The 144179-nt window shown below is 37.6% G+C and overlaps 3 protein-coding genes across 7 annotated transcripts in view; 2 read left to right on the top strand and 1 right to left on the bottom strand.

The window, feature by feature from the left end:
- The window catches only part of LOC131432889 (protein cab-1), a 74855-nt gene extending 71322 nt beyond the window's left edge, over positions 1-3533 (top strand). For all 3 annotated transcript variants that reach the window (XM_058599461.1, XM_058599462.1, XM_058599463.1), the window contains exon 6: positions 1-3533. This exon is cut by the window's left edge and continues 5358 nt beyond it. The gene's annotated coding sequence lies outside the window, so the exon portion shown is untranslated.
- Positions 3534-51611: 48078 nt separating this feature from the next.
- LOC131432888 (uncharacterized) lies at positions 51612-54229 on the bottom strand. 2 transcript variants are annotated; one of them, XM_058599459.1, is made up of 6 exons: positions 53880-54229; positions 53688-53819; positions 53290-53550; positions 52873-53208; positions 52660-52822; positions 51612-52299 (listed from the first exon to the last, which is right to left on the bottom strand). In XM_058599459.1, exons 1-6 carry the CDS (start codon positions 54192-54194, stop codon positions 51827-51829), a joined length of 1680 nt encoding a protein of 559 aa, XP_058455442.1. In that variant the 5' UTR covers positions 54195-54229; the 3' UTR covers positions 51612-51826. The 2 variants fall into 2 exon arrangements, with proteins under 2 accessions (XP_058455442.1, XP_058455443.1); XM_058599460.1 differs by lacking the exon at positions 53880-54229 and having other exon boundaries at positions 53688-53838.
- Positions 54230-55264: 1035 nt separating this feature from the next.
- On the top strand, positions 55265-119762 carry LOC131432886 (ras-specific guanine nucleotide-releasing factor RalGPS2). 2 transcript variants are annotated; one of them, XM_058599453.1, is made up of 9 exons: positions 55265-55344; positions 56037-56124; positions 56245-56462; positions 56519-56843; positions 56893-57118; positions 87214-87439; positions 87503-87751; positions 119009-119341; positions 119400-119762. In XM_058599453.1, the coding sequence occupies exons 2-9, from the start codon at positions 56065-56067 to the stop codon at positions 119650-119652; spliced, it is 1890 nt and encodes a 629-aa protein (XP_058455436.1). In that variant the 5' UTR covers positions 55265-55344; positions 56037-56064; the 3' UTR covers positions 119653-119762. The 2 variants fall into 2 exon arrangements, with proteins under 2 accessions (XP_058455436.1, XP_058455437.1); XM_058599454.1 differs by lacking the exon at positions 55265-55344 and adding an exon at positions 55365-55433.
- The last annotated feature ends 24417 nt before the right edge of the window (positions 119763-144179 follow it).

Here is a 144179-nt window from a genome sequence, read left to right as displayed (position 1 = left end):
CTTCGTTGGAAAGTCTGAATGTTACAGGTAGATGATCTGAGTCAAAGTCAGTATGTGTAATTGGTTCATTACAAATGTGACTTTGATCCGTTAGAGCCAGATCAATTGTAGACGGGTTTTTCACGGAAGATAAACAAGTAGGATTACTGGGATGAAGAACTGTGAAGTAACCAGCTGAGAGTTGATTATGAAGTATTTTACCATTATTTTGCCTACAATTCCACTGGACATGCTTAGCATTTAAGTCCCCTATTACGAAAAATTTCGGTCGATCTCTTGTGAGTTTTTGCAAATCGCCTTTAAAGAAATTTAAAGCCGGTGCATTGGAATGCAAATATACTCCAGCGATGAAATAAATTCCATGAATGGTTTCAACTTCGATTCCCAAGCTTTCAACAACTTTAGTATTGAAAGAAGGTAAAATTCGATGTTTAATTTGCCGTTGGACAAAAATGGCAACTCCACCACCCATTCCAGTAAACCTGTCAAATCGATGAACCACATAATGTGGATTACTTTTCAATTTGACATTTGGTTTAAGAAAAGTTTCTGTCACAATGACAATATGAATTTTGTGAACTTCGAGAAAATTATGAAAATTCATCTTCACTCGATTTCAAAGATCGAGCATTCCAATTTAAATTATTCAAATAATTATTTAACATCACTGTTAAATTTTAAATTCATTATAATATTATTTGCAAATTGCCATCCGATTTGAAATGCTTCAAAAAGTGATGAAGTCGAATTCATTCCGATGATCATTTGAAAAAGTTGATCTTGTAGGTAGATCATTTTATTTTCAGTTATATCGCCTAAATCAACTTCATTTAAAGAAGAGAATGGCATTGAAGAAATATTCGTAGGTAGACTGCCATTAGAAGAAGATGATATGGCCGATCTACCTATTAATAAATTGTTTTCGTTAGAAGATGAACTGCAAGGCGGTCCTGTGTTTTGATTATTTACATTAGAAGAATTAAGTGGTAGATTTCTACCTGTTATACTAGCATAACTGGCATTAGAAGAAGATGATGACGAGGTCGATCTAGCTGTCAATAAATTGTTTTCATTAGAGGACGAATTGGAAGGCGTACCTGTTTTTTGTTTTAAATTCGAAGAAATAAGTGCCTTAGAAGAATTAGGCGTGACATTTGTAACGTTTTTTTATTTTCAGGTATGTTCTGTAAATTTACGGTCGTTGATTTGACTTGTTATCTAAACGAACGAGCGTTTAAATTTTTTTCCTTGACAGGACATTTCAAATAATTGGATTTATGATTTCCATTGCAATTTGAACATGAAAATTTATCAGTGATTTCATTCATTGGACAAACGTCTTTTGAATGGGATTTACCACAATTCAAACACCGTATATCCATATGACAATTTTTGGTTCCATGGCCGAAGCCTTGGCAACGACGACATTGCGTTAAGTTTGCAATACCATTATGCCATTTATAATGTTCCCAATGAATTTTAATGTGGGAAATGAAACGTACTTTTTCTAAAGTTTTCAAATTGTTTACATCACTTCGATTGAAGTGTATTAGGTAAAGTTCATGGGAAATTTCAGAGCGTGGTTTAGAAGTACCATTCGCTCTTTTTTCATAAGTATTACTTGGGAAGGGGCAAAACCAAGCAATTCCTTTAGTTCACTTTTAATTTCATCAGTACTTTGATCATTTGATAAGCCTTTCAAGACAGCCTTGAAGGGTCTGTCTGATTTTATATCATATGAATAAAATTTATGAAGTTTCTCGGACAAATATCGAATAAGACGTTCGTAATCTTCCAATCCATCAACCAAGACTCGACATTCTCCTCTTCGTCCAATTTGAAATGAGACTTTTACTTCCGGGAGAAAAGTAGAAAGCTCAATCCGGATTGCTATGTCTATGTCGCTACAATCGGATTCAGGAAGAATCTCGTAAATATTGTTAGACGGCATAGAATGAACGGATGGGAAATCCGTCCGTTGTCTTTTATTTTTACATTCAGATTCTATAAGATCATGAATGTTATTAGAAAAATGTTGAATAACAGATTGTGATTTATTCCGTATTGAATTATTTTTAGCCTTAGGCTTGTTGCCTTTCCGATTGGATGCAGGCATTTTTTGAAATGAATAAAATTTTAAATTTAATTAACTAGGCTAAATTAGTCTTCAATTAGACTCCTAGTTTGGAAAAGTCTTGATAAAGACTGATTTTGTAGTAGTCTTAATAAAGACTGATTAGTTCGAAAAATAGTTCTTTGATTAACTAACCTTAAAAAAGGCTGATTTATTTCTTAGTCACTCTTTGTATCACTTATTCACTCTAATATCACTCTTTGTATAGCCTTGAGAAAGGCTGACTAATTGTTAGTCTTTAAAAAAAATGTCAGTGATTCAGGTAGCATTGAAAAAGACTGAAGACTTGAATCAATGAAACTCTAGGTAGCCAGAAAAAATTTCCAGGAGCCGAGAGCTATACGCGTGCGGTGCGAACGACTGTTCAACATCGACTGAGAATCGTTCTAATTTGTTTATACAAGTGTGACGGTTTCGTTTAATAAGAAATTATTAATATAAATAATTGGAACGTTTAAGTATTGTTGACAGCTTTGACGGTTAGTGTTCGAAATTTCAAGTGTTCTCGAACGAGAGTCGATCGAATCATACAAGTCGAACGGAATAAAGAATGCAAAATTCGAACTCGAACGAAAGTGTAGATTCGTTCGTATCACAATTCCGTCGGATTGCAGAATCGGGGTGATTAGTTACTTACTAAACGAACCGACTTCTGGTATACTGATTCCTAGTTCCCGGTTCCAGAAGTACCGGAAATAGTTTTCAAAAATACTAAAAGAAAACTCACTTAATTTTCTCACTCTTTTGCTGTTCAATTTAATCCGGGTTCGACTTCCAGTTCCACAACTACAGGGCAAAATGTGTTTAATCATTTAATGCGTCAATGCTAAAAAAACATTATTTTTATCTTGATTAAAAAATTGTTTTTATCTTAATTGTTTTTATCTATTGTTTTGTAATATGAGAAAGGCATCATCACACCACTAGGTGGATTAAAAAAGGATTTTTCTTTAAGACTCACCTAGCAGTATCGGAAAAAACTACTTGTGCGTTTTTAAACAATGACTGTTTAACTGGGATTCTAAGTAAAACCTTGAGGATGTGGCTCTCATTGTATTCATTTTCGATGAAACGGATAAAGTAAGTGGATGACAGAAAACGATGCTTAAATTTTCAAAAGTTAAGATGGCGGATTTCGGTCTATCTATATTGTTTCAAAACGTTTTCAATATGGATAAGCTAGTGCTATGCCGAAACGCTTGGAGTTTAGTCCACTCTTTTATTATATAAACGTTGTCGAATCATTACGTAGTTGTATCAACTTATGAAAGAATTGGTGCTTTTTCCTTAAATACGTGTTTGATTTCGCTGAAACATGGTTAAGAGATTCAATAAATACCGTATGTGTGATAATGTTTGCATCATTAAACAATGTCAAAATATAAAAAAAATCTCGTAATTTTCTGGTTATTAGTTGTAGCATGAATCCATTTCTCACCAGGTAAGGGGTCAATGTTTGTTTGGGATTCGTTGTACTTGGGTGGCGTTTAGAATAGGCCTTGTACATGACGCTACTCTGAGCAATCCACATGTTACTGTCACCAGCTCTGAGTGCGGTTCGGAGCCCCATGTTGTTGAAATACAACATCGGGCTTAGAACAGGCTTTCACATGACGCGAGTTAACGGCAGAGATAGCCGATTTGGACGGCAACCACAATGCTAGATCAGTACCTCGTGCAGCGGAGTCGAGACCAACGTACACTCGAGACAGCAGTTGGAGCGGACAGTGTCCTGATGGGGAATTGAATTGTTATATTAATAGGTCTAACAAAGTTTAGTTCATAATTGACCACCGAAGTAACGTTTGCTTTGCGTTTCGCCTTCGACTCATCAGTGTTTAAAGTAGTTCAAATTTAGCTTCCATCTCCGTCTAGCAGCTCAATTTGAATCGCTAAGTAGACGCAAAGTTTACACTTTTCAAATATAACACTTCGGATATTACCGAGGCGCAATATCCTCTCTGATGGCAAAAATATCAGCTAAAGACAGAAATATTTTTCAACTCTTGATTTAGCTTGTGGTTTCCACCAGATAAAAATGAAATAGACTGACATAGAAATAACTGCCTTTACATTAATTATGGGAAAATTGAGTTCAGCCGAATGCCGTTCGGTCTTGAAAACGCGAATGGTCGATGATGTACTTCGTGACCAGCTCAGAAAAAACTTCTACGTTTACATGGACTATGTCATAATTCAGTAAAAAGCATTCAAGCAAAGAGGTTGTGTTTCTTTATTACTGGCTCGTGAGTTAACGGTCGCTACCCTAGACAAAGACATCTCTAGCCAAAGGCACAGAGGTGCTAAAGCTCAGAGGTGCTAGGGCACATCAGCGAAGAGCCGCAAATACATCCACCAGGTAACAGATTTTGTACACACAAACAATAATATTGTGCTTATAAAAATGACCAAATTTGATTTTAAGTCTTAAAAAAATTAATTTTACCAGAGAAACTTTTAAAATAAGTGGAAATATTTGCAGCTGAAAGTTTTTCTGATTTTGATACCATTGTATTCAAAAGTTGAAACTTTCGAAATAACAGTGAACAACCAATTGGTGCAGTGTATATTTACACAAAAGTGACTAAGTTCATTTAGGCGTTCGTTTCGAACAACTTATTCCCATACATTCCCTCTCAGCAGGCCGTTCAATTTTGTTGATTTTTGAGCGCTTGTTGAACGATATATTGCACGAAAGATTCGTTCAATTTGCTGGAACGGTTTGTTGTTGTTTTTTCTCTTGCAAAAATAGTGTGAAAATTAAGTGTTACCTTAACATAGATAGGAAATTTGTTGTTATTCTACGTGAAGTAGAAGTATTGTGCAGGTATGTATTGTTTGTTTAAACAAATAAGTGAGAAAAACTTCAGAAATTCTGCAGTATAACTAGTCCAACGGGGCTCCAACTCCTCATTTTAAAAATGGCTCAACAATGGACCTCTGTCTGCCGGGTTTGTTGAACGAAAAAAATGGCATTCGGTTCAACGGTCTGTTTCAAAATCGGCAAACGAAGGTCCCGTGTTGGCCTCCCGTTGAACGATTGATTGGACTTTCATTGGACCAATGATTCAACGTATTGGACCAATGAAGGACCAGCGTTGAACGTTTTTTTCTAAGTGGGTTATCAGATCCGAATGGATTCCGAATCGGCGAGAAATTTTCATTCGAAATTCCATGTGGAAATCATGTGGAATTCCGAATCAATTCCAACTCCAGTGCAACAACCGATTCCGAATGAATTTCGTCTACAACCGGATGATTCGGAAATCATTCAGAATTGATTTTGCACGTTTTCGTGCTGATTTTCGTTTTTTTTTTAAACGAAAACATTGTATATCTGAATTTACAAATTTAAATCTTCATGTTTTTCGGATATACAGAACTAGTAAATAACCAGTTCTTCTTAGAATCCCAACATAAACTGTTGAAATTCGCTGGAAATTAATAAACGGATACCTTAGTCAGCATCATTCCATTCCTCTAACTGGAGTGTAGTGAAATGGCTCAAGGCGCCTAAATTTTACGCAAATACATTCATAAAATGAGCGAATATTCAATGACATTTATAATGTCACTGTCAATCAGGTTGATCGAGCAGCCAACTCAGGCGAAAATTCTAGCACTGAACCGATCGAGCACTAAAAAATCATGCAGTCGAGTAAGAATTCATTGCTCATTCCCACCTAGAAAAAAACGTACAACGGTGGTCCTTCATTGGTCCAATACGTTGGATCATTGGTCCAATGAAAGTCCAATCAATCGTTCAACGGGAGGCCAACACTGGACCTTCGTTTGCCGATTTCGAAACAGATCGTTGAACCGAATGCCATTTTTTTCGTTCAACAAACCCTGCAGACAGAGGTCCATTGTTGAGCCATTTTTAACATGAGGAGTTGGAGCCCCGTTGGACTAGTTTTACTGCAGAATTTCTGAAGTTTTTTCCACTTATTTGTTTAAACTAACAATACATACCTGCACAATACTTCTACTTCACGTAGAATAATAACAAATTTTCTTTCTATATAAAGGTAACACTTAATTTTCACACTATTTTTTCAAGAGAAAAAACAACAACAAACCGTTCCAGCAAATTATTTCGTGCAATATGTCGTTCAACAAGCGCTCAAAAACCAACCAAATTGAACGGCCTGCTGAGAGGGTTCCGTCATTTCGATAATGCGGGTTGTTTTGATGTCAAACGATGAAAATTTTCTATACCCTGAAATGGGTTTGCGAGTACCGCACCTATGAAAATTCTCGTTTATATTTGAAATGCACAATGTGCAAAGGTCAGAAACTATTGCTGAATGAAGATATTTTCAGATGAGTGTATGTCAAAATAAGTCATTCAACATATTGAGCTATTTGTTTTATTTTTTAGACTCAGTCGAACGCAACAAGTGAGTATAGCTAAAAATAATTTACATCCAATCATCTGGATGTGGATCATCTCAAACGGCTTCGAAGATTGAGAAGGAGAGGTACTGCAGAGTGTGTTCGTACCTTAATTTTTCGCTTCGAATCGAAGCTCGGGAGATGACAAATCTCTTGGTTTGTTCTCTAGCAGCGACAGTGCTAGAAGAAAGACGACCAATTCTTCTTCTTTCGAAGGTTAATCCACTCCTGAACGCTCATTCATAGTGCTAGAGATTGCGATCCTATCGGTGGGGTAAGAATCCAATCTCCGATTTCCATTTCTCCGATCAATATATGCACCCGATTAACTGGAAACTCCGGAAAAAACTCTGCCCCATCTAAAACCAAAAACTGTGCCTTCTGATTTGTCAAAATTACAAACCAATCCTGGAACTAGTACAAAAAAGTACGGGTGTGTAATGTCAGAGACATAACTGGATGTCGTGAATACGAATAAAACTGAAACGATTTCTTAATACTTTCGAATTCGAAATGATAGCTGATCGATTGTGTGAATTGTGAAACTTTCCCCCTTTTCACTACTAGAATTTTAAAAGATTTTTGACGTCGATTATCTCATTTCGGATTTGCATAGGGTAACGACTCCCTATTTCATCTGAGTTCCTATTTCCATCTTATCCCTTCACCTCATTACTTTGAACATGAATAATATTTTACAACCTACCTGAAGCAAACTGTGAAATGTTTTAAAATGATTTTTCAAGCTATTGTCACACTTTCCTATTGAAAGAAATGGTTTTAAATTCTTCGGTGATCGTTTTTTTCATTTAAAATAAACTCACTTTTCAATTTAGGACACATTTTTGTCTCAAGATTTACAGTTCGTCATGTTTCTGATTATCTACTAATCGATTCGTCTCAAAACATGATCACTATTTCGCACAAATCCACTACCATTGAATGCTGGATAACTTCATAATTAGTAATGTTTACTTGCCACTTGTTTAATTAACGATTTAAAACTTCAAAAATTACCCGACAAGCAATAAAAGTCTTCAAAAATATGAGATTTTTCACTGAGTTTACTTGATTGCGCTTTGTTTTCATCTCATTTGGTTTCGCAAAGTTGCCAAGTTATCTCATAATGTTACAAAACAAAAATTGTTTTTCTTCTTCAAATTGTCATCAAAAAGTATGTTTTTGGGATCCGTGATATTAGTTTAATTATATTATTGATATTAATATTTCAATAAAACTGTTTCGATTTCGAATATTACCAGAAACAGCGTGTTAAATACTAATGAAATAATTATTGTATCAAATCTAGTAGCACTGGTTTCATTCTGCTATAAGTCAACATAACGATGTGAAGTGTGTGTGTTTCATCGGTTGTGCACAGAGATGCCATATATTTCCATGGAAAATATGTATTACTTTGCATAGAAAGTCTATATCTGTTCTATCTGTATATATATATATATATATATATATATATATATATATATATATATATATATATATATATATATATATATATATATATATATATATATATATATATATATATATATATATATATATATATATATATATATATATATATATATATATATATATAAATGATTTCCACTTCAACATGTGATTTATGCGTTAAACTTTTATAAAATTACTGCAATCAAATACTAATAGATACTCAGAGAGAAAAGTAATTTTTCACTTCTCACTTTTTATGAACCTGTACAAATCTGTATTAAATTACTTTGATTTAAATCAGTATGCGAACGCAAAAATCTATACAATATCTATACAATATACAATACAATATTATCTGAATAAATGGCATATCTGGCTCTGCGCTTTGTTTTAAGAAGAGCTAATGCCAAAATGGTACCAATTACTTTTTTGATTTTATTTAAAGTTCACCAAATAAACTTTACAGTGAAATTTTAAGTTTATAGCGAAAGGTAACGGAAACGAGAGAAAAATTTTTAAACGTTGAAATGATTTCAAACTGGTTCTAAAAATATCGTATGTTGTCTCATAGTTAACATTAGGCCGTTTTTAAGAAGAATTCTGACATTTTGAACCTTACACGCTTAGAAAAAGTTACTCAAAGTTTGAGTACTAGTTACTCATTTTCAAATGATACATGGAAACGTCAAAAATTGAGTAGTTATCATCAATGATATTGAGTAACTCCTACTCTAAATTTGAGTTTAACGCAATAACTCGTTTTTTTGTTACTATTCGCAAGATCAGTCTAAAAGTTGTAATAACCATTTGTAGCAACAGGTTGTATATTTTGTTAGTGAGATCGCGTATTTCGAGGGTGAGTCACTCAACACAAACGGTGTTGTGTCTGCAAAAACCGGAATGATAAACTCCGTGTTGTCGACGACACGACCTGCCACTCGACTATCAAAACTGTATCGCAAATTTAACTACCCCTCAGTAACTGGTAATGTCAAAACGGATTTGCTTGAAAAAATGTTGGAACTGGCAACACAAGTTGATAAGTTATTGATTTTGAAAAACAGTTACCAGTAGCCTTGGTAACTACATATGGAATGTAAACAAAAACAAGAGATTCTCACTTGAAACGAAACCAGTTGGCGCGCTGGCAGGTATTAAATGCATTCTTTCAAAGAGTTTTGAGTCATTTTTGCTCATTTGTTTTAATTTGTATCTTTTTATAGCCAGTCAGATACCTCTAGCTTCGGCTATCAGTTCGATGTTTCTTTCCATGATCTTCACAATATCAACATCGTCAGGGAAGCCAAAGAGCTGTACGTACTTTCGGAAGATCGTGTTGATCCTCGCTCTTCGAAGCAATATTGAACAAGAGACAAAAGAATCCAAAACCTTGCCGTAGCCCTCTCTGAGACTTGAGACGACTCGAGAGCGTCCCAGATACTTGGACGTAGCACATTACTCTATCCATCGTTGCCTCGAAGAATCACGTCAAATTATACGGAAATCCGCATTCGTGCATAATCTGCCATAGCGATTGTGTCGTATGCCGCTTTGAAATCAATGGCGCGTTATATTCTCGACACTTCTGGAGTACTTGTCTCATAACGAATATGTAATTCGTAGTGGCGTACCGTACCGGCAACGCAAATTATTCACCACCAAAAATTTGATTTCGGTTGTTTAAGGCAATAAAAAACTTCTCTTGTGTTATCTTCAGAGGGAATATATTCATATAACTAAGCATTGATCACTTTCATAACGTCCCCAGAATTACATTCCTCGTTTAAAGTTTTGCTCGAGCTTCCTGGTTTAAAACTAGTCCACCAAGCCGATTGAATGTAGACTTTTTGATAACTCGCTCCAGGCGACCATAGTGTTTCTATAAACTTGGTGGACATATCAGCATTGTTTAAGGTTGTCAAAAATTTTGAACGTGCTGTTCAACGTCACTAGTTTGTAATTACCCTTGCTGGATTAAACTTTGAAGTGCCAGCGTTTGACAAATTTTATATACGATTCAGCCCTCGAATGAATTATTGTTATTCCACCAATGAGAGCATCAATGTCTCTCGCATTCAGTTTATCAACCGATCCACCACCTGATGTGTTCCCTGATCGTGCATTCCAATTAAAGGAAAAATTTTGAAGAATCATTCTACCGATGCCAAATTATCTTTTTTGATTGCATCTTCAAACTTTCGACAAACGACGTTGCGGATCTGTGTTGTTGCTTGTTCTAGCGTAAAAACAGCTTTTCGAACGGAAGCTATCGATCCAGACACGTCATCAGTAATTTTTTGTAAAAGATTCTTAATAATGAAATGTGGAATTATTCCACAACTATTTCAAACTGTTTGTTTATTTATTCTGGTGCTCCTTGGTAACTAGTTCATAGCAACTTAAACAGTGTTGCTCGAATAGTTAGTTTTTGTCATTTTCAAGGGGTCGCTATATTTATGGTAACTGGCGGTAAATCGCACACGAACACTTTTTATTCCGATTTTTCTTCGGAGTGTCTGGTCGTGTCGTCGGTGTTGTGCTTTAGAATGAAACCGAATATGCTCAAATGTCATTTATGAGGAATAAGTGTATGATTGGTGCCTGAGCAAATTTGCTTTCACCACTTGATATAGCATTGAGTTCAATTACCTAATATTTTAATACAATACACTCAGAAAATGAGCAATGTTTTGCAAATTTGGTATATGTGAAATAAAATTTCACTCAAAATTTGAGTGATAGTTACTCTATTTTTGGTACATGTGCAAATAAAGTATTACTCAGTAAATGAGTAGATTTTAACCAAATATCGTTTCCAGTGGAAGAACTCAAATTTGAGTAACTTCGGAGTTACTCTAAATTAGAGTTGTTCCACTTTTTCTGTAGATGAGTGAGATCTTACTCATTTTTGAGTAACTATTTTTAAGCGTGTAGAGTGTACCCGCATAGCGTTTTGGCTACCTGGGCAGCCATGGTCACCAGACGGCTACCAAAATTGATTCAGTGACGGTTGTCAAATCCAATGTGACAAAACATAGTCTCCTGTATCTAAGTTAGCCGAGCGTTTTCATCTTCTCAACTTCGCTGAAAATGTCAAAGATTTCAATATGGAAAAATCCTGGTGGATGCGGTTGTATCGTTTGAGTTGTATATCTGGCAGCGGTGAGGCAGTCGGTCACCAGAATGTCTGCCAGCCATATTTTTCCAGCTGGCAGCGTTTAGTCAGTCATCTGGGTGCCATGCGTATGTGGGAAATAGTGAAATATTTTGTTTTGATTGCTGTCGCCATTGCTAATTTATAGGATGAATAAAGGATCAACGATAGGATGGATAAAAATCCATTGAGATGATATTAGGAACAGAGTAGTGAGCACATCATAAGTGATTTTAGCTGTTTCATGAATATTAGTTAAATTTTCAACAAATGTGAATCAATTCTTAACGTGGAGCAAGGCGAATGAAGCAGTAATATGAAATAGTTATAGTGATTTTAGTGGCTAAATCTGGGTTGGAAGGCGACGTCCTTACAAATGAGATGAAATAGGGAGCCCTTACCCTATTTCATTAAAAGAAACTATCAAGATGCTGTACAGGATTCATTTCTGCCTTTTAGAAAGACCAAATTGTGAAATTCTCTACGATATTTAGCACTTTTTGGAACATTTTTCTCGAACGATTTTCGCACAGCGTCACTGTCACTAAACTCTCTCCCCAATGCAAACGACCAGCAGCTCTGTTGTATAATGCAATTGCTCTTGATTGAGTTGAAACTAGCTTTGCGTACAAACCGCAACACATCCATTCGCAGTGCCAAATAATGCGAAACTGGTTTAATGCGTCTTCGCGCCTTGACGACCGGAAGACAAATGAGAACTACGACCTGAGCGTTTGAGGTTTTTAACCACGCAGAAGGAGCGCTCTTCGATGCCGCTGTTTGAATGCGTCTTCTCGCCCCGACGTCTGCTTCCATCCAACGCACAAGAAGAAATGATCGATTTTCGACCACGGTTCCCCTTTAATAACGTTTAGTTGAAGATATGTTCCTGACTACCTCAAAATCGTCGTCCTTGCGCGAAAAACCCAAGCGAAAGTAAAAAATTTTCCGTGTTGCTTTCAAATTTTGAGAAAACTGAGTTGTTTGTGGTTATCTCACACTGTTCAAAATATTATTCTAAATTCCTGATCATATTTTTGATGAAATAGTGAAAGAATTATGTTGCTACCATTAATACTAGTCGAGATATTCACGATTCAGATCTGCCCATTCTTCCATATGGGTAATTTTAAAAAGGCCCATAGTAAAGTAAGTCGTATTCACGACAAAAGATAATAATCCAGTGGGTTCAATTTTACAGCCATCAACAGTGCTACATCCAATTGTAAACTGAATTTTCATAGCATTCAATATTTATGAACCTTTAAAGATCTTAATAACGGCATTCTAGGCATAACTAGAACTTTTTTGAAGCAGTCATAAGCTCAGTGGCCAATTCTCTCGGGATTTGTATCATTTGATGGGTAATTTATCATCCGTCGCAAATAATTCATTCACTGTTCTGCAGGAGAATTGGAAAATATTGTCCTGCATCAGAAAATTGTTCAAAAAAAAATGTTGTTCGCTGTCTCGGCATTTGGGTCGAGTCGAACGGTTTGCTGTCAAATACTCAGTTTGGCTTCCGTAGAAATAAAGGGACGAATGATTGCCTTGCAATGCTTTCGTTTGACATCTAAATTGCTTTCAAATGGCATCTAACATATATTTTTGAACATACAAAGAGCATATGATTAAGTTTCCGTTGAACGTTTTTTTCTAAGAGGATATCGTATTCTCCGCAGAGAAAACAGAGCTGGTCATCTTTTCATTAAAGCATGATCCCGCACAGCTTCAGCTTCATATGATGGGAAGAATGATCGCACAAGTAATTTGGGTGTGGTTTGATTCCAAATGCACGTGTGACACATTAGATAACTTACAACGATATTCAAAGAGTATACTTTCTTCGAACAATAACAGGATATTGGTGGGGTGCTCATCCGGAAGATCTAATAAAATTGCATCAAGCAACAATACTTTCAGTTATGGAATATTAATGAGTTTACTTTCGTTCCGCTGCAAACTTTCATGTTATCAAATTGGAACAAATTCAGTATCGTTGTTTGCGAATTGCCCTAGGTTGCATGAATCCGACAAATACAATGATTCTTAAAGCTCTGGCAGGAGTTCTTCCTTTGAAAGATTGCTTTTGGGAGCTCTCATTACCCCTGCTAATAAGGTGTGAGGTGGTGAATCCCTTGGTTATTCCATCCATCCATCCATCCATCTAACAGCTATAGGCCTGGGGTGTTCTTTGCTGTATCAAGCATACGTCTCCACATAACTCGGTCCATGGCTGCTCGTCGCCAGCCACTCAAGGCACAGATGCTTCTGAGATCACCCTCCACTTGATCGATTCACCTTGCTCGGTGCGCTCCTCTTCTTCTTGTAACAGTCGGATTAGATTCAAGAACCATCTTCACTGGGCTGTCGCCCGACATCCTCATGACATGCCCAGCCCATCGTAGACGTCCGATTTTAGCTGTCCGTACAATGGGTTCTCCTAGCAGCTGTTGCAATTCGTGATTCATACGCCGTCTCCACGTTCCGTCTACCATCTGCACTCCGCCATAGATGGTCCTCAGTACTTTTCTTTCGAAAACACTGAGGGCGCGTTGGTCCTCTGCCAACATAGTCCAGGTCTCGTGGCCATAGAGAACAACCGGTCTAATGAGTGTTTTGCAGATGGTCAATTTCGTGCGGGGGCGTCCAAAGTACGAACGATTGCCAAAATACGTCTCTGTATTTCTCTTCTGGTATCATTGTCGGCGGTCACCAGTGAGCCCAAATACACGAACTAGTCAACCACCTCGATATCGTCAGCGTCTATCAATATTCGTGTTGGGAGGTATAGTATTTCTTTTCTAGAGCCTCTTCCTCTCATGTATTTTGTTTTCGATGCATTCATGGCCGATGTAGGTTTCCATCATCTTCTCAAGGTTACGTGTCACAATATCAATATCGTCAGTGAAGCCAAAAACTTGTACGGACTTTCGGAAGATCGTGCCACTCGTGTCGATCCTCGCTCTTCGAATCACACCTTCCAGGGAAATATTGAACAAGATACAGGAAAGTCCATCACCTTGACGTAGTCCTCTGCGAGATTCGAAGGGACTCGAGAGCGTCCCAGATACTCGGACGTAGCACATCACTCTATCCATCGTTGCTTTGACCAATCGCATCAGTTTATCCGTGAAACCGAATTCGTGCATTATCTGCCATAGCTGTTCTCGATCGATTGTGTCGTATGCCGCTTTGAAGTCAATGAATAGGTGATGCGTGGGTACGTTGTATTCACGACATTTCTGGAGTACTTGTCTTATCGCGAATATGTGATCCGTAGTGGCGCGGGCTCCAGTAAATCCCGCTTGGTACGGCCCTACGAATTCCTTAGTTATTGGTGATAGACGACGATAAAGGATTTGGGAGAGTACCTTGTAGGCGGCGTTCAGCAATGTGATTGCACGGTAATTGCAACAGTCGAGCTTATCGCCCTTTTTGTAGACGGGACATACCACTCCATCCATCCATTAATGCGGTAGAAACTCCTCCTCCCAAATCTTAGAAATCATCCAGTGCAGCGCTCTAGCCAGTGCCTCTCCTCCATGTTTGAGCAGCTCGCCTGGAAACTGGTCATTGCCCGCGGCTTTGTTGTTCCTCAGCTTGCCGATCTCCTCACTTATCTCCGACAGATCAGGGGCTGGGAATATGTCGTCGGCTGAGCGTGCACCCAGATTGATTCCTGTACCGTTCTCTGTATCTTGTGCTTTGCCATTAAGATGCTCGTCATAGTACTGCTTCCACCTGTCGATCACCTCACGTTCGTTCGTGAGAAGGTTACCACTGGTATCTCTGCACATTTCGGCTTGTGGCGTGTAGCCTTTACGTGAGCGGTTCACCTTTTCATAGAACTTCCGTGTGTCATTTGCGCGGTACAGCTGTTCCATCGCTTCGCGATCTTGGTCTTCCTGGTGGCGCTTTTTTCAACGGAAAACAGTGTTCTGTCTGTTCCGTGCCTGTCTGTATCGTTCCTCGATCGCCCTCGGGCGGTGTTGCAGCATCCTCGCCCTTGCTGCATTCTTCTCTTCGACCAACTGCTGACATTCGCCGTCAAACCAGTCATTTCCTCGATTCGATAACCTCGTACCTAAAACGGTTGTAGCAGTGCTACTCACGGCGGACCTTATGTTCCTCCAGCCGTCTTCAAGAGTCGCCGCGCCAAGCTGCTCTTCCGTTGGTAGCACTAACTCCAGTTGTTCCGCGTATTCCTCTGCAGTACGAATGCTACGTAGCTGCTTGAGATTGAGTCCCGGCGTTCCTGTGCGACGAGTATTGTGCACCATCGATAGTATTGAGCGCATACAAACCGCGACAAGGTAGTGGTCAGAATCAATGTAGGCACTGCGGTAAGTGCGGACATTGATGACGTCGGTGAAGAATCGCCCGTCGATGAGAACGTGGTCGATTTGATTTTCCGTATGTTGATCAGGTGATCTCCAGGTGGCTTTGTGGATATCTTTACGGGGGAAGAAGGTGCTTCGAACTACCATTCCTCGGGAGGCTGCAAAGTTTACGCATCGTTGATCGTTGTCGTTTGTTACCGCGTGTAGGCTCTCCAGGCCGATCACGGATCTGTACATTGCTTCCCGGCCTACCTGAGCATTCATGTCGCCGATGACGAGTTTTACATCCCGCCGTGGACAGCTGTCGTAGGTTTGTTCCAGCTGCACACATTATATCACTGATTGGCTGCCACCCAATCACGCGCTGGCGCATCTTGCCCAACACTACAAATCCAGTTCCGGCGTGGCTTCTGATCATCCACAGCACTTACCAACGGACATGATCATCGCGTCCAGATTTTTCAACAGTTTCAACAGTAACCTGCAAGAGTGAGATTATTAATGCGAAAGCTTAAAATTTCGAAACATGAGCGCTATCACAACTTTATTTTTCCGTAAACTGCAAGTGATTTTACTTACGATGAAACAATCAACATGTTCGGAAATTTATTTGGTGCAACGGAATCTACCATCAGTAAGCGCTATCGTTGTCTACAGCTTGTTAAAGGTCCCACCGAGAATTACGTATCGTATTTTTGCCGAATCAATAAAAGTTGTGTTGGCTTGAGCAAGATGACGGCAGAGCAGTTTAAATGTTTTTCAGTCACACTATTGAAAGAGATATTTTGTTACTTCAAGAGATCAACTGGCGGTGGTTAAGGTAGCGCTTCGCCGTGGTCACGGGAGTTCGCTGCCGATCCCGGGGTTTCACGCACTTTACCCAAAATTGTGAGAAAACGGGGAAGAAAACGGAAATTCCAAGAACATACGATTCTAGATAATTAATTTTTCTATCGATTCGTATATAAATTGTACTTGATAAACGTTTTTTTCGAAAGATTTCGTGCGAGTTATAAAAATAAATGAGTTTTTCCTTATTCTTTCGCAGCACAATGTCAACGCATGCATTGGGGTGTGCAAAATGCCACATGCGGTAGAGGCTAACAACATTTCTTTTGTTTTCGTTGTCCGTTCTCTCTGCGTAAACGTTGAATATAGATGAATAGAAAATGTAAGTAAGTGTTACTACTTAGTAAAATAATTTCTATTCATGTTTCAGTAGAACCAGAAATCAGTAATGATTTTCATCGCTACTAGCTTTGACGCTTTGTTGAAAACGTAGCACATCCCCACATATGCGAGTTGTTTATAGCGAGAAAAGAAAAAAAGAAAACAAAATGTTTAACAAAACTTGCACGAAATCTCACGAAAGAAAAGCTTTCTAAGTGATATTTTTCGCAAAATGCATAGTAAAATCATTTACTTACAATCGTATGTTTTTGATTTTTCGTGAATCGGAATTACCTCGAAGAACTTTTAAATAAACAAGGATTACTACCAAATCGCTGGTGGAGATACGTTGATGATATATTTTGCATCATCAAGCGTAACGATTTGGAAAATTTTTTGGATACAATCAACAATTTACATAGGAACATAAAATTCACCTGCGAGAGGGAGACAAACAACAGTTTACCTTTCTTAGATGTTCTCATTATACGGGAGGCGAAAACTTTATCTTTCGAAATATATAGGAAGCCAACCAATACAGAGCGAGTTATACCTAATATTTCTAACCATTCTCACCAACATAAAATGGCAGCATTTCACCATATGTTTCACAGAATGCTAACATTACCCCTCAGAGATGATGCGGTAGTGAAAGAGAAAAATTTTATCTTCGAAATTGGAAAGCTCAATGGATATCCGGAGCGCTCAATCCAAACAATCCTCGATAAGAAATTAAGATCATTGAAAAAATTATCCCTTACAACTTTGACCCCCCTATCAGAAACCTTGAAAAGAATATCGGTAGACTTCAACTCTAACATGGCATATCCACTTAAATCAAAATTAAAACCCTTTGGCTTGGATTTAGTGTTCAGTAGTACTAGCAACCAGTTGAAAACTTTACTAGGATCTACTAAAGATCCTACTGACAAATTGAAAAAATCGGGGGTATACAAAATTTCATGTTCTCATTGTGATAAATTATACATTGGACAAACAAAGAGATCATTAGATATCCGTTTCAAGGAACACATAGCGGAAATAGGGAAAGCATCCAAGGATCTGGAACGGGGTTTATCACACCATTTCAAGTCGAAAGTAGCTGAGCATGCCTTTTCCGAAAACCATGATTTCACTACAAATGACATAAAAATTTTAAGACAAATTTCCAACCCATGGAAATTAGATTCGGCAGAAAGTTTGGAAATTTTCAAACACAATTCCACTTCTTTACTAAACAGAGACCAAGGAAATAGGTCTTCCTGGCTCTTTAAGTTACTACCTACACACAGGAGACAGACAAACATAGAAAACACTTAATCTCTCCCTACCCTAAACAAATTAGATAATTTTTTCGAGGTGTTTATACCTGTTGTAGGAATCTACCTACTTCCGTTTCATATAAAAGGAACAACATTACAGCATTCTTTCAATAACTAAACAAAACTATCACACTGAAGATGAATATAAATTGTATTCGAAATGTGCATATGTGATGTGACGTTTATTATACAAGATTTATAGTGTCGTGAGATACATAGTGAATTTGTATAGTGACGTGATATACTTATAACAGAATTAAATGGTAATAATCAAAAATTTATCCTTGTAAAATCATTCTGTTCAAACACTCAAACGAAAAGTTAATGACAATGGCTACCAAGCCTAGTGAGTTAAATAGGTTTTTAAAGTTAAGAAAGAAAATTGCGGGATTATCGAAAGATATTGCATTTTTGAAAAGGTGCAAGAGCTTTGGAATTATTCCGACATGCTGTAAAATACGGGGTAGGAAATCTTTCTCTAATAACATTATGGGTAAAATTCAGAGGGAAATTTTAAAAGAAAATTTAAAAAAGTTGTATAGCATCCAAAGTGTAAAAACCTTGGAATGTTATAATCTCCATTTAAAACTAGCAAAACAATACCCCCATGGTTTCGAAATTTTTCTAGCCAAAGTAAAGTTCGCTGAGCACTGTGAATCAGAACGCAAACGAACTCTACTCAACAAAAAAATTGAAAATTTACTTTCCCAAAACCGTATGGTCCATCCTCCAAAACCTTCGGTACATTTTTCAGAAAACTTCCTAGTTAATCGTTCATCACAAAATTTCACACACGAACAAACAAATCTTCTCAACTTGGGGTTAAATTATGCCATTTCTTCCGAAGTTAATCTCGAACAGGTTATTATAGACGTTGAAACAGGTCTAGATAGCTGTAACCTTCCTTTTTCGAAAATAAATGACGCCAGGACTATTGTAGCTGAAGTCATTAAAAATACTCCATTAAGAAATGAACAAACCAAAAATGAAAGAGAGTTAGTTAAACAATTGCGGGAAAAGCCAGTTTTTTATGTTAAAGCTGACAAGGGAAACAAAGTTGTTATTATAGATAAGGATGATTATGACAGCATAATCATCCAAAAAATTAATGACGGACCATATAGGAAACAAAGATCCGACCCCCTTCCAGAAATTATCAAAAAAATAGATAAAACTCTCATAGAATGTAACCCTAACTTCGATATCAATCTCAGCCGCCTCAAAGTCCCTAACCCTTCATTACCAAAAATCAAAGGATTACCTAAAGTCCATAAACCTGGGAATGAAATAAGGGAAATCATCTCTTCAGTAGGAGCCCCTACCCAAAAAATCTCCAAATGGCTAGTGGAAGAATTCAAAAATATGCCGAAAAAGTTTTTTAGTAGATCCATTCCCAATACACAGGAATTCGCTACTCAACTTCTGAACTCAGGTGAAATCGAAGATGACGAAATAATGATATCCTTCGATGTAGCCTCCTTATTCCCAAGTGTCCCGGTGAAGGACTCAATCAATCTATTGGAAGATTGGTTAGTTAAACAAAAGAGTAGTAGTTTATGGAAATGCAAAGTAAGGTCTTACCTTACTCTAACCCGGCTTTGCATGGATGTAAATTATTTCAAATTCAGAGGGGAATGTTATAAACAATTACAAGGGGCCCCAATGGGTAATCCGCTCTCCCCATTTTTATGCGAATTATTTATGGCAAACCTCGAAGAACTTTTAAATAAACAAGGATTACTACCAAATCGCTGGTGGATATACGTTGATGATATATTTTGCATCATCAAGCGTAACGATTTGGAAAATTTTTTGGATACAATCAACAATTTACATAGGAACATAAAATTCACCTGCGAGAGGGAGACAAACAACAGTTTACCTTTCTTAGATGTTCTCATTATACGGGAGGCGAAAACTTTATCTTTCGAAATATATAGGAAGCCAACCAATACAGAGCGAGTTATACCTAATATTTCTAACCATTCTCACCAACATAAAATGGCAGCATTTCACCATATGTTTCACAGAATGCTAACATTACCCCTCAGAGATGATGCGGTAGTGAAAGAGAAAAATTTTATCTTCGAAATTGGAAAGCTCAATGGATATCCGGAGCGCTCAATCCAAACAATCCTCGATAAGAAATTAAGATCATTGAAAAAATTATCCCTTACAACTTTGACCCCCCTATCAGAAACCTTGAAAAGAATATCGGTAGACTTCAACTCTAACATGGCATATCCACTTAAATCAAAATTAAAACCCTTTGGCTTGGATTTAGTGTTCAGTAGTACTAGCAACCAGTTGAAAACTTTACTAGGATCTACTAAAGATCCTACTGACAAATTGAAAAAATCGGGGGTATACAAAATTTCATGTTCTCATTGTGATAAATTATACATTGGACAAACAAAGAGATCATTAGATATCCGTTTCAAGGAACACATAGCGGAAATAGGGAAAGCTTCCAAGGATCTGGAACGGGGTTTATCACACCATTTCAAGTCGAAAGTAGCTGAGCATGCCTTTTCCGAAAACCATGATTTCACTACAAATGACATAAAAATTTTAAGACAAATTTCCAACCCATGGAAATTAGATTCGGCAGAAAGTTTGGAAATTTTCAAACACAATTCCACTTCTTTACTAAACAGAGACCAAGGAAATAGGTCTTCCTGGCTCTTTAAGTTACTACCTACACACAGGGGACAGACAAACATAGAAAACACTTAATCTCTCCCTACCCTAAACAAATTAGATAATTTTTTCGAGGTGTTTATACCTGTTGTAGGAATCTACCTACTTCCGTTTCATATAAAAGGAACAACATTACAGCATTCTTTCAATAACTAAACAAAACTATCACACTGAAGATGAATATAAATTGTATTCGAAATGTGCATATGTGATGTGACGTTTATTATACAAGATTTATAGTGTCGTGAGATACATAGTGAATTTGTATAGTGACGTGATATACTTATAACAGAATTAAATGGTAATAATCAAAAATTTATCCTTGTAAAATCATTCTGTTCAAACACTCAAACGAAAAGTTAATGACAATGGCTACCAAGCCTAGTGAGTTAAATAGGTTTTTAAAGTTAAGAAAGAAAATTGCGGGATTATCGAAAGATATTGCATTTTTGAAAAGGTGCAAGAGCTTTGGAATTATTCCGACATGCTGTAAAATACGGGGTAGGAAATCTTTCTCTAATAACATTATGGGTAAAATTCAGAGGGAAATTTTAAAAGAAAATTTAAAAAAGTTGTATAGCATCCAAAGTGTAAAAACCTTGGAATGTTATAATCTCCATTTAAAACTAGCAAAACAATACCCCCATGGTTTCGAAATTTTTCTAGCCAAAGTAAAGTTCGCTGAGCACTGTGAATCAGAACGCAAACGAACTCTACTCAACAAAAAATTTGAAAATTTACTTTCCCAAAACCGTATGGTCCATCCTCCAAAACCTTCGGTACATTTTTCAGAAAACTTCCTAGTTAATCGTTCATCACAAAATTTCACACACGAACAAACAAATCTTCTCAACTTGGGGTTAAATTATGCCATTTCTTCCAAAGTTAATCTCGAACAGGTTATTATAGACGTTGAAACAGGTCTAGATAGCTGTAACCTTCCTTTTTCGAAAATAAATGACGCCAGGACTATTGTAGCTGAAGTCATTAAAAATACTCCATTAAGAAATGAACAAACCAAAAATGAAAGAGAGTTAGTTAAACAATTGCGGGAAAAGCCAGTTTTTTATGTTAAAGCTGACAAGGGAAACAAAGTTGTTATTATAGATAAGGATGATTATGACAGCATAATCATCCAAAAAATTAATGACGGACCATATAGGAAACAAAGATCCGACCCCCTTTCAGAAATTATCAAAAAAATAGATAAAACTCTCATAGAATGTAACCCTAACTTCGATATCAATCTCAGCCGCCTCAAAGTCCCTAACCCTTCATTACCAAAAATCAAAGGATTACCTAAAGTCCATAAACCTGGGAATGAAATAAGGGAAATCATCTCTTCAGTAGGAGCCCCTACCCAAAAAATCTCCAAATGGCTAGTGGAAGAATTCAAAAATATGCCGAAAAAGTTTTTTAGTAGATCCATTCCCAATACACAGGAATTCGCTACTCAACTTCTGAACTCAGGTGAAATCGAAGATGACGAAATAATGATATCCTTCGATGTAGCCTCCTTATTCCCAAGTGTCCCGGTGAAGGACTCAATCAATCTATTGGAAGATTGGTTAGTTAAACAAAAGAGTAGTAGTTTATGGAAATGCAAAGTAAGGTCTTACCTTACTCTAACCCGGCTTTGCATGGATGTAAATTATTTCAAATTCAGAGGGGAATGTTATAAACAATTACAAGGGGCCCCAATGGGTAATCCGCTCTCCCCATTTTTATGCGAATTATTTATGGCAAACCTCGAAGAACTTTTAAATAAACAAGGATTACTACCAAATCGCTGGTGGAGATACGTTGATGATATATTTTGCATCATCAAGCGTAACGATTTGGAAAATTTTTTGGATACAATCAACAATTTACATAGGAACATAAAATTCACCTGCGAGAGGGAGACAAACAACAGTTTACCTTTCTTAGATGTTCTCATTATACGGGAGGCGAAAACTTTATCTTTCGAAATATATAGGAAGCCAACCAATACAGAGCGAGTTATACCTAATATTTCTAACCATTCTCACCAACATAAAATGGCAGCATTTCACCATATGTTTCACAGAATGCTAACATTACCCCTCAGAGATGATGCGGTAGTGAAAGAGAAAAATTTTATCTTCGAAATTGGAAAGCTCAATGGATATCCGGAGCGCTCAATCCAAACAATCCTCGATAAGAAATTAAGATCATTGAAAAAATTATCCCTTACAACTTTGACCCCCCTATCAGAAACCTTGAAAAGAATATCGGTAGACTTCAACTCTAACATGGCATATCCACTTAAATCAAAATTAAAACCCTTTGGCTTGGATTTAGTGTTCAGTAGTACTAGCAACCAGTTGAAAACTTTACTAGGATCTACTAAAGATCCTACTGACAAATTGAAAAAATCGGGGGTATACAAAATTTCATGTTCTCATTGTGATAAATTATACATTGGACAAACAAAGAGATCATTAGATATCCGTTTCAAGGAACACATAGCGGAAATAGGGAAAGCATCCAAGGATCTGGAACGGGGTTTATCACACCATTTCAAGTCGAAAGTAGCTGAGCATGCCTTTTCCGAAAACCATGATTTCACTACAAATGACATAAAAATTTTAAGACAAATTTCCAACCCATGGAAATTAGATTCGGCAGAAAGTTTGGAAATTTTCAAACACAATTCCACTTCTTTACTAAACAGAGACCAAGGAAATAGGTCTTCCTGGCTCTTTAAGTTACTACCTACACACAGGGGACAGACAAACATAGAAAACACTTAATCTCTCCCTACCCTAAACAAATTAGATAATTTTTTCGAGGTGTTTATACCTGTTGTAGGAATCTACCTACTTCCGTTTCATATAAAAGGAACAACATTACAGCATTCTTTCAATAACTAAACAAAACTATCACACTGAAGATGAATATAAATTGTATTCGAAATGTGCATATGTGATGTGACGTTTATTATACAAGATTTATAGTGTCGTGAGATACATAGTGAATTTGTATAGTGACGTGATATACTTATAACAGAATTAAATGGTAATAATCAAAAATTTATCCTTGTAAAATCATTCTGTTCAAACACTCAAACGAAAAGTTAAGGAAATATATTCCAGGTGCAATCTAGCCGAATTGAAGTCGAGCAAAGAGATAGATCTAATGAACGTGGACGTGCAGTAGGTCTTGGGATCCGTGTCATGCTACCTATATTAAATACTGTCATTCGATAATTGTCGCAAATATGATCTATTAGGAATGATCTGTTATCATTGTAAATGGAACCCCACCTAATTCCGTGCGAATTGAAATCTTCCAGAATCAATTTTGGAGCAGGGAAGACTTCAACCGTTTCTTTAAGCTATTGTTGTCAAACTTGAGCTCTTGGAGGAATATATACCGAAGCTTTACAAATGTCTTTTATTGTAGTGTTTATTTGACAAACAACAACTATACTAGAAGTCGAATAAATGTTTAATAAATGGTGGATGATAAATTATCCGTCAAATGATACAAACCCTGAGATATTTGGCCATTGAGCTGATAACTGCTTCAAAAAAGTTCTAGCTATAGGAAGAAATGCTGTTATGAGGTTCTTTAGGGGCTCAGATATATTGAATGTTGCGAAAATCCATTCTACAATTTCCGAAAACTTCAGTAATCCTGATGGTGGCTGTAAAACGGATCCCAAAATTTCATATACCAATCGATTCAGCTCGACGAACTGAGCAAATGTCCGTGTGTGTGTATGTATGTGTGTGTCTGTATGTGTGTGTCTGTATGTGTGTTGTCAACTAAGAGGTCGAGATCTCAGAGATGGCTGAACCGATTTTGATCAAACTAGTCGCAAATGAAAGGTCTCCCCGTCACCCAGAACGCTATTGAATGGTTTTGAGATCGGATGTTTCCTTTTTGAGTTATACGAAGTTTTATGTCAAAATTTTCAGTTTTTTGACAGTATCTGTCACAGTCAAAATTTTCAGTTTTTTGACATTATCTGTCACAATTTACCTTGAAAACAAAATATATTTTCAGACTTAAATTCCGCACGGTAATACCTATCCAACAAGCCATAGATTGTTAAAATCCGTCCATTTTTAACGGAGATATCGAAATTTTTGTGTAAGCGACTTTTCCCCCTATTCCAGCAGTAGAAGTTTTGAGCGCTGTTTGGCAAAGAAATGCTTGGGAGCAACATAAAACACGATTTTTTATACTGTTACATACATTTGTTTCAAAGAACCCAAAAGACTATGTACAGCATGATATTTTTCCTCGGACCGATTTTAGCACGGTTCGTTTTTGGCAACATAATCGTTCGAATATGCCATATGTAAACCAGATAATGGCAGAATTTTCGAGTTGAAAGCAATTCCATAATTATATTGATTTAAACTACTTACAGCAATAAAACTGGAAGAACATAACAGCCATATACCATTCGAATCAGTTCGTCGAGATCAGCAAATGCGTGTGTGACAAATAATATCACTCAATTTTCTCGGAGATGACTCAACCGTTTTCTACAAACTCATATTCATTTGAAAAGTCGTATACTCTTAAACAAGGTTCCTGAATTATGTTTGATTCCGACCTCTGGTTCCGGAACTACAGGGTGATATGTTAAACGAAATTAAAACCATTTAACTCATTTTTCTCGTAGATGGCTGAACCGATCTAAGATTCAAATGATATCTAAGAATCATCTAAGATTCAAATGAAAAGTTTTAAGATTCTATAAAACATCTTGTTTTTCAGTCAGATCCAACTTCCGGTTTCGGAGATACAATGTGATTAGTATAAAAATATCTATTTCACATAAATTAATCAGGTTCATCGGGTTAGCAGATTTTTGGTTGTATTCAGTTTCCGTTTCGGAAGGCATCCAAAAATAAATCCAATTTTATCCAATTCTGACTTCCGATTCTGGAATTGTAGGATGATTAATTTTTAAAATTCAAAGCGATATAGAAGATGACAATCCCGAAAAGCAATTTATTCGTCATATGGCCATACGAATCGGTTTGGGTTATGCTGGTTCCTGAATACCGGCTCTGGAAGTACCTTAAATTACCCTAAACTCTAAAGTGGAAATTACTTCGACATATCATGGAATGTTTAATCGATTGTTACACTTTTAGATTCAAATTCGATCCGAATTGCAGTTTCGACATTACAGAGTAATGAGTGATTAATATATCAAATTACCGCTTAAAACGACGGACATTAGAATAATGTCATGAAAACTGAAACACCGAAGAATATTCATGCAAAAAACACATGCGGATTGATAAAAAAAAGGTATGATCTCACTGCTAGGTGCATTAAGCACGCTTTTGTTCTAGTTCCTGGATTGGTTTATGAATTTGACAAACCAGGAGGGACAATTTTTGGGTTTAAATTTGGCTTTTTAGATTTTACACGGGGATCTTTTTTTTGAAGGTGTAATTTCAGTGCCTTTTTTGGTAATTTGGGGAAGGACTTCTTCCTCTTAATAGGTCCTATAGTAGTAACAAACGATGTACCTTCACTATTTTCATCAGCCAAGTAGCCCTATTTACAATATCAGAATACCGATATACTGAAGAATCGTCCGTGTATGACTATTTCAATCGGTTCGAATGGGCTTTACAGCTGAGTCGCATTCCAGAAATCCAGTACGCTAATTATGCAAAAGTACATATAGGGCCTGAACTGAACAACGCATTCAAGTTCCTAATCACCCCGAACGATCCTGCAGATATTAACTACGGAGAGTTACGAGCCGTATCAACAGATTATTTCGACCGCACAAAAAAAACAAGTTTGTCAAAAGTATTAATTTTCGAAGCCTAGTACAACAAATGGACGAATCTATCGGCCAGCTCGCCCTACGATTAAAACAAGGAGCAGCACATTGCGAATACGGTGAATTCCTAGACAGGATGCTCATCGAATAGCTTCTCCACGGGCTTGCAGAACGAAATATTTGTGACGAAATCATCGCGAAAACCCCACCGACGTTCAAGGTCGCTTTCGACACTGCTCCTTGTCAGTTAGAGAAAACTAGATTAAATAGAACACGCGTTGCGTTTTATTGAAACATTCAACTATCATTTTAATGCTTGTTACTATATCCGTCGACTGGACGCGTTATCTCCGGCATGATAACATTCCCAAAATACTCCACGAAAACAGAAAAGTTGTGTCAGAAGTGGGATTGTTAAGAAACCTCCAACGGTACGAAAGTGAGGTTAGAACCAAAAAAAAACTATTTTAATCCACCTATTGGTGTAATGATGCTTTTCTCATATCAATCATACTATCATATAAAATACTGTGGTATTCTTCACAATAATTCTCTTCGAATCTTAAAAGAATAACCGAAATCGGTTTGTTTGACCGTCTACTGATAAAATCTATCAATTGGAGAAGATTTGAGGTCGATTTAGAAAACTTTTTACGTGATGGTATAAAATATTTAACACACTTTACCCTATATTTCCGGATCCGGAAGTCAGATCCGGATAAAACTCAGGAATTATGTATGGGATCACAGGACCTTTCATTTGAACCTAAGTTCGTGAAAATCGGTCGCGCCATCTATGAGAACACTTAGAACACATATTTTTCATTTTTTTTTCACATTTTACCAAATAACTCCGGAACCGGAAGTTGGATCCAAATCATATTCAGGAATTTTTTATTGGACCATGAGCCCTTTTATTTGAATCTAAGTTTATGAAAATTGGTTCTGTCATCTCTGAGAAAAGTTAGCGTACTTATTTTCACAGATTTTTGCATAATTCCGGAACCAAATAATATTCAGGATTCCAAATAATATTCAGGAATTCCAGTACGCTAATTATGCAAAAGTACATATAGGGCCTGAACTGAACAACGCATTAAAGTTCCTAATCACCCCGAACGATCCTGCAGATATTAACTGCGGAGAGTTACGAGCCGTATCAACAGATTATTTCGATAGCACAAAAACAAGTTTGTCGAAAGTATTAAGTTTCGAGGCCTAGTACAACAAAAGGACGAATCTATTAGCCAGCCCGTCCTATGATTGAAACAGGCAGCAGCACATTGCGAATACGACGAATTCCTAGACAGGATGTTCATTGAACAGTTTCTTCGCCGGCTTGAAGAACGAGATATTTGTAACGAAATCATCGCGAAAAATTCACAGACGTTCAAGGTCGCATTCGACATAGCTCGTACATTGGAAGCTACTCGTAACACGGCACGGGAAGTCAATACAGGAATACCTACAACTCACGAAGGCACCAACAAACTCGGATACGTTTCGTCTAAAACAAAGAATTCTGTACTACGTGCTTTACCACACCTGAAATCACATTTCCATCAGCATGACTCGTCCGATGAGACACATCGAACCAATAACTACCGCGACAGAGCATCAAACACGTGCAACGTATGCGGTGGTCAACATATGCAGTCAACATATGGAGCACCACGTGAAATAATTTCTGAATCTAAGTTGATCGTATCACCTGCCTAGGCCGAATTCCAGTAAACGTATCTGTCGGATCCGTTACGCGCAGGTTAAACATGTATTTCGAGTCAAGCGGATCGGATGCCCTCTTTGGAAGAGAATGGATAACTCAGTTTGCGGATCTGATTGATATGAACAAAATGTTTTCTTTAGACACGAATGTCAACACACCTTCATTTTCCGAGCTCTCGGCAAAACAACCTGTCTGAACTACTAGACAAATACAAAGAAATTTTCAGTGAAACTTAGTAAGGATTCTACACAAAAGTGGAACACTCGGAATGGACCTCTCCGACACATATCGTAGTGAAAAGTAACGGAAGCATTTGCATTACGGGCAATTTCAAACCCACTGTAAATCCTAATAATCATGTTATAGTTACGTGAAAAGTTATGTGAATATTTTCCACCCTACTTTTCACGTAGATTTTAATGGACTGACATTTAAAAACTGTTTAATGCATAATCCTGTAAAAGTTACGTGTTTCATAGGTAAAATGTAATGTACTACTCATATCACATTTACCTATCAGTTCATATCAAATTTAGATACCAGAGAATTATTATTTTATATATTGGTTAAAGTCAAAAGGGAGATTTCAGATTCTTATGTAAATCTAGGAAATGAAAAATAAAACATTTATTTCAGAAAATTAGCATAGAATTTTAATGGCTGAAAATAAAAAAGCAACTAATAACGTGGGATCTCGAATCGGCAAGCCTTCAGAAATCGTATTGTCACTGCCATCTAACCGAAGCCGAAGTCGAGATACGAGAACTCCCACAACACTACCGATGCAGGTTGAAGTCGCAATACATGGTTCCAGTGTCTCTAGCTTCATACCGATTTTGAACTCGTTTTTCGGTGGACCAACGACATGTTTGAAGCATTCGGAAGGAGTGGCAAACTTCCGAACTCACGCAGGCACTCGGTACAGTTAAACACATGGAAACTTTCATACTGGAATGGTCCGGTCGATGTAGTGAAAATTTGTAATTAAATAACATTTCTCGCAAATATTTACACTACTTACAATTTCAGAGCCACTGTTCGCCATTTTCAAAATCGAGTTTTTCACACTGGAAATTCACGTAGATTGTTTGACGTTTGGTCAATTCACGTAAACCTTATGTGATGACTCTATTCATTTTAGGGGATGTTCGTATAACATTCATTTTCGTCACGTAAAATATTCAATTTGACATTTGAAACCAATTTACGTGATTTTTTAAGTGAATCGAACTTGAATTTTTATTTGAGTGTAGAATGATAATTGATAATACTCTCAGCGAGTGCCGAATCATTCGAAATTACTCTTCAAAGTGAATGTTGATGGATGGCTTATTGGCCGTTATCAAAAAAAAAACGCTTACATTTTAGCTCAATTTTCAGAGAATGTTTCACTTGTTTTCAATCTCATTTGTAATAAATGTTTATAGTTGCAGCACTGTGTAATTAAAATCAGTATCAAGCCGTTTTTCTTTGTAGTGAATTAAAGTGTAACCAAAAAAGATTTGTTAAATTAGTGTAAACTCGAAAGTGTGTTTAGTTTTCCGAGAAGAATGAACTGTTGTGTTTCACACTGTGGTCGCACTAAGCCGTTTTATCCAAACTTGACTTTTTCCGGTTTCCAAAAGATCCGGTAATACCTCAACAATGGATTCGATTTTGCGTTCAACACAAGATATTTCGAGTTGGGTCATTAAAGCTTAATTAATTATCTTTACGTTTCTACTTAGACTCATCAGTGCAGAGTGCAAATTGAACTGCTTACTGCGAACTTAAACAGATCAATTTGCACCGCTAAGCAGACGTAAAGTTATTGCTATTTGCAACACACTTGTAATAAGCACCGACGTGCTGTCTTTCCTGACATGTCGAACGATAGTGGGTTGCAAATAGCAATTAGGTTTTTTATCGTGACGACACAAATGAACAAGTATTCATCCTTGACAGTTCAGCGGTACTATTTACAAACAAGCTTAAACAAATATCGAAGAGCACATCTAAAACAATCATCTTTACACTTTGCAACTAGTCACTTTTATTTAATAAATAATTAAAACGAACCGTATTCAATCGTGAACAAATGTTTAGAAACTTTATTTAGGCGATACGGACCGTAAATGGTCTGATCCAATTTGTCAATAAACAAACAAAAGAAATTTCTGTTTACAAACAGTACTGCTGGACTGTCAGTGTTCATCCGATTGAGGTTAGCAGTGACGGTAAAAAAACCTAATTAACGCTTAGGGGCTGTCCATAAAAGACGTCACGCCACAAGGTGGTGGGGCGTGTTTCACAAAACGTGACCTTTTGCGACAAGGGGAAGGGGGGAGGGTTGTTAGAATGTGACGTCCTACATTTTCAATGAGCGCATTTTTGAAATACCTAATTATAATACTGCTTTGTCCTATTTCCCTAAAAAAAGGCGGGTGAGTAATGTCAGAGACATAACTGGATGTCGTGAATACGAAAAAACTGACACGCTCCCATCACTTTTCCGAATATCAGTTAGTTGATTGATTGTATGAATTGTGCAAGCTTTCCTCTTTTTCACTAATAGAATTTGAAGCGATACACCTACATTAAAGTACAGATTAGTTACATTAAACAGCTACTATTCTACAACTATATATTCCAAACTTGAAACAATTCCTTTTTAATTTGCTAATATAGGAAGTTAGGTACGACAAATTTGTAGTTTATTTTTATTGAAGCTATGAAGTTCGAAGATATTTGATTCTTCTCGAAATTTCAGTACGAGACAATTGCAATGGCCTGGTCTGAAATGTATCTACGATCTTCGGTATGCAAGAGTGATTCTAATAATAATAATGATAGTAATAATAATAATACAGATTAACCTGTATATATGGCACCCCTGTTTCGCATGGCATATTTTCACACGACCCCATACTAGTATAAAGATGTGTTCAACATCATCACATTCGCTTTCGCATTGCCGTTCGTAATTGAATGTGTTAGGGACGGTACTAATCTGCTTTTCTACCTGTTTTCGGAGTCATCGTTCTGACGGTGTCTCGTACGTACAGAGTAGCTGCTTTAACTTAAATGACGCTATTTCTCACATCACATTTCCTTTTATACGTGCTAGTGGTAGCACGGTAGGACGTCCCCTTTGTTAGAATTCCTTTCCTATACGCAGAACGGGAAACAGCGGCAGCCAGTATTCGTCATCTAACACTCGATGTGGATAGACGAATAACCTACTACGACTAATTTCGATTTTGTTTTATTTTTTATTCGCAGTTGTCTACCTACCCAAGCTATGGGTAAAAACCGCCATAGATCCGAGAAGGATCCAAAGGATGCTAAGCGTCTGAAGCCAAGTGATGTACAGGTAAACGATCGTTTGCTGAGTAAAAACCAATATGCTGATCTGCCAGTTGATGTCGAAGAGGAACTGCAGAAGAAGGAAAAAATGCCGCCTTTCTACCTGAAGGGCTTCCCACCAACTCTACGCTCGGATTTCAACACACTGATCAGCAAAGGACTACAGGCAACAATCCGTTTATGTACTGAAGGCTACAAAATAACTGTTCCGGCTTTGAACCACTACAAAGGAGTGGAATGTTATCTGAAGCAGACAAAAGCGGAATACTTCACACACGATATTGCCGCCAACAAACCTATGAAGGTTGTACTTCGAGGACTACCCGACATGATGGAAGCCGAACTAAAGCAGGCACTGTCGGAGGCTTTAGCCTTTGATGGTGTTTAAAATGAAGCGACATAATACGGACAAAAAGTTTAGAGATCAACTGTACCTGATTCATCTGGAGAAGGGCTCCATCACCATGAGTCAACTGAAAACGATTAAATCGTTATTTCACATAATCATCGAATGTCAAAAATATAAACCGGTACATCGGGATGTCACACAGTGCACGAACTGTTTGAACTACGGACATGGAGCGAGGAATTGCCACATGAAAAGTCGGTGCGGGAAATGTGCCGAACCACACAATACCAACGATTGCTTACTAGATGACATCGCTGTAAAATGTGTGAACTGTGATGGCGACCATCCATCTACTAGTAAATCGTGTCCCAAACGTGCTGAGTGCACAAAAATTCGACAACAGGCGTCCCGCAAACAATCAACGCGCAAGAATGTTCCACAGAAGGATGAAATTAATTTCCCACGGATTCCACGGAGGGATATTCCGAATTTGCCGCCACTTCCTCGCAGCAATCCAAAAGATTCAGCCGCTGGATCACAAAAAGAATCTTCCTCAAAAATCCCTCCTGGATGGGGCAATAATCAACCACAACCAAAGGATGACTCTAGTGATTTATTTTCTGCTGAAAATGACTGATCGTCATTTTTGAAACAATGACAACAAAACTACGAAACTGCAGAACGCTTTTAGATCAAATTAACGCCTTAGGCAAATTCATCATCGAATATGCAATATAATGAGTTGGTTATATTAAATTGGAATGTTCACTCAGGAGCAAAACTGCAGAATTGTCCGACTTTCTTCAAGAGAAGAATGCCGATATTGCTATTTTAACTGAAACTCATCTTAAACCTGAAATTTCTATTTTTATTTCCAATTACAGGATTCACAGGCTCGACAGGGGAACTACCAGAGGAGGGCGAGTTGCCATTGCCATTAAACGATCCATTCAGCACAGGCTTCTGTCAGCCTTTAAATTGCAACTCATAGAAGCCATCGGAATTGAGATTACAACGACGATGGGACCCATCATCATCATTGCAGCGTACTGCCCCAAACAAACCAATCTTCGAGATGGTACGTGTGCATCATTGAAGCGAGATCTGGCTATGCTCACTCGACGACAGAACAAATTCATCATTGCTGAACGCACGGCATGAGCTGTGGGGAAACAGAAGACAGAATCGAAACGGATTCGTACTTGCCGAAGATTACGAAGCTGGACAATACAACATCCTCGCTCCGGATCAACCAACGCGACTTTCCAGATCGGGAGTTCATTCCATTTTGGATATATTCATCAGCAACATCGCCATAGACAGCTCTCCGGTTGTCTTCAACGAACTCTCTTCCGACCACTTTCCAGTAATATTGACGTTGGGATCTTCACCAGACACAGTGCCTTTTCAACCACGGAGGAACTATTATCGCACCGATTGGGTCCAATTTCAACAAATCGCCGACCAACTTATTAATATCGATTTGCCACTTGATTCCCCGATGGAAATCGATGCAGCCCTATCTTCCTACCAGCATTCAATCACAGTCGCTCGTGATAGGACGGTTCCAGTACAACATATGCCGAGTTCCTCTCTTCAAATCGACAGTGTCACCAAGAAACTCATCCGACTTCGGAATATCTACCGGAGGCAGTATCAACGAACTGGCATCCTAGATAGGAAGACTACTTATAACAACTTAACTAGGATAATCCAGGAAAGGATATCTGAGCTTCGCAACAGGAACTTCCAGCAAAAGCTTCGAGAAATTCTCCCACATTCAAAGCCCTTCTGGTCCTTAACGAAGGTGCTTAAGAAAAAACCGAAGCCAATTCCTCATGTGATGTCACCCCAGGACGCAGCTGAAGGAATACCTTTAATCACACCAGTAGAGAAGGCAAATGCGCTATGCCAGCAGTTTGTGTGTTCTCACAATTTAGGACTTAACATTGTTAGTCCATATGAAAGAGCCGTTGCTGATAGCGTAGCTGAGGTTGACCAATCAGACAGCTTGGTTCCTGAGGAAAGTAGAGTCACTGCGAATGAGCTGATGGCTTTTGTGAAAAAATCCAATAATATGAAGGCCCCCGGTTTCGACAACACATTCAACATTGAGCTGAAACATTTGAGTATTCGCTCATTTGTCTTTTTAGGTAAAATTTTTAACAGGTGCTTCCCTTCAATGTGGAAGTTAGCTAAAGTTATCCCAGTTTTGAAACCGGGGAAAGATCCTTCCTTTTCCAAGAGCTATCGACCCATCAGCTTACTCTCTGCCCTATCTAAGCTGTTTGAAAAGTCAATACAAAGGCGAATTCTTGCTTTCGCAGATGAACAGGATATAATTCTGGAAGAACAGTTTGAGTTCCGGAAAGGAAGATCCACCATCCACCAACTCACAAGGGTTAACAACGTCATCCAGCAAAACAAATCAGTGTCCAAAACGACTGCCATGGCAATATTGGATATTGAAAAGGCATTCGATAATGTGTGGCACGATGGACTGATGTTCAAACTGCATCGGTATAATTTTCCCATGTATCTTATTAAAATTATCAAAAATTATCTTGCAGATAGAGCATTCCAGGTTTCTCTGAATAATGCACTTTCAGAAAGATTTACTATTCCTGCTGGTGTACCCCAGGGAAGTATCCTAGGTCCCATTCTATACAACATTTTCACATCAGACATCCCACCTCTTCCAGGTGGTGGTGTTCTGTCACAATTTGCTGATGATACTGCCATTCTTTACAAAGGTCGTGTCATTATTGCTCTGAAGAATAAACTACAGACAGGTCTGGATGCTTTAACGGAATATTTTACAAGCTGGAAAATTGTGATCAATGCAGCAAAAACTCAGGTCATCTTGTTTCCACATTCAAGATCTCCAAAACTTGTTCCATCAGACGAATGCAGAATACGATTCGGTGATGAGGTCATTCAATGGTCCGATGAAGTTATCTATCTAGGACTCACCTTTGACAGACATCTGATATTCAGGTCACATGTTGACAAAATCGTTCAAAAATGCAGCATACTCATTAGGTCTCTGTATCCGCTGATTTGTAGAACATCTAAACTATACCTGAAGAATCAGATGGCTGTCTATAAACAAATCATCTACCCCGCAATTGAATACGCAGTCCCTGTTTGGAGGGGCTGTGCACGAACACACAAACTTAGGCTTCAGCGCATTCAAAGTAAGATCTTAAAGATGATTCTAAATCTACCCCCTTGGCCAAGGACTAGTGAAGTACATGAGATGGCCTCATTGGATATACTAGAACAAAAATTCGAACAATACTGCACGAAATTTGAAGAAAGGTGCTCAATCTCTGAAATACAAATAATTCAAAATTTGTACGTATTAGGTTAGGGATAGTTATAAATAATTAAAATAAATATTATGATTAAACATTAGTATGTAAAACAAGAGTAACTAAAACACCTAATATTAATAACGAATCGTATGAACAACAAAGATGAAAGGCCAAAGGGTCAAAACACTTGTACTGTAAAATGATGATGTAATACACAAAAATAAGATTAATAAACAGATATTTATGCAAAAAAAGGCGGGTGGGTAATGTCAGAGACATAACTGGATGTCGTGAATACGAAAACAACTGACATGTTCCTTAACACTTCCGAATATCCATTAGTTGATCAATTGTATGAACTATGCAAACATTCCCCATTTTCACATTTTTCGCAAAAACAAAGAAGGCTTCACTTGATCTCGATTACTGTGAATTTCACACAGCGAAATCAAGATGTTCTAGATTTACACTAAATCGATTTACGAAGAAGAAATCCTAATAGTTCTTTAGAAAACTTTTAGAGCCATTAGAACGGCTGATTTTGTGTGATGCTCTCCAGCGTTGTCCTCTTTTCGTTGTTTCTTCACCAATGCAAACAACTGGCAGCTGTAACGTAATCGCTCTTGTCGGAAGCGAAACTAGCTTTGCAAACGACACACAATACATCTGCTCGCAGTGGCGCTAGAATCCAAACTGATCCAATTTTTGTTAGGAGTTTTCTTTATCCGTGATTTCGTCTGTAGCTTTTTCACTAATGGGCGGTCCTAACGGCTATTAAAAAAGCAGCATATAGCATTTTTACGTCGATTATTTCATTTCGGATTTGCATTTCATTGAAAGAAACTATCAGGATGCTGTACGGGATTCATTTCTGCCTTTCAGAAGGACCAAATTGTAGAACTCACTACGATATTAAGCACTGTTCGGAACATTTTTCTCGAACGATTTGTTGTACAGCAGTTCTCTTCCTCAGAACGCGTTCTGATTGGCTGGTAGTCACATGGGTCAAATGAGACAGGTTTTTCAATAGTGAACTATTGAAATAGTTCATTGCTGTTGCTATACACGTTTAAGTTGAAAAATTTCGATTCTATTGGTAGTTAGATTATATAAATGCTTTCACAGATCACGAGAAAGGCAAACGCGTCTTATGAATTATCCTCCTTGATACTCGTATATACCAAACATTTCAGGAGAGATTAATTTTGAATTATTTGAGATTATGTCACACAACTAAAAAAATTATCATAAAATTGTGATCATATTTTCGATGGTATGTAGCAAAATTTATGTTGATTCGTTAGATACATCAAGAGATATTCACGATCAAAAACTTATCACTCTCTCAGAGTGAAAATTAGGAAGGGCGCCCCATATTAAAGTAAGTCGTATTCACGACAAAAAATGAAATTCGATCATTTCTTCTTGTGCGTTGGATGCAAGCAGACGTCGTGGGACCAGCAGCTTCGGAGAGTGCACCTTCTGCGTGGTAAAAAACCTCAAACGCTCAGGTCGCAACTCTCATTTATAGTCAGGTGGAGCAGTCGTCGATGAAAGTAGACCTTTTGCGTGGTATAAAGCCTCAAACGCTTAGGTCGTGCTCTCATTTGGACTTCAATCGTCAGGTGGAGCAGTCGTCGATGAAAGCAGACCTTTTGCGTGGTATAAAACCTCAAACGCTTAGGTCGTGCTCTCATTTGGATTTCAATCGTCAGGTGGAGCAGTCGTCGATGAAAGCAGACCTTTTGCGTGGTATAAAACCTCAAACGCTTAGGTCGTGCTCTCATTTGGACTTCAATCGTCAGGTGGAGCAGTCGTCGATGAAAGCAGACCTTTTGCTTGGTATAAAACCTCAAACGCTTAGGTCGTGCTCTCATTTGGATTTCAATCGTCATGTGGAGCAGTCGTCGATGAAAGCAGACCTTTTGCGTGGTATAAAGCCTCAAACGCTTAGGTCGTGCTCTCATTTGGATTTCAATCGTCATGTGGAGCAGTCGTCGATGAAAGCAGACCTTTTGCGTGGTATAAAACCTCAAACGCTTAGGTCGTGCTCTCATTTGGACTTCAATCGTCAGGTGGAGCAGTCGTCGATGAAAGCAGACCTTTTGCGTGGTATAAAACCTCAAACGCTTAGGTCGTGCTCTCATTTGGATTTCAATCGTCATGTGGAGCAGTCTTCGATGAAAGCAGACCTTTTGCGTGGTATAAAACCTCAAACGCTTAGGTCGTGCTCTCATTTGCTCTCATTCAATCGACAGGTCGTAGTTCTCATCTGCCTTCCGTTCGGCAAGGCGAGAAGACGCATTTAACCAGTTTCGCATCATTTGGCACTGCGTGCGGATGTGTCGGTTTGTACGCAAAGCTAGTTTCAATTCAAGCAAGAACGATTGCATCAGCTGCTGGTGCTTTGCATTGGAGAGGAAGAAAATAAGAAACGAAAAGTGGACAACATTATATAAAATCAGCCGTTCTAATAGCTCTAAATGTTATCTAAGGAACTATTAAGATTAAGATTACTTTGAATTTCGAAGGTAGAAATCGTCAGTTTAGTGAAAATTCAAAATAATTTGATTTGGTTCGTGCACTTCTCGCTGTGCGAAAATCGTTCGAGATAAATGTTCCGAACTGTGCTAAATATCGTAGAGAACTACACAATTTGATCCTTCTCAAAGTCAGAAATGAATCCTGTACAGCATAGTTTCTTTCAATGAAATATGCAAATACGAAATGAGATAATCGACGTCAAAACTGGTTGAAAAGTTTAGTAGTGAAAAGGGGGAAAGTTTAGCAATTCACACAATCGATCAACTATCAATTCGAATTCGAAAGTGTAAAGAAATCGTGTCAGTTTTATTCGTATTCACGACATCCAGTTACGTCTCTGACATTACACACCCGTACTTTTCATTCTAATGACAGCATGTAATAAATCGATTTTTCCCTCATATTTGTATGGTTTGTCAAAGATATTGAGTATGTAAAGTGATGATTTTTTGATTTTTTTTTTAATTCGTGACATGTGACATAGGGGAGGGGGGGGGGGTGGGGTTTGGTCTTTGCTACTGTGACAATTTTTGACAAAGGGGGGGTGGGGAGGTTAAAATTGCTAAAAAAGCGTGACGTCTTTTATGAACAGCCCCTTATATCACTTGATATACCGAGATGATATGCATATCATTTGGGAGTGTTTACATATGATCGAAATGATATCGTTTGACATTCAAATTGTCATATTGAATGTTCCCATTAGGAGTAAGATCAATAATATTGCTTTTCTCTCCTACAATTCAATCAATAATTGAAGTCTTGCATTTAATGCTCTCCGAACACCAGTATTAGTTGAAAAATTTGAAATTATAATGATTGTTTATCAGGTTTTTTACCGTCACAGCTAACCTCAATCGGATGAACACATTTTGACAGTTCAGCAGTACTGTTTCTAAACAGAGATTTTTTTTGTTTGTTTATTGACAAATTGAATCAGACCATTTACGGTCCGTATCGCCTAAATAAAGTTTTAGAACATATGTTCACGATTGAATACGGCTTGTTTTTTGAGATTTATTATAGAAAAGAAAGGTTGGTAAACGACTGGACAATGCGCAATTCAGGCCCCAATGTGGTTCTTAGCCTCTTGTCCAGTAACTCCTATCTCTACCTCCCCGCGGTGCCGGCTGGGGTACGAGTAACCATAGGAAAGATCGGGTAACCAACCCCGGTGGGACCTTGGTCGTTTGGGAAGGGAGGGCTTACCTTCTCTTCACAGAGAACGAGCCTACCCGTGCGTCTGTTCCCCATGTTGGGGCGGCTCGAAACAGCGTCTGTTCTCCATGTTAGGAGCGGCTGATTACCGTCCTTATGTCAGTGTGGGACTCTAAACAGTGCTGACACGATGGCCCTCCGGCGAGACAGGAGGTTGGTGTAGGCCTAACAAGCCGCCCGGAAAACACTTGTTACGAATAATCAGGATATAAATACGACTCGGAATAATCGACAAAGACCTACGCGATGAAATAATGACTACGATTGGAAGCTTGGCACATGGAACTGCAAATCGCTCGGCTTCCCAGGATACGACCGAATGTTGCATGATGAGCTTCAAATCCGCGGCTTCGATGTCGTAGCACTGCAGGAACTTTGTTGGGCGGGACAAAAGGTGTGGAAAAGTGGGCATCGAGGGGCTACCTTCTACCAGAGCTGTGGGACAACCAGCGTTCTAGGAACGGGATTTGTAGTGTTGGGCAAGATGCGCCAGCGCGTGATTGGGTGGCAGCCAATCAGTGATAGGATGTGCGTATTGAAGATTAAGGGCCGTTTCTTCAATTACAGCATCATCAACGTGCACTGCCCACATGAGACGAGACCCGATGACGAGAAGGAAGCATTCTACGCGCAGCTGGAACAAAGCTACGACAGCTGTCCACGGCGGGATGTAAAACTCGTCATCGGCGACATGAATGCTCAGGTAGGCCGGGAAGTAATGTACAGATCCGTGATCGGCCTGGAGAGCCTACACGCGGTAACAAACGACAACGATCAACGATGCGTAAACTTTGCAGCTTCCCGAGGAATGGTAGTTCGAAGCACTTTCTTCCCCGCAAAGATATCCACAAAGCCACCTGGAGATCACCTGATCAACATACGGAAAATCAAATCGACCACGTTCTCATCGACGGGCGATTCTTCACCGACGTCATCAATGTCCGCACCTACCGCAGTGCCAATATTGATTCTGACCACTACCTTGTCGCTTTTTGTATGCGCTCAAAACTGTCGACAGTGCACAATACTCGTCGCACAGGAACGTCGGGACTCAATCTCGAGCAGCATTCGTACTGCAGAGGAATACGCGGAACAACTGGAGTTAATGCTACCAACGGAAGAGCAGCTTGGCGCGGCGACTCTCGAGTTCGACGAGTTGGTCGAAGAGAAGAATGCAGCAAGGGTCCTCACCCAAGGGGTCATGCTGCAACACCGCACTAGAGCGAACGAGGAACGATAAAGACAGGCGCGAAACAGACAGAACACGGTTTTCCGGAAGAAAAAGCGCCACCAGGAAGACCAAGATCGCGAAGCGATGGAACAGCTGTACCGCGCAAATGACACACGGAAGTTCTATGAGAAGGTGAACCGCTCACGTAGAGGCTACACGCCACAGGCCGAAATGTGCAGAGATACCAGTGGTAACCTTCTCACGAACGAACGTGAGGTGATCGACAGGTGGAAGCAGTACTATGACGAGCATCTTAATGGCGAAGCACAAGATACAGAGAACGGTACAGAAATCAATCTGGGTGCACACTCAGCCGACGACAGATTCCCAGCCCCTGATCTGTCGGATAAGTGAGGAGATCGGCAAGATGAGGAACAACAAAGCCGCGGGCAATGACCAGTTTCCAGGCGAGCTGCTCAAACATGGAGGAGAGGCACTGGCTAGAGCGTTGCACTGGATGATTTCTAAGATTTGGGAGGAAGAGATTCTACCGCAGGAATGGATGGATGGAGTGGTATGTCCAGTCTGCAAAAAGGGCGATAAGCTTGACTGTTGCAATTACCGCGCAATCACTTTGCTGAACGCCGCCTACAAGGTACTCTCCCAAATCCTTTATCGTCGTCTATCACCAATAGCTAAGGAATTAGTAGGGCGGGATTTACTGGAGCCCGCGCCACTATAGATCACATATTCGCGATAAGACAAGTACTCCAGAAGTGTCGTGAATACAACGTACCCACGCATCACCTATTCATTGACTTCAAAGCGGCATACGACACAATCGATCGAGAACAGCTATGGCAGAAAAAGCACGAATACGGTTTCCCGGATAAACTGACGCGATTGGTCAAAGCAACGATGGATAGAGTGATGTGCTACGTCCGAGTATCTGGGACGCTCTCGAGTCCCTTCGAATCTCGCAGAGGACTACGTCAAGGTGATGGACTTTCCTGTATCTTGTTCAATATTGCCCTGGAAGGTGTGATTCGAAGAGCGAGGATCGACACGAAAGGCACGATCTTCCGAAAGTCCGTACAACTTTTTAGCTTCGCTGACGATATTGATATTGTGACACGTAACCTTGAGAAGATGATGGAAACCTACATCGGACTGAAAGCTGAAGCTAAGCGTGTCGGACTGGCCATAAATGCGTCGAAAACAAAATACATAAGAGGAAGAGGCTCTAGAGAAGAAACACTACGCCTCCCACCACGAATATTGATAGACGCTGACGATATCGAGGTGGTTGACGAGTTCGTGTATTTGGGCTCACTGGTGACCGCCGATAATGACACCAGCAGAGAAATACAGAGACGTATTTTGGCAGGGAATCGTGCGTACTTTGGACTCAGGAAAACCCTCCGATCGAGAAAAGTACGCAACCGCACGAAATTGACCATCTACAAAACGCTCATTAGACCGGTTGTTCTCAATGGCCACGAGACCTGGACTATGCTGGCAGAGGACCAACGCGCCCTCAGTGTTTTCGAAAGAAAGGTAATGAGGACCATCTATGGCGGAGTGCAGATGGAAGACGGAGCGTGGAGACGGCGTCTGAATCACGAATTGCAACAGCTGCTAGGAGAACCACCCATCGTATGGACAGCTAAAATCGGACGTCTACGATGGGCTGGGCATGTCATAAGGATGTCGGACGACATCCCAGTGAAAATGGTTCTTGAATCTAATCCGATTGTTACAAGAAGAAGAGGAGCGCAGCGAGCAAGGTGGATCGATCAAGTGGAGGGTGATCTCAGAAGCATCCGTGCCTTGAGTGGCTGGCGACGAGCAGCCATGGACCGAGTTATGTGAAGACGTATGCTTGATACAGCAAAGAACACCCCAGGACTATAGCTGTTAGGTAAGGTATAGAAAAGTGACTAGCTGCAAAGTGTAAAGAAGATTGTTGAAGATGTGTTCTTCGAGTTTTGTTTAAGATTGTTTGTAAACAGTACCGCTGAACTGTCAAGGATGAATTCTTGTTCATTTGTGACGTCACGATAAAAAATCTAATTGTCATTCTCAAAGTGACGGTCATAAATCAGTGCGTTCAATGCCATTATCCGTATTGCTAGTTGCGATTTTTTGACAACTCGACATGATATTGTACATGATATCCCGGATATAATGCCAAAATGGTGATACGCGTTGACATAAAATATTATGGGATATCAGGTGATATCGCACATGATATCATCGGATATCAAGTATATCCGTATATCACTTGATATCAGTGCCAATGTGAACATGCTATAACCAAATACAAATAATAATGCCCCTAAGTCCCATATCAACGAATCGCCAATGTTTGGTTCACAGCATGAACAAGTAAGCCTAGCAAATATCTCCCTTTCGTTGCGATAGTGTGAAAATGTGAAAGGAGATCGTTTCTGGCAACGCTTTATGCTAGTTGCTACAGTGCAAAACAAACTTCTTGGTTTATCGTTGCTCTATTAAACTCTATCCCGCATACGCATGGCTGCCAGATGGCTGACTAAACGCTGCCAGCTGGAAAACAATGGCTGGCAGACATTCTGGTGACCGACTGCCTCACCGCTGCCAGATATACAACTCAAACGATACAACCGTATCCACCAGGATTTTTCCACATTGAAATCTTTGACATTTTCAGCGAAGGTGAGAAGATGAAAACGCTCGGCTAACTTGGATACAGGCGACTTTGTTTTGTCAAATTGGGTTGGACAACCGTCACTGAATCAATTTTGGTAGCCGTCTGGTGGCCATGCTTGGCTGCCCAGGTAGCCAAAACGCTATGCGGGTATTATTGCGTTTACATCAAATTGTATGGGATATCACGTGATATCGCATATGATATCATCGGATATCAAGTATATCGGTATATCACTTGATGGCCCTTATTACCGTTCTCACTTCCACTTTCACATTCACTTCACTTACATGTCACTTCACTTGATTTTACCTATTACCAGTATCACGCATAGTGAAGTGATCGCTGTGGTGGAAAAAACTAATTTTTTCAACAAAATTTTGGTGGCGTGATGTTTATAATGACATCAAGTTCATCCAAGTAATTACTTTTGTCTCTGAAGTGACCTCAGTAATAAGGACCTAAATTCACTTCTTTTGATTTCCACCGTGAAGTGATACCCATAATAAGGGTCACAGTCACTTCACTTGGTTTTCTCCGTGTAGTGATACCGGTAATAAGGGCCGATATCAGCGTTAATGTGAACATACTATAAGCAAATACAAATAATGGATGCGATGACTAAAAGCTTAGCTTGTGAGCTAGGGCCGAAGAAAATTCAAATCTTACCGTTATCTTGACCAGCATGGGTCGCGAGAACTAGAATGGTCCGGCTGAAATCCATTCACTGATCGCAAAAATACCATTCGCTCGTTTCGGTAAAGTTCAAAATTGTTGCCCGTCGAAGGTTAACGTTAAGAAGAGTTTTATGTTTCATAAGATTATCTCATATATTTGACATGATGTTGAACACATCTTGTAACTATTATTGGAAATGCTAATAGTGCAAAATCATTAGAATATCATATAATGTGAAAAAGAAAATTTAGCTCAGTGTAGGAACACCGAAAAAAAAATTAATAATTTGATAAGTTGTGACGTATGAACCAGCACAATTTTGATTTCATTGAAGACTTATGCATTCAGTAAGCACACATATGAACTTCATAAGCATAACTTATGAAATTCATATCAATGACTTATGCATTCCATAAAACACAATTTATGATTGTTATAACAGTCTACCTTGTGAAAATGTCATTCCTTATAAGAACAATCAAACCATAAAAATGGAAAATGAAGACACCGTTGTTTTGCTTCAAAACTTTGTGCAAAGCGCACCATCTGAAGCGTGCAAAAACTTTTTCATAATTCGAAATTCCAATTGACAGAGTGTGGAGATGAATACATAAATTCGTTGGCTTCAAAATATCCCGTTCTCTCAGAAATTGTTTGGAATTGGATTGCGGATTGGAGGAAAAGAAATGTAAGTCTCTATTCATTATTTTATTTCATGATAGTAACACTGTTTATGCATGATGACACAGCAAGTAAAAAATGTTGCGTTTGTATATATATATATATATATATATATATATATATATATATATATATATATATATATATATATATATATATATATATATATATATATATATATAACTTATTACATTCATATCTACATTTCTACATTAATCATAAGTCTACCTCGTGAACTTCATTAGTATGGTTTAAGAAATCCATAAGTAGATCAATGGAAATTTTTTTCTGAAGATCATAAGTTGGGCTTATGATTTCCATATGGTAAACTTTTAGCGAAATATCATAAGTGTTTCTTATGGATTTCAATAGCTTTATTGCGTCCGTGTATTCCACAGGGCAAAAATGACGAGAAGGAAAGCGGCCCTTACACGAGCATTAAAAATGTCATTTTAAATTATATCATTTAAATGATGTAATTCAAATTTGTTAGAAATTTCGTCTTTAGTGCACCACTACACGTTCATTAAAATGATATTTTTTTTACTAATGACATTTTTAATGACTCGTGTAAGGGCCGCTTTGATGATTCGGAAGGACACTGAAATGAAAATCTTATTTATAATCATTAGATTTGTCATATGAATCATGTGCAGAATATAATTTATAGAAGTTATATGGATATTTATAATCTTTATTTAAAGTGTACGTTAAATTTTAATAGACGTTACCATAATGAAATTTATAAGAATATCCCATATAATGTATATGGAAATTCGATGAAACCTAACTCGTTACATAATTTATATTCATTGGGTATGTCTTATGAATCGAACACAGATGGTATTTCACAAAAGACATAAATGACAACTTATGACTTTTAATGGAACTATATGATGATGTTCAATAAATTTTATACCTTCATAATCTTTATGATAAAAAACAAAAATACCATATACAAGTTATGCGAAAAGTCGATAAAACTTAAGCCAATATAATTTTAATATTCATTACATTTTTTATTAATCGCATGCTGATTATAGTTAATAAAAGGAGTTGTGTCCTCGATATTCATCAACTGCTCCAGACATTTTTTTAGGAAGTTCCGTTATTTTAAATTGCTGACAAGACAGCTCATTCAATTTTGTTCAAGGATATGCCCTAACGGATTATGAAATAAATACTCGGTACGTCTCATCACTCTGTCTGTCTAATAAGAGGATTTAAACTTTTCAATTATAGTTTCGGGATCCTACTTCTTCTTCGCAAATATCAGAAGGTACTCCCACAGACTAACAGACAAGACACTCAAATTTGATTCTTCAATCATTTTAACGGTCATTTCGAATATTCCATTATTTGGGACAGTACTCACATGTGTCATGATGGCGCCACGTTACCCTATCAAAAACATCACGTCTGTCATCTAGACTGTCTTTATTTTTTTCATTTACCAACAGAGTTGCCATTCATACAGAATTACCTGTAATGTATTGATTTGTATACGTCCATGCGAATTTCATGCAGGATACAGATTTAATACATATTGCCAAAGATAAACTGAAGATTACAATGTTCCATACGTTTCATTGAAAAATGTTGGGTCAGTAATCGTGAACCAGTTGGTTCAGTAATAATGGAATTTTATTGACCCTCCGTTAACAAGCGTCGACTAGTTCCGACAAAATGCCATGGAAACAATACAAGTTAGAAAGGAAGCACACATATGTTTACATTCAGCATATAATGATTTCTTGCCACAACTGATGCTTCATGGGATGAGGCTATAACAAACTAAATAAATTCTAGACAATGGTTCTAAGTAGTTTTCACTTTCTTATTCTAAGAATCACTGATATAAAGCGAAATTTCTCACTATCGTTCATACTGTAACTTGATATTTTTCCAAACATAAACAATCATTGTCATAGTTACGACGCATCTAGTGATCAGACACTTGTTGTTTTGCTTCAAAATACTCAAATTGACAGTGAACCGAGTTCATCGAGGGGTCCTATTCAAATGATACCTAAGAAATCGCAGACTACTCCATTTTGAGTTTATCTTTGATATTGCCTAAACTATATACATAATTGCGCCTACTTCTCATCCTCCAACTCAATAAAAAATCGAACCCGTTTTGTTACAATATTTACTTGCTTCTGGTCTGCCACCACTTAATTTCGGGTGAAAACTACCAACACAATGAAAAATAGTCTAGATGAACAAATTTGAGTCGAATAAATGGTTACCCTCCAACATCAAGAAAAAGTTAAATATATTATCAACGTAATCCAATAAATCATTGTGACGATTCATTTTCAAATATTTTGATGAAATCAGGCATCCCTGCAAGCAGCTGATCGGTGTTGACAAACGAGGGGAAACCAACTAGTAAAAAAACTTTTACATAACACAAGGGGTGTACAGATGGTAAATAGTTCGCGCAGTACAATATAGGTGGAACTAGTGCATCACGAAAAATAATTTTTATTAGAATTTACTCATACTGTCATGTCTGTTAGTCTGTGGTACTCCCTCACAAAACTAACGACTAGTATAGCTCAAATCCCTGAGAAAAGAAGTAGTTTCCGATTCGTTGTGCATCTGATTCGTCTGGTAACAGCAAATATCCGATGAAATCAGCCAGTTCCAAAGAAGTAAGTGTAGTTGAAATATTAAAATAAATTTTCATTATGAAACCGACGACACGACCAGGCACTCCGAAGGAAAATCTGAATAAAAAGTGTTCGTGAGCAATTCACCGCCAGTTACCAAAAATATACATTACGACCCCTTTGTAATGATGAAAATAAAATTCTTGGGCAACACTGTTTAAGTTGCTACGAACTTGTTACCAAGGAGCCCAATAATAAATAAACAAACCATTTGAGAAAGTTTTGAAACAGTTATATTATTTTAAATTGTGTGCCATCAGTGCCAAATTAATAAAAACGAAAGATAATTCTTAAGAAATCGAGAATGTACGTAGCTCTACAAGGTGCCGCGAGCCATCGGCCGGGAACTCGTCCCTATGGGGACGTTTAACGTGACTGGTGACAGATTCAGAAACTCTCACAACCTACAAGTTTAACTTTTTGGATTTGCACCAACCGAACTGGGACTGGAACTGGGTACCCAATATCCAAATTTGACATGACAGACATGCGTCATCTTATATTTTATATCTTTTCAGGAATATCCAATCGAGTTTCCGAAACATCACTATAGCTTAATATATTATCATATATTGTCATTAAACTAGGAATTTCTTGCCAGTCTGTACGGAACAAACGAAGAAATTTATTGTTTGAATGTATCCGAAATGACATTTGACTACTTCAACCGGTTCCAGACGCCTTACGGGAAATCGTAGTTACTGACTATTTTCAGCTTGAGAATAAATTATCAAATTATTTGAAGCAAACTTGTTTTTATGGGTGGTTTACAATGTGCACTTATGAAGAAATAATTTTGATAACCAATAAGCTTGATTCCCGCACTTTTCAAGTGTCTTTCATGTTCATAAAATTTTACACATGTTTTGCGAAGGTCTCCAAATAACAGAGCAGAAGTAGAGGAGTTTCTCGAATGTCTGAAATATAACAGCGTATTGTTTTACAACATGTACGCTGATCAGAAACGAGGCGTAACAAACTCAGATGTGCAAATATACAAAGATTTGTGGAACAATTGAAATAGTTTCACTTTCAAAAATCGTTAGAAAGAGCAAATATGAATTCGGTTTATATGTGTATTCGTATACGAAGTGCGATTCTGGAATGGATTAAAAAATAAAGCTCAAATATTTGAGTATCTTTGATTTGCTGCACTCGAATTTCATGCATCTCGTAGAATAGTACGAATATACCGGATCGACTCAGTTTTATCGTTTATATTTCGATAATTGGACTGATAAAAAGTTTCGGAACAGAAGTACTCCATACCAAAGATCTTGGTCACATACAGCAACCTGATTGCGCTGGTCTTACAAAAAAAAATTTCATATATTCGAGCCCCAGCTGAACTAATCGATCCACTGCCCTGACGCCTAATGATGTTGCAGAACTTGCAACTTGACACGAAATAAGGATTTTCCACTCGAGGCAGTTAGTTTTGTTTACATTCCTCAAGTCTTTAATAAGTGGTAACCAAGGTTTCGTTAATTGTTATTTAAAATCAATAATTCATCAACTTGTGTTGCCATTTTTAATAATTTTTCAGGTGATTTCGTTTTGACATTAGCAGTTACTGAGGGGTACTTAAATTTGCGATACAGTTTCGATAGACGAGTGGCAGGTCGTGTCGTCGATGAAACTCTTTACATACAGTATTTTAATTAATTTGAATCTTATATGAATCACTTATTCAATCAAATAGCAATCATTTGATCTATATATAACTGCTATATAGAACTGAGAAGACCTCCATCAAAAGTTATATATAAATTTTATGAAACTAGTCATATGGTACAGATAAACCTATCTATATTAATTCGAAGTGAATATAATATGCGCTTCATAAATTGTTTCAATGTATGTTGTATGAATATCTAGTAATGGTTCAAGGGCGCGCCAATAAATTTGACTCAGGCTGGAAATTTCATTCGATATATGAAAATCTATATTTGACATGATGTTGAATACACTTTGTAGCTATCAATGGACATGCTAATAGTGAAAAATCATTAGAATATGTGAAAATGAAAATTTAGCTCAGTGGAAGAATAAGTATACACGGACGCAAAAAAGCTATTGAAATCTATAAGAAACCCTTATGATATTTCGCTACAAGTTTTCCATATGGAAATCATAAGTCAAACTTATGATCTTCAGAGAAAAAAATTACATTGACCTACTTATGAATTTCATAAATCATACCTATGAAGTTCGTAAGGTAGACTTATGATTAATGTAGAAATGCAGATATGAATGTAATAAGTTGTTTATAAATTTCATAACCCCTACTTATGAAATTCATCGCTACTTTCTTATATTTTTCATGATGATTACTGCTGATTTCCATGGTGAATATGTATGAATATATATATATATATATATATATATATATATATATATATATATATATATATATATATATATATATATATATATATATATATATATATATATATATATATATATATATATATATATATAACAAAAAAATCTAAAAACTTCGATAACACATTGTTTATTTGTTTACAAAAAAGCACCTTCCTACTATAAAAAATCTTCATTTGGTCTAAATAGATAACGATCCCCTATTTCGTGGATAGCAAATGATGAACCGATAACTTCTACCATATCAATGACACACATTGTATCAAGTCTTTCTGTTGCTTCATATGCTAAAAAATTGTCGTCATACTCTCCTAATTCCCATTTGCTACATACTGCGTACACTTTGTCAACATTTTTAAGAAACTCTTCTATTTCGAGAAGTTTAAATGAGTCTGATTGTTTAAATGTAGTGATAAAATGACCTGTTTTGAATAGAGAACCTTTGAACATAAACGATTGTCTAAACAAAACCATGCTTTCTACTTCGAATGGGTATTCATGAAGAATTTTTGAATAGTAAGGTCGTGACATTAAAAAGCCAACTGTCCATTGTTGTTCATCAATTAAATTAAAAAAACTTTTATTATATAAATCGTGGCTGAATTGCAAACAAGATTTCATGCTTAACGTATATGCAATATTCAAGCGTGAAGACATAACATGAGCATATTCTTTATATCCTTGATGCTTAGCTTCATTCCTAAAACACATCATTTTATCAATTGGTCCACTTTTTGTTATTATATTAGGATAATGAACAAGAAAATGTTGCTTGGGCTTAAGAGTATCTTCGAACAGTATTTGATATAAATAGTGATGAGATTCTATCAGGTTTCTTAGTATTTTTAAGTCGTCGTTTGAAAATGTGTTTTGAAGAATCAAATCAACAGTTTTGATAAGGACTTTGCAAAATGTCCATACGGGATCGTCTCGTGGTACGTATGGTCCTACGATAAAAGTAAAATTTCTACAAAACGCTTTCATTTCTGACGCGGTCATTCTTCCTTTAATTACTCTTTTCTGTTTTTTTGTGTTATATGTCTCTTCAAAATCAGGTATGCGTCGCAAGCTTACATCTGTTGACATCTTTCCTATAAATTTTACTCTGGTGTTCAATATTGATCTGCTGAAAAATTTTTTTTCGTATATAAAATAATTAAGTGCGGAAAGTAAACCGTATTTGCAGATTCCATTACTGAATAAATCATGCATTCCATCAACACTGGGATTATCGATTACATGGAAAGATGTTAGCTGATTGAACGCGGAGTCTCCGACAATACCCGTTTCCGAATGATTTCCAACAGAAACATCCGCTTCATAATTCGCAATATTACGCAAAAAACTCTGATACTCTAAATTATCCTTTTGTAGATCTTTTCTATGTCTACAACAAAAGCGACAATAATAATTGGCGTTAAATCCACTTGACAACAGTAAAAATGTGTGAACTCCCAGGTTATCACCTTGGATTAAACATAAAATGAATCGGACTTTCACAAATTTGGAATTTAATTTAAATATTATTCCGTCTTCTTCTAGTTTTTTAAACGGAACCAGTAATTGTTCTACTAATTTGTTAACACCTGACATATTTATTGCAATTTTTCTTATAAAACCTGCAACTAATATGTTGCAAAGCTTAGATCTAAACGCGTCAGGAATAGTCGGAAAACTGTAGTAAATTCCACATACAGAATCTATTTTGCTATGAGAACTTTGAGCATCGTTGACTTCAAATTCATCAGCGTACAGCCAAATGGGTAAAATATAGTTATTTTCATTTTGTTCATATATTGCTTTTGTTCGCTTCCAAACTTTTGCGTTGACGAAATGGGAGATTTTATTGGATTTTTCCAGATGGTTAGTATGTTGAAGAGTCTCCTTGAGAACCTCAGCGGTTTCAAAAAATGATTTTACTTGAAAACCTATCGGGTTTAAAACCAAACACGAAGTTCTACCGCTCTCGTTACTTGAGACGTTTACCGAATTGTGTTCTAAAACGTAAATAGTTGGCTTTTCAAAAATACTCAATGTTTTCAAATGCGACAAAAATTTAAAATCAGTATCAATAAAGTGAAACGCGTTTTTAAATTGTGCTAGGTACTTATTCAATTCATATTGTGTATCTAGATGATCCATTTTAATGTTATCAAGCTTTTCCGCAAACAGTGCACAAATGTTTTTGGTAGCCTTCTGAATATCTCTCACGTCTTGTCTAGTAAAATTACTTTTTCTATGCATATCTAAAGTAAATCGCACAGCTGATTGTTGAATTGATATCAAATTTTTTTCAAGTGTAATGTCTTTATTAGTGACTGTCTCTAGCTTCAATAATTTGGGTAATACGTCGTTTTCAAATGATTCACTAGTTTCATTTTGCTGTTCTTGCACCACTGTATCAATGATTTCCGAACGAGATGTATGGTTCATAACGTGTCTTTTAAAATTAGGAAATTTCGTAAAAATTTGAATGCAATTAAGCAAAGGACATTTGAAATAGTTATTTTCAGGAAGTTTATGCACATTTTCAGTGTGCTTCAAATGTAAAACTAGCGAACAAGAATTATAATCGCAACCAGGTACGTTACACGGAATTGTTGTTGTTGTCATTTTTCAAGAAATCGGCTAATTTGATTACAGATAAATAGCTACCATGCGGTGGATCTAATCCATACACGAATTTCTCTATGAAATTCCAAACCAATTTGGAAAGGCTCGAGACCGGTAAACCTAGCACTATCTGTAGCTTCAATTGTACGTCAAGCCCACGCTTAATAGTAGGCAACTCATACTCGAGGTTTTTGTAAATAACGTAGCATTGCCCCGTAACGGTTTCCAAAGATTCACCTATTACTACCAATTTTGGAGAAGCAGGTAGCTTTAGATTCTCCAATATTTGCAGTGTATCATGGAGTTTTGTTCGGCCTGAATCTCTGCTATTAGCCAACAGGAAAGTATCCGATTGTGCAACCGATATTGTTGGTTTGAATCCCTTTGATGCCTTAACAGGAATAAGCACTGTACTCAAAGCATGGAGAAGATGAAGCAAACGTATGTCTGTAAAATATAAATGTGGAAGAATACTAGCATTACATAAATTGATGAATATACGAGAAAAAGTAATATATATATATATATATATATATATATATATATATATATATATATATATATATATATATATATATATATATATATATATATATATATATATATATATATATATATATATATATATATATATATATATATATATATATATATATATATATATATATATATATATATATATATATATATATATATATATAAATATATATATATATATATATATATATATATATATATATATATATATATATATATATATATATATAAATATTTAGCAACATTATATAATTCGTTACAGTTTCTTACCGGAAGAATAACTGGCATCTCTTAAACCTTGCAACAAGCGCTTTGACGATGGATCTTTTGCATTCTTATTCACATACTGTGCAACTGGCTCGAAAATAGTATCCCACTTTTTAAAACATTCACTTGGATCACCCAAACCAAGGTTTCGATAATCAATGTCCAACTAAAAGTAATCGTTTTATTTTTGTAATGATTGTCTTAGATTCTGTTTACCAATTGATATCCGAACTCTTCTTGCAATTGCGGGTATTCGTTGATCAGCTGCTGCACGCGATTAGATTGCTTCAAATATTGCTTCCTCGCTCTGAAACTAATTTCCCACAGTGTGAGTACGGTTGACCAAGGAGAAATGTTTTGGTTGAGCCACTGCACTGCGCTTTCCTCTTCCGTAGTCAACTCTAGAGACTTTGAATCATCTTCAATTATGGAAGCAATATGTGCAGCTTCTTTATTGGCTCTTTGACGTTCGGACTGCTTTATATAATTGATTCGGCTAAACAGCTTCCCACCTGGGTTCGATCGTCCTGCTTTCGGCAAGTAATAGGTTTCCTGGAATTAAAATGTTACTTGATATTTTCATAAATATTTCTTTTCAATTAATAATGAACATGATATTATCATCACGGGTACCTTTGACTCTTTAGGAAATACACAAATAATCACGTCGCTGAGATCATTAATTATTTCTGCTGTTGTTTTGCGTCCTAAGGATAAATGAAATTGTGCAACTGTGTTCACAACTAGTTTTTGGCCAGCATCGGAAAGCTTATGCGTTGTAGCGTGTTTTAATATTTGTTTGCCATAGTCGGTTTGTTCTAAAAGAACGCGCAGATGGGATGGTGACAAAAGGGTAAGCTTTTTTTTTGAGGTTCCGACTCTGTGCTCTATCTTCTGAAAGAATACATTAGAATGCTGTTTTTAGAAATGAACAGTAAAAGATTTAAATATCAGGAATAAGATTTCAAAACTGTGTGATTCTTTAGAAATCATAATACATTTCATAATAGAATTCATTGTATTCTAATTACCTCGATATCAGCATCAATACAATCAATGACCTCTACAGTTCCAAACGAAATATTTAAGTCGTGAGGAGACGAGTCCGGAGATTCCAATTTCTGGATGTTATTTTCCTCAACAAAAGCAATATATTCTAATTGCTGTGTCATGCATAGACAAAGTATTACTATCATTAAATAAAATAATGAATAAAGACTTACATTTCTTTTCCTCCAGTCCGCAATCCAATTCCAAACGATTTGTGGAAGAACGGAATATTTTGAAGCCAACGAATATATTTCTTTTTCTCTGCAGTCGATCAACTCTCTCAATTGTAATTTTGAATTTTTAAAAAGTAATTTGCACGCTTCAGATGGTGCGCTTTCCACAAAGTCTTGAAGCAAAATGTGCTCGTTTAAAACAACGGTGTCTTCGTTTTCCATTTTTACGACTTGACTGCTTTTATAAGGAATAATTATGATATTTTCACAAAGTAGACTGTTATAAATATCATAAGTTGTGTTTGAGGAATGCATATGTCATTGATATGAATTTCATAAGTCATGCTTATGAAGTTCATATGTGTGCTTACTGAATGCATAAGTCTTCAATGAAATCAAAATTGTGCTGGTTCATAAGTCACAACTTATGAAATTATTAAGTTTTTTTTCCTCGGTGTAGCCAGTTGTCAGCAGAGATGCCAGATCTGCAGATTTGTCTATAAATGTACAGATTTCGGGTATATATAGTGCTGTATAAATTTTCTGTTGTGCAGACTTTTGAAAATCGAGTTGATCGCAGACTTTCGTCCAAATTTACAGACTTTTGAAATTGGCGCAACCTTTTTTTTTGCTCGGCAAGTCAGTTTTGCGTGTCATACGCTCAAGCAAATTAAGTTGTGAAAATCATAACGCAAGTCTTATGATACATAAAAAATCATCAAAATCATAATTTCATAAGATAAATATGAAAAATATACCTCTGCAATATACATCTTATCTATCACTATTATAGTTTTCATACGAACAACTTATGAACTTCACAATATATGAGAGAAGTTATGTTTATCATAGAAATTTCGCACAATGTTCCCAAAAATTTCGTTTAAATTTCATAAGGCGTTTTATTGGAATTCCTATTTTCGGGATTTCATAAGGCTGTCTTATGATTCGCTTACGATATTCTTGTAGCTAAAAATCATACGAAATGATTATGAAAATCCATATATTTTTTGCCTTAGTGTGGCGAAGCGAAAAAAATCTGACATTTGCAAATAAATCTGGCAAGCTGGCAACGCTGCATGACAGTTCTAAACAGAGATGCCAGGTCTGCAGATTTGTCTGTAAATCTGCAGATTTAGGGTATAGTGCTGCAGACATTTTTTGTTGTGCAGACTTTTACAGACTTTTGAAATTCTCGCAGACTTTTGCAGATGTTTGAAATTCTCACAGACTTTCGTCTATATTTACAGACTTTTGAAATTTCCGGGACCTTTTTTTTTTTTTTTTTTGCTCGCCAAGTCAGTTTTGCGTGTCATACTTTAGAGAAATTGCTGCCAGCAAGACATACTTCTGACTGCAGATTTTTTTTTCAGATTTACAGACCCTGTCTGCAGATATTTGAAATTTTTACCTGGCATCTCTGGTTCTAAAGTTTACAGATTACTGAAGATTTCGACTGCAACAGGTACGCACTTCGAAATTTAATTTGGTTTCGACTCGTTCTTCTTGGAATGATTTAATTTTGCTTGCGTGACAGCAATTTGTAATGTTTTGGTAATGGTGATGGTGATAGTTTTTAGTTTTTACTATAATTGTTTTGGAACGTCTAATGGGAAATCTCCGTAACTACACATCGTTGATGTTTTCGGTGTCGGGCCAAAAAAATTAACTTTATAGTCTACAATAATTGTCATGGGCGTTAACAGTCAGCTGCTAATTTTGTAGAAAGTTTGGTGTCCTAAGGATTTTAATCAAAGATCAACAAGAATTTAATTGTGGAATGGGCATGTCGTAATCCATTAAAAACTAATGTGGAAAAAGACCCCATTTCGATAAACTTTGCAGTGTGTATTTTGGACTTGATTATGGGCTTTGACGATAGTTTCTTAGCCTTGATTAAAATAAAAAAATTATTTTGATTTTAACCAGATTTGAATAACGGTGCTGTGACCATTGCTTAGGTAATGCAAACCAGCTTTATCAAAATAACGTACGTACGTTTGTAAGCTCAAATGATCCTCCGGATCACTGAAATAAATATGAGTAAAAATGGAAATTTAACTTAACATTCAGAATGGTCTATCACACTTTGCGAAAACTATTACTATTGCAAGCTTGTCAAATTCTTTTTACAATGTTATTTTTTATTTTCCTTAGATACTCAACAACGCATGATGTATATGAAATGATGCGGTATTCAGAAATACCACGTGAGTTATCTTCGGACAGTTTGCGTTTACGGGATGTAAGTAATATAAAATCATATCTACCTCTCCAATAGTCCGTTATTATTAGGAATGCTAAGCTTAAAAAATCAACCTATAATATATAGTATAAGCCTTTTTTCATTTCCTTGTTTTCGCAGTATTCAGAAGATAATATAAACTATCGAAATGAACGAGATGAATCTCCTCAGAGTGACGTGTCTACACACAGTGGTCCGGGACTCCCGCTTATCAATGCACTGGAAAATGGTCGATCAACTAAAGAACAGATAAAGTGTCAGTGCCACAAAAAGCATTCCGTGGTTTCCGTTGGTCCAATTGATTCGATAGTTGACCGTAGTAGAGCAACAACTTATAGGTAATTGCTATATTTCTATTCTGAAAATTCATAACATGTTCACATGTTTATTTTAGACGATGTACAACACCTATTAAATCACAAAGTCTCCCGCCTAACACAACTATTGCAAATATTGATTCAATTATCATTAGTTGCTTACGAGTAGCACCAGAGGAGCTGGCAAATCAACTAACGCTTCTGGATTTTCCTGTGTTTGCCGCTATTCAACCAGACGAACTTAGTAGCTGCTCTTGGAATAAGAAAAATAAAGTTGAGCTCTCTCCAAATGTAGTTGCTTTTACTAAGCGATTTAATCATACTATATTTTGGACTGTACAAGAAATACTCAACGGAATATCTCCCAAAGAACGAGCGGAAATCATTACACATTTTATTAAAGTGAGTAATATGATAACAATAGAACACACTGCCAGTATTAATGTTTCAGGTGGCAAAGCATTTACATGATTTGAACAATCTTCATTCGCTGTTTGCGATTACCTCAGCCTTGAAAAGTGCTAGTGTTTATAGGTTGGATAAAAGTTGGTCTCACGTTTCCAAAAAAGATAAACAACTACTGGAAAAATTAGCTATCATTTTTCACGACGACAACAACTGGGCATTATTAAGAGAATATCTCGAAAGCCTAAAACTTCCATGTATTCCCTATCTAGGTGAGTGTTTTTCATAACTGTTTCTACGTAATATGATGAAACATAGTTGATTCACATAATTTTTTTTTTCAAAAACACATCAATAAAAAGGGTAACGGTACCCCCTTTTATCTCAGCTCCAGTTGTCATCTCATCTACCAAAACCATTAGAGTGAGATCTGCTGTCTCTTTTCGATAGATTAACTTCAAGGGCAAGATGAAAATAGGTGCATTCGCTTCGAGCTTTCGCGTCGTTATAAAAGTAGTATTGCATAATTTTCGATCTAATTTTTCTGAACTATTGCTTCTTAGAGCCGAAGCAAATCCAATATTATCATAACTCGTTGATTGAAAGTAGGATAATCGGTTAAACAACATGGTGACATGACTAAGTAATACTACCAGACTAGCGGTGAAACATTTTAAGGAAAAAACGCTTTAACAATTAAATTCTTTCCGATAATCGCAAGGATTCGCCAAACAAATTTTAAACGTCTTCAGTCTACAGTTAAGCCTTAACATGCGATTACAAACAACAAGTCGCGAGGACAGCTTTTGGAAATTTTGCTGAATCAATTTAACGTATTCATCTTGGTCATCTCTGCACCATCCTTCATCCCATATGACGAAAATATTAGTTCAAGAGAGATAAAAAATCCCTGTTCAATGCACTGACTCAGAGAATATGATGGCGATCGGTGCATTTGGTTAATGTTTGCGTAACAAAAGCATGTTCACAATAATTTTTGATAATATTTCTTCTTTGTGCCGAAGTTAATGTTCTGAATATGCCGTAGTTTGTTCTTTGTAGGCCAAGTAATTAGTAAAATAACGAAAAGAAACATTAGCGTTTCTGCAGTTCGGAAACATAAATTCTAAAAATAATTTCAGGCAAAACGAAGTTCGATTTGTTAGCTAGTTTAATATAAATATGTGTTATTTCTCCCATTGGTTGATGGGTTTGACGGTATTGCAAACATCATCACATACAATCAATTAGCGTTACAATTTGATAAAGATATGCGTTACAGCTTTTTGCTTCATAATTGAATTAAATCAGACCCTATCAGCTTGGAGCGAAATCAATCTTCAGTTCAGCAACGCCATCGCACGGTGTCACATTCAACATATCATGTCAATTGTATGGGTGCGCAGTGCTGCTATTTTGGCGCGCACGAATTTGACATTTCTCTCCTCTACTTCTGTGTACGAGATTCGATACGGACTCGGTTGAGGGCGTTATGTTCGCAAAAAATGTTGTTGCCAATTATTTGTTCGGGAAATGTGAGAGCTGGATATCTTGTTAATATGATGTCTTCGATTAAATGAATAAGATATGGAACGACTTGAATAAGATGTTGATTGCATTACGCTTCAACATCCGGGGTTGGAGAGGCCGGTAGAGCTTAACTGAACTTTTTTTTATGTTTTATTTTCATACTACCGGCCCTTATTACCAGTGTGAAGCGGAAATTAAGTGGAGTGAACGTATCCCAACTGGGTTTCACACGATGACAATAAGTGAACGGTAAATCGAGTCCATCTTTGACGTTTATTGGTGGTTTGTGTACCATGGAATATTGTGGAATGAAATAGAATATTGTAGAGTAGAATAAAATAGTAATGACCGAACCAATTAGCAAACCATTGACGATGTTCACCCAGTTTGTATTGTGAGGATGTATCGTTTGGGACCTGATGGGTGAGATGATGTGTGAGTGAAATGTAAGAGTAAGTGCATGCAAGAACGGGAATAAAGGCAACCGTTTTAGCTCAGGACTAACTATCGAGTAATAGAAGAGATAGAAATTGGGTAACGGTACCCCCATTCTTCTCAAATCCATTAGTCATTTCATATACCTTACCTTACTTAACAGCTATAGTCCTGCGGTGTCCTTTGCTTTATCAAGCATAAGTCTCCACATTACTAGGTCCATGGCTATTCGTCGCCAGCCACTAAAGGCACGGATGCTTCTGAGATCTCCCTCCACTCGATCAATTCACCTTGTTCGCTGCGCTGCTCTTCTACTTTTCTCGATCGAAGGGTTTTTCTGAGTCCAAAGTACGCTCGATTCCCTCTGCCAAAATACGTCTCTGAATTTCTCTGCTGGTGTCATTATCGGCGGTCACCAGTGAGCCCAAATACACGAACTCGTCAACCACCTCGATATCGTCACCATCTATCAATACTCGTGGTGGGAGGCGTAGTGTTTCTTCTCTAGAGCCTCTTCCTCTAATGCATTTTGTTTTTGACACATTTATGGTCAGTCCGATACGCCTAGCTTCAGCTTTCAGTCCGATATAGGTTTCCGTCATCTTCTCAAGGTTAAGTGTCACAATATCAATATCGTCAACGAAGCCAAAAAGTTGTACGTCGTATCGATCCTCGCTCTTCGAGTCACACCTTCCAAGGCAATATTGAACTAGATACAAGAGAGTCCATCACTTGCCGTAGCCCTCTCCGAGATTCCAAGGGGCTCGAGAGCGTCCCAGATACTCGGACGTTGCACCAGGCTTCCCAGCAGTACTGCTTTTCAATGACAGCCACTACGAAAAAGCATGGACTGTCTGAGCGCAAAGTCGAAAGCCACAGTCTACAGTATGTGTGAAGCATATGCCGAACTGTAATGGCAACAGCGCTCGCATGCCTAAATGAATGCTGTCACTGATACAGTTTCTACCTGCCAGTTTGATGATAGTATTCTATCCGGAGTGTAGTCAAACCGAATGAGCTATTTGTATCCTGTTTCTTTATGTTCGCTCATTCGCATAAAATGTTACGGCGACAGCCTTTGAAAATCGATGACATCCATTGATTTTTAGAGAATTGCTGTTACGACCCGCATAGCGTTTTGGCTACCTGGGCAGCCATGGCCACCAGACGGCTACCAAAATTGATTCAGTGACGGTTGTCAAATCCTATTTGACAAAACAATGTCGCCTGTATCTAAGTTAGCCGAGCGTTTTTATCTTCTCACCTTCGCTGAAAATGTCAAAGATTTCAATGTGGAAAAATCCTGGTGGATATGGTTGTATCGTTTGAGTTGTATAACTGCCAGCGGTGAGGCAGTCGGTCACCAGAATGTCTGCCAGCTATATTTTTCCAGCTGGCAGCGTTTAGTCAGCCGTCTGGCAGCCATGCGTATGCGGGGAAGGGCTGTCGCGAACCGGCTGTCTCATCAATGTCTCTTGAAGCAATAAACCGGCTGTTTCTGGAGACGAGCTGTGGTTCAAAGCGCGCGCACTATTTCGGATCCCTCAATGAAACGGTACTAGTACATTACGATTGCGTTGTTGGCATTACTTTAGCACGAAACATTAGGGTTTCATTATACATTACCATTGTGAAATGGAGAAATTGTTTTAGATTCATATATACTGTCGGCGAAGGCAATTAATTTTAATATCTAGCGAATATTAAAAATTAACACTGAGTTTTGTGTAACAGCTCGTATATCTGAATTTCTAAAGTATGGATCCTTAGTACTTCCTTCTTATACGTTAAGAAACAGATACAATACTCCGAAAATGTCTTATGCGCCCTTATTTCGAATAACGACGTTTAGATTTTCCGATCGAATCGTAGCTACCTTCCACAACTATTTAATTATTCAGTGTTTTTCACGTCACTCCACCAATTATCGGCACACTTTGGTACGTACACCGTACCTCACCGATTTCGTTGAAATTTTAGAATATGATAATCTGAACCAAAATAAGATGTTTGGTGTACTTTGAATATTTTTCGACCATAAAATTGAATAGGAAACTTTTACAATATGTTTATATGTGAACAAAAGCTTTCAGCATTTCGATCAAAGTGTTTTAAAAAGAAAAACACAATAAAAACATTATTTTTCTCAAAAACAAAAAATTTTTGGTTTACCCCAAATTTTGTTACAAATTTAGTATTTTCAATCGAAATAATCACCCTTGTTGCGCTAGCAATCGGACGAACAGAAAGCTTTCCGGTTTTGTAACTCGTTTATTTCCAATAGAGACAGAGAGAGAGAGAGTTATAAAATCCCTTGGGGAGAATTATTCAATAATATTCAAATTAATCAACTTCATAGCAGACATCATAAATATAACTAACAGTGTATACATTTTAAGTTAATAAGTGTTTACAAATTACTTACGTTTAGTCTTTTCTATAATCAATTCGTCCGTACTAACAATTCCGTACTTCTGAGAGTTTTACTGTACTGATCAGCAATCCGTACTATTAGCTGTAAATCATTTATGTTTTAGGTTAAGTTTGCATGTGAATTCTTATGTTTTACCTTCTATCTGTATAGTTTTAGAAAACCAATTCATAATGTTTTACACTGCACTGACTATTCTAAGTTAAGTTTAAGTAGAATAACAAATTAATATTAAGAAAAAACAATTCATTTTAACTCTTAATTTCCCTCACCTACAAACCACATGTGTACTCACTGCTTACTCACGCTATTCTCCTTCCACTAACGACAGATGACAGTTCATTGGGGAACAGGGTTGAAATTAGGTTTCGCACGAATCAAGACGGTTGAAATAAGGTGCGCCATAACCCACCGGGTTGTGACACTCCCCCTCGGTACGTCACTGTCGAACAAGTGACTTACCGCCGTTAGCACCGATGTCCAATACTGCAACCTTGGTCGCTGGTCTCTGCAGAAGTCCGCTTGCCGTCTGCACAGTAACACGACGAACTTGTCTGTCTTTGCCTTGAGTGGCCTCAATTACCCGTCCTCGAGGCCAACAGTTCCTTGGAAGATTACCATCCGCAACCAATACTAGATCGCCTTCCTGGATTGGTTTCACTGGTTGGAACCATTTCGTTCTGCGCGTCAAGGTAGGCAAGTATTCATTCACCCACTTCTTCCAAAAGTAGTCGGCATACAGCTGCGACATCGTCCACGATTGCTTCAGTACAGTAGGCTTATCATCGAACTTGATCGGGGGCTTACTCCCATTAGATGAACCCAACAGAAAGTGATTCGGCGTAAGGGGGGCTTCAGAATCGTTTTCTAGCGGTATGTCAGTGAGCGGTCTTGAATTCAATATCATTTCGATCTCCATTAACATAGAACGCAAAATTTCATCAGATGGTAGACGTGGCGGGTTGAAGTCGTTAATGATTTTCTTGATCGACTGGATCAGACGCTCCCAACAACCACCAAAGTGTGGAGCAGCTGGCGGATTGAACGTCCATTTGGTGTTGGAGCTAACGAATTCAACCATAAGTTTCTCCTCGTCGACATGATCCAGTGCTTCGCGCAATTCACGGGAAGCTCCGACGAAATTTGTTCCTCTATCGCTGATGATTTCCAGTGGCAAACCTCTTCTTGCAATGAAATTGCGAAGCACAAGAATGCACGAATCTGTGGTTAGAGAGTGTGCAATTTCAATGTGTACACTTCTGGTTGTCATGCAGGTAAGAAGAACACCCCACCTTTTCTCGACTCGTCTGCCGACTAGTACCGTCATCGGCCCGAAGTAATCGATTCCAGTGTATGAAAACGGTCGCTGGAAAGCAGCAAGACGGGCGGGTGGCAAGTTTCCCATCGCAGGAGGCTGTGGCCTTGAATCTCGTATCTTGCAGCGCTGACAATTTCTGCGTACACGACCTAGTTCTGAACGTAGACGAGGGATGTTAAACTTGAGCCGCAGCTCATTAAGCACTGAGCGGTGATTCTGATGGCGGAACTTAGCATGGTAGTCTGCAATCACCAAACGAGTTGCGACGTTCTGCCTTGGAAGTAAAATCGGGTTTTTTGTACTTTCGTCTGCCCACTCGCAGGCATCGATACGACCTCTCATTCGAAGGACTCCATACTCGTCGATAAATGGACTCAACTTATACAACGTACTGGTTTTCGGCAATGTGTGTTTCCATGGTGGCTCCTCCGAACTGCTGCCCTTTCGCAATAACTGTATTTCTGCGGAATACGCTTGCATTTGAGCAAACCGATAGATAGTGTTCTCTGCCAATATCAGCTCTTCTTGCGTTAGTGGGCCAGTCCTGATAAAGTCTTTCTTAGCACGCTTGCGAAGATTCATAATGAAACGGTGGACATATCCTACTGATCTCTGCAGTCGCGACCATTTCGAAAAACGTTCGAAATTTACCAGTGAATCGGTAGTTGTATGATGAAGAACGCAGGAACGGAGTTCTTCTAGAGTTGTACCTTTATCTCGGCTATCACCTGGCCACCCGCTCTCGGGCTCCCTTAGAAATTCCGGTCCACGAAACCATCGACTGTTCGGCTCAAAACTCGGTGATTTTTGCCACTTCGTACCCTCGTCTGCTACATTCGCTTTGGTCGGCAACCATCTCCACTCATTTACCTCCGTTGTATCCAATAGCTCGCTGATTCGGAATGCCACGAATTGACTGTAACGCCGGTGATCAGATCGCAACCAGCAGATCACGTCACGAGAGTCGGTCCAGAAGGTGCGACGAACAATTTTCAATCTATGTGATGTAACAATGCATTCGGCAAGACGTGCCCCTATTACTGCAGCCTGCAGCTCCAAACGTGGTATCGACAAATATTTCAACGGGGCTACACGGGTTTTTGATCCGATCAGTGAAGACTCAACTGTTCCATTCTCCTCGAATCTAAAGTAAGCAACAGCAGCCATCCCATTCTCACTGGCATCGCAGAAGATGTGCAACTCAACATTATTTCTCGGTCCTGCAGACGTCACGACTCGGTAGCAGCGAGGAATTCTGATTTGCACGACGTTCGGAAGCGCTCTGATCCATGTTTTCCATCTTTCTGCCAACCTTCCATCGATCTCATCGTCCCAACTACAACCAGATCGCCAAATTTCTTGCAGCAAGATTTTCAGATAAATGAGGAAGTTGCCAATCAATCCCATAGGATCGTATATCGCCATCAACGTTCTCAGAACTTCTCGCTTTGTAGGCATTCTAGCTCCGGAAATCAGTTGCACATCGTGCTTTGGAGAGAGCTTAAAGGTGAACGTGTCACTCGTGGTATCCCACCACATCCCAAGCACCTTTTCCGTTACCATTTCTGCGGTGAAATTCATATCCTTTTCCGTGTTGGTATGTTCAAGCATTCGCTCAACTACAGAACGGGAGTTTGATAGCCAATTGCGTATCTCGAAGCCTCCTTGAATATGAATAGCTTGAACTTCTCTAGCTAGTTTTACAGCTTCTTCCTCGGTTTCAACACTCGCCAACATGTCGTCAACATAATGCTCATACTTGATGCACTCGACCGCACGGGGATATTGTTTCTCGAATCTATCAGCGTTTTGGTTTTTAACGTAATGTGCGCAACTAGGAGAACACGCCGCACCAAACGTCATAACTGCTACCACGTAGACTTCAGGATCAACTTTCGAATTCCCGTCGTTCCACAGAATCATTTGACTACGTTGGTCTTGTTTCTTCATCTGAACTTGGAAGAACATTTCACGAATATCTCCTACAACAGCAACACGGTACTCACGAAACTTGTACAGAACGGCAAGCAGTGATGTCAACTGATCAGGTCCCGTTAGAAGGAATGAGTTCAGCGACACTTCATTGACTTTCGCGGCTGCGTCGAACACAATCCGTACCTTGCCCGGTTTGTTCGAATTGATAACTGGAAATATCGGTAAATACCAGTCGTTGGCATGCTTCTCTATCTTTTCCTCTGCTGAAAATCGACGAATGTAGCCTTTCTCTATATAGTCGCATAGCTTTGCACGCATCGCCGCTGCCATCTCGGGCTCTCGCGTCATACGCTTCTGCAAGCATTCCAAACGCTTCATAGCCATTCCCTTGCTATCAGGTAGCTGTATTCGATCGTAGCGCCACAACAATCCGGTCTCGTAGCGGTTTCCGACGTAACGCGTTTCTGTGGACAAAATTTTCATCGCTCGTTCTTCATCTTTCGACGGCAGTGACTGACGTGAGCCTGATACTCCTAGAGACTCGATCGAAAAGTACTCTTTCAGAGTAGTATTCAACTCTCTGTCGTTTTCCTTGACACACGGACATATGTGGAAACTGTGGCAACCACTATAGTCGGAATTTATCGCTCCAGACTCCATCGCGCAAGGTCCGTAGACCATCCACCCAAGACGAGTTTTAGATGCTACTGGTCCATTCTCGCCACCTTCTATGCTTCTCAAGGCGTGGCCTAATCTACAATTATTCATTCCAATAAGAACTCGAGGAGAAACATTTTCATACGACTCTATTGGCAATCCTTCAAGATAACTGTATTTCCTTGCTAACTGCGTAACTGAGACCGACTGCTTAGGAAGGGAAAGGTATCGGACAGTGTGCACTCCTGGTAACTCGAACACATCGCTGAAATCGTTCACACCAGAAATCTTTAGAGACAACAAGACAGAATCGTTCTCTGCTCGTTGCTGGCCACCCGTCCAATTGAGGCATAAGGGATGCGGAGCTCCTTTAAGACCTAGCTCGTTCAGCAAATCATGCTCAATCAAGGTCGCAGACGATCCGTCGTCGAGAAAGGCGTATGTAGTCACTTGTTTGCCCTTACCGTAAATAGTCACAGGAACATACCGAAACAAAACCTTTTCCGCTATCTTCGTATGCGTATTGCAACTCTGCGGAGTTGGGTTTACCCCCGATGGATTCATTGATTCAGAAATTCCAGACTTACTGTACCGCTTGTTGTCATGCAACAGCTCATTATGCATAAACGAACATCCGTTCCTTCCGCATGGAGTTTTAATCTGACACGCACCGAAATGTTTTCGTAGGCACTTTCTGCACAACCGTCGCTCTTTAACGACTGTCCAACGAGATCCGACGTCCATTGCTAAGAATTTCTTGCATGTGTTCGCACTGCTACACTCGCTAGAACACACGAGACAACCCTTCGGTGCTGGGGTGCTTTTTGATACTGTCTCCATACAAGAATTGCTTTCTGAATGTACGTTGATGAAATTGTCATCCTTCCTTCCACGTCGCTCTGGTTTCGAAGCATTGATCGACGGCATCGTCACAATGCTAGCTGCTTCAACCAACTTCCCCAGCCAATCTCCAAATTCAGAAAGTGTCACTCGACTCAATCCCTGTCTATGGTATGCCCAGTTCAATCTGATGGCTGGCGGTAATCGCTCTGTCAACTCCTGGAGTAACGCCACGTTACACATGTATTCATCCATACCTGAAGCTATTATGGTGGCACAGACATTCTGAACTGCAACGCCAAAATCAATTAACGAGCAAAGCTTTTCCGCCTTCGGAGATGGCATTTCCCGGATCTTGTTGACTAAAGAATGCACAATAATTTCAGGTCTTCCGAAGAGAGTTTTCAATGTCGCTAGAACACCGGATAAATTGGCAGAATGTAACAAACGACAACGAACAGACTCCAAAGCCTTCCCCTTGAGACTTCGTTGTAACCGCAGCATATTCTCTTCATCGCTGTACCCACAAATTCTAGTCGAATTCTCGTAGCTTGCGAAGAAAAGTGGCCATTCTTCTGGATTTCCAGAGAAAGACGGAAGTTCTTTGTTAACAGCTTGACGAGCCGAAATTTGACTATGACTTAGCGAAGACACTCCGCCGAAACCACAACTATTCGATTGAAAGGCTGTCGCCTGAGGGTTCAGCCCAGTGCCACCAGCTGCCCCTCCGTCGACCACCGCATGCCGTTGTAGAAGCTGGATTCGCTCTTCCAGATGTTTTTTATCTAATGCCTGTTTCTCTTCCAACAGCATTAACTGTTGTGCTAGAACTTCGTCAGTCTGGCTGGTCTCGTAAACGTTGATTTGTGGTAGAGGATTTAACGTTGAGCTAGCAGTCGGCCCGAGCGCCCATTGCGTTGGTTGATTCCCAGCATAAGCTCCAGTTGACTCACTTCCCAGTGGGTGTATGTTTTGACAACCAGCCGAGTTCGCTTTCGATCCGCCTCCATGCATCATTAGTGCGGGCTGATCAGCCGAAGTCGTTGTCTGCTTGCCACCACCTGAGTTCATCATCCGATGTTGCTTTTCAACTTGCTCTAGTACACGTCGCTCTGTATCTTTCAACTCCTGATCGTATTTCTTCCGTTGATCTCTGAGTTCCTTCATACGTTGCTCATCCTTTTCCTTCATCATTCGTTCGAATCTTGCCTGCATCGCTGTTAACTGGTTCTGTACTAATTTCTCCAGATTTGGCTCCGCAGGCGCAGGTTTTGGTACCGCTCCAGTACTGGTATTTGGTGTAGTGCCGGCTGGAGGTTGTGTTACCGTTTCAAGACATTTCTTACAGTTCCAATCCTCATCCTGAACACTTGAATTCACACCAACACACACAAAATGAAACCACTTCCCGCACGTATCACATGCTACCATACAACTGTTATCTGGCTTTTGACATATTTCGCAGCTCACTTCCGAGAGCGAACTGATTTTCGTGGGAGAAATTCCGCGCCTTTGACCGTCACTTCTTTTCGACATACCGACTAAAGCCCCCGATCGTAAACGGATTTTATAAAATGTTGCGCTAGCAATCGGACGAACAGAAAGCTTTCCGGTTTTGTAACTCGTTTATTTCCAATAGAGACAGAGAGAGAGAGAGTTATAAAATCCCTTGGGGAGAATTATTCAATAATATTCAAATTAATCAACTTCATAGCAGACATCATAAATATAACTAACAGTGTATACATTTTAAGTTAATAAGTGTTTACAAATTACTTACGTTTAGTCTTTTCTATAATCAATTCGTCCGTACTAACAATTCCGTACTTCTGAGAGTTTTACTGTACAGATCAGCAATCCGTACTATTAGCTGTAAATCATTTATGTTTTAGGTTAAGTTTGCATGTGAATTCTTATGTTTTACCTTCTATCTGTATAGTTTTAGAAAACCAATTCATAATGTTTTACACTGCACTGACTATTCTAAGTTAAGTTTAAGTAGAATAACAAATTAATATTAAGAAAAAACAATTCATTTTAACTCTTAATTTCCCTCACCTACAAACCACATGTGTACTCACTGCTTACTCACGCTATTCTCCTTCCACTAACGACAGATGACAGTTCATTGGGGAACAGGGTTGAAATTAGGTTTCGCACGAATCAAGACGGTTGAAATAAGGTGCGCCATAACCCACCGGGTTGTGACAACCCTCATTCACCCTTACGTTCGAATCAATCACTTTTTTAAACATCGCACATGCATAAAAACAACGCCCATCCAACTTTGAACTATCAGTTCTGGTACAGATTTTAGTTGCAATTAAAAATCTTTGCTATCATTTGTTATTTGACTTGTTTTTTCCGCTGACTGTATCATCATGCTTGCTTACGTCCGTATGTTTTTAGGAAGATTCCAAGCATCAAGGAAGTGACGAATGCTACATAACAAATAAATATCGTACTCAGGACCAATTTTATTCAACTCGGTAAATGAAATTTTCAAATCAAACTTCGTGCAAAGTAAAAAAAAGCAGTCCGATCAGTATTATCTGCGAAAAATATGATGCATTTTTCTTGCAATTTTGTCATGGTTTCGGTAGTCTTCATATTTATTACATTGGTAAAATCATGCATTTAATATAAAATAAAGTATATTTGCCCATGGCGTATTTTCCAGTACCTAATGGATGTAAAATTTGATGCGTAAAAACTTGGGACCGCGCATATATTCGAAGGCTCGCCAAAAATAAAACAGCATTTTACTATACTGCTATGCTTTCTAAATGTTTACTGCAATACACATATTTATGATTTGATTGCAAATCACCTTTAGACTTGAAAATAAATTTGTTAGAAATCGGTTAAACTTTTTTCAATGTGTTCGAACGATTGATTCGCAACATAAAAGTGACGAATCGAAACCACGTCATTTCGTCTATTCGTCCGTAAACGAGAATGGGACTTTCCGTTCGTACGAATGATGTTCGAATACACGTATCGTTTGAAGTTAAACTGCCATACATTTTAGCGTTTCGCATATGGTTAATCACAAGAATTGGACTGATTTCATCAAGGCTTAGCATTTATTTGAAGAAGTTTACTGATATTTGAATTTTTTGTGACCAACGAGTCGCGTTCAAATTCATTCGAGTGAAAACAAGAATGGCTTATTCGTATTCGTTCGAAAGTACCCGTTCGTCGTACTGCAGATACGGCCGTAAACAAGAATGAGTCTGAATAGCTTAAATTCATTAAAAATAGCTTAAATTTAGTTGTTCATTTAACATTCACATTTTTGCCAGCAATTGATGGAATGAGAATATGAAAATGTTGATTTCTTAATTTGTTACTACCTTTGAGAACCTATCTTCAATAAACCGCTTTTGTTTTCATAATATCACAAAAATACGCTTTTTGGTATTTTATGGAACTCAGTGCCTATTAATATAGCCTCATTGCGGCTTGAATTGACTTTCCCTTTGCTCTCATAGCCAGATTCTTTGTACTCCCCGAACCTTGTAATGGAGTTCTTTTTCGTTGTGATGGCAGATCTTCTAGTAGCATCTTCACAAATACAAGGTCCGTGAACCCATGAAGTTGATTCGGGGAGCCCTCAGATAGAAAGTAGTTCAACAGATGGTTGTTTATTTATCTTTTTCCTGCTAATTCGCATTAAGAATTTTTGTTTCGCAAATGGATCGAGAAGAAAAGTTTAGAAGAAGTTTTCAAATCGCAAATCATTTAATAAAAATCTCTGAATAATGATGTATTTTAGATGAGACTGATGCAGTCACTCTGAAAAACGAATTTCGAATGAAGGTCTCGAAAGACATGTGTAATATACCATTCGACTCACTTCGTTGAGCTTTTAACGTATTATTGAGCCCGGGGAAACGATTGGTATGTGTTCCCTAACTAACTACTAACTTAATTACTATTGTTTTGCTCTGTGGGTTCCGCCAAGGGCCTCCTAAGACTGTGAGCCCGGCGGCACGTGCCCCCACTATCCCTCTGTAAAAGCGGCCCTTGTATAAGCATTCTTGTATGTGTGTGTGTGTGTGTGTGTTCTTTTTTTTTTTTTTTTTACAAGGTGAAATACCTACTTATGTACTTTCCCAGTTCACGCGCTCAGTAGTTGTCAAGCTACCGCTATTGTGAACCAGCGAGTGGGACTGGCTGAACCTTACCCACTAAAACACCTTGGACATCTTGCCTTGATCCCCCCGGAACTAAGCTAAGCTCAATACTTCGGGGGAGGCTGTGCTCATGCACTTCTTCGTTTGGGAGAAAATGAGCTCCTGCTCTCTATATACATCTCGGCTGTGCTCATGCACTTCTTCGTTTGGGAGAAAATGAGCTCCTGAGTTTCTATCTTTATCCCTCTCGATCCACCTTTGGCGCCTCGACAGCCCAACGCCGCTACGTCGCGCCGCACTACTCAACTGATCCCCGACGATGGATCTAGCCTACACCGACTGAGAGTTTCCCCTTTTACGCCACGCGGGACACCCGAAGGAGTGCCGAGGTCTGCTCTGCGATTCCGGTTGGAGCATGGCGTCCGGTTCGCTGATGCCCCGACGACTCGAATCGGTGTTGTGGCGTCTGCTCGACTAGTCCCCGGTGATGGATCTAGCCTACACCGACAGAGAGTTCCCCGACGATGGAAGTTCTCCCGAAACCGACGTTTTCGATAACCGTCTACGGCCCGACCGTAAGGATGCCTGGGTCGATCCAGTGATGCCGGTTGGAGGATGGCTTCCGGTTCACTGGTGCCCCGACTATCTTAACGGTGCTACGCCACGATCTACTCGTCTAATCCCCGATGAAAGATCTAGACTACACCGACGGAGAGTTCCCCGGCGAAAGAGGCTCTCCCGACACCGAGTACCCTGTTGCACCACTCGGGACACACGAGAGAGTGCCGAGGTCGGTCCAGCGATTCCAGTTGGAGCATAGCTTCTGGTTGGCTGGCGCCCCGACGACACAAGTCGGTGTTGTGGTGGCTACTCGACTAGTCCCCGCCGAAGGATCTAGCCTACCGCGACAGAGAGTTCCCCGACGCTGGAAGTTCTCTCGAAACCGGTTTACGACGAGCCTACTCAACTAGCCCACGGTGGTAGGTCTAGCCTACCCGACGGAGAGTTTCCCGGCGAAGAAACCTGTCCAGAAAACCGAGCCACATTCCACACGCTTCATCCGTCTTCTTAGGGTGCCGAAAACAGTCCGGCATTTTTCGTCTTTGGACCTAGGTCATTTGACGCTGCTCTTCTCGCCAACTCCTCTGCAGTGTGGACATAATCTGAACAACTGTCCGGTTCACCGCGTTCCATTTTCCTTCGTCACTGCACATCCTTTGAACGATGTTCTCCACACTGACATCGGCGCCAACGATGGCAGTCATTTCGCTACGCGGTTGGATAAACCATGGGCAGCTGAATATTACGTGCTCCGGCGTTTCTTCTGCTTCCTGGCACTCAACACACAACGGCGACCTTGCGTGGCCAAATCTGTGCAAATATTGCTTAAAACAGCCATGTCCAGACAGGAATTGCGTCAGTTGAAAGTTTACCTCGCCGTGCACTCGAGTTGTCCAAACCGACAGGTTAGGAATTAATCGATGCGTCCACCTTCCCTTCTCCGCGTTGTCCCACTGCTGTTGCCATTTAGTGAGCGTATTGGCTCTCTCTCTGCTCCGGGCTCTTCCTGTGCCTTGATCCCTGTAGCATTGGCTATCCTCTTCCAGTAGCAGACAGATGGGGATCATTCCGGCTATCACTTGCACAGCGTCTGACGATATTGTTCGGTACGAACTTGTCACGCGCATTGCCATCAGTCTGAAAGTGCGGTTCAACTGGGCTCGGTTCCTTGCTGTTGTCAATGCCATCGACCACGCTGGAGCTGCGTATCGTACGATCGATGATGACACGCTCGCCAGTAACCTCCTCTTGCTACTGACAATCGCGGAATTATTGGGCATAATCCGAGATAACGCCAATATCACCTTCATTGCCTTCTTGCATATGTAGTCAACGTGACTATTAAAGTTCAGTCGATCGTCCAGTATAGCGCCCAGATGCTTGACCTCACGCTTCGAATTGATGATGCACTCACCGACCGAGATGCTCGCATGTTGCACCGCCTTTCGGTTGCTGATGATGACCATTTCAGTCTTTTCATGTGCCAGCACAAGCTTCTTTTCCCGCATCCAATTCTCAACGACGTCTACTGCCTCCATGGCGAGAACCTCCACCTCTTCTCGAGACTCGCCGATTACTAGGAGCGCCACATCATCCGCAAAGCCGACAATCCTAACTCCCCTGGGCAGATTTAGCTTCAGCACTTCGTCGTACATAATGTTCCACAACGTGGGACCCAGGATGGATCCCTGTGGAACGCCAGCCGTGACAGACATATTTACGTATCCGGCGTCTGTCTCGTATATCAGCGTCCGGTTCTGAAAATAACTTTTCAGAATCTGACATAGGTACTCTGGTATCCTCAACCTGTGCAGAGAGTCGGCTATTTCTACCCAGCTGGCACTGTTGAAAGCGTTTTTCACGTCCAATGTGATCACCGCACAGTAGCGGTTTCCCCTTTTCTGCTGCTTCTGGGCCTTTTCCATGGTTTCCATGACCACTCGTATGGCTTCTACAGTGGACCTGCCTTTCCGGAATCCGAACTGCATGTTCGACAGACCGTTCTCGCTCTCAGTGTACTTCGTGAGCCTGTTAAGGATCACTCTCTCCAGCAGTTTTCCGACTGTGTCCAACAAGCATATAGGCCTATATGCTGACGGATCGCCGGGTGGTTTGCCTGGCTTTGGTAGCAGAACCAGCTTCTGCCGCTTCCAGATGTCAGGGAAACTACCATCCTCCATGCATTTTTGGAATGTAGTCCTGAACATGTCTGGATTCTCCAGAATCGCAGCTTTAAGGGCCACATTTGGAATTCCGTCCGGGCCTGGAGCCTTCTTCACCGGTAAGGCTTTTGCTACAGCAAGCAGCTCCTCGTTTGATACTCGGATTTCGTCGCCGCGGACATCCTGTACGTCGTACAGTACTGGCGGCCATATCGTAGGCTCATGCTTCGGGAACAGGGTCTCGATTATAGTTTTCATCCTTTCCGGGCACCTATCCGGTGGAACTGCTGGACCCTTCATCTTTGCCATGGCCATCTTATAGGCATTACCCCACGGATTCTCGTTGGCGTTGTTGTTCAGCTCTTCTAAACACTCTTTCTTGCTGAGCCTGATTGCCTTGTTGAGTGCGGCTCTTGCTATTCTATAGGGCAACCTTCTTTCCTCCCTTTCGCCGCTGTTTCTAGCTCTCTGCATCCTTCTCCTGGCATGCAGACAACGTGCCCGCAGGTCAGCGATCGTCGAATACCACCAGTACGCCGGACGTCGCCCATTTCTGGGTTTTCCCATTCTAGGCATGGTTGCATCACACGCACGTGATAGTGTTGCAGTCAGCTCTTCCGCGCTGAGGTTTATTGTGTTGCGCTCGAGCCTCAGTGCTTCCACAAATACGTCCTTGTTAAAGTTCGCTGTTTTCCACTTTCGCTCACCAAACTGCGTTCTGCTTGATTCCACCTGCGAATCGCGTCCAACACAATACCGGATCGCTTGGTGATCGCTGTGGGTGTATTCTTCGCACACTCTCCAGTCCATGCTCCTTATCATTCCCGGGCTGCAGAAAGTGACATCTATGATGGACTCTCTACCATCCTTACGGTAGGTGGTAGTGGTACCGTCGTTGGCAAGATCTACGTTCAGCTTAGCTAGGGCCTCCAGAAGACTGCTTCCCCTTGAGTTCGTGAGGCGGCTGCCCCATTCGACCGCCCAGGCATTGAAGTCACCAGCTACTACTACTGGTCTTCGGTCGGTTAGCTCTTCCGTTAGTTTGTCCAACATCCGGTTGAACTGTTCGATCGTCCATCGTGGAGGTGCATAACAACTACATATGAAGACTCCGTTGATTTTGGCTATAACAAACCCTTCATCTGCGCAGTGCACCACTTCTTGAATGGGGTATTTTTCCACTGCCCATATCGCTGCTGTTTTGGCTCCGTTTGATGTCCAGTTTCCATCTCCGGATGGAATTTGGTATGGCTCCGAAATTATCGCAACATCGCATCTATGTTCCGCAACAGATTGCCGCAGAAGATGTTGTGCCGTATCACAGTGGTTGAGGTTAATTTGCACTACCTCCACTGGGACTTCGTTGCACTCGCTCGTTTGAAGGCCGGGCATCTGCTACCGCCTGTAGGATGTTTGTTATCCCCCGTGGTAGCGCAAATCAGGCATTTCGGAGGCTTCGTGCAATCCTTTGCCTTGTGACCTTCCTCGCCACACCTTCTGCATAGTTTGCTCCTATCCGGCCCTTGACAGTTCCGTGCGAAGTGACCAAAACCCAGACACTTGAAGCACACGTCCGGTAGCTGGGAAACGCTCAGTGGACACACAGACCAACCCACACATATTTTCTCCACTTTCAACGCTTTATTAGCTGCATCTACTGGCAGCTTAATTAAGGCTACCTTGGTGCCGTCAGGTCCATTCCTGATACGGATGGTCATCTGGACCTCTCCTAGCTCGCATTGCTCCTTCAGGGCTAATTTTACCTCCTCCTCCGTAGTAATCTCGTCCAGATCTTTACACCGGAGAGTCGCTTCCGGGCACAAGGCTCTTACTTCCACCTTGTTTCCGAGGGCTTTCTCGGTAAGCTCCTTGTACGAGATGCTGCCTGCTTTGGGGTTTCTTTTCAGCTCGAGAAGCATCTCACCATTACGAGTGCGCCTGACCTTTTGCACGTCTTCCCCTAGCTCCTTAAGATCCGGGTTCATCCGCATAGCGCGTAGGACTTCGGCGTACGAGTCGTCGCTCGCTTTGACGATGAGAGCCTCGCTCTTATTCCTCGTCCTGACGACCTTACGTTTATTGGGCGGGTGTGTGTGTGTGTGTGTGTGTGTGTGTGTGTGTGTGTGTGTGTGTGTGTGTGTGTGTGTATTAACCGATTTGCCCACACTCTGTATTTTGTGTCTTCATAGCCTTCCATTTAGTTTCATCCATATCCAACTTCTTGTTTCGAAATTAAGGGATGATCGGTTTCAAAACTGAAAATTTAAAATAAATGAAAGACATCTTCGTGTCATATACTGCTCTCAAATTTTTTTCTTCTAGGATAACTAGAACAATGACTAGCGTAGGGTTGGAAATTATTAGTTCATATGTCGTTTCTGGAGATAGGATAATTCTATGCATAACAGGAAGAAAATGATTCCCAGGTTATTATCACAACCCTATATCATATAAGTAACCGTACCATACCCGAATATGTTCCAAGTTAATAGAAACACTATACTATTTATATATACAAGATAACATGATATGTCTGGAAAGCTTGAGACCATATTACTCAAGAAAGACATTTTTACATAACTTGGTGAAACTTTTTTTCAAAATAAATCGAAATACACATTCAAGAATGATCTGTTACGAGCAACCATGCTGCATTCCACGCCTGGAAACGTGTTTTGGAAGAACCGGAAGTTTTCATTCAGTTTTTGCATTCAAAGCTTTGTTGTACGGTACCTGCAAATAAGATGTTTCTAAATGATTTTGCATTGCAAATCCCGACTTTAAATTCTGCTCTCAAGATTTTTATTCGATTTTGGTGGTTCAATGTATAACGAACTTAACGAACCAGGTTTTGTATGTTTCAGTTCTGACTTGAAAGGATTCTTAGTGTCCGTAGTATTGCAGCACTGGCCATGCAATAGTCCCGTAGACTTACAAGTCGACTGCAAAGTCGAAGGCTATTCAGAATCACGCTAACAAGTATCGAATACGAAATCTTTGATTTGAATATAACTTCCGCTACGAACATTTATTTACCGTTTATATATAAGTCTAAAATCTGATTCAATTGGCTTATACACTCTTGTATAAGAAACGATCGCGCCTTTGCTATCCTGAAGGAAGAGATAAAGAGGATGAAAATAATACTCCACGCACATCAATACGCGCATACATTATGAATGTTACAGCTGTTGAAATACATTGCTCTTTAATTATTAAGATAATTTCTTGAAAAGAAACTTTTCTTTCTATTGTATTTTATTGATCGATCGATTCATTGAAGATCGATCAAAATATGAAAAATAACTATACATTAAAACCAAAGTCCGTTCTTCAATCCGTTTCGTATTAGTAATTTCATATATTATGAAATAACCAATAATATTGTTATCAATGCCCTAACAACGGTGATTGCTATACGCAATGATCAACCGCTGCGCAAAGCAATCACCAAAGCTAAAATAAAAACCCACATGCTTGCCTCGAATCGTCATACCAAATCTAGAGAAATGAATTCAACTGCACCGACTACTGTCGCAGACCTGGTCAGGAGAGAGTAATATTTTGTTCTCGACAGAAACAACGCAGTGACTGATTCCCGAAGTTTACTGTCGCAATTGCGAAAACTTCATGCTTCTTCGGCTGTTGTGGAGCACGAGAAAATGTCTTGAGATGGAATGAACTCTCGATGAACATTAGAAAAGGTCCCAAGTGTAAATGACAGTTTCTCTTGGTTTACTTTCTCCTTCAATTATTACGGTAACTTCCAGTAATTTCCAACAAATTCTACAGTTTCTATCGAAAGATGATGTTTTTTGCTATTGTCCTATGTGAAGTGTTAGATGAAAGGATTGCTGATTGAGTCGTAATACTCGAAAGAGAAAGTAAACAAAGAGAAACTTTCATTTGCACTTAGGACATTTTCTCGTGTTTGTCTTCAACTGTCGAACGAAGTGAATGACGGCAACGTTGACTATACAGTACAGTTTTTCTAAGGGCTGTCGTGATGAAAACTATCAGAAGGTCATCAGAAGCATGACAGCCTCAATAATAATGTCGCGCGACGGTACATTTGGGAAGCCTGCGTAGCACATCACTCTATCCATCGTTGCTTTGACCAATCGCGTCAGTTTATCCGGGAAACCGTATTCGTGCATTATCTGCCATAGATGTTCTCGATCGATTGTGTCGTATGCCGCTTTGAAGGCAATGAGAAGGTGATGTGTGGGTACGTTGAATTCACGACACTTCTGGAGTACTTGTCTTACATAATTTATATACGAAAACCATTAGATAGAGTGAGATCTGTTATCTCTGTTTTATAGATTACCTCCAAGAGTAACATGAAATTTGGAGCATTTTGCTTTGCTAAAACAGCAGCATTGAACCATTTCCGAACTACTTATATGCGCTATTGCTTCTTAGAGACGAGGCAATAATTTGTATTCGATTTTATCACAATTCATTTATTGAAATTCCAGTATTCGGTAAAATAACATGGTGACTCTATTAATGAGATGACTATTGTACACTAGTTTTAGTTAGAATCTATTGGAATAGAAATACTAACTCAATGTTGTGATGCTTGCTTGTGGAATACATGTATGTATGTATGTATGTATGTATGTATGTATGTATGTGTGCATGTATCTATGTGTGTATGTATGTATGTGTTTGTGTGTACAATATACATTATATCGTGCCCTTGGGTGCGCTGTATCAAATTGGTCATGATACATTTCGATTGTGAGTCAGGGTACACCAGATGCCCAAAAGTGCCTGAGCGGATGGTAACACTGTCAAGGATCAACCGAAGATAACGAAATGTGAACATGCTGTAGTAATACTAATAATGTATTACATGTATTGAAATACTAACATAATGTTGCAAAATACTAAAAATAAAAAAAATAGTGTTAATATTATTTAAATAAAAATGCATGTTCTCAGTTCTTATCCGTCAAACCATCGTGAGCGACCTTACAAATATGTCATTAAAAAACACATCCTTTTTTGTCCCTTTCTTTTCATTTTGCCTTTCTCATATAGAAAGGCTATGCAATGACTGTGAAAACCGACTTTTCAACCGAGGCCCGGAGGGCCGAATGTCATATACCATTCGAGTCAGCTCGACGAACTGAGCAAATGTCTGTGTATGTGTGTATGTGTCCGTGTGTGTGTATGTGTGTATGTATGTAACAAAAATATGCACTCACTTTTCTCGGAGATGGCTGAACCGATTTTCACAAGCCTAGATTCAAATGAAAGGTCCCATAGCCTGCTATTGAATTTCATCTCGATCCGACCTCCGGTTTCGGAGATATTGGATGATATGCACCAAAAAATAGAAAAAATATGCATTCACTTCCTTCAGAACCTGAACCGATTTTCACAAACTAAGATTCAAATAAAAGGTCTTATGGTCCCATAGCCTGCTATTGAATTTAATTTGGATTTGGATGTGAAAATTAAAGAAAAAGTGTGCATTCGATTTTCTCTGAAACAGCTCAACCGATTTTCACAAACTAAGATTCAAATGAAAGGTCTTATAGTTTCCTAAAAATTTCTAGAACATTTTATCTAAAACCGACTTCCGGTTCCGGAACTAAAGCGTGATAAGTGGAACATAACGAATTTCATCAGTATATTTTCACAAACGATGGTCAAAAACAGGTACAAATCCCATAAAACTTTTAGAGCTTGTTAGTTTGCGGACATAAAAGCTTAATTTGGCCCTTGATTTGAATTAAAGCTCATTATATTTAAAGCTACTGTGAAACTTCATCCGGATACGACTTCCGGTTCTGCAGTTAGAGGGCGATGAGTGTCAAAGTTTTCACATCGCCATATAGAATGACATTATGTACCACACCGAAAGAAGATGGAAACACAAAACAAACGATGCGTGCTTTGCTCTATTTTGTACAGGCAAAGAAAACAAAACGGTTACGGATGTCTGTTACTAGTGCGTAATATTGGTAGGATACGGTGCTGCAATTGATAAAAATTATAGTTATTTTATGATCAGTAATACCGTACCGGTGGTGTAATGGTATCAATCATAATAATAATAAAAGTAATAATCCTACTACATGTTTTATGCTGCTGATTCATGCTGTTTAGCTTGACTCACATATGCAGAAGTAACAGAAACGCAGATTCGCTTCGTTTGTTAGATTTCGTTTAATTGAAAGCCTAGGTTTAACTAGATTCAAGACTGTTCCAATTTTTAGGTCATATTTGTTTCTGGCAAACAAACCAACTTCGGCTATTCCGGTCAACTGAATCCGGTTTCGAAAGAATTGCAAATGATGATTAAAAACTGCAAAAAGGATCCACTCACTTTTCTGCAAGATGGCCAGATCGATTTTCACCAACTTATAGGTTCTTATATTTGTAGAGTTTGTTAGATTACGTCCGAACAAACTTTCCTATTTCTGTTCAATGAACAGTTGTTTTTTCGAATTCCGCAGTAATATTTTTGATGTTATGAGTAATATGAAAAAGTCATCACCACTAGGTGGATTAAAACAGGTTTTTTTTCTCGGAAACGGATTACTGAGTATGAATAAGAAATTAGGGACAAGGAATAAGAAATTCAAGAATAGCCAAAACTACAAAAATATGATGGATGTGGAGCTGAAAATTTAGAAAATAATTTAATTACCACTATCTAAGACATGAAATGGAACATTGGTAAGAACAAAAACACCACTGCATACAACTAACTTTTACATTTACGGAAACAAAATGACATGTCAGCAAAAGTTCGGAGTGAAAATAAAGTAGAATGACAACAAAAGACACTTACGAAACACAGTTGGATAGAACCACCGGAATTATGGTAAAACAAGAAATAAACTATGACCCAAGGTAAGAAAACCAAAATAAATAAATAATAAAAACTGTTGGGTTACAATATAATTTCCTTATATTGAACGAGGCGTTTATATGGCGCGCATGCACCAATTCGGCATGATACAAACTAACGAGAAGGGTATACATTTTGGACAGGGCTGTAAAGCTGATTGAAACCCTTTCCTCACAAAAATGTACGGGGATGGGATACATTTTGGACAGGGCTGTAAAGCTGATTGAAACCCCTTCCTCACCAAAATGTAATATAAGGAAACTATAAGTTTCCTCGAACATGAACTGTGAATCAAGACTTCCCGGGCTTAGCAAAGTCTTGGCATTGCAATCCTTTTGTGGAATTTGGCCTTTCTATTTCAACAGACTTCGCAGCCGATTCTTAGCGTACAGAATCATTGCATGTTTAGTACTTTGGATCCTACTGACACTAAGAATCCTTCCAGGTCGGGGCTCGAACATACGACAACTGGCTTGGAGACCAGCGCCCTATGAACCGCCAACCCGGGACTTCAGTATCAGATATTGTTAAAACGTTTACTTGGGAAGTCTGCGAGTGTAGTGGTGCATCCGAGCATCTTGAAACCGGAAAATACTCAGTCGCGCACGAATACTACCATTACAGAAATATTTACTAACAAATGTCCTTCTCCTGTGACACTTGTGGAGTGTGCTGTAGTATATAAGGCCTCTAGTAACAAGTGCTGGACTAACATCCCTTTGCAGTTCTTAATCGATCTACGTTCGGGCCTGGCCGGCGCCGGTACTGATCAAAGAACTCTGGGGTTAACAGAAGATGTACATTAAGGTGAAATGTGACGGAATGCGAAAATCGCGTTTTTGATCAATTATTCAAAAACTAGACCGATTTTCGAAAAACCCAAAACACTTAAGTTTTCGAAAACAAATTTATCATAACTAAGTATTCTTAGAATTTTGAAATTTTGCTTTGCCGAGCCGTAATTGGTTTTTGAAATGTATAAACGGTCACTGTTCCGTCCCACGGGGATGATTTTAGAACTAAAAAGTAGTGTTTGTAGCAGAATTTCACAAAGAATTTGAAAATGCAACTCAAAATTATAAAATTTTAGCTAAAACAACCGAAAATTGAAAAAGTTTACATAAACTTTTCTGCATTTTTTTATTGCTTGCGAGCTGCTGTTTCGTATTGAGGTGGTGTGAGAAATGCACGGTGGGCACGGTGGTATTATATCGTGAGCAAAAATTATATATCAAATAATGACGCGAATTGGGTTTTGTGTTGAAATAAAAACGAGTTGAATACAATAAAATGGGTATTGTAAGAAATCGTTTTTTTTAAGTAGCTTTCATTTATAATGCTAATAATGTCCAACTCTGTTGAGTTCAATGCATTGATGTTGCTGAAGCAATAATGCTTGGCTGTGTAATATCGTAAAACAGGTATTATTTTAGATTGTAGCAATTTTTATAGCAAAACTAAAACTTCAACATTGACAAGCTACTAAATGAAATGTATACAAGCCAAGTATTATCGTTCATTAACCTGATATACAAACAAAGTGATAAACATTGAGGGTCAGCTTCGAGTCAGTCAGCATGGAAAACTTATTGGAATTCATTGATTTTTCAATTATTATGAATACAATGAATCAACGCTTGATTTTGCTTTCAAAATCGATTGAATAATAAGGAACTACGAAATAACTTTATATTCAATTTCGTGCCCCAAATATGTGTTGGAGAAAAGATTCACTAAATAATTTTAACTGCATGGTATGATGAACTATTAGTTATAATTGGAATGTATTCCAATAATGTTATCTAAGAAATTATTAAACTATTGATGATTTCTGGCACCGGAGGCCAGAGGCTGTTTGGTCTTCGATTCGTTATCGTTGAAACAGACATTTCTAAACTCAGGCATATACATGGTTAGCAAGTTAGTCAATACATATAAAAGGTGATTTTTTTGAGGTTAGGATTTTCATGCATTAGTATTTGCTCAGATTTTTTGAGGTTATGATTTTCATGCATTATTATTTGCTCAGTATGCTTTGACATTTCATCATGAATAGACTTACTAACGAGCAACGCTTGCAAATCATTGAATTTTATTACCAAAATCAGTGTTCGGTTCGAAATGTGTCAAATTCGACAAATTTTGTTCAGCGATGAGGCTCATTTCTGGTTGAATGGCTACGTAAATAAGCAAAATTGCCGCATTTGGAGTGAAGAGCAACCAGAAGCCGTTCAAGAACTGCCCATGCATCCCGAAAAATGCACTGTTTGGTGTGGTTTGTACGCTGGTGGAATCATTGGACCGTATTTTTTCAAAGATGCTGTTGGACGCAACGTTACAGTGAATGGCGATCGCTATCGTTCGATGCTAACAAACTTTTTGTTGCCAAAAATGGAAGAACTGAACTTGGTTGACATGTGGTTTCAACAAGATGGCGCTACATGCCACACAGCTCGCGATTCTATGGCCATTTTGAGGGAAAACTTCGGAGAACAATTCATCTCAAGAAATGGACCGGTAAGTTGGCCACCAAGATCATGCGATTTGACGCCTTTAGACTATTTTTTGTGGGGCTACGTCAAGTCTAAAGTCTACAGAAATAAGCCAGTAACTATTCCAGCTTTGGAAGACAACATTTCCGAAGAAATTCGGGCTATTCCGGCCGAAATGCTCGAAAAAGTTGCCCAAAATTGGACTTTCCGAATGGACCACCTAAGACGCAGCCGCGGTCAACATTTAAATGAAATTATCTTCAAAAAGTAAATGTCATGTACCAATCTAACGTTTAAAATAAAGAACCGATGAGATTTTGCAAATTTTATGCGTTTTATTGTTTAAAAAAGTTCTCAAGCTCTTAAAAAATCACCCTGTACATATAACCTCATGTTAATCATTCATAATTACTCATGATTTATAGCTCTAGTGTAAGAGTAATCACTAACAATAATGATTGAATTAGCATATATTCAAAGTATGATGAATTCAAAAATCCAGTACGTCCAGTCTTTTTTACAAGCCAATATAACGAGAGGTAAGCCCACTGCACTCAATCATTGAAAAAAGTTCTTGTTTCTATGTGTCCGTTTTTCTTGGTACGCTTTGTGCGACGGTTCGTTCAACTGAAGCGGATAAAATTTTGCGCGCATTTTATGACGCTACATTTCACCAAAGGATGATTTGTCAGTCCCAGGTCTGATCATCGAGGCATTCTTTGTACGAATTCAGCTAATCCCGATCAGTAACGGGAAAGCAACCAGGGGTGGTCGCTCAAGCTCAAGCTCAATTCGTTAGTAATCCGCAAAATAACGTGGCAACTCTACTAATGAGATGAATATTGGTAGCATAATCCACTGTGTTATCCACCATAATCCCTATCAGGGATGCAAACGGTAGCGGTAGAATACATTTATCCTTGCACGTTCTACACATTCAAAATTCTACAGCCTGCTACAACTGCTTGATGGTACATTTACTGCAGAGAGAGTACCAGCGACGATCAGAACGGTACAGGTAGAAACAAATTTTGCTCTACTTCATTCTACCGTTTCTTGATGGTACGGCCTTGTACTGCTGCTTGAAACTCCCGTAGATTTCAAAAATGTACTGTAGCTTCCTACCGCCAAGGAAAAAAAGTATTCTACTGCGGACAAAAATGTACTCTACTGCGGATGAAAAAGTACTTTACAGCTGCGGACGAAAATGTATTCTACCGCTGTACTTTATGGTGCTTGCTCGGAAGGTGTGTAGTGAAAGGTTGATTGAATTAATCTTTCACATGCATAAGTATTATTTTTGCGTAAAGACGAACTATTTATCTATTTGAACAACTGATTATATTTTATTGAACTAGGAATTCGTTGATATTATTCTTTAATTTTTTTGAACGATGCAATTTGTTATCTGGTATCAAGACCTGTTTTTACATGAAGAATTGCATTTGCATGAACCTGTCTTGTAAATTTTTTGTGTTGACTATGTTGTATGTTTAGAATAATCCAGACTAATAAAAGATTAAAATTTATGGCTATAGAAATGCATTCATCTTACATAGGGTTATTGTACTAATAATCATTTCATTTGTGGAGCTACCACATTATTTTGAGGATTACGCGACTACCAATCAACAAATTATTATAAAATAGAATGAAATATCTTTGTTTCGGCTCTGAAAAATCAGATTACGGCATAATTGTGCATAATACGGGTGTTATTATCTTTACGAATGCACTCAGAATGCACCATATTTCAGCTTATTGTGATACGGAGCTGAAATGAATGAAGGTACCGTTACCCCACTCAGAAAAAAATCAAGTTTTCTGACTCGGGCAATTTCATTTTTTCCCTACATTTTTATTTCTAGTTATATCTTTAATTCAACCGTTTGTGCATTTATGAGGGATTCTTCAAAGAACTTTTTCAATTATCTTCAACGGAAACACAGAAGCTTTTCCTTTAATCTAGCCATGTATACAATATATTTAAGCTGTGTTTACAACCCAATAGAAGCTAGGTTTAATCAAATAAGGACAAGATGAAATTTAATTACCTCTTCGAACCTTTGTCGATGTTACTATCTTTAAAGATGTATTTTTATTGAACGATCAGTATTGCTTGTACAATTTTGAATTTTAATTGATTCCGGTAAAAATGAGGATAAAAAATACAAATGGTAAACTTTTGTTTTACTAATATACTTAGGATGCTTAATAGCGATCATCATCAGCACAAATTAAATTTCGGATAATTACATAATTTACTGAAATTGAAAAGCTAATAAAGATTTCAGGAAGATATAGTCTTCGATATCTGAATATTTTCCATGTTTTGGGAAGTAAGCCTAATGTTTTTTAGAGCACACTTAAATAAATCGATTTTGTGGGACCAAAGATGATATTTTACCAGGTTTTAATCCAAACAGACCAAAATAGTAGTAATGCTCTATAGCTTACCAATATCGTGTATTTACAATTTTTATGTAAATGTCCTCAAACTTAAGTATGGAGTGATAAATAATTCAGTATAAAATTATGAAGAAATAAGTCTCAGCTCAGCTCTACCGAACGATCGGTAAATGATACTTTCTGACTGATCTTATTGTTGAGCTGTTCGAAAGTCAGCAATATTTTACCGATTTTTTCTCATTAGAGGAGGGTGGCCCAAACTTCCCACTGTGGGCTAAGTCGCCATTCCAGCGTTTCTCAGATATAGTGTGGGTGTTAGCTCTACCTAACCTAACCTAACAATTATCATAAAGGTTTCCGTTTGACAGAGTCAGTGCAGTTGAAATTATTTGTGTATCAGAGATTTAATTTTCTTCGAGTTTACTGAAGTGGCTCTAGGCATGTAAATATACTAGATATTTTATAACACTAGGTGCATTTGTTTCTTGGGAAGCTTTCGATTGATATAATCGATTTTGACTCAATTCTGTGTTTAGTGCGTAACAGATTGAAAAGTGTAAAAAACGGAAGTGGTCATAAGTCAACACTTTTCAGGTGGTCCTTAGGTTGCTGTCAGAGAGAACGCGATGTGCGAAGCATCAACTTTTCTCTTTCTAATGCGATATCTTTGGAAAAATAATATAAATGAACAATCAGCTGACGAGGATAGCAAGACAGCGATCATACCAATGGAAATAAATTTGGATGATCTGCATGTTATAACACAGTACAAAACTTTTTTTAATACATATGATTGACGGTAGTACAAATAGAGATAATGAATCTAACTATGGCAGTTTAAGTTACTATTCTAATTTGTTTCTTTAGTACTGTGTTTAATTATTGATTATATTTTATTGTGAACCGCACTCATTAATCCGTTAATTTGTTCTTAAAATAACAAAACCTTCTAACAGGCAGAGTTTCGAGTATTTCCATTCCGAGTGAGTTTTTCATTCATTTCGATCGAAATACTAATTAATTTTATTATTTTGTTCATATCACGGTTTGAATTATCTTATTATTATGTCATTTCGGAACTAGTCTTTCAATTTTATACGAAGTTAGTGAGAATCGATCAAACCATTTCAAAAATATCTTTCGCCCACTACTTTCTGGAACCAGTAAAGTCGAAATGAGTTTACTTGTCCATCAATTAACAAGTCCAGAAAACATGGATAATTTATTGAACTAAACACACAGTCACTGTGCGAACTAAGTGAACTGATTCAAACGGTATAAGGCTCTCGGCCCTACGAGCCTCTATTCAAAAGTTGATTCTCACAGCGATTACATAATTTCTTTATTTGAAATACATAAATGATTCTGCAATTTAATAAGTTTACTTCAAAACATTTTTTGTTCGAGAAACATAATTCATTAATACCCTCTGGAAAAACCAACCATTAATACCTCCTGGCAACGATCAAAAGCTTAAAACCGGGGTTAAATAAATGATATTAGCAATACTATTTTATAAACATTCTAAATAAGCGAAAATCACCTTTGAAATAGCGATGAATATAGGCAATGTGCTGCGCTTACTGTTCTTCGATACCACTGTTAACAACCGCGGTAAAGTACATTTTTCTATCGCACTAATGTACTTTTTTCTACAGCGGCAAAGTACATTTTTCTACCGTAGCGAGCTACATTTTTTGTGCTATAGTAGCGCGAACAAGGAGACAGTAAAATTTAGAAAGATAGAATTTCTACCTACCTCAAGCGGCGGTGATTTCGGCGGTAGTTTTTAACGCGATATTGCTTTGCATGCCTACTGCAATAGAATTTTAGTTTGGATGCAGCATCGTGGTACAGTACGAATAATAGAAAATGTAAATGCGGGTTAACAGACTACAGTAATAAAGAAGGGGAGGCAGTTTGCATCCCTGATCCCTATTAAATAAATGTAGGTGCTGAAATGATTAAATATGGGACTACTCTAGTTGTAGGGACAAATTAACTTAGGTAGAGTTTTTTAACTTTTTTCGAGCAAAATGCATGGTTTTAATTATTAGTACCAAAAACATGGGACAGTTACGCGTAAAACGGCAGAGCAGTGTTACACGGTATTGGAAAACGTATATTGGCATTTTCTTCGATATTTTTATTGTAGGGCTATTGTACCAATGATCATCTTATTAGTCGAGTCATCATGTTGTTTAGCCGATTATTCGGTTTTCAATCAACGAATTATGATAAAATTGAATTTACTTCGGCTCTAAGATGCTCTCATAGGGACGCGGAAGCTCCAAAGCTTTCTATATGAGGAAGGGGATATACATATATATATATATATATATATATATATATATATATATATATATATATATATATATATATATATATATATATATATATATATATATATATATATATATATATATATATATATATATATATATATATATATATATATATATATATATATATATATATATATATATATATATATATATATATATATATATATATATATATATATATATATTTATATGTGTGTATGTATGTTGCGTATAAACCTAACGTAAACACTTTTTTATCGCAGGCTTGTTTTTGACTGATTTAGTTTACATAGATTTGGCCCATCCACATAAAGGTGGTTTAGAGCCTGAGCAACGCAAAATCAAAATGAATAATATTTTGAGGGTGATATCAAATTACCAAGGATCAGACTACTCATACATTCAACCTGTGGCAAAGACGTTCAATTATCTAAATTCCGTCCGATACATTGAGGAACTACAAAATATTTTCGAAGATGATCAATACAAGTATTTTTTTCATTAGTTCAACTTCCAAAATATGATTATTTATTCATTTTCAAACATTTACAGGAAATCTTTAAAATTAGAACCATTACCTTCCTCATTATCATCATCGGTGGAAGTGAACATTAAAAATGGAAGCAATAAACAAACATCCTCCAGTGCTGTTGCTGACAATGTGCAAACGAATCCCTCTAGCCTTGCTTTTTTGAATTTATCTCCGGCTAAATCGAATTCAATGCGTTTCACCAGCTCAACACTTAACTCATCTTCAAACAAGTTTATCGGGCATAGGAAATGTCGCAGTTTAGGTACGAAGTAAGTACACGCTTTTCCATTAACATTTTACCCAAAAACACTGACCAATATTCGAGGTTTTACGAACTTAATGTTGCGGATTTATAAATTCCATTATATATATATATATATATATATATATATATATATATATATATATATATATATATATATATATATATATATATATATATATATATATATATATATATATATATGTATAATAATTATGCGTAAAACGGCTGTATACCAGTTATCAGAACGTATCCGGTTATCTGGCGGTGCTGCACTCTCAGATTAAAACGATGTAGAAATATAAACGCTATGCAGAATTTGAATGGCATTCGAGTTAAGCACAGTATAAAAAACAATTCACATGTGCGGCTTTTTTGGGGCAAGCGGAGGCCCGTTGTGGCGCCAAAGGAAATTTCGAATACATACGTCCGATGTTTTCCACATACCGTATGTGAAAATGTCTTGTTTTTTTTTTTGAATTTGGCATCGGTTCGAATCGAATGAAAATCGAAATGGTAGGTTCCCATGATTGACATGTAACCCAAGCAACAAATTTCTTGATAATGTTCTACGAACGAAACGAATACAATCTGCGGCAAATCCATCAGAGAATTCGTCATTCGTGCAGCAAAGTGATTTACTCGGTCAGCAGTCAAGTATTGGTTCGTGCGATTGTATTGTTGAAACGTCCGTCTGTGTTGTCAATTGAATTGTATACACAATTAAATAAATAATATGAAATAAACTTGGAGTAGGTAATGTCAAAGACATAACGAGAGATTGACGTAAGACTGCAAACGAGCTAAATAAAAATTTTGTGTCCTAATACTACTCAAGTTCCTGCAGCTGATATTGTTCATTGAAAATACTGTAATAAATTTTGTCTTTTTTACGTGGAACCATATTATATTTATCCTAGAGAAAATTTACGTTTGTCCTATCGCGAGCGCTAAATATTTCCAAACGATCTCGGATGCAAATATTACCATCTTGATATCGTCACTGTGTGTGTACACGATTTTAAGAGCGAAGAATGCTATCTCAGCCATGAGATAAATTAACTTCAAAACTCTACATACTGGTTACGCTATAAGAACGAAAAAGAGGATACATCCAGATAGTTACTACTCATACTACTCATTGAATTTTTCACGTACTTTATTCACTTTCTTGAAATAAATGTGTGTCTACCGGATTATATTTCTTCTCGAGAGATATAAAGTAAGCTACCAGCGTAGATTTGCGTTGAGATAGATGAACACGAAACAGGGCTGCTGTCATATCATAAGTTGTATGAGCATTTAGACGACTGTCATGTAATTGATGAATGAAAAAGTACAAAATATTCTACGATAAGCAATACTGCATTCTTAAACAAGGATTACATATATCATGCTTAGAAACTACTTAGTGGGGATGTTAGATAAAATTGTCCATGGGAAGCGTAACACTGTCAAAGACACACATCTCACATTTTCAATCAGCGGTGAAATATATGTCAGGTTAAACATGTATTTGAGAGAAATTCAACCGCCGTTTCCGAGCCAGATCAGAAAAATTTGAGTATTCCTTTACGATTCAGGAAATCAATTTACCATTATTTCGATAATTACAAGCCTCTTTTTCGAACCATATTCACTGATGCGGGACAAATTTGCCGTAATAAGATTCATCTTAACCTTATCAAGTTAATACGAATTGCCACCTAATGACGGCCTTTCAGGCAAGTGACAGTCTCTCTTCATCTACCCTCTATTTCGAACTCTTCTTAACACACCGAATACCATGGGGGTAAAACAAGTGGAAACGCTAATTCTGACTGACTATATCTTAGCCATTTTTGGACCGATTCCAAAACATTAGAAAGATAGATTCATTCGGAATAAAATCCATTTGAAACGATGGAAAACCGAATATTCTACTCAAAGTTATTATAAAAAGTTCCACCTAAAGTCTGTTGAAAAAAGTGGGAACGCTTTCTTTGGCTGGCCATATCTCAGCTGTTAGAAGTCCGATTTTGAAAATTTGTTTATCATTAGATAGATACATCTATCGCAACAGAAATGTAACAGAAAAAATCACTTTGGTTATGAAAGTTATGATCAAAAACGTTACCAAAAGTCCTAGCATAAATTGTCGAAAACTTCGTATTTTCGACATACCTTTAAATTCAATGCGTCGACATATGCATTTTTATATACCACCATATGTACACCAATCGATTAAATTTAATACCAGCTATGACCTACGGGAAAAAATAGTTTCAAATTTACTACAGGAATTCCAAAAACTTGATATTTCACAGAAATTTCAATATTAAAATGAAATTAAACCTGTTTAACACTTAGCATGAAATTCATATCGAACATTTAGGCATTGTTGATGTTGTCGATTGAATATTGCTTCAATTAAAATTTTTAACAGGAAATTCTATCATATCTACTAAAAATCTCAAGAAATTTTGAATTTTTACAGAAATTTTTGAATCTTAGATTTTTTTTTGTGACTTAGCTAAGCACGCATTCAAGAATGTTCGTGTACCAACCGACTAAATTTACTTTCAGCTAAATTTGCAAGATTTGACGTAAGCGAACGTCTAAGAAATTTTGCTTACCAACTCCATGAACTTGTGAAATTTGCATGCAACGTGTGAAATTTTAGGAGTAAAATCTTATATTCACATCAAAATCTCAAAAAATCTACATTTTCGTGGAAGTTTTCGAATTTAATAGATTGGAAAATATGAAACAAACATCTATGATCTTTTATGTAGATTTTTCATATCTTAACAGTACTAGGAACTTGAACATAACGAGGAATGCAAAGAAAACATCCAAGCTTTTGTGTTCATCAATCGATTGAACTCAGAAACAGGTAAGAATTTTACAGTGAAAGAAAACCAAGAAGATAGAAAGTTACGCGTACTACTAAGGATACCATGAATCAACATTAGCGACCGTTCATAAACTACGTAGACTAAATCTGGTACTTTTCAACTCCTCCGTCCCCCTCGTAGATTTTCGTAGACTTTTCTCGCAATTTTAAAGCGTTGTCATAAAGTCGCAGTTATTTAAGATATACAATAAATCTCAAGCGGCTTTACTGGATGAACGATAAGAAAGAAAATGTATTTCCTTGTAGAGTGATTAAAATTAACAATTTTACGGGTGGAAATAGTTAGCAGGTTCAATTTCAACCTCTAGGCATGGAGAGTGGTCATTAACGTTATTACAAAGCTCATGTTTTAAGTCGGTTTTGTTTGTTGTTTTTTAATCAATCGAAGGAAACGCGCGGACGAGCAATTAAGCTAATCTGAATGTCTTAAAAAATTACAACTAATTATGAGACAACGTTAAAACCCCCCTCCGTCCTCGTAAACTAACGTAGACTTTCGTGAGATCTTTTTTTATTGTCATTATAATTGCTTCTAATCACAGCATGATCGAGCTTGATCAGATTGCATATTAATCCTCCGCGCATAGAAAAAACGGTACAAGAGTGAGAGCAAAATTGTGAGTGGGAGCAAGAGTGCGAGTATTTATGTGAAACAGCGTCAGTAAGAGTGTCCTCGCCGACGAGTTGGCCAACGAAAGAATAAGCGGTGGATTATGCACGATAGGAGTGATCGGTGTTTCATCGTCACTCACAGAAGAGCACTGCCATAACAAAATAAAGGATGGAAATAACCATGGGGAGCACACTCACACGGGAGTTTTAGATGTACTGATGGCACACGAGTGAGAAATATCTGCACAATATGAGCGATCTTAGCAACACTGCATAAAACAATGTTTTCTCAAAGTTATTTCCAACCGAAGTCTTTTGAGAAAAGGCAGAAACATTTACTTTGACTAACCCAATCTCAGCCGTTTATTATTTAGTTAGTTTTTTAATCCGTAGAGAGCTAGATCTGTCATAAAATAAATAGAATGAATTTATTTTTAATTACACATATCTCCTACCATCTCTTACCTTACCTAACAGCTATAGTCCTGGTGTGTTTTGCTGTATCAAGCATACGTCTCAACATAACTCGGTTCATGGTTGCTCGTCGCCAGCCACTCATGGCACGGCTGACGATATTCGCTGTTGTTATCATTATTGGCGGTCACCAGTTAGCTCAAATACAAAAGCTCGTCAACCACCTCGATATCGTCACCATCTATCAATATTTGTGATGGGAGGCGTAATTTTTGTTCTATAGAGACTCTTCCTCTCATGTATTTTGTTCTTCAAGCATCTTTGACCAGTCCGATACGATAAATATTTCCGTCATTTTCTCAAGGTTACGTGTCACAATATCAACACCGTCAGCGAAGCCAAAAAAAGCGGTCTTTGGAAAGATCGTACCACTCGTATCGATCCTATCCGCTTGGTACAGTCCTAAGGAATTCGTAGCTATTGACGATGGACGACGGCAAAGGATCTGAGAGAGTACCTTTTAGGCGAAATTCCATTCCTGCGGTAGAATCTCTTCCTTTCAAATCTTGGAAATCATCCAGTGCAACGCTCTAGTCAGTGCTTCTCCTCCATGTTTGAGCAGCTCGCCTGGAAATTGGTCGTTGTCCGCGGCTTTGTTATTTCTCAGCTTACTGATTTCCTCACTTATCTCCGACAGATCAGCTGCTGGGAATCTGTCGCTGGCTGAGCGTGCACCCAAATTAATTCCTGTGTAGTTCTCTGTATCATGCGCTTCGCCATTCAAATGCTCGTTTTAGTACTGATTCCACCTTCCACCGTGAGGTGACAACGTTCGGTCATGAGAAGATTACCACTGGTTTTTCGATAACCTAGTACGGTTGAAGCAGTGCTACTTATGGCGGATTTTGTATTCCTCCAGCCGTTTTCAAGAGTTTCCGCGCCAAGCTGCTCTTCGGGTGGTAGCACTAGCTCCAGTTGTTGCGCGTATTCCTCTGCAGTACGAACGCTACGTAGCTGCTCGAGATTGAGTCCCGGCGTTCCTGTACGAATTCACACTCTATAGTTTTGAGCGCATACAAACTGCGACAAGATAGTGGTCAGAATCAATGTTCGCACTGCGGTTAGTGTGGGCATTGATGACGTCGGAAAAGAATCGCTCGCCGATGAGAACGTCGTCGTTTTCATTTTCCGTATGTTGATCAATTGACCTCCAGGTAGCTTTTCAGGATATCTTGGCGGTTGAAGAAGGTGCTTCGGATCATTATTCCTCTAGAGGCTGCATAGTGTTGTCATTTGTTGCCGCTTGTAGACTTTCTAGCCCAATCACAGGCCTGTAAATTGCCTCCCGGCCTACCTGAGCGCTCATGTCGCCTTCTGTTCCGCCCAACAAAGTTCCTGCAATGTTTCGACAGCGAAACCGCGGATTTGAAGCTCATCATGCAGCATTTGGTCGTATCCAGGGAATCCAAGCGATTTGCTGTTCCATGGCCAGTACCATGGAGCGATTTGCAGTTGCAAGGCCAGTACCAACCCCCCTGTTTCGCCGAAGGACCATCGAGTCAGCCCTGTTTAGAGTCCCACGCAAACACAAGGACGGTAATCAGTCGCTCCTAACGCGGAGAACAGACGCTGCATCGAGCCGCCCCTAACATGGGAAACAAACGTTCGGATAGGTTCGCTTTCCGTGAAGAGGAGACAAGCCCTTCTTCTCTGTCAGCATACGACCAAGGTTACACGGGGGTTGGATACCCGATCTTTCCTATGGTTACTCGTACCCCAGCCGGTACCGCGGAAGGTAGGAATAGGAGTTATTGAACAAGAGGCTAAGAACCACTTTGGGGCCTGTATTACGCAATGTTCAGTTTAAATTTTTTACTGCTATTTTCGGTACGTCTTCTGTTTTTAGTTTCGACGCTTTTGAGTGACGGTTTGATATTTTGTACACTTAGAACCCAATAATTCCGGACCCGGAAGTCGGAGCAGGCTATTGACCACGAGACTGTTCATTTGAACCTTGTGTTTGTGAAAATCGGTCCAGCCATGAGTCATTGATAAACTCGACGAACTGAGTCGAATGGCATATGAAACAATTTTTGTTAGTCCAATTTCTAAGTGATTGCATAATCATCATATACGAGAAAGGTAAAACGAAATAACCTCAAGAATATTAGAAGTATTTGGCACTTAGCAAAGAATGTAATAAGAATATTCAAGCTATCATTTTCACATAAAAATATTTTCATATTTACAACAAAAATGTATAATATTGACACTATCCCAAAAATTTTAGAAGTAGGGGAAAATGTTCGGTTGCCGGCAACCCACCGTAACTTTTTACGGAAAGCAGAGAGCGTCATTCCGACAAATGTCATGTGTGTGTAATAGCAGCACGTTTTTTTTGCCGAATACCAAAGCAAACAGACGCTTGTACTTTTTGCTCCGCTCAAAACAAATTTTAATAGCGTGAAAATCAACACAAAAGTTTTTTATGACTTTTTTATATCATCACTTATGAGGTGAAATCGACTTATTTCGTGATTTAATACCGGATGTTATCAAAAATTTTCGCAACCAAAGTTTTGTTTCGTCATTTTCAAAATGTCTGCCGATTTCGGTTACCGGCACCCCAAGGTGTTCGGTCACCATCAGACAATGAAGACTTTTGTCCAAAACGCCTCCGAAAAGAATAAATTCCGTTTTTTCTTTGAATAGTTGCAGTCTTTACTTATATTTTTCCATTTTAGCGAAATTTCTTGGGGTGCCGGTAACCGAACACCTTTTTTGAAATGACCAAAATTTATCACTTTACTAAAATGATAATCAGATTTTTCCAATCGATTGCATCAACTTGGTTTATTATTCGGTTGTTAGCTAGGAACTTTAGCTAATTGATGTATAAGTGTCTGCATAATGTGAACTTTTTTTTTTTTTTTTTTTTTTTTTTTTTTTTTTTTTTTAAATAACTATTTATTGGAATATGAGTTAAAATTAAATTATTAAGATTTAAATTGGGTGTTCAGCCACAAGTGGTGACTTTTCAGCCCTGTTATATATATATATATATATATATATATATATATATATATATATATATATATATATATATATATATATATATATATATATATATATATATATGATTTGGTTTTTACCATGAAGACATCATTTGCTTCCGCAATTCTGAGATTTTTGTGTAGGGAAAATTCTAAACCAACTTGTATTGTGTAATGGGGAAAAGGAACTTATATACTAACTTACTAACTAATACAGAGAGCGAATCGATTCAATTGAAGATTGCATCGATTTTTGTCGGAATTTGCTTATAATATTATGTGACATTACATCTAATGGTTCTATATTTGTGAGTCTGTGTAACTCATTTGTACTAAACCAGGGAGGACGCTTCAGAATCATTTTCAGAATTTTATTCTGAATCCTTTGAAGCGTTTTCTTCCTGGTGGAACAACAGCTTGACCAAATTGGTACCGCATAAAGCATGGCTGGTCTGAAAATTTGTTTATAAATTAACAATTTGTTTTTTTAGACAGAGCTTAGAATTTCTGTTTATAAGAGGATATAAACATTTAATATATTTATTACACTTTGCCTGGATTCCTTCAATGTGATCCTTGAAAGTGAGTTTTTTGTCATACGTTAATCCTAAGTATTTAGCTTGATCAGACCATGTCAATTCCAAGCCATTTAATTTGAGAATGTGATTATTGTTTGGTTTAAGAAAAGAAGCTCTTGGCTTGTGAGGAAAGATAATTAATTGCGTTTTTGCTGCATTTGGTTTAATTTTCCATTTTGACAGATAATCACTGAAAATATTTAAACTTCTTTGTAGGCGACTGCAGATCACTCTTAGATTTCTACCTGTGGCTAACAGACTTGTGTCGTCACAGAATAGCGATTTCTGACAACCAACGGGTAGATTTGGAAGATCAGAAGTGAAAATATTATACAAGATTGGAGCTACACTCGAACCCTGCGGAACACCGGCTCGTACGGGTAGCAATTCAGATTTACAATTCTGATAGCTAACCTGAAGAGTACGATCAGTTAAATAATTTTGAATCATTTTGATCAAATAAATAGGAAACTGGAAATCAGACATTTTTGCTATTAAACCTTTGTGCCAAACACTGTCGAATGCTTTTTCTATGTCTAGAAGAGCAACTCCAGTGGATAACCCAGAAGATTTATTTGTTTTTATCATGTTCGTAACTCTTACAAGTTGATGAGTAGTTGAATGTTCATGACGAAATCCAAACTGCTCTGGTAAAAAAATTGAATTCTCATTTATATGAGTCATCATTCTCAACAAGATAATTTTTTCAAAAAGTTTACTGATAGAAGAAAGTAAGCTAATTGGTCGATAGCTTGATGTTTCTGCTGGGTTTTTATCAGGTTTTAGGATAGGAATTACTTTAGCGTTTTTCCATCTTTTTGGGAAGTAAGCTAATGAAAAACACTTGTTGAAAATTTTAACCAGGAGTCTCAAGGCAACATCGGGAAGATTTTTAATAAGAATATTAAAAATTCCATCATTACCAGGAGCCTTCATGTTTTTGAGTTTCCTAATAATTGATTTAATTTCATCAAAATTCGTCTCAATAATGTCATCGTGTGATAACACTTGGGTTGAAATATGATCATACTTCAGTGAGACTTCATTTTCAATAGGACTCACAACGTTTAAATTAAAATTGTGGACACTCTCGAACTGCTGAGCTAGCTTTTGAGCTTTTTCACCATTTGTAAGAAGTATTTGATTTCCTTCCTTGAGAGCAGGAATTGGTTTCTGAGGTTTCTTAAGAACCTTAGAAAGTTTCCAGAAAGGTTTAGAATATGGTTTAATTTGTTCAACTTCTTTAGCGAAATTTTCATTTCGCAAAAGAGTAAATCTATGTTTAATTTCTTTTTGTAAATCCTTAACTATGTTTTTCATAGCAGGATCACGAGAACGTTGATATTGTCGTCGACGAACATTCTTCAACCGAATGAGCAGTTGAAGATTGTCATCGATGATAGGAGAATTTAATTTAGTTTGAGCTTTGGGAACTGAAAGATTTCTAGCTTCGATAATATAATGATTCAAATTATCAATTGCTGTGTCGATGTCCGCAGAATTTTCTAAAATAGTTTCATCATCCACATGATTTTCAATGTGAGATCTGTAATTCAACCAATTAGCTCTATGATAGTTGAAAATATAACTAATTGGATTAATTATGGCTTCGTTGGAAAGTCTGAATGTTACAGGAAGATGATCTGAGTCAAAGTCAGCATGAGTAATCGGTTCACTACAAATGTGACTTTGATCTGTTAGAACCAGATCAATTGTAGACGGGTTTTTCACGGAAGAGAAACAAGTAGGATTACTGGGATGAAGAACTGTGAAGTAACCAGCTGAGAGTTGATTATGAAGTATTTTACCATTACTGTTATTTTGCCTACAATTCCACTGGACATGCTTAGCATTTAAGTCCCCTATTACGAAAAATTTCGATCGATATCTTGTAAGTTTTTGCAAATCGCCTTTAAAGAAATTTAATTGTTCGCCGGTGCATTGGAATGGCAAATATGCTCCAGCGATGAAATAAATTCCATGAATGGTTTCAACTTCGATTCCCAAGCTTTCAATAACTTTAGTATTGAAAGAAGGTAAAATTCGATGTTTAATTTGCCGTTGGACAAAAATGGCAACTCCACCACCCATTCCAGTAAACCTGTCAAATCGATGAACCACATAATGTGGATTACTTTTCAATTTTACATTTGGTTTAAGAAAAGTTTCTGTCACAATGGCAATATGAATTTTGTGAACTTTGAGAAAATTATAAAATTCATCTTCACTCGATTTCAAAGATCGAGCATTCCAATTTAAAATATTCAAATAATTATTTAACATCACTGTTAAATTTTAAATTCATTATAATATTATTTGCAAATTTCCATCCGATTTGAAATGCTTCAAAAAGTGATGAAGTCGAATTCATTTGGATGATCATTTGAAAAAGTTGATCTTGTAGGTAGATCATTTTATTTTCAGTTATATCGCCTAAATCGACTTCATTTAAAGAAGCGAATGGTATTGAAGGAATATTTGTAGGTAGACTGCCATTAGAAGAAGATGGTTTGGCCGGTCTACCTATTAATAAATTGTTTTCGTTAGAAGAAGAACTGCAAGGCGGTCCTGTGTTTTGATTATTTACATTAGAAGAAATAGGTGATAGATTTCTACCTAATATACCAGCATAACTGACATTAGAAGAAGATGATGACGAGGTCGATCTACCTGTCAATAAATTGTTTTCGTTAGAAGACGAATTGGCAGGCGTACCTGTTTTTTGTTTAGAAGAAATCAGTGCCTTAAAAGAATTAGGCGTGGCACCTGTAACGGTTTTCTGATTTTCAGGTATGTTCTGTAAATTTAAGGTCGTTGATTTGACTTGTTGTCGAATGGTATTGAAGGAATATTTGTAGGTAGACTGCCATTAGAAGAAGATGATTTGGCCGGTCTACCTATTAATAAATTGTTTTCGTTAGAAGAAGAACTGCAAGGCGGTCCTGTGTTTTGATTATTTACATTAGAAGAAATAGGTGATAGATTTCTACCTAATATACCAGCATAACTGACATTAGAAGAAGATGATGACGAGGTCGATCTACCTGTCAATAAATTGTTTTCGTTAGAAGACGAATTGGCAGGCGTACCTGTTTTTTGTTTAGAAGAAATCAGTGCCTTAAAAGAATTAGGCGTGGCACCTGTAACGGTTTTCTGATTTTCAGGTATGTTCTGTAAATTTAAGGTCGTTGATTTGACTTGTTGTCGAAGCGAACGAGCGTTTAAAATTTTTTCCCTGACAGGACATTTAAAAAAATTGGATTTATGATTTCCATTGCAATTTGAACATGAAAATTCATCAGTGGTTTCATTCATTGGACAAACGTCTTTCGAATGCGATTTACCACAATTCAAACACCGTATATCCATATGACAATTTTTGGTTCCATGACCGAAGCCTTGGCAACGACGACATTGCGTTAAGTTTGCAATACGATTATGCCGTTTATAATGTTCCCAATGAATTTTAATGTGGGAAATGAAACGTACTTTTTCTAAAATTTTCAAATTGTTTACATCACTTCGATTGAAGTGTATTAGGTAAAGTTCATGGGAAATTCCAGAGTGTGGTTTAGAAGTACCATTCGCTCTTTTTTTCATAAGTATTACTTGGGAAGGGGCAAAACCAAGCAGTTCTTTTAGTTCATTTTTAATTTCATCAATACTTTGATCATTTGATAATCCTTTCAAGACAGCCTTGAAGGGTCTGTCTGATTTTATATCATATGAATAAAATTTATGAAGTTTCTCGGACAAATATCGAATAAGACGTTCGTAATCTTCCAATCCATCCACCAAGACTCGACATCCTCCTCTTCGTCCGATTTGAAATGAGACTTTTACTTCCGGGAGAAAAGTAGAAAGCTTAGTACGGAATGCTTTGAAGTCGGAAATCATCACCGTCACTGGTGGCATAGATTGTTGTTTCTTCCCAGAACGACAAGCGTCCATTTTGGGAATTTTTGAAGAACTTTCTTCTATGTCGCTACAATCGGATTCAGGAAGAATCTCGTAAATATTGTTAGACGGCATAGGATCAACGGAAGGGAAATCCGTCCGTTGTCTTTTATTTTTACATTCAGATTCTATAAGATCGTGAATGTTATTAGATAAATGTTGAATAACGGATTGTGATTTATTCCGTATTGAATTATTTTTAGCCTTAGGCTTGTTGCCTTTCCGGTTGGACGCAGGCATTTTTGAAATTTTAAATTAAATTAACTAGGCTAAATTAGTCTTCGATTAGACTCCTAGCTAGCCTTAAAAAAGGCTGATTAATTTCTTAGTCACTCTAATATCACTCTTTGTATCACTTAGTCACTCTAATATCACTCTTTGTATCACCTAGTCACTTAGTTAGTGATTCAGGTAGCCTTGAAAAAGACTGAAGCCTTGAATCAATGAAACTCTAGGTAGCCAGAAAAAAAAATTCCAGGAGCCAAGAGCTATACGCGTGCGGTGCGAACGACTGTTCAACACCGACTGATAATGTGAACTTAGTCAAACGTTATAAGCTGCTTAAAAGAAAAGGGCGCCGGTAACCGAAAACTCTCCTCTATTGTAAAAAATGTTTACCCAATGATTTCTAATACGAGAGCTGTTACTGTTTTTAGCCTAAAAATGAAAACAGTACTACCTACGTATTTGATCGGAAATGGTTTTATTGTTTTCAAAATATTCCCCTAGATTATCAACACGCTTTCCCGCTTTCCTTAATGGGGGTACCTCACCTGGTTTGTTTGAGCAGATGTGTGCGACCTTGCAATATCGTGAAGAAGAATGATTTTGCAGCAATTTTGCTGGCAAATACATGGTGGTATACCAATAAGAATTTATGGCCTTACGATCCTCTGAAGCAACGGTAGAGATATGAATTATATATTATTATAATTTGGTATTTTGTATGTTAACGTGTGCAAGTGGTCGTTACAATCCGTCAAGTGTTATGGGTGCAGTGGTGGCACAATCCGTCAAAAATTATGGGTGAAGTCGTGGAAAATCCAGATCAGTGCCACAGTTGGATCGCGAGACAGTTGGAAATCATATTTTTATGTTTCGTCTTTGTCAACAATCATGTGAACAGGGTCCGCCATGTAATTTTTTTTAAACATGCAATAAAACACAAACGGTTTATCCGATTTTAAATTTTATTTTTTCATATTAAAGTACAATCCTTCCGGTTAATTGTGGAATATAATTTCATTCAAATGGCTGCCTCGGCTGGCCTTGCAGTACGCCATACGGTCGGTCCAGTTTTTGAGTACATTTTCGATTGTATGCAGCTTTATTTCAGCTATGGCTGCACGACTGTTGTCCTTCAAGGCTTGAATAGTCTCTGGTTTGTCAACATAACACTTATCTTTGACAGCCTCCCAAAGATAATAGTCTAACGGCGTCATATCACAGCTCCGAGGCGGCCAAACGACATCCGAATTTCGACTGATAATTCGATCTTCGAAGACTGTGCGCAGAAGATCGATCGTAGCGTTGGCTGTGTGGCACGGAGCGCCGTCTTGTTGGAACCAAATGGTGTCCAAGTCTTCCCCTTCAAGTAACGAGAAGAACCAATCGCTAATCATGGCGCGGTAGCGCTCGCTTTTGACCGTGGCGGCGGCTCCTGCCTCATTTTCGAAGAAAAATGGCCCAATGATGTCACCAGACCAAAATCCGCACCAAACCGTCACTCTCTGAGGATGCATCGGCTTCTCCATAATAACGTGCTGGTTTTCCGTCCTCCAGATGCAACAATTTTGCTTATTAACATACCCGCCGAGATGAAAATGATTTTTTGGCAAAAATCGGCGTCTTCTGTACATCGTAAATCTGTACTTTTTTCACGCGTTCCTCAAGCAAATACACAACCATTTTCGTTCAGCGGAAGGATAAAACTAAGTTTCTGTCAAATCAGAAGTGACATCAAGCTTACCAATGTCGAAATAACCGCTAGTTAAGAAAAATGTTAGATGGCGGACTTGTACTTTGCAGTTGGGAATCGACAATTCGATCGTGTACCTGGCTAAATCCCGCACCAGGAAACTGTACCACGAATAATTAGTGCCGCCGAAATACATCATAGTGGAAAACAAAACGTACATCAAAACGAACACCGCCTGGATATTTCATAGTGATTTCGGAAGAAGGAATTCAACAAATTTGCCAAGAAGTGGTTGTGGCAAGCGATCTGCGAAAAATTTAAAATGGATTTTTGATTATATACTTGATACATTGGTGTTAAGTCTGATCCACTCCTGTATATGTTGTCAAGCTGCTACGCGTATAATCGAGCCACTCCACTGGTAATGCTCATTTCGGTGAAAATATGGATTTTTCAATATTTGTTGTGAATACGACTTACTTTACTACGGGGCGCCTTTCCAAAATTCGACATGTGGATGAATGGGCAGAAGTTAATCGTTAATATCTCGACTTGTACTAAACACAGCAACATAATTCTTTATACATTTTATCAAAAATATGATCAGAAATTTCAGATTATAATTTCAACTGTGTGAGATAGTCATAAACAACTCATAAAAAAAATTTCTCAAGCATTCATCAATCATATTCCAAAAGAACTATGCGAAATTTTACGTAGTGAGAAAAGGGAGAGCTAGCACAATTCATACAAGCGATCAACTAATTTTTTTGATTTAAAGATATTTTATTCAGGCCTATTTGCGTGCAAGCTTTACGTGGCCGATTTAGCTGAGTTTTTAGATATTTTTTTTTTGTATTGGATCTCGTTGTCACCCTTTTTCTAGGGGGAGAGGAGCTTCCATTTTCCTCCTGCGAAGATTGAGGGGCAGTTTTTTCGTGGTTCGTCTCGTCATCCATTGCCGTGGTATTGTTGTTGATTTCGTTGCTAGTTGCTGTAGATGCGCCTTGTTGTATATTGTTTGCAGTTGCTGGTTTGTTGGATGGTAAGTTGTTAACTGTAGCTGGTGTACTTTGTTCTATAGAGGATACGTTGGATGGTTTCGTGGAACGGGATGCTTCATTGTTGTTGGTGACTGTCATAGGTGTACTGGGGTTGCTTGGGGTTGATGTGAAGGAAGCACCGTTGTCCTTTGGTATAGTTGTCTCCTTGTCCGGTTATCACATGGCTTACCGTAGTGAACAGCTTTTTGGCAATATTGACATGTGGCCATCTGATTGTCATAGGTAACAAGTGATTTGCACGGTATTCTTGTATCCTGACCGAATGTCACATAAGAAGGTATAAGCCTCCTCAAGCGCATGCGTAACAAACGTACGCCATTTAGAATACCTGGGAAAAAATTCTTCCACTTTTCTTTTTCGAGAGAGAATCTCCCCGTATTGGGACATGGTATGGCGAATAGAAGGATCGATGACGCTTGAGGGAAGATCATGCACACATACTTCTAAAGCACTATCTTCCATATATACTGGAATGTTGTACTTGATATTTTCATGCTCAACATAGTGCACATTATTATTGTCTTTAGCGAATTGAATTGCATCCAACTCTTTATAGAACTGGATATAAACAACATTATTGGTCTTATTGCATTGAAGTAAATGCACACGTTTAATGTCAAGATGCATTTGCTCCTTAAGCAAACCTCCAAGTTCTCGTATCGAAGGTCGAATTTTGCACTGTCTGAAGTCAACAATAATTATATTCTTTAGTACCGGCGGTAACTTTTGTTCGTTTGGTTCACTCATTTTCGAGGTCTATTGTTCAGCATTTCAATTTCAGTCGGTGTTGAACAGTCGTTCGCACCGCACGCGTATAGCTCTTGGCTCCTGGAATTTTTTTCTGGCTACCTAGAGTTTCATTGATTCAAGGCTTCAGTCTTTTTCAAGGGTACCTGAATCACTAACAGTCTTTTTAAAGACCAACAATTAGTCAGCTTTTCTCAAGGCTATACAAAGAGTGATATTAGAGTGACTAAGTGATATTAGAGTGACTAAGTGAAACAAAGAGTGCTATTAGAGTGACTAAGAAATTAATCAGCCTTTTTTAAGGCTAGCTAGGAGTCTAATCGAAGACTAATTTAGCCTAGTTAATTTAATTTAAAATTTCATTCATTTAAAAAATGCCTGCGTCCAACCGGAAAGGCAACAAGCCTAAGGCTAAAAATAATTCAATACGGAATAAATCACAATCCGTTATTCAACATTCAACCCTTCAAGGTTGTCTTGCAAGGCTTATCAAATGATCAAAGTATTGATGAAATTAAAAATGAACTAAAAGAAGTGCTTGGTTTTTCCCCTTCCCAAGTAATACTTATGAAAAAAAGAGCGAATGGTACTTCTAAACCACGCTCTGGAATTTCCCATGAACTTTACCTAATACACTTCAATTGAAGTGATGTAAACAATTTGAAAACTTTAGAAAAAGTACGTTTCATTTCCCACATTAAATTCATTGGGAACATTATAAACGGCATAATCGTATTGCAAACTTAACGCAATGTCGTCGTTGCCAAGGCTTCGGCCATGGAACCAAATATTGTCATATGGATATACGGTGTATGAATTGTCGTAAATCGCATTCGAAAGACGTTGGAATTTATTCCATCGCTGGAGTGTATTTGCCATTCCAATGCACCGGCGAACAATTAAATTTCTTTAAAGGCGATTTGCAAAAACTCACAAGATATCGACCGAAATTTTTCGTAATAAGGGACTTAAATGCTAAGCATGTCCAGCGAAATTGTAGGCAAAATAACAGTAATGGTAAAATACTTCATAATCAACTCTCAGCTGGTTACTTCACAGTTCTTCATCCCAGTAATCCGATTTGTTTATCTTCCGTAAAAAACCCGTCTACAATTGATCTATTTCTAACAGATCAAAAACACAGTTGTAGTGAACCAATTACACATGCTGACTTTGACTCAGATCATCTTCCAGTAACAGACTTTCCAACGAAGCTATAATTAATCCAATTAGTTCTATATTCAACTATCATAGAGCTAATTGGTTGGATTACAGATCTCACATTGAAAATCATGAAACTATTTTAGAAAATTCTGCGGACATCGACACAGCAATTGATAATTTAAATCATTATATTATCGAAGCTAGAAATCTTTCAGTTCCCAAAGCTGAAACTAAATTAAATTCAGACTTTCCAACGAAGCTATAATTAATCCAATTAGTTCTATATTCAACTATCATAGAGCTAATTGGTTGGATTACAGATCTCACATTGAAAATCATGAAACTATTTTAGAAAATTCTGCGGACATCGACACAGCAATTGATAATTTAAATCATTATATTATCGAAGCTAGAAATCTTTCAGTTCCCAAAGCTGAAACTAAATTAAATTCTCCTATCATCGATGACAATCTTCAACTGCTCATTCGGTTGAAGAATGTTCGTCGACGACAATATCAACGTTCTCGTGATCCTGCTATGAAAAGCATAGTTAAGGATTTACAAAGAGAAATTAAACATAGATTTTACTCTTTTGCGAAATTTGAACGTTGTGAGTCCTATTGAAAATGAAGTATCTCTGAAATATGATCATATTTCAACCCAAGGGTTATTACAAGATAACATTATTGAGACGAATGTTGATGAAATTAAATCAATTATTAGGAAACTTAAAAACATGAAGGCACCTGGTAATGATGGAATCTTTAATATTCTTATTAAAAATCTTCCCGATGTTGCCTTGAGACTCCTGGTTAAAATTTTCAACAAGTGTTTTTCATTAGCTTACTTCCCAAAAAGATGGAAAAACGCTAAAGTAATTCCTATCCTCAAACCTGATAAAAACCCAGCAGAAACATCAGGTTATCGACCAATTACCTTACTTTCTTCTATCAGTAAACTTTTTGAAATAAAATATCTTGTTGAGAATGATGTCTCATATAAATGAGAATTCAATTTTTTTACCAGAGCAGTTTGGATTTCGTCATGAACATTCAACTACTCATCAACTCAGTTCGTGTAGACCACTCGTCGCGTACGGTCGCATTTTTCTCTTGCTCTGTATTCTTGCGCTTTGCTTCGCTCGGGCTGCGCCATCCGGATTATTGTTGCGTTAGATTTTCGCCTTCCGAATCACTTTACGAGTGTTGATGCTTTTAATTCCTTTGAATGTAGCTGCCAACTACTTGTATCATAAAGGAGGAAATGTCTGAAAAATATACCAGTTGTACGATATATTGAAGCAGGTGCTATTTATAGTTTTATTCGATTGGCAAAATCGATTGATGAATCTTTTGACCGAGGAATAAGTGAGTGTGGTAGGCTTTATTGTGATAGAAAAAGTGTTGTGCTAATGACAGATGTCAGGAGTCCCAAAGGTTACTTATTTGTTAGCGTAATTTCGAAAATTTAATACGGGACAATAACCATCGTGTTTCTGACCATCAAAAGCGCGAGTGCTACACTTTTTGCTTTTTTGGTAGTGATGCGCCGTCTCGCGGTAAATAGCTGAAGTTGTGGCTATAACGAATGTTCGGTGACATCTTCCAATGTAGGCAGCAGAATCGACGTTCGATCACGGTGTTATAATTACGTTGTCGGACGAACTGCGAGTGTGAATACCGGTGAGATCAGTCCAAATTTTCATATTTTGTTGAATCAACGATGCTTACGTATCGCGAAATCAAAACATAACACACTAGACTAAATACCGCCGTCTATTCGAAATATGTTTAACCGATGTATTTTTATTTGTTTTCATTAGACTGTATTATCTTTTCATTTTCTCGTGAAATCAATGGTTCATCTGAAAATTGAAAATTAAACATTTTCACATTTAATATAGCAAATGTGGATTCGCATTTCTAAGATAGTGTTTTAGCCATTCGATATTTTATGGAAATTTTTGGCAAATCACTACACACGTTTTCTAACTAAACAAGCTTTCCCTATATGACCAACTAGGAATCTTTTCAAGAGATTTCTAAGTATACTAGTTTATATTATATACATGACTATTATATTATATGAAAATTTTGCAAGATTAAATTAATTGGAGCGAGAGCAACTAGACAGGCCATCTGGTGTGTGTGACACTGTAAGCAATTATGTTATCGTATATTGAATTGTGTTATATTATATTACATTATATTATGTTATATTGTATTGTATTATATTATATTATGTTGTATTATACCATATACTTCTATTGAATTATTTTAAAAACATTTGTTGTGGGTACGTAAGGGGAGGAAGCATCAGGGCATCAGACAAATTGATGACTGGATTAGGGAATTGCTATACTTTTTTGTTCGTACTGAGCTCTGCTCGATGCTTTTAGGTAGAAGGATATTTGCTGTTATCATATACTTAGGTCGAATCGAATTGAAGTTTCACTCACGACGAGTCATTCGTTGTGAAGTTCATTATGAGTAGTACCATGTACCACTGCTCAACATATACAATTGTTTTCCTTATAAGTCATCACTTTTAAAGTAATCCTTCAACTAAACATCAAGGTCGTCACAAGGTGAGCTTGCTACTCACAGGTTCCTGACTCATGCCTACACGTGTGTCTGTGGTGACAATTGGTCGATGGAAGGTGTTGGTGGCAGTAGGAGAGGGGGCGAAATGGCTTATAAACTCAAGCCCATTATACATAGTAATATATATCATAGCATATCGCAACATGTCATTTTTTCATTGTATTATATATTATTATTTATAACATTATTTTCACTATTACATTCATAGTTATTACTATCATTTTGCTATGATTAATAATATTATATTATTTTTATTGGTGTGGATATTATTATTATTAGAAAAGAAATACTTTACTTCCTGCAGTGTTGCGAAGATAGAAGAGCATAACTGACACTCGACATTAACTGTTATATATTATTTGTATATTATTTTATCAAATATTATATTATACTATATTACATTTTATTATATTATACCGCATTATATTATATGATTTTATGTTATATTAATTTCATCACACTATGTTTCATTGTATTTATTAATATAAATCATTTATCATGTGGGCGTAAAGGGAGGGAGCATCAGGGCATCGGGCGAATCGATGACTGGACGAGAGATTGTGGATAGCCAGCCCAAGTCACTTGAAGGAAACTTGTTTCCTTCTGAAGGTTAGACATGAGTCTGACGCGCCCTTCTCAAACAAACCATCAGGCGGGTTCAAGCATGTATAGCGATATGCTTCATCCACGCACTGGATATTATGGTTGGAAAAGCATCTTTTTTCCCGCGGAATACGAGTAAGTGACTCTACTTACATATCCGCCCAACCCTTTTTGTTCGCTTTTCGGTAACAGCTATAGTAAGAAGGTGAATGGATGAGTCATATCGGGGCTACTGTAAGTCTACCCGCATCCACTGGCAAGTCCTTGAACTGATGGTGGCTTCACTTCACATCACACATCACATCACAACTTGTCAGAGTAACGAACATGATAAAATCAAATAAATCTTCTGGACTATCCACTGGAGTTGCTCTTCTAGACATAGAAAAAACATTCGACAGTGTTTGGCACAAAGGATTAATAGCAAAAATGTCTTATTTCCAGTTTCCTATTTATTTGATCAAAATGATTCAAAGTTATTTAATTGATCGTACTCTTCAGGTTAGCTATCAGTATTGTAAATCTGAATTGCTACCCGTACGAGACGGTGTTCCGCAGGGTTCGAGCGTAGCTCCAATCTTGTATAATATTTTCACTTCTGATCTTCCAAATCTACCCGTTGGTTGTCAGAAATCGCTATTCTGTGACGACACAAGTCTGTTACCCACAGGTAGAAATCTAAGAGTGATCTGCAGTCGCCTACAAAGAAGTTTAAATATTTTCAGTGAAAATGGAAAATCAAACCAAATGCAGCAAACGCAATTAATTATCTTTCCTCACAAGCCAAGAGCTTCTTTTCTTAAACCAAACAATAATCACATTCTCAAATTGAATGGCTTGTAATTGACATGGTCTGATCAAGCTAAATACTTAGGTTTAACGTATGACAAAAAACTCACTTTCAAGGATCACATTGAAGGAATCAAGGCGAAGTGTAATAAATATATTAAATGTTTTTATCCTCTTATAAACAGAAATTCTAAGCTTTGTCTAAAAAACAAATTGTTAATTTATAAACAAATTTTCAGACCAGCCATGCTTTATGCAGTACCAATTTGGTCAAGTTGTTGTTCCACCAGGAAGAAAACGCTTCAAAGGATTCAGAATAAAATTTTGAAAATGATTTTGAAGCGTCCTCCCTGGTTTAGTACAAATGAATTACACAGACTAACAAATATAGAACCATTAGATGTAATGTCACATAATATTATAAGCAAATTCCGACAAAAATCGATGCAATCTTCAATTGAATCGATTCGCTCTCTGTATTAGTTAGTAAGTTAGTATATAAGTTCCTTTTCCCCATTACACAATACAAGTAGGTTTAGAATTTTCCCTAAACAAAAATCTCCGAATTGCGGAAGCAAATGATGTCCTCATGGTATCAACCAAATCATATATATATATAATAGGGCTGAAAAGTCACCACTTGTGGCTGAACACCCAATTTAAATCTTTAAAGTTATTTTAAAAAAATAATAAAAAAATAATCAATTTCATTCGTATTCATGACATCTAGTTATGTCTCTGACGTTACACACCCGTACTTTTTTACAAGAAAACGAAGTTATTTCACTCTACAGATTTTACCAGTTTCGGAGTTCAATCGAGTTCAATAAAATTTTCTACAAATTTTAGGTAATACCAAATTCAATCAACATAAAAGATCATAGATGTTTGTTTTACATTTTCCAATATATTAAATTCGAAAACTTCCACGGAAATGTTGGTTTTTTGAGATTTTGATGTAAATATAAGATTTTACTCCTAAAATTTTACACGTTGCAAAGTTCATTGAGTTGATAAGCAAAATTTCTTAGACGTGACCTTACGTTAAATCCACGTAAGTGCCTAAAACTTTTTCATTTTTAAAAACTTCTATGAAAATATCGAGTTTTTTTATTCAAAAATTTCTGTGAAAATGCAAAATTTCTTGAGATTTTTTGTAAATATGATAGAATTTCCTGTTAAAAATTTTAATTGAAGATATATTTAATCGATTGGTGAACAACAATGCCTAAATGTTCAAAGTGTCAAACATTGTATTGTGTATTGTAATTTCTGAGAAAATATCGAATTTTTTGAGACATTTTCAGTCAAGTTCAAATTGATTTCTTCTAAAACATATAGCTGCTATCAAATGCAATCTTTTGGTATATTAAAATGCATATGTCGTCGCTTTGAATTTAAAGATATGTCGATAATACGAGGTTTTCGATAACTTATGCTAGGACGTTTTTGATCATAACTTTCATTAACAAAGTGTAATTGAACATTTTTCTGTTCCATTTCTGTTGCGATAATCGTATCTGTCTAATGATAAACAAATTTTCAAAATCGGACTTCTAACAGCTGAGATATGGCCAACCAAAGTAAGCGTTCTCACTTTTTTCAAACAGGCTTTAGTTGGAACTTTTTATAATAACTTTGCGTAGAATATTCGGTCTCCACTTTTCATGGTACCCGTGGTAGTCCGCATAACTTTTTACCCCCTAGGTATTCGGAGTGCTAATCCACATAGTGGTGTGATAGTACCTTTTCTTGCCATTTAAATAGCCTCGTTTGTAAGATTTTAACCTCGACCATTAGTATTGTGAGCATACATAGTGCAGAATGGTGTCGCTTTTGTAAAATCTCTAAATCCTCTCGGGGGTTGGAGGTTTTATTAACTGTGCATCGTTCTTGCTAAAAACAAATTGATCGTAAGGCACAAATCTCCAAATATCAAGGGGAACGTGCCATTTGATCCAATTTGTTCTGATTTCTGATAATAATAATAATAATAATAATTTTTCCCCTTTATGGGCTACTCTGACCGAGGGGGGTGGTTACAACGATCCGCACTTTCCATACCGGACGAACTAGGCTATGGTGCCCAAATGAACACACATGAATTGTAAAACCCACCACGCTTTCTATATTCTAATCTTCTAATTAACTATATTGACGCTTGGGCGATATTTAGTAAATAACTAGCCTTCTCCAAACAGTTCTATATACTTACAATTTTACCGAAGTCTCAGGACCTCTCGACTCTTACACATACTATCACACTTCGTATATTTAACAAAATCAAAATTTTCTTAAATAAAATCACATTTTGCACCTAAACCTCAACGAACGAGTTAATTCATTTTTCCGTCGCATGTCGTCACAACTACAGGATGATTTATGTAATGGAATTAAAATAATGTCACTCATTTTGCTAGTAGATGGTTGAACCGATCTCGTCCATCTAACATTCAAATAAATGGTCTGAAGGTCTCATAAAAACTGCTTGTTTTTTCATCAGTTCCGACTTCCGGTTCAGGAGACACAGGGTGATTAGTGTAAAAAATATCACATAAGTTTATCGGGTTCACAGATTTTGAGAGTCGGTGACCAAATAAACTTATTTAGATTCTACCGGTATTCGGTTTTCGATATCCAAAAATTTTATGTGGAACGCACTACAATTTCTATACGATGGCTACACTGATTTTCAAAAATTTCGAATCTAATGAAATGGTTAACAATCTATTAGGCGAATTTAACTGACTTCGGCTACACCAAAAAGCCAAAACCGTTTCAATAAACAAAAATTCAAATTAAAATAAACCTATGGTCCCATCAGTGGCGTCTTGTGACAAAATTTACAGGTTGTACACTGATTATGTGGTATGAAATAACGATATACTTTTGGATGAGAATTTTTTTATTAAATTTAGTTCGTGTCATCGATACAATAGAAGAACTCGACACTCTGCACGTCGAGCAAATCTGTCAATAAATTCATCAATAAAACCGCGTCGACTTTGCAATTGAGACAGCAATCCGTTTTCTACTACCATAAACATAAGCCACTGAAGCCTCTTAAATGGTTTGCATACTCTCAGAGCTGAAACTTTCCGCTGAAGATTCCGTTAACAAAAAATCTTCAAAGTTGGGCTAAAAACTATTTCAATTTATTCGTCATACTAATTCATGGGCATACGAGCTATTTTTGGTTCTGCAATTGTTGGAATAATTTTAAGGTTTCATACTATTTCTATCTTCGGTTCGTCTTGGAGCTCCGAAATTTTAATTAAAATTCATTTAAAACGACGATTATTAAAATAATTTCATGAAAACTAAAATAACGAAGAATATTCACGCGAAAAATACATGCTGATTGATAAAAAAGTGGTTTCGTCTCACTGCTACGTTTTTTTTGCGTGAATACGACTTATTTTACTATGGAATTCCTTTTCAAAATTTACCCTGTATAAGAATGGGCAGAGCTTTATCGCTAATATCTCTTGATATACTTGATCAAACAACATAATTTTTTCTATAAGCTATCGGAAATATGATCAGGAATTTGTGATTAAATTTTCAACAGCGTGAGATAACCATAAATAACTGAAAAACAAAGTTTTCTAAAACTTTTGGAAATGATGAGGAAAATTTATCACGTTTGTTTGTCTTTTTTGCACATGGACTACGGTTTTAAGGTAGTCAGGCACATATCAGTTCCGATTGTCTACTGGACGAGTATAAAAGGTAAACTATGATTGAAAATCGTTCATTTCTTCTATTGCTGCAGACGGAACTGGATGTCGAGGTGAGGTTCTCTCACCAACATCAGTAAAAAAAACCTAGGATAAAGAGTAAACTCTCAGGTCGTCCTCTCATTTTTACTTCGGTCGTCGGGAGCAGCAGTCGCCAGTAATAAGAAGCAAAGTTTTCGCGTGGTACTAAACCTCAAACGCTCAGGTCGTGCTCTAATTTGGACTTCGGTCGTTAGGAGGAACAATCGGCAAAGAAAGCAGATCTTTTGCGTCGTGTAAAGCCTCAAACGCTCAGGTCGTCCTCTCATTTGAACATCGATCGTCGGGAGCAGCAGTCGCTGCCAGTAATGAGAGCAGACCTTTTCTGTGGTACAAAACCTCAAACGCTCAGGTCGCAGTGCCAGTTTCCCTTCAAAGATGATCGATTGTATCATCCTGCTGCTGGTCGTTTGCATTGGAGCAAATTACAACGAAAAATGGACAACAATGGGAAATATTATGCATAACCAGCCCTCCTAATGTTATCTTAAAAATTATTAAGGTTGCTTATTTGCAAATCGGAAATTAAAACTATCAGTGTAGTTTAAATCTAAAATAATTTGATTATTTTGTGCAATTCTCGCAGTGCAAAATTCGCAACAGTTTGATATCGTTTATATCCAGACAGTGTTTAATATCTTAGAGAATTACACAACTTGGCCTGCCAAAAATTAATCCTTTCATCCGTACAGCATTTTGATAGTTTCTTTTATTGAAATATTGAAATCCGAAATGAAATAATCGACATAAAAATTATGTATGTTGCTATTCAGAACCATAATTGTGTCAGTTTCATTCGTATTCACGACATCCAGTTATATTTCTGACACCCGTCCTATGACATTACGTATCCGTAGTCTGTTTAGTGTATTTTACTTCTTTATAGAGACATTGAACCCTGCGTACATTTTTTCGAATTTAGACTTTTGCAACTCTGTCTGAAGATATTCGAAATATTTTCCTGGCATCTCCAAGACGGCAGTTTTGACAGTTTTCTTTGATTATCGAGGTGTGCTGCACTCCGAATTCCTTCCGACCCACCAAACTGTCAACAACGAACACTATTTGAGTGTTGGCAACACAGATCAGCGATCATGCTGCGTCAAAGAGGAGAAGCGATAAGCCCCTTTGAAATGTCGGTACAGGCAGAAATGTCAAACATAAACTAGTGTCACACACGATAAGAAACAAGTGCCTCGATAAAATGTATTTCCTGATTAAAAATTCTAATTGAACTTAAATATAGACAGGCGCGTATACAGGGGGGTGTTTTAGGGGTTCAAACCCCCTCCGAAACTCAAAAAAGTATGATATTATGTAAACTCTTTTTTTCAAATAAGTAAAAAATAAAATGAATAATTTTCAACAAACGACTCCACAATAAAAAAATTTCAAATAATTATATAAAAAGTTCCATTTGTATGGAAATTGATCAACATGTTCTGAAACACCCCCCGAAATTTTTTTCTGGGTACGCGCCTGAATATAGATCATAAAATGAAGTCTTCAAATTAAAATGATTAAAACCTAGGATATTACATGCAGCTAAAATATTGGACTGTTACAATAGGACGAATTGTACACGAAGAAGACTTATATTGTAAGTAAACTAAAATGTAAAAGAAGGAATGAATTCATAAATCAACATTAAATTTCTAGCTTGAAGCTTACTTCAACCATCAATTTCAGTTCGTGCTCGCATCGCATCCGACGCAGTCCAAAATTTCTTACGGTCGCGACGACAGAAACAAAGACGATACAGTGCAGTGAACAATAGAGTGTACGAAATGGGCAAATACGATTTAACAAAGCCTGAAACTTGGCCTACAAGGCCAAATTCAATTTGTATTGATTTCAAGCGCTGCAAAGTTAGACCTGCAGCAACCGAAATTGAAATCTTGCTAAAGGAACGAATGCATCTAAACGTTAATGATGTAAGTGAGATTCAATTCAACAAGGCGTCGAACTGTGTGTACATTATGTTTAAACGTGAAAAAGACGCAATTGCATTTGCTTCGGTTAATAACGGGGTGCACAGTATTGATCATGACAATGTTAAATATAAAATCCCTGTGTACATGGTGGACAATGCCATAGAAGTACGCGTGCATGACCTTCCCCCGCAGACCAGCGAGGGGTATGTTCGGGAATGCATGTCGCAGTACGGTGAAGTTCTTTCCATCGAAAAGGAAGTATGGCGGAATTTTTTCCCGGATATCCGGAATGGCGTGCGAGTGGTACGTATGCAACTACGTAAAGCAATTCCATCTTACATCATTTGTGGTCAAGACGGGATACATCCGTGTAAAACGTTGATTACGTATGAAAATCAATTGGTTACATGTCAGTTTTGTGAACAACCTGCACACTACGGCAAACCTTGCACTGAAACTGCGAAAACAAACAAAAACAAGGACAACCGCTCAACAACGGAAACTAGTGAATGCAGTGCTCCTGTTTCAAAAACACCTTCACCATCTAACCAACTATCAACTGCAATCAATGTACAAAGCGCATCTACGGCAACTGCAAATGAACCCAAGACGGTGCTCAACAACGAAAACAAGGAAACGGAAACCGTTTACAAAACCAACGATATAGCAATGGATGATACGAGCAACGGACAAAATGACCTCCAATCTTCGCTAGAAGGAAATGGAAGCTCCTCTCCCCCTAGAAGAAGGGTGACAACGAGATCCAACAATGCAAAAAAAAATAATTTTATGTAACAAAACATGGGTAAATCGGCCACGTAAAGCTATACGCAAATAGGCCTGAATAAAAATTGTTAAAAAAAAACCATCAATTTCGAGTTGGCTAAAAAGAAGTTTCCGAACTGTCCTTCGTCCCGTAACATTGAGTGTTATTCACCATTCGCGTGGAGCTATTCGTAGAAAGAGGCCGGAATTTTGAGCCGACAACTGTTAGGTTTTGCACTACTATAATGCATCGTCGTATACTGCATTGATTCTGATTTTTTCGCCAAAAATTCAACCAACATCGTTCCGTAACCACGGTATTCACCTGATTTAACTCCGTGTGACTTCTGGCTATTCAACCAAGTCAAACGACTGCTCCAGGGAAGCCATTTTGAGTCAATTGAAGACATCATACGTGGATTACTACGCGCATTGAAGGCTATTCTGGAAATTGACATAAGAAGAACACCCTAGGTATAGGTGATGTCAATAATGTGTGCGTAAAAACAAGTTTCATCATGTTTTATCCGGATTTGATCAGATAAAACTATCATATAGTTTGAAATGATTCATCAGTCGATTCTGCTTATAATGGCATTTCAAGAAAAGTAGGAACTTAAAACAAAACCTTTTCCATTTTGCACTACCACACACTCCATCAGCAACTAACACATTTCTATATGTATTTTCTCTCGTAGATTTTGCTTCCAAAAAAAGATTTTCATACCTTTTATAAAAATTCCAGCGAAATAGAAACCTTTGTTCGAAAAAGCCAAAGGCAATAAATACGGTATTCTTTATTCTTTCGGTAAACTGCTTTTCACAAAACATGTTGGTATCATGGTGTAGATCTATGACATACATATCAAATATGAAGTACGTAATACACAAATTTCTAACATCAGGAAACTTAGTTTACACTTGATCCTTAACAACTGTTTCGAGGGTTGGAAAAAAGGTTAACACAATGGTATTGGGCCCGGGGGAAATAATTTTAAGGGGACGAAATAGATTTTGAGGAATACATAAAGAATTTTGAAATTATGAACAAAGTCCTACAATGTTTTGCCCACAATAGTTAGAGAAAAGCGAAAAGGGAAAAATCTCTTGAGGGCCTAGTTGAGAAACAGGTGGACACAAGGGTATACATTTTTTAATAATCGATTTCGATTTTTGTCCGTAAATTGCTAAAAAATACTCTTAGAAATTATGTAAAATTAGTTCCGAGGGTATACGCGACCGAGAAGTTGGCACGTCGTGAATAAAAACTTTGTTCGGCCTTTTCTCGAAACCACGTTTCCTCAACAGTGTATTAGTCGTATTCCAAACTATAGCACGTATCAACGTGGTCGGATCTACAATTCATTAATATTTTAAAAAATTATTAACAATTAAAAGTGCAAAAAGTGTCGCAAATCGAAAAATTCCGACCATAGACAATTTGATACAGAATATGAAACTGTTTTGCTTTAGTTTTTCCGATGATTCGTTTCCAAGAAATGAAGGCCCTCACCAAAAAATCAAACGAATTTGAGCAGCTTTTTATCGATGCTGTTTTTTTTTGTTTATTTTGAAATATAGTTTAAACAATAAGTCGATTTAAAAAAATACGTTTATTGGAGGAAACTGGCCTTAAAACATTAGAATTACTCAACACTTTTTGTATACTTATACAGGCAGAGCATAAATTCATACCACTATATATCCACTTGTGGCCAATGCCTATCGTCCGAGGGCAATTTTTGTCGGACTCGACCGATTCTGCAGTAATGTTGAAATGTGCTCATAATTCATGTCAACCGAGACATAAAGTCGATTTTTGAAAATGTTGTTTTTATTGTCCTTTAACTAACACCGGCTGCATCTTATAAACATTATTTTGTTTTTTTTTTCTTGAGACAATATTAGACAGTGACTGACACTACGCTTATTTACTCGTCACTGTAAAAAATGTTCAAATTCGAAAAACAAAATGACAAAATGAAAAATTGTGTTATTTTATGAAATTAGAAAAACTTAATAAATCGATTATTTTTACCAAAAAAAAACCGAGCCATTCGTTAGTTTTTTCTCATAAATACGTTTATTTCATAAGGCAATATACATAAGTCTTTCTTCGCCACTATACATAGTACTTTAAACCTACTGCATTTCGAATATCATTAGTATGTCGGAATTCATTAGGTAATCTAAACACTGTTATCAAGCTATTTGCTATTATAAATTACATTAGAAATAAATATTTATTTGTACATGATCTTATAACTGTTTCAGGTTTGTTTGTATCAGTTCATCACTTTTATTCAATGTAAGATAGCCGTCTATTGCTTAAACTCTTGGAAAAGGAAGGAGTCTAACTTAAAATAAACATTAAATTGGAACTCCAATGGATTTACTGTAAGGATTTCATGTAAGGAAGGTTAATATCGCGGTAACCTTCGCCACAAGCACAATGACTAGTCTCGGAATGTCCAATTCTAAGGAGATGTGCATCTAAAGTGTAGTGATTGGACATGAGTCTGGACATCACACGAATGAAATCCCTACTCAAATCCAGTCCCCTGAACCATGCCTTTGTCGATATTTTAGGAATAATTGAGTGCATCCACCGACCCAGATCATCTTTACCCCACCACGTTTGACGAAAATATCGTTACTTTCATTGCCTGGAATGGAACAATGAGCCGGGACCCAGACTATAGTGAATTATTATTCAATATGTCGTTCAGGCACTGTTTTATTTGCTAACTCTGCTGACAGATTCAGGTTCTTGTAGCTTAAACGAGACCGAAACATTATTGTTGAACATACAAAACTCTGTCGCCTCTTCAATTCGTGATCCGTCCGTGTAAAACATTTTCTCAGAGTCAAAATGCCTGAACTTACTTGAAAATATTTTTTTCGCTGCATGAACGTGTCAAAAAATAAAGTTGAGTCAGGGACATTAAGGATGCTGACACGGATAGGAATATATCTTGAAGGGTTGATTTCCTGTGACATATGGTTAAAATATACTGTCATGAATCTTGTTTGAGATTGAAGTTCGACTAGTCTTCCGAAGTTACTAATTATCAGAGGTTTCAGTAGCTCAAATCTTATTAGCAGTCGTGATGAAAGCTCACAAAGCGGTCTTTCAATGGAAAAACTTCCGTCAGAACTTCAAGACTCATTGTATGTGTCGAATGCATGCAGCCTAAAGCAATTCGCAAAATACGGTACTGAATTCGCTCAAGTTTGATAATATGAGAGTTTGCAGCGGAACGAAAGCAAACGCATCCATATTCCATCACTGAAAGTATCGTTGTCTGATACAATGTTATTAGATCTTCCGGGTAAGCATCCCACCATGATCCTGTTATTGTTCGAAGAAAATTTACTCTTTGTTGGAATTTTTTATCAAATACCTAATGTGTCCTCCCCACGTGCATTTGGAATCAAACCACACCCCGAGGTACTTGAAAGTCAAAACCTGCGCGATGATTCTTCACATCATATGAAGCTAAAGCTGCGCGGAATCATGCTTTCTTGAAAATACGACAAGCTCTGTTTTCGCCGCAGAGAATTCGATACCCAGATGAACAACCCAAACGGACAAGATATCGAAGGTCTCTTGCAATGGTTTTTTGCAGATCAACAGCTTTGGGTCCAGTAACTGGAACCACACCATCATCTGCCAAATGTCTTAGTGTGCATGGGGATACTAGACAGCTGTCAAAGTCATTCACGTAAAAATGATAGAGGAGCGGACTGAGGCATGAACCTTGTGGGAAACCCATGTAGCTAATTCTGAATGTTGCCAAATCGTCATGTGAAAAATGCATGCGCTTCTCTGACAAACGGTTGTGCAAATAATTATTTATAACCGCTGGAAGTCCATGTTGGCGGAACTTGTTTGAAAGAACATCAATGGAAACTGGATCAAATGCTCCTTTAATGTCTAAAAATACAGATGCCATTTGTTGCTTGTGGGCGAAGGCAATTTGTATGTCAGACGACAGTAATACAAGACAATCATTCGTCCCTTTATTTCTACTGAGTATCTGATAAAACCATTCGTTAGTTGATACCGTCTAATTTACAGAACTGTTATGTAGTTGTTTGACAGTTCAGCTAAAATTTTACTGTCGAACGCTCTGTAATCAATTCAATTACCGAACTGATAACCGAGCGTCCAGTTGTTGAAAATTCGGTAAAACATTTCCGCGATCTACACAAAAGATTATTTATGGCTCTCATATTTTCTCGGAGGTACGCACAAAGTTTCAGAAAAACGATACAACTGTTCAACAGAACTATAACGTAATTATATTCAGTTATCATAACATTTAGAAAATGATTGATATCATTATTTCCGAAGATAAATTAACAAATTTAAAATTCAATTTCAGTATCTTCAACAAAATTTCATGTACAGCTGTGCATAGCAGTGCCACTACAATTAATCGAGCAGAATCATTTGTCAAATTACGACACTTATTAGATGACTCTGTATTAGAAAACAAAATTACAACCGATACAACTTCTACTGGTAGTTCAGATGGTGTAATAGGATTCGAAACCGATACGGAAATTTCAACCGACATATTAGGATTTCAAGGATGCTTAAGGCGCAAAACTTTAATGAAACATAAACGCAAACCAACCGTATCGTCCTGGCAGCGTTATTGGGTACAAATATGGGCGAATTCGTTGGTTTATTTTTCTCCAAAATCGTTCAAAGGGTACGTATATCACGAATTGTTTTGAAATTTCTCATAAAAAACATTAAATATTTTACAGGAACCAACGCACCGATTACAAACGCGAGCCTTCAAAAATATGTACTTTGGAAGGTTGGCACGTTGAAGTCAAAGATATTACTCAGAGCGACACGTTTCAACTTGTTAATCAGCAACATGGTCACATTTACAAATTTCGATCTGGTTCTGCAGAGCTTTCCTCTCTTTGGATGAACGCTTTGAATACTGTGATTACACAGATTACTCCCGAGTTTGCCAATAAACTACCTGTGAATCTAATGTCTTTTGAATAATAGCTAGTGATGTGAATTTTATTAGCTCAAATGAGGACAAAAAAAAGGCTATAAGAATTGTAATATAGGCTCTCTACAACACGGTCATAAAAAGGCTTAACATTTTCAAAGTTTATGTTTTTAATCGCTATCCGATATCATTTTTTCTTGTGGGAGGAAGGTGTAGGATTTCCCGGAAGAAGAGACAAATATCATACCATACTGTTTCCTATCGGCAGTTTAATTGACTTAGCTCGTTACAAGCCCCGATTGCATACCTACGCGATGTCAAACGATGACTGGTGACTCCTGTTTTTAGTAGAATGAGAAAGGGCGGATCATTATCAAGCTACGGAGCAGAGTGCAATTGTAGATTTGACAACTGGTACTTTACTAAGCGTGTTTGGATTGTCAACCCACTCCATAACTCTTGCTAATATTCTTAACGTGGGAGGCGTCTAAGGCGTAATATCGTATTACCAACAAAATAAAGTAAGAATCAATAAGGAAAAAAGGTTTTCAGAAGTACAGTGTTTCATTAAAGTTTTGCGCTCGGTAATTACAATCCCCCCACCTATGGAAAACAACCAAAACAATATAGTTACATAAGAGCAGGGTGGCAAGTGACTGGGAAAACCGGGAAAAAGTCGGGAATTTTTGTGAAAAACCAGGAAAAATATTACTAACTCACCTATGCGTAACAGTTGTTAGAATAATGATTTTTTTCAACAATTGAAAAGTAGGAGACAATACCCAATTTAGCGTTTGAGCGAAATGTTCTGTACAAGTGTTGAAGTTATTTCAGTTATTTGTCCATTGGAAATATGCCAATAACCCACGTCTCGTCCAACGATTTTTAGAGGCTTGCAGACAGTTTTAAATCAAATAGGATGCAATAGAGTTTTTTTAGTTGTTACCAATAACAGCATAATTTTGAAAAATAAGGCTGATTTGGATGCTTCTGTTAGATTTTGTTAAATTTTTAAATAAGTATTCAACTCATATTCAAAATTTATGGCAAAATCTCTAAGTAAAAAAGGGAAATTTTCAACAAAATTATTGAACATTTTTAAGAGCCTTCATGTTTTTAAGTTTTCTAATGATTACCCTTGTATCATCATAATTTGTCTTAGTAATGTCATCTTGAGACAATACTTGTGTTATGCTTATATTTCTGTTAGATGTCAAAAGGACTCAAATTGGAAGAGTTGTCGACTTTGATCTTATTCACCGATTACAGGAAGTATTTGAGTTCCTTTTTTGAGAGTTTAAACTGGTTTCTGAGGACCAGTATAGAATCTTAGAAAGATTTAGAAAATAGATTGATTTGTTAAGTGAATCTATATTTAATTTTCTTTTGAAGGTCTTCAACTATTCCAGTATAGTATCTTAGAAAGATTTAGAAAATGGATTGATTTGTTCAGTGAATCTATATTTAATTTTCTTTTGAAGGTCCTCAACTATTCCATAGTAGGATCACAAGAACGTTTATATTGATGTAGATGAAGTTGAATTGAATTTAGTTTGAGCTTTTGGAACTTCAATAAGTAATGATTTAAATTATATAAGGCTATATCTATATTTCCCAAAACAATTTTAGGGTTTACATTCGATAGTGTTCTAGTCGATTAGTTCAAAGCTGCTAGAATAGAATATATTACTAATTGAACTAATCATTGCTTAATTTGAAACCCTAAATGTTATTGATTGATCTGCTAGAATCAGATCAATTGTAGAAAGATTTCTCATAGAAGATAATTTAGTTAAGCTATTGGAAATAAAACTGATTTAAAACCAGCGGAGAGAAGAAATCGTACTTCCTGATTATTTTACTGATTCCTCTACGAGCATTTAGAATCCTATTTAAAAAAAAACAGATCGATATATTGTGCATTTTAACAGTTATCATTTGATTTATTTGCTCATCAACGCATTGAAATCGTAAACATTGTTTATTGACTGTCAGAAACATTAGAAATAAAATGGGGTTTTAAAAGAGCAAGTCGTGGCAGCCGAACGGTTTTCCGAAATCCTAGGTATACGTACAACTAATGATTTTAAATTCAATTCTATTACTTAAAAATTTCAAATTTTTGGTCTGACAGGAATTTGCTAATAATTGGTTTTATGGTTTTCATCACAATGTGTATGTAACGTTTTTTTGCACCAACTTTTCTCGAAGATGGCTGAACCGATTTTCACAAACTTGGATTCAAATAAATGGTTTTGTTGTCGCATACAAAATTCCTGAATTTTATTTAGATCTGATGTCCGGTTCCGGAGGGGTAAAATGTGCAAAAAAAACTTTCTAACTTTTCTCATAGATAGCGCGACCGGTTTTCACAAACTTAGGTTCAAATAAAAGGTCCTGCGGTCCCATACGGAATTCCTCAATTTCGTCCGGATCCGGAAATATAGGATAAAATGCGTTAAAAATTTTATACCATCACTGAAAAGGGCGAAACCGTAAAAAAAATCTAAATCGACCTCAAATTTTCTCCCATTGATAGTTTTCATCAGTGCACGGTCAAATAAAACGATTTCAGTTATTAAATTTGGATTTCAGTTATTTTAAGTTATATTCAAGAATCGAAGAAAACTATTTTGAAGAATACTAAGTACTATATATGATAGTATGATTGATATGAGAAAGACATCATTACACCACTAGGAGGATTAGAACAGGTTTTTTGTATTTGTGTTTAGAGCAAATTCAGAAGCTAGAAGTTTTATATGGAAGATCTATAATAGAATTGAAACTGGAACAAATGTATCCCCAGCAAGCCGTTCTAGTTTTATTTATTCGAACAGTTCTGTCAAATTTGCAACTGGCATACGATGCCGCTCTATTTTTTCTATATTTGAAACACAAGTAAAACATTGCTGGGGCTGCCAGTTTTTCTTGTTATAAAATCTTTATTTAAATTTAGAAACTGACATAAATTATGCATCTAGAAGTAGAAAACTAACTAAATTTGCCCTTAGTCATATTTGATTATTTGATTAGGTTTAATTTAATTTTTTTTTTTCGTTAATGCTACATTATTATTATTTAACAGATAAACCGTTAGAATCCGGAATCCGTGTAAATGACTTTGCCTATCAGTCCATCTAACCAACTTTGAACTTTCCAGTCTTTTAACTGATAAATTCCCCGATCTGAAATACACTTCAGTGGTACTGTAACAACAGTGGAATCAATCGAAAATGACAAACAAACCGATACCGGCTATCCTGGTTCCCGATCTCCGGTTCCGAAAGTACCGCAAATAGTGGTCATATATTCCAAAATAGATCTCTCTCACTTTTCTCAGCGTTGGTTTGACCGATTTCCATTTACTTAGATACAAATGAAAGGTCCCGTGGTCCCATACGGATTTCCTGAATTTCTTTCGGATCCGACTTCCGGACTTCCGGAGCTATAGAGTAAAGTGTGTTAAATATTGTACACAGTCACAGGGCTGGGGCCTGTGTGTTTTAGGGTTATTTAGAAGGCTATTTTAACGCTTCAAATCTGATTTTCTCAGAAACGGTGACAAATATCAAAAAACCAAACTGACAAGCTCTTAGAAAATTAGTTTAGATTATTCAGTGAAAATTTCAGAATGATTCATTCATTTTAGCGCTCGGAAAAGTCTTTTTTTCTGAAGGAAGAATTGCATATTTTCAGGAGCATGGATCAAAAATCTATCCTGACAATGTCTAGATTATTTAATTTAGATGCGATTAGTGCATAAAAACATATATGTTGCCGCGATAAAAATTAATTGAATGTTATTTTTGTGAAGGTAAGTCGATTTCTATGGCGGCGCCATGTTTTCTGCTCGTGTTCCCTAATAACGTAACGAAACATGAGACTGAAATAAAATCGGCTCAAAAAGGTTGCCAAACAAGCGGTAGCTTTATTGTATTTTATGCAATGTAGTCAAATTTGTAACCGAAAATATCGAAACTTTCTTGGCCACCCGGCCACATCGAAAATCATTTTGCACATTTGCGAGAGAGCATGGAGAGAAATGTAATACGCACAGCGAGCCACGTGGTTTTACGCGACCTACTGGCCTCAGCCCTTAAAGCAGCGAAACAAAAACAGTGAAAAAATTTCTAAACTGGACTTAAAAAACCGGTGCCATTATCAGTAGGCAGCTAAACAAATCAATTCTGGCTATCCGATATTCCCAGTCTTAGGGTCAAATGAAAGGTTTTATGGTCCTACCAACAATTACTGCATATTTCGGATTCACCAAAAATTTAAACCGTCGTTTAGAGTACGATGACAAAATCATATGAAATCCTCAAAATTTGAATAAAAATTAGTAGAGTTTGTACGTCATGTTAGTTGGTGGCCTTACGAACCGACTTCGATTCTACCGGCTCTCGGGTTCCGGTGCTGGAAGTACGTATAATAGTGAACCCACATCGTTTTCTCCATGATTACCTACACGTGCAAAGCACTGTTTCATTCTGTATGTACTACTAGTTAATGCACAAACAACCCCTTGGTTTCTTTCAAAAAACGAAGAAAAACATTTTGAATAGAATATCTCAGTATTAAAGCTTGCTTCATTTAGAATTGGAACAAACTTTTGCTCATATTGTGGCGCTCCTGGTGGACGGATTTGGAAGCTCTTGGCGCCCACGTGTCGGGAATTTTGTCAGCTTCACGTATGATTTTTGACATTCCGAAAATCGACTGTACTTTGTAAACAATCAACATGGAAGCCGAAAGAAGGAAAAAAAATTGTGCACAGTTATTTGGAAAATCCATTGTGGTCTGCATCTAGGCTAGCTAAACAGCTGAAATTGCCCAGAAATACCGTATGACGCGTTATCAAACGGTATAAGAAAACATTGACGACGATTCGGAAGCCTCAAGCCGATCGATTTGGTCAGAAAATTCGGTGCTGCCCATAGTACCGTGAGGAGAACTCGACTCCGGGAAGGAATCAAGTCGTATCGAGCTAGCAAACAGCCAAATCGGACCATGGAACAGAATAGTGTGGTCAAAATTCGTGCTCGGAAACTATATGACCAGGTGCTGACCAAGTTCAACGGGTGTCTTCTGATGGACGATGAAACCTGTGTCGAGGCTGACTTCGGTCAAATCCCAGGTCAAAAATTTTACTTGGCAACGGCTCGGGGGGATGTTCCAGCCAAATTTAAATTTGTTTTTGCCGACAAATTTGCAAGAAAATTTATGATTTGGCCGGGCATTTGCACCTGCGGCAAAAAAACGAAAGTTTTCGTTAAAAGTAAGACAAATGACATCGGAACTATACCAAAAAGAGTGTCTCCAAAAACGAATTTTGCCGTTCATTCGATCCCACGACCATCCTGTAATGTTTTGGCCAGATTTGGTAAGCTGTCATTACAGCAAAGCCGTTTAAGAATGGTATGCAGAGAAAGGGGTCCAGTTTGTTCCGAAAAACCTTAACCCACTCAACTGCCCCCAGTTCCGCCCTATTGAGAAATACTGGGCAATCATGAAGAGGAGACTCAAGGCAAAGGGAAACGTTGTCAAAGACATCAATCAGATGACGACCTGGTGGAAAAAGATAGCTAAAACGATGGACGAAGAAGGTGTGCGCCGCCTACTGAGCCGTGTTACAGGAAAAATTCGAGAATTCCTTCAAAACCGTGACGAATAATTTTATCCGTATTTTTTCTTAAAAGTATGAAGAAAACGCTACATTTGTATAAAAAAAGATCTTGAATACAATAATAAATAACTGAAATACAGGCAATTGTCTTTGTTCCAATTCTATTTGAAGCAAGCTTTATACATGAGAAAGGTATCATTACACCACTAGGTGGATTAAAACAGGTTTTTTGAGCATCTCCGCGGTAATAAGAACAGCGAAGGTCCGAGTCCTTCCTCTTAATTTTGCGCAGTTTCATTAATTTTCATCTTTTCTATCCATCTGTTGGTAGTTGATGATGATGAGTGTTCATTCATAAACCACGTAGACTCTCTGGTTTCATAAAAATCTACGTTTGCGTACGAGGGGGAGGGAAGTTTTATTCGTTGTCTACATGGTCTCTAATTTTTTTCACAGGACAGTTTGATCATCTTCAATATATTATGTTTCGGGATCACTCACTGCTGCTACCTATGGAACCCACCTATGGAAAACAACCAAAACAATATAGTTACATAAGAGCAGGGTGGCAAGTGACTGGGAAAACCGGGAAAAAGTCGGAAATTTTTGTGAAAAACCAGGAAAAATATTACTAACTCACCTATGCGTAACAGTTGTTAGAATAATGATTTTTTTCAACAATTGAAAAGTAGGAGACAATACCCAATTTAGCGTTTGAGCGAAATGTTCTGTACAAGTGTTGAAGTTATTTCAGTTATTTGTCCATTGGAAATATGCCAATAACCCACGTCTCGTCCAACGATTTTTAGAGGCTTGCAGACAGTTTTAAATCAAATAGGATGCAATAGAGTTTTTTTAGTTGTTACCAATAACAGCATAATTTTGAAAAATAAGGCTGATTTGGATGCTTCTGTTAGATTTTGTTAAATTTTTAAATAAGTATTCAACTCATATTCAAAATTTATGGCAAAATCTCTAAGTAAAAAAGGGAAATTTTCAACAAAATTATTGAACATTTTTAAGAGCCTTCATGTTTTTAAGTTTTCTAATGATTACCCTTGTATCATCATAATTTGTCTTAGTAATGTCATCTTGAGACAATACTTGTGTTATGCTTATATTTCTGTTAGATGTCAAAAGGACTCAAATTGGAAGAGTTGTCGACTTTGATCTTATTCACCGATTACAGGAAGTATTTGAGTTCCTTTCTGAGAGTTTAAACTGGTTTCTGAGGACCAGTATAGAATCTTAGAAAGATTTAGAAAATAGATTGATTTGTTAAGTGAATCTATATTTAATTTTCTTTTGAAGGTCTTCAACTATTCCAGTATAGTATCTTAGAAAGATTTAGAAAATGGATTGATTTGTTCAGTGAATCTATATTTAATTTTCTTTTGAAGGTCCTCAACTATTCCATAGTAGGATCACAAGAACGTTTATATTGATGTAGATGAAGTTGAATTGAATTTAGTTTGAGCTTTTGGAACTTCAATAAGTAATGATTTAAATTATATAAGGCTATATCTATATTTCCCAAAACAATTTTAGGGTTTACATTCGATAGTGTTCTAGTCGATTAGTTCAAAGCTGCTAGAATAGAATATATTACTAATTGAACTAATCATTGCTTAATTTGAAACCCTAAATGTTATTGATTGATCTGCTAGAATCAGATCAATTGTAGAAAGATTTCTCATAGAAGATAATTTAGTTAAGCTATTGGAAATAAAACTGATTTAAAACCAGCGGAGAGAAGAAATCGTACTTCCTGATTATTTTACTGATTCCTCTACGAGCATTTAGAATCCTATTTAAAAAAAAAACAGATCGATATATTGTGCATTTTAACAGTTATCATTTGATTTATTTGCTCATCAACGCATTGAAATCGTAAACATTGTTTATTGACTGTCAGAAACATTAGAAATAAAATGGGGTTTTAAAAGAGCAAGTCGTGGCAGCCGAACGGTTTTCCGAAATCCTAGGTATACGTACAACTAATGATTTTAAATTCAATTCTATTACTTAAAAATTTCAAATTTTTGGTCTGACAGGAATTTGCTAATAATTGGTTTTATGGTTTTCATCACAATGTGTATGTAACGTTTTTTTGCACCAACTTTTCTCGAAGATGGCTGAACCGATTTTCACAAACTTGGATTCAAATAAATGGTTTTGTTGTCGCATACAAAATTCCTGAATTTTATTTAGATCTGATGTCCGGTTCCGGAGGGGTAAAATGTGCAAAAAAAACTTTCTAACTTTTCTCATAGATAGCGCGACCGGTTTTCACAAACTTAGGTTCAAATAAAAGGTCCTGCGGTCCCATACGGAATTCCTCAATTTCGTCCGGATCCGGAAATATAGGATAAAATGCGTTAAAAATTTTATACCATCACTGAAAAGGGCGAAACCGTAAAAAAAATCTAAATCGACCTCAAATTTTCTCCCATTGATAGTTTTCATCAGTGCACGGTCAAATAAAACGATTTCAGTTATTAAATTTGGATTTCAGTTATTTTAAGTTATATTCAAGAATCGAAGAAAACTATTTTGAAGAATACTAAGTACTATATATGATAGTATGATTGATATGAGAAAGACATCATTACACCACTAGGAGGATTAGAACAGGTTTTTTGTATTTGTGTTTAGAGCAAATTCAGAAGCTAGAAGTTTTATATGGAAGATCTATAATAGAATTGAAACTGGAACAAATGTATCCCCAGCAAGCCGTTCTAGTTTTATTTATTCGAACAGTTCTGTCAAATTTGCAACTGGCATACGATGCCGCTCTATTTTTTCTATATTTGAAACACAAGTAAAACATTGCTGGGGCTGCCAGTTTTTCTTGTTATAAAATCTTTATTTAAATTTAGAAACTGACATAAATTATGCATCTAGAAGTAGAAAACTAACTAAATTTGCCCTTAGTCATATTTGATTATTTGATTAGGTTTAATTTAATTTTTTTTTTTCGTTAATGCTACATTATTATTATTTAACAGACAAACCGTTAGAATCCGGAATCCGTGTAAATGACTTTGCCTATCAGTCCATCTAACCAACTTTGAACTTTCCAGTCTTTTAACTGATAAATTCCCCGATCTGAAATACACTTCAGTGGTACTGTAACAACAGTGGAATCAATCGAAAATGACAAACAAACCGATACCGGCTATCCTGGTTCCCGATCTCCGGTTCCGAAAGTACCGCAAATAGTGGTCATATATTCCAAAATAGATCTCTCTCACTTTTCTCAGCGTTGGTTTGACCGATTTCCATTTACTTAGATACAAATGAAAGGTCCCGTGGTCCCATACGGATTTCCTGAATTTCTTTCGGATCCGACTTCCGGACTTCCGGAGCTATAGAGTAAAGTGTGTTAAATATTGTACACAGTCACAGGGCTGGGGCCTGTGTGTTTTAGGGTTATTTAGAAGGCTATTTTAACGCTTCAAATCTGATTTTCTCAGAAACGGTGACAAATATCAAAAAACCAAACTGACAAGCTCTTAGAAAATTAGTTTAGATTATTCAGTGAAAATTTCAGAATGATTCATTCATTTTAGCGCTCGGAAAAGTCTTTTTTTCTGAAGGAAGAATTGCATATTTTCAGGAGCATGGATCAAAAATCTATCCTGACAATGTCTAGATTATTTAATTTAGATGCGATTAGTGCATAAAAACATATATGTTGCCGCGATAAAAATTAATTGAATGTTATTTTTGTGAAGGTAAGTCGATTTCTATGGCGGCGCCATGTTTTCTGCTCGTGTTCCCTAATAACGTAACGAAACATGAGACTGAAATAAAATCGGCTCAAAAAGGTTGCCAAACAAGCGGTAGCTTTATTGTATTTTATGCAATGTAGTCAAATTTGTAACCGAAAATATCGAAACTTTCTTGGCCACCCGGCCACATCGAAAATCATTTTGCACATTTGCGAGAGAGCATGGAGAGAAATGTAATACGCACAGCGAGCCACGTGGTTTTACGCGACCTACTGGCCTCAGCCCTTAAAGCAGCGAAACAAAAACAGTGAAAAAATTTCTAAACTGGACTTAAAAAACCGGTGCCATTATCAGTAGGCAGCTAAACAAATCAATTCTGGCTATCCGATATTCCCAGTCTTAGGGTCAAATGAAAGGTTTTATGGTCCTACCAACAATTACTGCATATTTCGGATTCACCAAAAATTTAAACCGTCGTTTAGAGTACGATGACAAAATCATATGAAATCCTCAAAATTTGAATAAAAATTAGTAGAGTTTGTACGTCATGTTAGTTGGTGGCCTTACGAACCGACTTCGATTCTACCGGCTCTCGGGTTCCGGTGCTGGAAGTACGTATAATAGTGAACCCACATCGTTTTCTTCATGATTACCTACACGTGCAAAGCACTGTTTCATTCTGTATGTACTACTAGTTAATGCACAAACAACCCCTTGGTTTCTTTCAAAAAACGAAGAAAAACATTTTGAATAGAATATCTCAGTATTAAAGCTTGCTTCATTTAGAATTGGAACAAACTTTTGCTCATATTGTGGCGCTCCTGGTGGACGGATTTGGAAGCTCTTGGCGCCCACGTGTCGGGAATTTTGTCAGCTTCACGTATGATTTTTGACATTCCGAAAATCGACTGTACTTTGTAAACAATCAACATGGAAGCCGAAAGAAGGAAAAAAAATTGTGCACAGTTATTTGGAAAATCCATTGTGGTCTGCATCTAGGCTAGCTAAACAGCTGAAATTGCCCAGAAATACCGTATGACGCGTTATCAAACGGTATAAGAAAACATTGACGACGATTCGGAAGCCTCAAGCCGATCGATTTGGTCAGAAAATTCGGTGCTGCCCATAGTACCGTGAGGAGAACTCGACTCCGGGAAGGAATCAAGTCGTATCGAGCTAGCAAACAGCCAAATCGGACCATGGAACAGAATAGTGTGGTCAAAATTCGTGCTCGGAAACTATATGACCAGGTGCTGACCAAGTTCAACGGGTGTCTTCTGATGGACGATGAAACCTGTGTCGAGGCTGACTTCGGTCAAATCCCAGGTCAAAAATTTTACTTGGCAACGGCTCGGGGGGATGTTCCAGCCAAATTTAAATTTGTTTTTGCCGACAAATTTGCAAGAAAATTTATGATTTGGCCGGGCATTTGCACCTGCGGCAAAAAAACGAAAGTTTTCGTTAAAAGTAAGACAAATGACATCGGAACTATACCAAAAAGAGTGTCTCCAAAAACGAATTTTGCCGTTCATTCGATCCCACGACCATCCTGTAATGTTTTGGCCAGATTTGGTAAGCTGTCATTACAGCAAAGCCGTTTAAGAATGGTATGCAGAGAAAGGGGTCCAGTTTGTTCCGAAAAACCTTAACCCACTCAACTGCCCCCAGTTCCGCCCTATTGAGAAATACTGGGCAATCATGAAGAGGAGACTCAAGGCAAAGGGAAACGTTGTCAAAGACATCAATCAGATGACGACCTGGTGGAAAAAGATAGCTAAAACGATGGACGAAGAAGGTGTGCGCCGCCTACTGAGCCGTGTTACAGGAAAAATTCGAGAATTCCTTCAAAACCGTGACGAATAATTTTATCCGTATTTTTTCTTAAAAGTATGAAGAAAACGCTACATTTGTATAAAAAAAGATCTTGAATACAATAATAAATAACTGAAATACAGGCAATTGTCTTTGTTCCAATTCTATTTGAAGCAAGCTTTATACATGAGAAAGGTATCATTACACCACTAGGTGGATTAAAACAGGTTTTTTGAGCATCTCCGCGGTAATAAGAACAGCGAAGGTCCGAGTCCTTCCTCTTAATTTTGCGCAGTTTCATTAATTTTCATCTTTTCTATCCATCTGTTGGTAGTTGATGATGATGAGTGTTCATTCATAAACCACGTAGACTCTCTGGTTTCATAAAAATCTACGTTTGCGTACGAGGGGGAGGGAAGTTTTATTCGTTGTCTACATGGTCTCTAATTTTTTTCACAGGACAGTTTGATCATCTTCAATATATTATGTTTCGGGATCACTCACTGCTGCTACCAGTACCACACACTAGTGGTACAATCATTAAATAAATGTTTGAAACTTTCGTGTGTACCCCGTAGATAGCAAAATAGACAAAAACAAAACCTCGAATCAGTGTCATGCGGCAAAGTAGAAGGGAAAAATAGACTCGTGATCGATGTATATGTTCCTTGTCCAAAAAGGTGCTACTGTAGAGTACAATTTCAAGTGGAAACCGGATTGCTGCTATAGCCAGCCGTTGTAACGGTCTATATCATCTTCGAATGACATAGCACGCAGCGCACTGCAACAAAACTAGTTGTTTACATGATTGGCATCGTAAACTCGGTCATCGAGACGTTAAAGACATAGAACGACTGAGTCTGGCTACTGGTATCAATATCAAAAGATGTGGTAAAGTTCTACCCTGTGAAACTTGTTTACAAGGCAAGATAGCACGGTTATCTTTTCCGAAGAAATCGAAGAAAAGTACAAATTCTGTAATGGATCTGGTACACAGCGATCTGTGCGGACCAATGCAGACAGCTACACCTGGTGGTCGTCGTTATTTCCTGACATTACTCGATGATCATAGCCGATATACTACCCAACTAACCAAAAGTTCGGAGAAAAGGGACTGATTTGGCGTACGCAGCTTTCAAAGTTTTTCAATAGCATTTTAAGTAGCCCATTTTTTAAGTAATTATCCACACTTGAAAGTTAGTGCGACGCAACCGAACGAACTTCTAAGCTGCTTCTAGAATACATTGTTAAGCTTCTATGCAGCGAGAAAGATCACACGGAACTTGTTCTGTATTTCGATCTGTCAAAAATGGCCACGTGTTTTCTTTGTACTTTCAAGTTCTCAAAAGTTCCGCGTGTACTTTTGAGCAGCAAGAAAGTGTATATTTTAAGTAATTGTGAAACTTCTGGTTGCTTGGGTACAGTCTATCTTTTGCCGAATTAGTCTTCAATATCAGCGCAATTCTAAATTATGTACAGAAAATGAAAACACAATTTGGCAAGCCACCGAATGTGCTGAGATCAGACCAGAGAAGAGAATATCGAAGTTCAACTCCTCAAACTTAAAGGTATTCTACAACTGTTTATGGCAGCTTATACACCTCAACAAAACGGTGTCGCTGAGTGAAAAAAACCGTTCACTGGTGGAAATGGCTAAGTGCATGTTGTTGGAAGCAAAGCAAAGTCCTGGCATTACATTCCTTCCGTGGAATTTGGCCTTTCTGTTCAACAGACTTCGCAGCCGATTCATTGCATGGCTAGTGCTACGATCCTACTGACACTAATGTCGTTTTTCATTGATTCCACTCGCTCGGTGCCAGTGTTTTGCCCTGGCAGCCGATCAATGAAACGGTTTTGTAAAGTTTGGTTTACACGCATGCTGCTCGGAAAAGAAAACGGAATGCCCCGAAAGTGCATTTTTTTTCGTGCGGTGCAAATCAATGAAACACAGTGCACCTGTTTTGATTGCCCGACTGCACGAAAAGTGCACGAATCGAGCAAAACACTCCACGAGTGTTCTCAATGAAAAACGACATAAGAATCCTTTCAGGTCGGGGCTCGAACATACGACAACTGGCTTGTGAGACCAGTGTCCGGATGCATTGAACCGACAACCCGGGCACCTGCTGTTGGAAGCAGGTATTTCTAACTGTTATTGGGGTGAAGCGATTAGTACAGCGAACTATCTACAAAACTTGCTTCCAACTCCATACGAAATCTGGCACGGAGTTAAACCGGATTTTTCGGAATTGCACGTTTTTGGTTCACCAGCATATGTTTTCGTTCCTAAAGCTAAGCGAACTAAACTCTATTCAAAAGCAGAAAAACTTGTTTTTGTTGGATATTCATCACAACATAAAGCATGGCGTTTCATCAATATGAAGACAAACACGTTAACAATTAGTCGAGACGCTCGATTTCTGCCGTTAGTGAAGAACGATGTCGATACGATTAAAAATGAAGAAGTGTCTCTCTTCCCGCTATCTCTATTCGATACAAACTGCAGCGAGAATCAAGGTGAAATAAAGCAGTCTGAGCCAGTAATCGAATATGTCAATCTTGAAACGAATGAAAATTCGAATGATTTCGAGGATAACGCAGATGATAGTCAATATGATGAAGATGTACCAGAAGTAGAATCAATTTCCAACGAACCACGCCGATCAACAAGAATAACTGAAGGCATTACTCCCAATAATTATTATGCTGAAGGAAGAGTAGCACATAGCATTGATGAACCACGTAACGAATAATGTTTGGGAGTTACTACGTTACCGACTGGCAAGAAAACCATTGGGTGTCACTGGATTTTCAAAAAGAAGGTGGACGATAACGGCAATGTTATTGGATACAAGGCGCGTCTGGTTGCGCAAGGATTTACACAGAAATATGGAAATATTCTATTACCAGCCAGTGAAATTTATTGATCAAACATATTGATGTTAAAACAGCTCTCCTCAACGGAGATCTTCAAGAGACGATTTACATGCGTCCCCCGCCAGGATATGCAGCAGATGGTAAAATTTGTCTTTGCGAAAGGGTTTTATGGATTGAAACAAGCCGCTCGTATTTGGAATCAGAAATTGGACAATACACTCATCAATATAGGGTTTACACCATCGAAAAATGGCTGTTGTCTCTACGTCAGGAGGAGTAACGGTACATATACCTTCATTGCTGTTTGTGTTGACGATTTCGTTATTGTATGCCTGACTGAACGTGAGTACGAAGAGATCAGTTGAACCAGCATTTAATAGTAACGTCTTTGTGAGACATTAAGTTTTTTCTTGGTATTCAAGTTGTACGCTCAGAAAAATATATCGCGCTGAACCAGAAATCTTATATTCAGAAGCTCTTGACTCGTTTTGGTCTGGAACATGTAAAACCATATACCATTCTATTGAATCCTGACCACTTACAACCAAAGAGGGAGGTAGCACTACCCAATAATCACCAGTATGCTAGCCTGATTGGTGGGTTGTTGTACACTGAGCTAAATTTTATTTTTCACATTATATGATATTCTAATGATTTTGCACTATTTGCATTTCCAATAATAGTTACAAGATGTGTTCAACATCATGTCAAATATATGAGATAATCTTATGAAACATAAAACTCTTCTTAACGTTATTTTTACAGGATTTCCATATAACGAATGAAATTTCCAGTCTGAGTCAAATTTATTGGCGCGTCTTATCACCATTACTAGATATCCGCACAACATACATTGGAACAATTTATGAAGCGCATATTATATTCACTTCAAATTTATTTAGATAGGTTCATATATACCATATGACTAGTTTTATAAAATTTATATATATATATATATATATATATATATATATATATATATATATATATATATATATATATATATATATATATATATATAACTTTCAATGGAGGTCATACGAATAGTAGATAATTTTTTAGGATTCAAGCTTTACTAGTATTCCATTCGGTAAGGGAGCACCTCATGATATTTGCGAAAGAGAAGTGAGATCCCGAGACTAAAAATAAAAAAAAATGAATCTTACTAGACAGATAGAGTAATGAAATGTACCGGATATATGTTTCATGGTCCGTCAACGCATATCCTTGAACGAAGTTGGATGAGCTGTCTTGTCAGCGATTTAAAATTACATTGAGATGCGGAACTACCTGAGAAATGGTCTGGAGCAGTTGATGAATATCGAGGACACAACTATTCACGACTTTCATCGGATTTTCATATAAATTATGTGGGATATTTTTATAACTTTCATTATGATAACGTCCATTTAGATTTGACGTACACATTAAATAAAGATTATAAGTTTCCATATAATTTCTATGAATTATTTTTTGCATATGATTCATATGACAAATCTAATGAATATAAATAAGATTTTCAGTTCAGTGTATGTTGCCATGTATACTCGTCCTGATATTGCTGTAGCATTTTCAATTCTGGGTAGAAAAACTAGTTGTCCATCGCACAGAGGGGTATTTGGGTAATCTAGGCGGCCAAAATTATCTAACATATCTATATGTTCCAAAACATTGCCTTATGTTAATATGAAGTATTAAACGAGTTTTTTTTTACCCTGGGTAAATATGATTCACCTACAAGTGTTTTACACCTATTTTGGTATGTATTTCTGAACATTGAACCATGTGAACTAAACCAGTTACAATACATTCAACATTTAACAAGAAAAGTCCACTTCTGCGGTAGAATCATCCGATTCGCTTATAGATTCATCTAGTTGAGCTTCCTTTTTTTTATTAGGACTTTCTGGTACAACCATTTCAAGTGTTTCAGGCAAAAACGGGATTCTTTTTGCCTTTCTCATATAGAAAGGTTATGCAATCACTGTGAAAACCGACTTTTGAACCGAGGCCCGGAGGGCCGAGTGTCATATACCATTCGACTCAGTTCGTCGAGTACGCAAAATGTCTGTCTGTGTATGTGTGTGTATGTGCGTATGTGTGTATGTAACGTTATTTTGCACTTACTTTTCTCGGAGAAGGCCGAACCGATTTTCACAAACTTAGATGGTCCCATACAAAATTCCTGAATATCATTTGGATCCGACTTCCGGTTCCGGAATTATGGGGTAAAATGTGCAAAAAATTGTGAAAATAAGTGCACTAACTTTTCTCAGAGATGGCTGAACCGATTTTCACAAACTAAGATTCAAATGGAAGGTCATGAGGTCCCATAAAAAAATCCTGAATATTATTTGGATCCGACTTCCGGTTCGGGAGTTATGGGGTAAAATGTGCAAAAATAAAGAAAATGTATGTTCTAACTTTTCTCATAGATGGCGCGACCGATTTTCACAAACTTAGGTTTAAATGACCTTTCCTGTGGTGCCATACGTAATTCCTGAATTTCATGAGATCCGACTTCTGGATCCGGAAATATAGGGTAAAGAGGGTTAAAAATTGTATACCATCACTGAAAATGGGGAAAACCTTAAATTTTTTTCTAAATCGACCTCAAATGTTTTCCAATTGATAGTTTTTATCAGTAGACGGTCAAACAAACCTATTTCGGTTATTCTTTTAAGAATCGAAGAAAATTATTTTGAAGAATACCACAATATTATATATGATATGAGAAAGGCATGATTGATATGAGAAAGGCATCATTACACCACTAGGTGGATTAAAACAGGTTTTTTGGATGAAACTTTACGTAGACCTGTAATAATATTTCTATTTGATATGCTGTAGATTTCATTTCATTCATACCTGTTATTAATGGACCAGAAGTGAGCAATAGCCGATTTAGCACGTCCATGTTGCAAGCCTGCCGTGAAAACTTCATCGAAAAATTCTGCTTATGAAGCCGGAGATATTCATTCCTAGCTTCAATCGCCTCTACCGATAATTGTCCTATTGGAAAAAGAGCATGTTCGACAACAACGGCACTAATCTCCGGTTCCGCAAATGATCTCCGACTTGTGTTTCCATCGTTGGTGTAACCGAAACCTGGGGTGGCATTATGTATCTCGATTCGTCTAAAATTTTATTGAATCGATTACGTTTCGTATTATGGTTCTCGATTCGAAGTCGATCATCGAGCTTCGTTCGACTTCACTCGAAGAAGTATTAGAATATCGAGAATTTTGGCATTATGGAACCAATACAATCGAGCTCGTAAACGACAGTTCGATAAGAAATGGTCGAAAGCCTTTTTACTATCGAGTATGAGTTTTCGAATACGTTTATTTTTTATTTAAAGGTAGTTATCGATAACATCCTAGGTTTTCATAAACATATTAGTATTGATAATCTTTCTTCTAATGCATTGTTTTGTATATCATTTATATTTTGTTTGTTTGGCATATTATGTACAAGTCGAACTGTTTAAAAAGCATACTAAATGAAAGCTGCGCGGTATTTATTTAAAATAACAAAAGTAAGTCGAAACTAACCTATGCCCAGTAACTGTAGTTTGTAATCAAATTTCTGGATCCTGTAGACGGAAAACGTCGCTCAAACGAATTGTGGGAAAAAGCTTGTTCGCTTGATAACAATGAGCAAATAATGGTTTTACCCATACATATATCTAACTCAAGTAAATTGAAAATTTTGTCCAAACACCTTGAAAGTAATTAGAATATGTCAAAAGCATCACAATCGCGTGCTATTAGCGTGTATTTGACTCTTCAATAGTACCTAAATAGATTATGAATACTACAAAGAATGGATATCTTCTGGTATATTAAGGCTAAAGCAATATCTCCTAATATATATGAGAAAATACTACAATGAAAGCTGCAGAACCCAAAAGCCTTTGATTAAAACTACACATATGGATGACGTAAATTGTGATAGACTTGCAACAATACATGAAAAACACAGAATTTTGTTTATTAAAATTTCAAAAGTTCATCGATAAATTGTGTACAAGAACACGCTTGAAAAAATTCTTTACGTTTTCAAATGGAGTGGAAAGGAATCTGCTTCTTGATTTAAATTTCAGAAATGTGTTCATGTTAATTTTTCTTCTTTTCAGTACTTGTACCCAATAAATGCAATCGAAATGTTTGCAATGTATATGGGTTTGTTTACATATGTTTGTTATGACAGTTCGAGCAGCGTCAGTCGAAATCTAGTATTACATTGTTGGGATCTCGATCACGAGGTCGAAAGCGAAACGTAATGCCACAATTCAGTCGAATCGACTTAAAAAATAATCGTTTCGAGCAACTCGATTCGAGATGCATAATGTCTGCCCTGGCTTAGGAACGTCTACTAAAATACCAATTTGCCTTTTAAACTTCTCTTGTATTTGCGCTTCACAATGTCTTTTTCTTTTCCAGATAGACGCCATTTTTCAACCGGAAGTTTGTAAGAGAGGTTCAAAATTCCTTCGAAAAGACGAATCCGAGCATGTAGAATTGATAATCCAAATTGCAGATAATCAGGATTGATTCCCTTTTCAGCTCCAATATTATTGAAATTATTCGATGTAGCACTGCAAATATAACATTTCACAGTTGATGTAGTTTGACTAGCAGCTTTGCACACCTTACCGTTAACCATTGTAAACACCATAGCAAATTTTACAAAGAGCTGTCTGTCAAAAAGGTTTACCGTCGTCGTTTTTAAGGAATCAATTGCGGACTGCATGTACCTTATTTTTTCATTAATGACTTCTAATGATTCTTTAACATATCTCATTCGGATCAGCGATCTATACATCAAAACTCAGCTACCAGTTACATCGCATGAAGATAATCAAAGCGCGATCAAGCAATTAGAATCAAATTTTAGTGAGCGACGTTCTAAGCACGTTGACACAAGATTTCACTATGCCCGTCAACTGAAGCAGCAAGGAATTATCAGTCCTCATTATCTCTCTAAAAACGAAATGATTGCAGATATGATGACGAAACCTTTGCCTCGTAAGCGATAGATTTTCCTAAATTTTAGTTGAGTTCTTTTGCCAAAATTTAGTATCAAAAAATGCTTATAGTTTTTCGTTATATTTTTAAATGTACAAAAATTCATTGAAATTATTTAAAATTGGGAGCAATGAGGAAAACTCATCACACTTTCTTACCTTTCTCGTACCCGCCACGATGGTTTTAAGGTAGTCTGGCACATATCTGTCCCGATGTTCAACTGAACGAGTATAAAGAGTGAATCGTGGTCGAAAATCAATAATTTCTTCTTGTGTTTTACACGGATCTGGACCTTTTCGTGAGGACCTCCCACCTTGTGGTTTTGATATAACGTCTCAAACGCTCAGGTCGTGCTCTCATTGACATCTCGGACGTCGTGGCGAACAGTCACCTTCAACCAGCAGCAGTAACAACAGATATCAGGAATCAGCTTCTGCATGCTGGATCTGATTTCGGGAACTAAATTTTAAATTGAATACTCGAACTGATATCTGGATTCAAAACCTAGATTCTGGACCACTTGAATTCTGAACCCAATTTCAGGTTAAGAATTTAGTTTCAGACATCACTTTCGGAATTTAATTACAGATTTTAAAACTATGACTGGAACTGAATCCTAATTCTGGATTTGAGTTTAGTTTCCTAATTTATGCTCGAAACTCGAATTTAGACTTCTGGTTTGTAATTTAAACTTTAGAATTCATTAACAATTCAGGATATCCATTTTACATCTGGTTTCTGGACTCCGGGATCTTAGAATCGACTTCTGAATCAGAAATAAATTCCTAAATTAAGTTTCAGAATTTAATTCCAAAATTTAATTCCAGAATATAGAACCTGCATTTTGGAACTAAATTCGGATCAATGATTCTATAACTAGATTTTGGAACTGGAATCTGAAAATGAGATAAGTCCCATAATTTTAGAACTAAATTTATGACCCAAAATCTTGATCTGGAACCATAATTTTGCAACGGAATTCTTATTCTGTCCCCGATTTCGAATATAGTTCTTGAATACAGTTCTAAAATTATGTCCTGGCCAAGAACTTTGGTTCTGGTGTGGATAAATAAATGGATAAAGCAATTTCCTGTTTTGAGTGCGAAAAACTTAAATTTTGAGTTAAACTTACTCAAATGCTAAAAAAAACGTTCCTCAACTTAAAAATGAGTAAATGGACGGAAACTCTAAATTCACTTTTATTAAATTGAGTGGCGTGTCATTCATTTTTGAATTATGGTTATTAAGGGTGTAAATTTCATAACGTTACAATGATAAGCTTTATCAAATATATTGAAGACAAACACTAGAAAGGACCCTAAGTGCAAACGACATTTTCTCTTTGGTTACTTTCTCTTTCGATTATTACGGTCCTATCGGATATCCATCTCTCTAACACTTTATTTAGAATAATGACTGAAGCCATGCACTTTCGATAGACACTTAAGGATTTGTTGGAGAATTTTTGTTGGAATAATATTATTACATTTCTGCTACTTCATTTCGTGAAAAGCATTCAACCGAAGAGATTGTATCTAGTGGCATACAGTTTAATAACACACGTTAAATACGACAACAGGCTCTTCTTGGCCGTGGATAGGTTGCTACTTGGCCACCCATGGAATAACGCTACGGTCCACCTGTACCGGTGGTATAAGTCCACCAAGTAGGTAAGCCGTGTGGCATCCGTCGGAATTATTTTCTACCAAGAATTGATCCACTGGTTTCCTGATACATCTCGCAAAAGGATACATAAATAGGAACTACCATGTTAAGGTGTTTTTCCGTGCTGATGACTGAATGGCTGCAGGAGGTTAAACAATGCAGTCGGAAACGGAATAACTTGGGTTTTGGCCTTACTCTGTTAAGCGAAGCTCTGGCACAGTGGACGATGATGAAATCTTCGCAATTCGTGGGATTTAAATGATTAAATCATTTAAAAAATCATTCCGTGGTTCGCTATAGGTGATTATATCCCAATATATTTGGTTTCTTCGAGTTGTTGTACGATAAGTGCTGGAGTGTTCGTTATTTTAATTGATAGTGGTTAGAGTAGCACAAATCAATCTCCAGCATAAACGTACAGCAACTATGAATCTATCAAGACTTCTGCAGAAGGTAAAGCTTCTATAGCTTTGGTTCAAGAACCATATTTTCAAAAGGGAAACTTCTACGTTGGAAAGTTGTTAAGCCCAGTCTTCGTTACCTTCAGCAAGCATTTGATTTACCGGTTATAATGGGCAGTAACATAATTGCTCACCATGGCATTTAGGGCAGTACAGATATAAAATCACATAGTCAATGCAGCAAATCGTTCAACTTTTGCGAGATCTGGAAAAGAGGAGGTTTTGAACGTGATCAAAAGTACATCTTTTTTTATCATTCAAACGTTAAATTTGATATTGTCACAGATCGTGATCCCAAATCTACCAACTGGGACCTCTTTGAACAGGGCTTGGCGACTAGATTTTACGGGTACCAACCAACAATCGAAACCCCAATTGATTTGGAAAATGTTGTTGACGAGACAAACTCACTCATAATTGCAGCATATGAATAGGCTTGTCCCATTTGGATTGTGCGAGCTACTAGAGGAACTCCTTGGTCGAATGCTGAATCTGCTAGACTAAGAAAACTATGCAGAAGAGCTTGGAACCACCGATGCAGAGATGGGTAGAAGGCATTCGTGTAGGCTCGAAGGGCTTACCATTATGTTCTTCGATCGTCTGAGCGAAGTGGTTGGAAAAGCCTTTGCACAAATGTCTCTTGTCCAAGAACTCTAATGTCGGTTTCTTAAGAACTTCAGACGGTGAGTACTTGTCTGATGAAGGTGATGTACTTCACTATCTTTTTAACACTCACTTTCCAAGATGTATGGAGCCATCACCGATAGCTGTTCTTGAGACTCGAAGAATTGTGACGATTGAATCGGTCAAATGGGCAGTTGAGAGTTTTCCTCCGAACAAATCTCCTGGAAAGGATGGAGTTATCCCAGTGTTACTGCAGAAAAGGTATGAACATTTCAAACATGTTTTGAAGAAAATACTTGCTTTTAGTTCTGCGACAGGATATAGGATATAGAGCTTGGCAGGAAATAATTGTCAAATTTATTCCCAAAGGTGGTCGCGACACTTATGAGGAAGCGAAGAGTTTCAGGCCTATCAGTTTTAGCTCATTTCTTCTTAAAACAGTGGAACGCATAGTAGATCACCAGATCAGGAATGCTAGTTTGGGCGTGCATCCGCTACATGCAATGCAGCATGCTCACCAGCGCGGAAAGTCCACTACAACCCTGTTACATGATGTTGTGAACAACATTGAAAAAACTTTTTCACAAAAGCAATCTTGCTTGGGAGTTTTCCTAGATATTGAAGGTGCCTTTGTTGCCACGTATACAGATCAATATGTATTTTTGTCGTGAATTCTTTAGTATGAGGCCGAAAACAAAAATGAACAAATTGTTAGAACACTTGATTTGCGCATTCTACTTTCCAGGCGTATCAGAACTGGCTAAACTTAAAGCAATCTGCCGCCAGATAGACCGGTGCACCGCACCGACACGCTCGGCGTAGTTTCTGCCAACTGGAAAATGCAGGCCAGCACGGTTCAAGCGGGACTTTGCCTTGCCCTTAACTGTTCCTCCTGTGTGCGTGTTTCTGCGTAAAAATTCCATGAGATGCTGTTCACAGCTAGACAGTCAATGCAAGATTACTGGCTGCTGCTCTACTAACTCTCTCTTTTATGTCGTCTCACTGTTTCCCGTTCTGTGAACAGGAAAAGGAATTTTGGCAAAGGGGCTGTCCGTACACCGCTGCCAGTAGCAGGTATAAAGTAGCAGGCCATGTGAGAAATAGCGTCATTTAATACCGTTTTCGTTTATTGATCAGAGCAGCCCGAAAGCTGACCCAGAGTCGCCCAAACAACGTTTGATATGTTTGTTTTAGCAACCTGAGGTCGCTCTAGATCGGACTCCAATCGCGTAGTTTCGCTCTGAAAATTTTCTCGGGTCGCACCACGCATCCAGCCGAGTTTGTTTATTTTATCTTTTTTTCATGAGTTGTTGTTTAGGGCGCGTACCACGTGTTCGTTTTACTCGGAGTCAGAGTAGCCCGCGTCTAGGTTCAAAAACGAAAACGGTATAAGTTAAAGCAGCTACTGTGAACGTACGAGACACCGTCAACACGATGGCACCGAAAACCGGTAGAAAGGCAGATTTTCATCAAGATGGAAATTAAAATAATTTGCACCGTCACTAACACATTCAATTACGAACGGCATTGCGAAAGCGAAAGTGATGATGTTGAACACATCTTTATACTAATATGGGGTCGTGTGAAAATATGCCATGCGAAACAGGGTTGCCATATATACAGGTTAATCTGTATTTTATTATTATTAATATTAATATTATTATTATTATTATTATTATTATTATTATTATTATTATTATTATTATTAGTATTATCATTATTATTATTATTATCATTATTATTATTATTATCATTATTATTATTATTATCATTTTTATTATTATTATTATTATTATTACTATCATTATTATTATTAAAATTACTTGCATACCGAAGATCGTCGATACATTTCAGACCAGGCCATTGCAATTGTCTCGTACTGAAATTTCGAGAAGAATGAGATATCTTCGAACTTCATAACTTTAATAAAAATGAACTACAAATTTGTCGTACCTAGCCTCCTATATTGGCAAATTAAAAAGGAATTGTTTCCAGTTTGGAATATAAAGTTGTAGAATAGTAGCTGTTTAATGTAACTAATATGTACTTTAATGTAGGTGCATCGCTTCAAACTCTATTAGTGAAAAGGGGGAAAGCTTGCACGATTCATTCAATCAATCAACTAACTGATATTCGGAAAATGGATTTTTTCAATTCTTCTTATGTAATTCTGTGATTAGCAGCAAATATAGAAGGCCTTCAATCAACAGTTTTGACAGTGGCTGAAACAGTAGTTTCGTGAAGACTGACCAAGTCTTGACCGAGACGGTGGGAACAAACAATATATTGACCTATAGCAGTAACTTTTTCAACCGGTATTATGAGTAAACAGTCATCCAGACAAAGAGGTGGTATCGGTTTCGGCTTGTTTTTAAGAAGTTTAGACAAATCCAAAAATATTTACAATAGTTATCTAACTTACTGATATGGTCTGAGAATTCCCTGTTTTTGATATCGTTCATTCTTTGCCTAATGATATTAGATAGATTATTAGCTGAAGTTTTCTTTTCACTGAGTTCTGTTCTCTGGTACTGCCTTCGATAAATATTTCTTAATCTAATCAATATTTTAGAGATAGAATCAATGGTGATAGATTTACAGAATATTGGTATTTCTCTTATGTTTAGTTCACGAGCTCTGGCGATGGCACGTTCAATTTCATTTAGTAGTCTGTCGATGTCCTCTGCTGATTCTGGATGACGATCGTAGTTAATGTTGTTGTCCACACTGCTGCTGAATGCTGAC

The sequence above is a fragment of the Malaya genurostris genome, chromosome 2 (genome assembly GCF_030247185.1).
Source record: "Malaya genurostris strain Urasoe2022 chromosome 2, Malgen_1.1, whole genome shotgun sequence".
NCBI lineage: Eukaryota > Metazoa > Arthropoda > Insecta > Diptera > Culicidae > Malaya > Malaya genurostris.
The sequence above is the reverse complement of the archived record's forward strand: the minus strand, read 5'-3'. Positions and strand labels throughout refer to the sequence as shown.

Coding starts and splice junctions, on each gene's coding strand:
- LOC131432888 (XM_058599459.1), bottom strand. CDS start 54,194: ATGCATTCCTCAAACACAACTTATGATATTTATAACAGTCTACTTTGT. Junction 53,551..53,687: donor GTATTGATGCTGATATCGAG/GTAATTAGAATA, acceptor GTATTCTTTCAG/AAGATAGAGCACAGAGTCGG. Junction 52,300..52,659: donor AGATGCCAGTTATTCTTCCG/GTAAGAAACTGT, acceptor TATATTTTACAG/ACATACGTTTGCTTCATCTT.
- LOC131432886 (XM_058599453.1), top strand. CDS start 56,065: ATGATGCGGTATTCAGAAATACCACGTGAGTTATCTTCGGACAGTTTG. Junction 56,125..56,244: donor ACAGTTTGCGTTTACGGGAT/GTAAGTAATATA, acceptor TTGTTTTCGCAG/TATTCAGAAGATAATATAAA. Junction 87,440..87,502: donor TTCGAAGATGATCAATACAA/GTATTTTTTTCA, acceptor AAACATTTACAG/GAAATCTTTAAAATTAGAAC.